At 36.9% G+C, this 144,179-nt stretch overlaps 2 protein-coding genes across 2 annotated transcripts in view; one reads left to right on the forward strand and one right to left on the reverse strand.

Annotated features, from left to right (window-relative positions):
• Positions 1-51,675: 51,675 nt before the first annotated feature.
• Positions 51,676-107,407, reverse strand: RFX6 (regulatory factor X6; the record flags this gene model as incomplete). Its single annotated transcript, XM_082856056.1, has 19 exons — positions 51,676-51,851; positions 54,230-54,442; positions 55,307-55,819; positions 56,930-57,136; positions 57,801-57,923; positions 59,385-59,502; positions 60,458-60,567; positions 61,864-62,008; positions 62,951-63,110; positions 65,469-65,518; positions 67,680-67,793; positions 67,916-67,993; positions 71,495-71,602; positions 88,737-88,764; positions 90,110-90,187; positions 102,040-102,101; positions 103,781-103,904; positions 106,762-106,918; positions 107,185-107,407. The coding sequence occupies 19 exons, from the start codon at positions 107,405-107,407 to the stop codon at positions 51,676-51,678; spliced, it is 2,787 nt and encodes a 928-aa protein (XP_082712182.1).
• A 36,111-nt stretch (positions 107,408-143,518) lies between these two features.
• Positions 143,519-144,179, forward strand: part of GPRC6A (G protein-coupled receptor class C group 6 member A) — a gene marked incomplete at both ends in the record, with an annotated part of 13,031 nt that continues 12,370 nt past the window's right edge. The window contains 1 exon segment of the mRNA XM_082855945.1: positions 143,519-143,712. Coding sequence (XP_082712071.1) covers positions 143,519-143,712 — 194 coding nt within the window.

Below are 144,179 nucleotides of genomic sequence, written 5' to 3' on the forward strand. Positions count from 1 at the left end.
CATCCTAATGTGCGTGAAATGGTGCTTTTGGTTTCAAATTACACCTCCCTAATGACTAATGATGCTGATGATCTTTTCATGTGCATATTTGCCATTTATAGATCTTATTTGCAGAATTGTCTATGCAAACTCTTTGCATATTTTTATGTTGAGTTGTAAGAGTTCTTTATATATTCTGGATACAGTCCCTTATCAAACATATGATTTGCAAATGTTTTCTCCCTTTCTGTGGTTTGTATAAAAACTTTCTCGATGTTGTCCTTTGAAGCACATAAGTTCTTAATTTAAGTTCAACTTACTTATGTTTTTCTCTTTTGTCACTTATGCTTTTGGTCATATCTAAGAAACCGTTGCCTAATCCAAGATAAATCCAAGATCTTTTACACCTATGTTTTCTTCTAAGAGTTTTTTAAAATATAGTTTTAGCTATTATATTTAAACCTGATCCATTTTTAAATTGTAAAATACACATAACGTAACATTTACCATCTTAACCATTTTAAAGTCTACAGTTCAGTAGCATTATTGATACATTAATATTGTTGTGTAGCCATCCATCTCGAGAATTCTTTTCATTTTGCAAAATTGAAACTCAATACCCATTAAGCAATTAATTCCCATCCTCCCCTCTCCCAGTCCTTGCAATGACCATTCCATTTTATAACAATATCACTTCGGTCTCTTGTGATTTTAGATCACTGTTTTTTCAAAACAGTTTTAATAAAGCTTTTAGGTTCCATTTTGAAATTTAGAAATGTCTCTTTTAGCAGGTTATTTTCTGGGGGTGATTTTAATAGAAAGCTAGTCTCATTCATTTCTGGTTGATTCTTAATGGTATGTATTTAATTTAATTTAATTATTTTTAAACAGCTTTGTTGAGTTATAATAGACATTTAGTTAAGTCATACATATTTAAAGTGCACAATTTGATAGTTTTTATATGTACAGTTGGCCCTCTGTATCCATGGGTTCTGCATCAGTGGATTCTACCAACCATGGATCAAAAATATTTGGAAAAAAAACTCCAAAAAGTTTCCAAAAGCCAAACTTAAATTTGCCACACACCGGCAGCTATTTACATATCATTTACATTTATTCACAACTATATACATAGCATTTACATTACTTGATTGTAAGTAATTTGAGATGATTTAAAGTATGAGAGAGGATGTACATAGGTTATATGCAAATATGATGCCATTTTATATGAGGGACTTGAGCATCGTGGATTTTGGTATCCAAGGAGGGGTTCTAGAGCCAATCCCCTGAGAAGAATGAAACATGACTATATACACCCATAAAAACATCACACAAATCAAGATAATAAACATATAAAACGTATTTAAAAACCAAGGTAATGAACATATCCATCATCCCCCCAAATTCTTCATGACCTTTGTCTTTCCTTCTTCCTGGTCCTCCCTGTCTTCTCATCCCTATACAGCAACTGATCTGCTTTCTATTACAATAGATTTATCTGCATTTTGTAGAATTTTATATAAACAAAATAATACAATACTTGCTCTTCATTGTCTGGCTTCTTTCACTCAGTATAATTATTTTGAGATTTATCCATGTTGTTGTACATATGAAAGTTCATTCTTTTAATTGCAGAGAAGTATGCCACTGCATGGATATGCCATAATTTGATTATCCATTCACCCGTTGATGGATGTTTGGGTAGTTTCCAAATTTTGGCAAATACATTTGCAACATTTGACAGATAAAGCTGCCATGGATACTTGTGTCATACAAATCTTTATATAGTCATAACGTTTTTGCTTCTCTTCGATAAACACCTAGGAGTCGAATGATTGGGTTGTATATTAGATGATTGTTGAACTTTTAAAGAAACTGACAAACTTTTCCAAACTGACTGTATTGTTTTCCATTCCTGCCAGCAGTGCATGAGGTTTCTATTTCTTCCACATCCATCAACAGTTTCTATGTTCCCTCTTTCAGTATTAGATATTTTAATATGCTGCAGGGGCATGTCATTTCAATTGGCATTTTCTTTGAATCTGTAGGTCTCCCTTCATACATTGCAGCTCTAAATAAAATATTTCAGTGGACAATTTAAAGCTACATGCTAAAGGATACAAATGGAACTAAGGGCTGGAAACAAAGTCTATGAGAATGGTTATAATGAAGTCATAAAAAATCGATCACCCTGCCCAGTTATCTAATTCTTGATATACTAGGGATTGCATTGGAACGCTTTTGTTTCTCAGATTATTTTATTTTTATTTTTATTTTTTGGGGGCTGCGCGGCATGTGGGATCTTCGTTCCCCGACCAGAGATCGAACATGCGCCCTTGCGCTGGAAGCGTGAAGTCTTAACAACTGGACCACCAGGGAAGTCCCTGTTTCTCAGATATTCTGATGTGAAAAATCAGGATGAAGAAAAACTGGAAAATCTCTCCCGACTTGGTTAACTGCAGCATTAACATATTGAAAAGACGCATGGTGGGAAGCTTTTGAAAGCTTGTCTATGTGTGGGAGGTCTTTCTGACTTTTCTACAGTTTGTTTCTTAAGATTTATCCTTGCTATAATTAAGATATTCTCTAGGCGTTAGAAAAACAGTAAGATGAATCTAGGCTTTGTGAAACTTCCTTGAGCTTTATCATATAGCATTGACAGCTTATTAGTGGAACTAAAGCCTTGCAATTTCAAACAACTAACACTGTTAATTCAACTCTTTTATTAACCTTTCATTCCTTTCAGTCTCTTCAAACTTCTCTCAAGGATAAACATTTTCAAAGAACAATTAATGTTAAATGTATGCTTGTATATTTATTTTTCATGATGATCATTACCAACGAAGTTGTAAATCTCCATTAAGCCTGCTCTATCAGGAGTGATTTTTTTCTTTTTTCCCCTTTGTTTCTTGCAGATTTCATCTGATTTCATTTTTACTTACTCTAATAATATATAGTTCAAATATGTAATTTTTGTTCTTGTTCTATGCCGGGCACTATGCTGCTGAGCACTTTAAACGCATTTTAAAATCTTCACAAAAATCCTCTGAATAGATAGTAATTTTTAAATTTTTATTATTTGCATTATTATTAATATTATTATAGAGTTTATCAGTACTAACATTAAGAAAATGTTGAAGAAAAAACTGCTTTCACCTTCAATCGTCTTTATTGGTAGATAATACATCACCCCTCAGTATCCGTGGGAGATTGGTCTCCAGGCCCCTTGAGCCGATGGATACCAAAATCCGCTGATGTTCAAGTCCCTTCCGATAAAGGGACACGGCACAGTCAGGCCCCCGTTTTCACCAATCGATCCGCGGTTGATTGAATGTTTGGGTGCAGAACTCGTGGATACGCAGGACCAACTGTGTATGTGTAACTCGTTCTTAAATTCTATAGTGCTTTTCTATATTCTCTTTTTCTTATCTTAGCTTCCAGGAATTTACTTTTATCTTCTATCTTGATAATCTCAACTTTAGGATTATATCCTCCTACTTTCCACTGAAAATAGAAGTCTTTCAGGTTCTGACCTGTACCTATTTCTGTTAGTGTTCATTTCTACTGGTGTCTCTATACTCCATAATTCAGTTTTTTAAAATCTCCTCAATGTCTTGGATCCCATGTATAAAAATGAGAGACAATTTTACATGGTCTGATCCTCAATTTCTCTGCTACAGTCTACACTCAAATATGCCATCAGTATCTTGAACTTTTTCTATTCTTATATACAGAAACATTTCTCTTTGTCTTTCTTCTAAACTCTTCTTATCAGATTCACCACCTCTGTTTTAATCAGCTTTTGTGGGTCTTGAGGTTTATACAATTTGGGGGGAGGGGCTCTTTAAGAGAGAGAATGCAAACTTCTGATTATAAATTAGGCAAATATTCAGAATGAGAAAAGCAATGACAAGACGTTACCAATGTTGAAAAGCTGACAAATATCACAAACACTACAAAAGAAAAACAACATATTATTTTCTATTACTTTGCCCAGTGTACTTTTATACATTTTCTACTTTTTTTGTCTGTCTACTTTTGGATCACCTAATTATATGCCAAGCAATTTAAAAATATATCCTATAGACAGGTATCCTATAGAAAGGTAATATATCCTATAGAAATATATATCCTATAGAAAATATATCCTATAGAAAGGTAATTCAGTCTTTCTTCTAACATGGATGATAGAAATTTGTTTTTTATTATGAATTGTTGGGACATATAAAATATGTGAATTCACACATGTACTATTTGCAGTTTTGACAAAAGTTTATACCCTACCTCTATAATAATTCTGTTAAATTCTATTTCATGAGATTCTAAAAGGAAAACAATATGTGGTGAATCTGTAATACTCTGCGCTGCATTACTGGGCAGTAATAACATTGTTTTCTGATGAGGTGTTAATGAAAACTGGATAAGAGGAAAAGCTTTCCATACTACCTCCAAACAATTCAAACCTTGCTACTCCTCCACCCAAGACTGGGGACTGGCCCTGTAGGACACAGTCAGAGAATTGTCTCTGACAGTAAACGATTTTGATATTTTCTCTATTCCTGTCCCTCTGTGTCACAGCACCAGGTGAGTTGTCATAGTAGCAAAAGGAGTATCTAGGGCTTAGCTACACTCAAAAAGGGCTGAAAACCATATAACTGGATCTCATTAAACTGAAATTATTTCTTCAATTCAGCTTCCTGTTAGCCAGATTCCCAAAAGGCTCACAGCTACTCTACAATACCATCCCCACCATGAAAGTAGGAGTGACTGAGGGAAAGTCAATGAAGAAAAGGATAGCAGTCTTATCTATTGTTGTTCAAATGTCCTCCTTTCGATAATTTTACAAAAACTGATGACATATACACATTGCTAGAGTCACTCCCAGAATCTGGGAAGGGGCCTGTACCAGGGAGGGGCCCTGAAGTTTAAGCTTATGTGGCTTTTTGTAAATCCAGCTCTAGTCCTCAGTCAAGAAGCTTTGGAATAATAATTGTCATTCATACATGACTGCCATTCCATTGCCAAATGTTGGTGCTCTTTCCTTCAAACCATCACACAAAACTCTATCTTCTCCCTCACGTGATCCACCATATTTATTGAGCACTTACTATACACTAGGCTCTGTGTTCGATTCTGGAAATACAATGATGGATAAGGTATGCATGTTGCTTCTCACAGAACTGGACTCAGTGGCAATTACTCACCTATCTCTAGCTAGAACATCTCAGGTTTGCAGTCAGCTGTCAGCCTTCCTAGGCCCTGTCCCACTGTGACTGATTCTTTAGGCTACATTCCACCTAAGCCTTGGGCCAGATTACCACACCACAACCCAGTTCGTGGGACCATTGTGACTTTCCCATCACACTGGGCTTTAAGGTCAGATTCCTTATCCTCAGTTACAAGGCCCCTATTACACACCCCTGACTGATTCAGTGGGCTCGTATCATTGTGTTCCCCATCCCATTACCACTGTTCAGCTCATGAGAGCTTCCTTCTGCTGTTTGCCCTTTGCATCCAAATTATCCCTCTTCTGGGTTTTTATTACCTCACCTGCAACCCTGTGCAGAATGTTCCTCACACACAATATAACCACTTCACTCAAAGATGCCCATCATCTGGACAAAATCCTCTCTGAATCAAGTAAGATAGTTTATTTTCATCACTTACATCCTTTGGGGGGGGGGAACATTCTATAAATGCCATTTTCTACATAAAATCAAATTTCTAATATTTAGTCGAGCAGGAGCATGATACTATAAATTTGGTAATCTTTTTTTTTTAAAAAAATGTGTAGTTTTAGGTAATTCTTTTTTTTTTTTTTTTTTTTTTTGCGGTACGCGGGCCTCTCACTGTTGTGGCCTCTCCCGTTGCGGAGCACAGGCTCCGGACGCACAGGCTCGGCGGCCATGGCTCACGGGTCCAGCCGCTCCGCAGCATGTGGGATCTTCCCGGACCGGGGCACGAACCCGTGTCCCCTGCATTGGCAGGCAGACTCTCAACCACTGCGCCACCAGGGAAGCCCTAGGTAATTCATTTAATGTTAGCTTTCAGTTAAGAAATTATTACTTTTCTAAGTAGAATTTTAGAGGAAAAAGACTTAGAAGTGGTGAAATTTGGTGGTATTCATGTGCACAACAATATTTATTGTCTGATTCAGAGTTAGAGCTCATTCAGGTGGTGTTTGGCTGGCTTTGTTAGGCTTGCATCCCAAATTAGCTTTGCTTTCCGATCCAGGTGTGGATACGTGAAATGACCATCAGACAAATGCAGAAGGATACACAAGTTGGCTGCAATACATGGTGACCTATCTAGTGGAAAGATGAAACTTGACAGAGACCTGGAGGTGGGCTCAAACTCCAACTCTGAGATGCATAAAAATCTGGTAAGAGGCAGACCTTTAAACCTTGAGGGGAAATGATGAACTTGAAAATGTACTAGCTGAAAGGTGCAAAAAGCTCAACCCAACCCTCTTTGGAAAGGCAATCTCTGTCCTGGTGGGTTTCATAGAGTAAATCTAGTATCACTACTACAGCCTTGCTAATGACAGTTGGGGCTCACACGGACTGGGCCATAATCAATCACACGCAAATCAAATATTCCAAGTGTATAAACAATCTCTGTGAATTGGTGAAATGTGTAGCCCTGAGGATGAGGGGATAACAGGTGTATAGTCGCTGTTTGCTCAGAACTGGTCACATGAAGGAGAAAGCAGTGATGTGTGCAGCTGTATTTATATCCCGTGTTCAATCATGGAAAATGCAGCATTCGATTTCATTGTCCACCGTTGAAAGTAAGTCTTGAATAATTCTTTTGGGAATCTCACAATCCATCTGGACACAGAATTCAGTCCTTCACCATTCAGCTCTGTGGGGCTTTATAATGCAATTCCAGTCAGTAAATGTATTTTGAACTTTGTGAAGTCAAGGTAGTTAAGACACATGTATTTTGTGAGAGTCTCTTGGAAATAGTGGCACCATCCCATCTGAGCAGGCACAATGCCTCTCTTAACAGATGGCTGGGAGAGAAGGCAGCCAAAAGACCATGTATGAACAACAAATGTGCTTGCTAGGGGCGGGAGTCCAAGTGGTGAATGTCGAAATTGTTTTCCATCCTAAGCTTGCAGGCCTGTGGCACAGGGAGTGGGGAGTCAGTTGACTCTTGCCCACTAAAGCAAAATGACCAACAGCTTCCATGACTATAGGAAAAGAGACCAGCAGACTTGGGAGTGGCAAGTGCTCACCCTCCTTGTACCCTTCTGTGGAAGTCTCTTCTGTCTGTTAGTACCGGACTTTATCTTGTGTTCATTTACACAAGCTAAAACGTGAGTGTCACATGTACAGAGACAGTAAATTTGGCATCTCTCGAGATAAAAAGTATTTCCACTAGAGGCATCAAGTACAAAGTTATATTGCTTAAGAAGACAAGATATTATTTATAAGAAGGAAGCTGCCTTTGATGGTTGCTACGTTTCTTATTGTGCTTTAAACAACTTTCCACCAAATAAATGTGGGTATGACTAGTTGATAATCTATCTGTGTAGTTCAAGTGCTGTAGGGATGTAGTAAGACATCTCAAGCCTTGCTTGCATACGTCAAGACTTCTGAAATAAACAAACTGCATTGTATGGGAATTTTGAGGCTATATTGTTGAGTGATCATTTTTACATTAATGAGAGTTTTTCGGTATAGTCTATGGATGGAACTGAAATTTTAATAGAAACATGATTTTATTGAAATCCAATGTCAATGGGTAAAGAGGGTATGGGGGTGTTTACATACGTATGTTTATAGATGAGGATGTTTTCTATATGCAAATAACTACATATGTACAAATATGAATATGAGAAAGTGTTCATGTTACTGGACTTGGCTATATTAATTCCTCACACAACTAGATTTAGTCAGTATTCACCTGAAATGGTACCAAAATGTGATAAAGTACAGAGCAATAAGGCGGATAGCAGGTTCCATCACAAAATGAGGCCTTTGATCTTTAGACTTTTATTGTGGGACTCTTTAGTTCTTGGAAGCGAGTCTACTTTTTAAAATTATTATATATTGACAATGAGTGAAGGTAAGAGGGAAGGAAGACCCATTTGGTGTCATAAAATCTGTGTGTAAGTAAGCCTAATACTACTTCTCAAGCAGTAGATGCCCAACACCCCTCCTCCCGAAGAAGATTTAGGGAATAATCACTTTCAACCTAATCTTTATCAGATGGGCTGCACTCTCTACCGCATTATAACTGGGCCCCACTCGCACTAAATACAAGGTGGATGTAAAGGCCGTTTAAAAACAGCATGTATTGTTATGTTTCAGATAAATCAGAATCTTTATGTAAAATAGGGCTGGGTTATTGACTCAAGAATTCTCCCATCTGCTGAATCTAATTAGTACAGCAAACATTTGTTGGTTATTCTGACACTAATGCAACTTTGTGAAATACATTCCTAGGAATTCTTTCCAGATCTTCTTGTCGAATTTTTAGTTTGAGGCTTTAGGCTGAAAATCAGTCATGCTGACAACCCATGTTATTTAAATTAAAAATAAATAATTTACCAAATAATTTACCAAACCCTAACTTTTATCAAAACCTAAATGTTATTTATTCTGGGTGCATTTCAAATTTTTTTCATCTATAGTTTAAAAAATGACCTCTCAGTATTGTTGAAATAGCTGAATTCGTTGTTTAATTTCTAAATTAATTGAAATTTTATTCAGTTATAAAATATAGTTAAAGCTTATATAGCTCTGGAACCAAAATCAAAGTTTTATGAAAGCAGAATATTTAATTTAACATGCTGAAAAAATCTAACAGGCTAGCCCAATGAGACATCAATGAGTTTGGATTATTTAATAATTGGGGCCATGTTGCCCTCTACTGACAGTATTGGAGAACTTGCTTAATTTACTCTTTACTCTTATTACCTAGCACAAAACCTGTTAATTTAGCTTCTGTTTTCAATCCTGGTTGCATATTGGAATCATCTGAGAAGCTTGTAAAATAATCCCCATTCCTACCACCTGATGAAGATTCTGATTTATTCACCTATGGCCTGGCATGAGTCGTTTATATAAGCTCCCCAGGAGATTCAAATATGCATCATGTTAAGAAATGGTAGTTGAGGCACAGAAAATAAAGTATTTCCAATAAAAAAAAGTTGTACCCCTGCCCCAGAGCATTTAGCATACCAGTGATCACTAGTCTCTGTCATCTGTTCTGCAGTGCCATTGTCAGAGACACGGTTTCTAGTCCAAAATTTTCCCTGATTAATCATGGGCTAGGTCACCACATGGGCACAGCAGCATGTGAAACATGCATGCAGAAACACACATACATTCACAGTTGCAGGAGCCGCTCTTCCTGAGAACTTCCAACCAAAACACATCTTCATTCCTATAACTAAAAAGGCTTTAAAACTGATGCCAACCTTCATGGGAAGAAAGGCAAACAAAACTGGAAGGATGGGGCTTCCCTGGTGGCGCAGTGGTTGAGAGTCCACCTGCCGATGCAGGGGACACAGGTTCGTGCCCCGGTCCGGGAGAATCCCACGTGCCGCGGAGCGGCTGGGCCCGTGAGCCATGGCCGCTGAGCCTGCGCGTCCGGAGCCTGTGCTCCGCAACGGGAGAGGCCACAACAGTGAGAGGCCCGAGTACCGCAAAAAAAAAAAAAAAAAAAACTGGAAGGATGGCGTTGAAACTGAAAACAGGAATGGGAGCTTTTTTATCACGAGGTAGGGGTGTGTGTGTGTGTGTCTGTGTCTCTCTGTTTGTGTCTGTGATTCCTGTCTTCCCCTTTGGAATGTAATTCCAAGAAGAAAGCGATTTTTGTATGTTTAGGGCAATGCCTGGCACATAGAGGGCCCTCAATGGACATTGTTTAATGGATGACAAATAAATAAATGAGTGAGTAGGCTTATGTGTGAGACTGAGAGAGAGTTTGATTATGAATAAATGTTCAAGGATACTCAAAAAAGAACAGGTAAACCCAAGCTAGATGAAAGAGGAGACCTATCCAACTAAAAGATTGAAAACTTATATCACTGTAAAAAATGGTAGAATGAGAATAATTAAAAAAGCAAATTTATAATCAATTTCTGGTAACCTATGAATTGTGTCAAAACCCAACCATTCCAAGACCGGCCTTAGAGGTTATTTAAGAACACATGGCTAGAAACAAAACTAATCTGTCACCTTTGGAGCATTTTAGGGAACCCAACTCATTATTTTGATAACTTGCAAATAAAGAGAATCAGTCATTTATTTTGCCTTTCCTATGCAAACTATATCACCGGATAACCAAATACAAGTATACTTCTCTAGAAGTATTCCAGTTAAATGAAGAAAGTATATAATTAGAATATCACAGTGAATTAATGTTTTAGGCATTGAGCATCAGTAGCTGCTAACAGGACAAAAGGAGTGACAACCAGACATTAGATGCCTCTGGACGGAAGAACATACTGCCTATGAAGCAGTATCGCTCAAAAAAAAGAACCTAAATCTGGCAAAGCTCTAGGTCCAATTACCAATATACTGAAGCCCAAACTTATGAAGCTATATCACAGAGATGCAATCAGCAAAATTCAGAATGGAGGAAATTCTATAGGACAAACAACCTGGTTTCATTAAAAATAAACTGCAGGAAAAGGAAGAGTCGGAAGAGGAATCTATTGATTAAAATACCTTAAAAGACATTATCAACCAAACACAATGCAGGGACCTTATTTGGAACTTAATTGAAACAAGCAAATTATAAAAAAATTAATGACATTTATGGGCAATTGGAATTTAAACATTTACTGGATATTCAGTATTAAGAATTTATTAATTTTTAGGTATAATGATGATATTATATGGTCATAAATGGTCCTTATCTTTTAGAACAAATACTGAAGCATTTGTGAATGAATTAAAATGTGTGAAATTTACTTGACAATAATAGGACAAGGGGATGCTGATGGGGGTGCAGACACAGGATTGGCCATGTGTTGATAATTGTGGAAGCTGTGTGGTAAGAACATGAAGGCGAGTACTATTTTTTTTCACTTTTGTATAGGTTTGAAGTTAAAGTTTTTAAAAGTATCCAATAAAAAAAAAGCTTCCTCACTAAGGTGAGGTAGATTGGGGAGGGGTGTTCTTCACAAACTACTTAGAAATGGAGAACAAGAAAGAAGGTAGAAAGAGGGAAATGTTTTTAGTAGATTATGTTGTGTCTGTGGTAAGCTGTTCATTCTTACTGTTTTTCTCTGCAAGTCCTTTTAAATAATGCAGTACATGCCGTTGAAGCCAGTATGCCAATAGTATTTCCATTTGCCATGAGGAGGAAGGGCCCACTTACTATCCTTGCTGTGGGATTGGTGGGAAAGAAAAAGAGGAGAGGAAGTTGCATTCATGTTGCTTCTCTAGCACATGGAGAATATTTATTCATCCTTTCTAGGACTATTTTTATAGCAATACTAAATATTTAGAAGATGTCTCCACCTAGGGCCTTTTACTTATATTTTTCTTTCCTGTGGAAAATAAATTATGCTGCTTTTTTTTTTCTTCATCCAGTAACAAACTGTCAGGAAATTGTAAGCTGGCTTTGTTCTCCCCCATCCCATCAAAATGTCGTTTTGCACTTCAGAGCAGTTGCTAGGTTCACAGAGGGCCGATTGAATGAATGACGGATTTGGAATTTATAAATCAGGCAATATACTCTGGTAGATCCAGCAGAGGGAGCAGTGACCATGGATTTGCAGACCCAAAAGAGGACGAAGCTACTTCAATCAGATAGATTGTATTTAGACACACTGTTCCTTTAAAAGCCTGACTGTTTCCTCCTCCACCTTTATTTTACGGACCCTGGAGCTCCAGGTTGATAAGTGAGTATACATAAGCAGATCCTATTTAGTCCTAACCCCACCGTCATAGAAAGATTCTTGTAATTTGGAACCAGGGGACATGAAGCCAAGAGTCTCCTTTTATATGATTTTTAAGTTATTATTAACATCTTTATTGGGGTATAATTGCTTTACAATGTTGCATTAGTTTCTGCTGTACAACAAAGTGAATCAACTATACGTATACATATATGTCCATATCCTCTCCCTCTTGCGTCTCCCTCCCACCCTCCCTATCCCACCCCTCTAGGTGGTCACAAAGCACCGAGCTGATCTCCCTGTGCTATGCGGCTGCTTCCCACTAGCTATCTATTTTACATTTGGTAGTGGATATATGTCCATGCCACTCTCTCACTTCTTTCCAGCTTACCCTTCCCCCACTGTGTCCTCAAGTCCATTCTCTACGTCTGCATTCCTGCCCTGCCACTAGGTCCATCGGTACCATATTTTTAGATTCCATATATATGTGTTAGCATACGGTATTTGTTTTTCTCTTTCTGACTTACGTCACTCTGTATGACAGACTCTAGGTCCATCCACCTCTTCAGAGCTAGAAATTTCCTTTAAATTCTCTCCCTTTATTTAGTTTTCCCATACCATTTTTCCTTCTCTATTTCCATTTTCTCAAAGCCTGGTCAGTGGTGAGGTAGGAGCCATTATACATTTCTGTGCTGCCCACTTTAGGTTAAGGACAGAGCCTCAGACAGGAAAACGGACTCTGCTGTTTCCAACCAGCTATCCCCTTTACACGCCCCCATGACAAAGCTTGAGGATAGAGCAAAGGCAAAGCTACAGTGGGTGCCTTTTGCGCAAAGCTGCGGGACAGTTAGCTCTGGTGGACAGGATGAGGCATTAGTGCCTTTTCCACTTGCTGCCTCTGATGATGAACCAAACCACAGAAAGAAAGGCTTAAGGGACCATGGTAACAGCTGATCTGCTTTGGCCTTGCTGATGACATTCTAAGAACACACCAGCCCAGCTCTACCAAATCTTCATTCTATAAAAAGCAAGGGAGATGGGCACCAGCTTAGCTTCCCCGGTGAGCGTGAAGGTGGATTAACCCCTCTTGGGCATCAGCTATATCCTCAGTTGGCCATTCTTCCCATAGAACTCGGGAAGAAAATTCTGGAGCATGTGTCCCATTAAAAGCATATTGTTGTTATTATTTAGAGCAATGTAAATTAGTCCTCACAGTTTCTTTTGTAGAGACTCCCCCCACCCCGCCCACCGCCTTGCATCAGAAACTCTATACTCTAGATTAGCGCATCTCAGACTTCAGTGTACACAGGAATCACTTGGAGAACCTGTGGAGCTGCAGTTCTAGAGGAGAGCCAGAGGTTCTGAAAGGGTCCAACCTGATTTCTCAAAGTGTGGTCCATGGAGCAGCCCCATTGGTTTCACCTAGGAGTTTGTTAGAAATGCAAAAGTGAAGTCGTGCAACCGTTTTTTTACTCTGTATGTTCAGAGGTCCATGATACTAGAATGATGATGATGATGATGATGATAATTTTAAATACCACTCATTGAGTACCTATCGCATTGCAGCAACTATATACACATTAACTCTAATGCAAATAGCATTGTCTTTATTTTACATCCAAAAAGTGAAGCTCGAAGAGGATAAGTAACCCGTCCAAAGTCAGGTAGCTGGTGAGTGTCCCCATCCAAGTCTACCAGTTCCAAAGCCTGGGCCCTGTTCGCCACTCCACACTGCAATAATTGAGATCCCTCATCCCACTACCGACCCCCTACAACAAGATTCCCTGACTGTTTCTCCAGCCTTACCTATTGCTTGCTTTTTCCACTGATTTTTTTTTTTTTTTATTACGCTTGCTGGGTCTGCAGCATCTGCACGTGACCTTGGGCAACACAACTGGTTAAGAACAGTCATTCATTCTTGGGGCAGTTTCTATATACTTGATTCCGCTGGGAGAGATCATTATGTCCTCTTGAGGAGCTTATCAACTGTCTAATCTTTATTATAGAGGAAACAAGTTTCTTTCTCTAATGTTTTACTAAAACATTTAACTTGATTTTCTTCCCACTCTGATTAATTCCCTCTATTTGTATCCTCCTTATAAATGGAAATTCTCATCTTGCAACATCAGATTCAAGACAGTTTTCCTGTAATCCATTTGCTGAGGAGGTGTTTTGATTTCCTTGTAAAAATAGACAGACATATTGCTTTACTGAGTCAAGTGTTTTTGGATGAGCTGCAACATTTTTCCTTAGTCCTTCCCCTGATGCCTACACACATTTATCCAGTAAATATTTTTTGAGACGATACTATATGCCAGACATTGCGCTAGGCTTGAGAATATAGTTTTAGTAAAATATACGTGGTCCTTTGCTTCCAAGGGGCTTTCTTCAATTATGGGATCATGGTAAGCTGGCTTCTATTCTTGTGGGCCTTTTGGTATGACAGCAGGATTGTAATCTCAAGTGTAAATCCTGAAAAAAATGTAGATTTACAGTTTTGCATGAGTATGGTATAGAAAAATAAGTAGACTGGGAGTTTAGAGACCTGAACTAGACCTCTTTCTCCTTCCCTTCTTTTCCTCCTTCTCTCCTGCTTCCTCCCTCCCTCCATCCCTTCTTTTCTTCTTTCCTCCCTCCCTTCCTTCCTTCCTTCCTTCCTTCAAACAATCCATCCATCCATTCATCCATTCATCTCATTCCTCTGCCCTTCCTTTTCTCCTCCTCTCCTTCTCAATAAAAATGTGCTCAACAACGTGGATACAGCAGGAATCAGGCATAAGAGATCCCTATCTTTGCAGAGCTGAGTCCAGTGGGGTAGACAGACCTTGGACATTTCAGTTGCTCTGAGCTGGATGAAGAAGTATAAGGCACTGTAGGCACAGGTCATAAGCAGGCCTGACTTGTAATCTGGGTCTAAGACACAGAAAACATAAAGTGCTGAAAGTTGTGTTACAAGCCATTCAGTTCCTCTAGTCCTTGTTGCTGTTGTTTTCTTATGACAGGTATGTGTGTGTGTGTTTGTGTGTTTGTGATCGAGTTGAATTTAACAGTCCTTTTAATTCTTAAAGTTTTAATATTCTAAACAGGAGCATTAGCACAAAAATAGATATAGATTTTTCATTATAAAAAATTATAGGTTTTCATTCCTATATAAAAATGCAATTAACATATAGCAAAACAAAGAGAAATATGTATGCTTGTAGTATAGAACTCTTCAGAATAGATGAAAACCCCTGTGAAGCTGGATAATTTCTTTCAAAATCAGAAATGTTTTAATACTACAATTCTCTAAGTAATCCTGCTTCTCCCCCACCTTCTCCTCAATTTCATGACTGGAATATAATCACCTGTCCTGTGGAGGGTAGCAGTCAAATAACTAAAACAATAGAGTTGCATTTCTGAAATTTGAATTACAAATAAAAATTATTCTTATGGACTCCGTCCCCAGTGTTAAATCAATTTTATATATAATAATCTCACATATATATAGACCTACAAAACTAGATATAAACCTTATTAAACAAAATGAAATTTCAAATTATATGTAAACAAAACTACAAAACCAACACTATTCATATTAGTATTCAATTTGATATAGCAGATGGTTTTGTTTTGCTGAAACTGTCTATTTGAAACACAAAATGATGCTGACTGCTGGGTGTGGGTTTTGTGCTGGGCGTTCCCTCACTGTTGAGACTCAGTCTCCCATCACTTCTGTTCTTTGTTCTACTGTGATACTGTTATTCAGACAGCAAGCACAGATCATTTGGCCTTCACTTAGCATGAATAAAACATATGGGTCTGCTTTTGCGCTTTTCTCCTTAAGACTTAGACCATGGAATCATATACATACACTCAGCTGTAGGTGCCAAAATCCAATTGGTTAGACAATCTTGATTAGAGAGTGAACATCCAGATGATTCAGAGTAAATTTTTACTATATTATAAAGGTATTTATACAATTATACAATTTTAAATTATATATAATATATGATACATATGTGTAAAATTTTAAGCATATAATTATACATATGCATTATTTTTGTACTATATACATATAACTGTGGTATAATATGTGACATATGTGAGTGAGATAATTTGGGATTGAGGATCCTTTCATGATCCTTACCAAGAAGTAGGAAATCAGAGCACTTGAGTCTTCCCAGGCAACCTGGAGCATTTCACACAGTTTTTTGCACCATCAGCCACTTCCTCTTCCTCACTTGCTGGGTCACAGAAGTGTTCACTTGGTTTTACATGCAAGTTCCTCTGCTCTTACAGCAAACCCAGTCTTGTCTGGAATGGCTATTCTCCCTAAATCCCATCATAAGCTCCCAACCTCAGAAGCCCTTGATGGCTCCTGGTTGACCTTGTGATACAGTCCAAACTCCTCCATGTTGTACACAATGCCTTCGATATCTATGTTCTTCCCACCTCTCTAGCCTTATGTTTTGTCCTACACCTTTCCCATGCATACTGACATCCCAGTGTTCTAGCGCTGGGATGACTGGCAAGGATTTTGTGATTCTCTGGTTTTTTCCCATTGTTTGGAATGTTCTCACTTTTCTTGCCTAGAAAACTCCTAATTAATCTGAAAAATTTAGATTAGTCATCTACTCTACGGTAGGCAGAATAATGCCTCCGCAAAGATGTCTATATCCTAATCCCCAGAAACTGTAGTTATGCTGTTATACTTGCCAAACGTGATTTTACAGAGACAATTTACATTACACACTGTACAATAGGGAGGTTATCCTGGATTATGCAGATGGGCCCCCTGTAATCACCAGAACTTAAAAGCGGAGAACTTTCCCTGACTGGAGGCATAAGAGGGATGCAACAGAAGAGGAAGTTGCAGAGACTCGAAGTGTGAGAGACATCTGACGCCCCATGACTGAAGGCAGGTTACAAGGAAAGCTTGAGAAGAACTGTAAGTAGTTCCTAGGAACAAAGACCAGCCCCTAAATGACAGCCAGCGAGGAAATACTAACCTCAGTCCTACAACCGCAAGAAACTGAATTTGGCCAATTTGAATGAACTGAAAAACCACGTTACCCCCAGAGCCTCCAGAAATGAACACTGCCCTGCTGACCTGTGAGACTGTAAGCTGAGACCCAGCTGAGCCCAGTGGGACTTTTGATCTCTAGAACTATAAGATAATAAATATAAGCTGCTAAATTTGTGGTAATTTTCTATGACAGCAGTAGAAACCTAATACACTCTCTTTCACAAAGTCTTTTCCTGAACCTCCTACAGACACCCCGGGTCTTTGTTGCACACCTCACCTAGATGCTCCTGTGGTTCCAGCCTGTCCCTCAGGGACAGGCCTGTCCCTCATTGTCTCCTCTACTCCTCTTGAAGACAGGAACCTTAATTTTTTTTTAATATATATATATATTTTATTTGGTTGCACCAGGTCTTAGCTGCGGCAGGCAGGCTCCTTAGTTGTGGCATGCAAACACTTAGTTGCGGCATGCATGCGGGATCTAGTTCCCTGACCAGGGATTGAACCCAGGCCCTCAGCATTGGGAGCACGGAGTCTTAACCACCGTGCCACCAGGGAGGTCCCAGGAGCCCTATTTTATCACACTTATATCAGTAGCACATATTCAGGGCCTGTACACAGATGGTGCTAAATGATTGTTTGGTAAATGAATACATGACGTAGATGTTCCAGTCATTCAACAGATATTTATTGTGTATCCACTATGGGCCAGGCATTATCCTAAACTATGGTTACAACAGTGAACACGGATAAATTCCTGATACAAAGAGGGGTTGGTGGAGGCAAACACTAAATGTGAAAATGAGTAAATGAATAATTCCTGACATTCCTGATAATTTCTAGTAAGACTATACAATAAAATAATGGGATAGAGGGCTATAGGGTGTGGGGAGCAAGGCTACCATAGTTAGAGTGGTCAGGGAAGGTTGCTCCAAGGGTGATGTTGAGCCCAGACCTGAATGATGAGGAGGCACCATGCGATGATCTGAGGGAAGAGTGTCCCCAGCAGCTGATGATGAGAGCGCCTTGCAGGAGCAGAGTGTTCCAGAGAGAAAGTGCAAGAGATGAGCCGGCAGACTTAGGTGGAGTTCAGAGCCTTGCAGACGATGAGGGAAAAGTTTAGATTATATTCTGATCCAATAGGAAACCTTTGAAGGAGTTTAATTTACATGATGGGACTTACACTTTTCAACAGTTTCCTTTGACACCAGTGTGAAGAAAAGACTGTGGGGAAAGGTTGGAAGCTAGAAGACCACTTCATCCAAGCAAGAGGTGATGGAGGCTTGGACTAGCACTGTAGCAGTGGGGATGGAGAGAAGGGGTCAGAGGGGAGATATGTTTCGCAGGTAGAGGTCACCAGCCTTGCTGATGGATTTGATGTAAGTTTTGAAGGATTGAGAGGAGTGAAAGATGGCTCCTAGATTTTTGGCCTAATCAAATTGAAGGAGGTGTGGGGACTGGGGGACTAACCAGACTTGGGAAGGAGTGAAAGAGAATTGAGAATTTTGTACTGTGCATGTTAAATTTAAGATGAAAATCGGTCATCCTAGTGGAATCTCAAAGACAACAGATATATAAGTCCAGAATTCAGGGGAGCCCTCTGAGCTGGAGATATAAACCTGGGATTGATGGCATATCAATGATGTCTGTTGGCATCAGACAAGATGATATCATCTGGGGAGAGTTAGTAGAAAGGGTGAAGGATTAAGGACAGAATTCTGGGATGTTCTAGTGTTTAGATGTGAACAGAGGAAGGGGAGTCAGAAAATAAATTGGAGAAAGTAAAGTGGAAGGAAAAGGAGAGTGTGGTGTCCTAAAAACCGGCAGGAAAATGTGCTTCACAAAAGAAAGTGCTCAGCCATTTCAAATACTGCCAAGAGGCCCTGAATATGAAGATAAAAAGAATTGGCCACAGAATTTGGCAAGACATGTATTTTGGTCTTAATATGATAGTATTCCTAGCCAGGTCTCTTCACTAGCCTCATTCAATTGATTCAATTCTTCACGAAACTTTAGTTTTTCAAGCATTATGCTAAGTACTGTGGATGGAGGAAGAAAAGGTAACCAAAAACAGGGCTTCTTCCCTCAAATAATTTACAATTTAGGTGAAGAGACAGACTTATCAGAAGCTAACAGTTTAATATAAAATATGGCAAGTAAGCAGTTCTGGGAGAACTGGGAAGTCTCTAGGGCGGAAAAAGTATGTCAGTTGACTCTTCAAGAATCGGTAGTATTTCAGCCAGCAGGAGGAAAGAAAGGGATTTTTTTGTTTTTAACTTTTTTTTCAAATTGACCGAATAGAGATAATGTAGGTAAGGCATAAAAGGTTTCTAAACTAGGGTAACGGCTTTGGGAACGGGAAGGAGGAGGAAAGGTGAGAGATAACACTGTCAATAGCCATATCATATTGTGCTTCAAGATATATATCTTTTTCCATTTGTATCTATCATCCATGAAATATGTAACCCAGGCATCATTTTCCTCATTTTACAGAGAAAGAAATCAAAGCACCAATTACATAATGAAGACAGCATGAAATCGAATGCAATAACTAGATTGAATTGTCCAAGAATTCCAAAGACTTAAATGTCACCACAACACATGCCATCCATTCACAGAATGGAAAGTAGGTACTTTTGATATGACTATGACTGATAAACCAGTCCAACTGCATCGAACTAGGGCCAAGACACATCCTTAAGTCATAATATCGGGGCAGATGTTTGACCATGGGGTTCTACAGTATCTAATGGATAATACAGAGGACATGTTGACACATAAGAAACAGAAAGAGGACATTTTTTTTTGGAGCTGAAATGAACAATTTCAAGGAACGTTATGTATCTGTGGTATGTGGAATTACAGAGGCAGTTGCACAGAACAGTTAGCATGGGTGAGGGTGACCCACGGTGGTCTCTCTTAAAGCTCAGGATCATCACTGAGTCCATCATTCCATAAACATTCATAGACTGAGGCCTTAAATCTCCAATGGCCAAGCTGGAAGCAGACACACATCATAGAGGAACTTAAAAATGAAATTTCAGTCCCTTAGATCCCTTGAAGCACCTCTGCAAACATGGTGAATCTCTTAAGTAGAGTATCTTTGTATACGAAGAAAATGGTAATATAGGAGGAGCTGAGAAGCCAGCAGACAAGGAAGCCAGGTTCAGTTGCAGAGTGAGGAAGAATGCTTTTGTAGCTTATAGACCATGTTTTATAGAACACCAGGGATGAGGGTCTTACATCAGGAAAGTCAGTTGTCCTTTCAGCAGAAAATTTTTTATGCCTTTATTTGGACTCTTTAAATCTCATGAGACTTCAGGACAAGCACTTGTTCACATGCTTTTTCCGAAAAACAACAATCAGTACAGGCTTAACATTCAAGGAAGATGGAGACTTTTTTTGAGGTCCTTTTTTATTTAGCTCCCTATCCATGAGAAATCTGATGCTGCATTTGGAAATAACCTATAGAAGTGAAAGAGGAAGGAGCTGAAATTCTCTCACCTGAATAACGTGATTATACAAACTCTAGCTGCCTTTCTCTCCATTTGCTGTTTTAAGGGCTTCCTCTTACACGGCCAGCTTGAATGCTAAGTGAAGGTTAACCCTTGGCATTTTCTTATTGGCATTTACCATAAGTAGGTGTTTTTTCTGTCCATGAGAACTGATTGAGGCTTACGTTCCACCTAATGCAGTAGTAAAAGATTTAATAGAAGTGGAACGTGATTGCTACAGTATATTTTCAGGCACTAAAGTTTGACCAAAATGGAATAAGGGCCAGGTGGCGGTATCTACAAACTGTGTTAATAGCTCCATCAACAGATGTTTAATGTACTTAGAGTTATTCTTCACATCCTACTGTTGCTAATACATTTCCTCCCATACCTCCTCTCAACACAAAAATTTTGAGAGGAAAGGAAACATTAATAACCCCAAAGTGTTTAATTTTAAAGGATATTTAAATCTTAATACTGGTCATAAGGTGACCTGTTTGACTACTGGATGGCTTATTGCAGGCTCCAATAATTTTGTCGCCATCATTAGCAAAAGTTGTTAACCAAGAGAAGGCTTAAAAATGCACAAGTTGTCTCCTTTCTTTACCCTTGGATTGCATTCTCTTTTGAAGATATTTTTCAGTGGATCAAAAATATAGAGGTGCTATACAGTGCTGTTTCAGCCTGGGGTGCAGGTGAGGCTGGCAGCCGCCTTAGTGTGTGTGAGAAGGAAGAGGCCCTCCGTTCTGTCCAGAGTTTTCATTTCTAGTCGGTCCAGTAAGTCAGACAACCAAGGCGGATCAGGCAGTTCTAGAGAGTCAAAGTCAACACGAGGGCATGTTTTGTTTGTTTGTTTAACCATAGTAGGAATAAAGAATGAAGAGGTGACTCCCATCCTGTACAGCACTTTCTTCAATGAACATTTATTTATCTATATGACTGTCCAGCCTCCAGATTGCTAGATACAGAGAACTGGGGCCTGAGGGGATAAGCTGCATGACAGAAAAGGTGCTGTGAGAGAGAAAGGAAGCAGGCAGGGTAGATGGGGAGCACGGTGCTTGTGGCCTTTGAAGTGCTCCCCGGAGCACTTCCATACGGATGTGGCAAGGAAGGGGGTGAAAAAATGTGGTACAGTTCATGAGAGAGCCTTCTTCCTCGCCAGCCATGTGGATGGAGCATTCTGGTCCTATCCCTTGTCCTGGTTTCCCCAGTTCATCTCTGTTGTCTCTTTCCCCATCTTATTGGATTTTCAAGCTTTTCAATTTTTAATATTTTTGTACGGAAAAAGGGGCCCACAAAGAGAAAAGTGCCTCAGGCTCATGACAGTCACGATGAAGCCAAATTTAAAGTATTCTCAATGTGGGTTAGGTATAATCATTTAGTTAATAAGTGAACATAAGAAAAGGTTATCACTGGAATTAGATCATCGCTACTGTCCTTTCTAAACTGTAAGAAGTTCTCTGACACTAAATATTGGGTTTTCTTGCTGCTTGAGAGAATGACCACTGACATTTTCGTTTGTAGCCGAGAATAAAGGACAGTTTGAAGTAGAAGCAAAACTGAGTAACATGAATCCTTGGTGCTAATGTGGGTTAAAATTGTAGAAGAGCTCTGTCTTGTATGAGACCCTGTTTCTATTTAGTAACCCTAACAATTATAATTTAAAATATTCTCAGTGTGGTTTAGATATAATGATTGAGTTAATTAAGAAACAAGTTTGAGAAGAGAAAAGACGTCTTAAAAGAAAACTACAGGATATAGAGTTTTCATAATAACACTCTACTCTACACAAAATCTCAACTGTTAGCTTTGGGAGGAAGAGGGCTGCTCCCTAGAGAAGAGAGGGATGTGCTGACTTCAGTTGGCCTTTCTAATGAAGAAAGTTGCAGTATAAAAGTAACTAAATAGAGAGGAAAGACAAAGATTTAAAACAAGGTAGTATTTGAAGAGACAACAATAGTAGACTTTGCACAAACTACAGATAATGATTATGGAAACAATAATGTAAAAACAAATGATCAGGATATAAAAAGTAAGAATGTTTTCTAACATTTAACTCATGTAAAGACAGTACTCATAGGTTTTATATTTTCTTTTTTACTTACCTTTTCTTGGCTATAATATCCTTGGATAATACAGGAAAAAAATTTTAAAAGCACCCTAAGTCCTATATCATAGTAAACACTATTTATATCAGGTATATTTCCTTTCAGATATATAATTTTAAAATAAAATTTGGGCCATACTTTATAGTTTTATGTCCTTCTTTTCCCGCATAATCAAATAGTCTTTAAAAACTTGGTTTTCAGTGGGCCTATAGAATTGTGTTTTTCGGATGAAACTTTTCCCCTGTTGTTAATAAAAATGTCACTATCCGTCCTGTGCATAGTGTCTAGTTAGAAGTAACAGACTCGATCCATAATCCAAATCCATAATCCTGAGTGGGAAAAAAGTAGGAAACAGAACGAGATGTGTAACAGAAAGCCATTTATATGAATAAAAACATTTGCATGCAAAATAATAATTCATACTGTACAAGGACATAGAAGCAAAGGGCTCAGCACAAAAGCTCATTGTGGTACGGCTTTGGCCATATTGAATAAAGGTGAGTATATTATATATGCTGTGAATTACAGTTCCAATCCTAGGCATAAGCCTGACAGAAATATGGACATGTGTTCACCAAAAGATGAAACAGAAGGTTCTTAGCAACCCTATTAGCAAGGGCAAAACCAGAATCTACCCAAATGCCCATCAATAATAGAATGGAAATGAACAGTGGTTGAGTCACAAAATGTGATATCATACAGTAGTAAGAATGAACAATCTTCAGTTTACACAAAAACGTGAATGAATCTTAAAAACACAACGTTGAACTAAAGAAGCCAGACACCTACAAGTGCGAATAGTATGGTTCTGTTTATGTAATGTACAAAACCAGCAAAGTTAACCTCTTCTGCCAGAAGTCAGGAAAATGGTCCCGCTGAGCTGATAGTGACTAGAAGCAGGCACAAGAAAGGCTTGTGGGGTGCTAGCAACGTCTGCTTCCTGATCTTGGGACTGACTGCACAGTTGTGTTCAATTTGTGAGAATTCCCCAAGCTGTACACTTAGGATAAGTGGAATGGTCTATTTCTCTATGATATTACAGTACAAAGTGGTTTTTTTAAGTTACACATTAAGTGTATTAGAATGGTTGCCTATCAAGAAGGAAATGAGAGTGAATGAATGAATTTCAAATGTGTGATTTTCAAGAACTTATTACTGAGCATTACCAAAAAATTTCTTAATTTTATTAATGACTCTTAGAAGTTGAGAGCTTTTGCTTATTCAGGGCTTTTTAGAAAACTTGTGGCAGAGAGTGAAATTCAGTAACCAACTAGATATGTCTTATTACTGAAATTCAGGTAATTAAATTTTAATACTTCTCCCAAAGTGAAATTAATGTGTGGTAATTATGATTGAGAATGTACTTACTTTGCCTTAATGTCATATTTTAAAAATCACACCTTTTAAGCCATTTTTATTTTTAGAACAGGGTGTTTATTTACCTTTACTTTCTCTTTTCTTCACATTTTAACCTCAACACCAGCATTTCCAAATGTTGTTGAATGTAATCCCAGGTACTTTCTGCTGGAATGAGGCATTTTCCCTCCCAGAGCAACCTGAACAGATTAGAAATCACCAAATGCTTCTGATTTTAATTCCCTGCAGAGAGTTGCTGGAAGAGTTGTTTTAGGTTATCCTGGTGACATTTATTAAGATCAGAAGGTACGGAGATAAGACCATCAGAAATGTTTATTTTACTTAACTGTTTAGATCCTCCCACACCTGCTCAGCTCAGTGACCCCAACTATCCTGTAATTGCCTATATTAAATGTTTAGTGAATATGAAGCAAGAATACACCAGTTTAAGGAAAATGCATGTGATTTTCTTTTACGTAAGTTTTCATGGATGGTTCTAAATTCCATTTAATGGATAAAATGAAAATAATTTCACTAATTGAGTCATTTGTTATGTCTGAATGTATTGCTAGCATATAGAAAAGCTTTCCCCAGTCACTCTGATTTTATTTTTCAATATTATAAATTTAATTAGAATCAAGATTTAACCCAGAAATAATATTTTGTGTCCTCCAATCGTTTCTGTTTTGGAAAAAAGATGATAATTTTATAAAGAAAGCCTCCTTAAATTTTGCCCTTTTGTGAGATTAAAAAAATAAAAACTAACAACAACTCTACAAACATCTAGCAGTTGAATCATTTCTTACTGTGTCATTGCTTTTCCTTTGAGTTGTAAGCCCGAACCGACCATTTAATGTTTGGGAAATGACTTACTAACATGTAATTTCAGAATGATGTCCTTTTTAAAATGAATTGCAAACTCATGCCTATGACAAACTCCTTTTTTGCGTATTCTTAACTTTTCCTAATTGCTCATTTTTGGTGAAATTGAGCCCCATCTCATAATCCTGGGTTCCAGTAGGCCTCATCAGACTTGTTTGTGTGTTTACATATATTACACGGTGAAATAGATACTCATGTCTATAACTCTTCATCCTCTGAGGACATTCAATGAATAGGAACCCAGAATCATGTGTTCCGTAGTTTACTAAAGCCCCATGGAAAACCCTACTGCAGTAGCTCTGCAAAGTTCTGGTTAAACATTGCCCTAGCGTTTGCACTGCTCCGTCTGTTGTTTTTACGCTAAAGACTCAGCCCAGGTTGGAGGTAGTATTGACTTTGTAATTAAACCATTTTACCTTCAGAATTTTGTAATCACTGCATTTAAAACCATCTGTTGTGGTGAGAGGGTAAACTCTTTTTTTTTTTAAAGGTAAGGAAAAAAATCTACAGTGGCCTTTTTTTTTTTTTTTACTTTCAGAGTTCTGATTTTACGTCCTTGATTTACTAGCATATCAATAGAAAAAAAGGAGGAAATTATCTGTGAGTGATGGAAAAGCAAGCTTGTCTTAGAATTCAAAATAAATGCAGATGAAAGTACCTTCTTGCCTGCTGTTCTTTTTCAAAGGTATATTGTTTCCTCTTTACATGTGGAGATATTATTAATTTACTCGAGGCTGAGTGGGGTGATATTAAAGACAGGTTTGTCTATGTTTCATAGTGCTGGAAACTCTTCTTGCTAACTTGCCACGGTATTGTCAGGACCGTAAGAGTGTGCGTCTGCCATGGGTAGTGTGGTGCTTACTGCAGCAAGTAAGGCAACACAAGCAGAATGTTCAGGGTAGGGAAAACAGTTTTAAAATAAGGGGCTTATGAAATACATTGGCTTTGTAGTGATGTAGAATCTGTAGAAGGCCCTGCGTTTCTGTTCCCAAGAAAAAGAGGCAGAAGAGTGGACTAATTTGCACTCTGATAAACCTTTTTAAGGGGCATGGGATCAGTCTCAGTACCCCCCCCCCACACACACAGGGGACATGAGTGATGTCTGAATGACCATAGACTGCCCCTCTGCATTTAGGAAATGTAGCAAAAAGAATTTGAAAATATGAACGCTGGAGTCAGACCAGGGGCCACGTCATGGCCTTGTCACTTTTCAGTTCATGGCTTAGGGAAGTTACTTAACCTCCCTAACCTAAGGTCCCTTCATCTACAAAGTAGCAAAAAGAAAAGTACTCTGTCACAGTGTTGTTGTGGTTAAATACTGCGGTAAAGTACCTGGTACGGTGCCTGGCACGTGGGAAGCATAAATAAAATAATGTCTCTATCTCAATTAATTGATCTACCTGAAAACAGATTCTTGAGGCATCTCAGCTTTAAGTTTCAGTGTAGTTTGTCAATAGAAATAACAAGATATGTGGTTTAATAGTGGACTTTTAGAGCAATTTTGTAATTCTCTTTGGCTGACACCTATTATATATGTCCATTTAGGGAGAGAAACAAAACAGGGAAATAATTGCCAACTATCACAAAATTCAGTATTAACCTAAAGCTTTTCTTTTCTTCTTCTTCTTCTTCTTCTTTTTTTTTTTTTTCCAAGTAATTTGAGGACTTTGAGCAAAAGGCCCAATTCAGAGATTCCTCCTAAGCAGCTCATGGCCAGCCAACAATAGCTGACTATGACCTGGGACAGGGATGTAATAGGGGGTGGGGAGAAGGGAGAGTGGGTGGGATCAGGGCACATGGTCAGCCCTCAGCAGAGCCCTATGATCTCAGGATGCAAGCTGTAACCTCAGGGCGCCTAGCTTTAACTCTTAGCTCTGCTGCTTACTCATGTGTCGCTTTGGGAGAACCCACTTCATGTCTCCAGTATACAGTTTTCTCATCTAACAAGAGTACCTGCCTCATACAGCTGAGGTGAAGATTTCCAAAGGGAACTCACATAACCTTCTTAGCACAGTGCCTGGCACATAGCAGACACTCAGTAGATTTATTCTTATGGCAAAAGCCCCGTAATTATGTGATGATTGCGTGTTGAACACTGGAATCCAACATAAGAGAGTTGCCACGGAGGTCATGAAGCTTCAGGTATAGTTGAGAGCATCCAGTTTCTTTTACAAGTTTACTCATCCTCTGCCAAACTTGAGGACTGTTTTTTAATTTTATGGAGTTGTTGTGACCATATTAATAGGAGCTGTTATTAAAACCATGCTTATGCCAGACAGTCCATAGGTAAATGATCCTTTTTACCATGAAAAGGAAGATGAAGAGTAATTCACCTATAGCAGCACACTGTGCTAGGCACATAAAAGTGACTTAAGGAGTGTGCATTCAGTTGAGTTGTATCACTGATGACATTTATCCTTGAAACCATGGATGTGAGAGAATGTTTATACAGTGGTTCTGATTAAAAATGATATAAAAAGACCAGCAAAAACTTCATAAAATTTGTCCTATTTATCTTTAGGTAAAGAAGATATATATATGCATATGTATAATTTTATATTTCATTTGTTATGATGAGCTTAAAATAAGTATTTATAATATAAGTATATATAAGTATATTTATAATAATCACCCCAAATTCAGGTACCTATAAAAAGTATTGCAGAATTCCCTGGAAGTCCAGTGGTTAGGACTCTGCGCTTTCACTGCCAAGAGCCCAGGTTCGATCTCTGGTGGAGGAACTAAGATCCCACAAGTTGAGCAGTGCAGCTAAAACAAACAAACAAACAAGATTATATTTTCAAAAAAAAAGTATCGCATAAACTCATAATTCAGGAGCACATTAGGATATGTAACTGTTCTAATTGGTAGAAAGTTCATGGAAAATCTATGAAAAAATGTAAAAATATGTAGGCTTGAAAAAGGAACTAAAGCTAACACGAGGAAAATAATTTCAGAGCAATGGAAATTATTGTGGCAACTACGGGGATTTCTAACTGCTTGAACATTCTGCAGAATAAAAACCAGCCTATTTCACATTCCATAATCAGTTCAGAAAGTAATACTTTCTAGAACCCTGAATATCATAGGGAAATTTCTATCTTTCTTAAAACTTGCTCTGGTTTACAATCCCTGTGGGGTAGGCAATCCTCTAGGCTGAGAAACAGGTGCTTTTATGAACCAGCATCTAACCTCCCACCATAGCTTAGCCACAGATCAATGGTGCCCCCTTTAGCTATGGGCAAAATCCTTCTCTTGGAGCATGGGACGTAGGAAGAGGTGAGATGGAAAGCCTCAAAATACTCCTGAAAGGAAAAGTGTGTGGCCAACAAAAATCACAACCTAAAGATCAATCTGATACTCTTTGGGGAGTTATAAGTAATCCTTTAGATTTTTATGTGAATATATTAATAATATGCTGTCATTAGCCTTCGTCCAGTTCAGATACTTTTCTTGTTCTTATCAGTGTAGATAAAACGAGGTAAACCAGATGTGAGAGAAAGCACGGGAACCCATCAGCTGTGCGTCAGCCACCCAATTGTTCTCTGGCGGTGCTCATCTTGCCAGTCAGCCAGTTACGGGGGCCTCAGCTTTGATGTCAGCCTATCTGACTCTATTTGACAAAGCCAGTTGCACATGCTCTTCATAGAGACGGCAGATCACAGACAATACCACGCTAAAGAAATGCTACCTTCTAGCCATGGATACAATGAAAGCCATCTCTTTAGTCTGGGATATGCTTATTTCAAGGAGTCCCAGAAATGAGCTATGGCATGAAAGGCATCTATTTATCCTAGTTACAAAATCTCCCTGAAAAAGACCAAATTTAGCAGCAACAACTAAGTAACAATTGCATATGTCATAAAATAGTATAGATTCATCTGAAGAAGCAGCGAGAAAGACTTGATAACACGCAGGCAGCTAAATATGCTCCAATGCTTCCTGGAACACGTCCTTCCTGAGTTGTTGAAACTGAGCAAAATAATAGAAATCGGATGACTGAGGGTTAACTTGCTGGCATGTGACACAAATCGTAAAAACCCATGTTGAACTTTGCTATCTTCATGACTTAGGGAAGAGATTCTGATTTCACTTTGGCCAATAGCTATACAAGGAAAGATGCCATTTTAACAACTTAGTAATCTTTACTAAGACGTATGTGGCTTCAAGTTGCAGTAAACTGCAAAACCTTTTTCTTTGTAATTTGAAATTAAACTATTAGAATCGAGTAAATGCCTTTGTTGATGTCAGAAGAATGGACTTTGAGTTTTATCCTCATGTTTAGGTCAGTGCATTGCACGGTGGTCAAGTCCCTCCCTGGCTGAGCAGCCCCAGAGTATCAGATAAAATGGCATTGTGTTCCAGTCATATTTCTTCCCTGCTAGACTTAAAAACCTTAGTCTTTAATCTTGTAAAGTTAATGAATAAAACTGAAGCCTTTTGTCAGCTTCACTTCCCTTTAAAAATTGAAAGAAGTTACACTTCTTTTTTTTTTTTGAAGGATAGTTGATTTACAATATTGTGTTAGTCTCAGGTGGACTTATCTTTAAGACAGGCAATCTCATGCTCAGAGTGATGTCACACTAGGGCTGGTTTGTTGCTTCTCACTCCCTCTCTTCATTCCCACTCTTCTTGTCACTCAAATTTGAAAGCTTTTCACATTCTAAGATTATTTATTTACCTCTGTGAAACACATTCTCTAAAAACTTTTCCGTGTCCAAATTAAATAGCTATCATTTTAATTCTGGTTTTAGTTGGAAAGGTACAAATCATCTGCTATATTTTGGTTTTCATCTTGTCGTGGGCAACTGCAGCAATATCTCTAAATTTTCCTGTGTGCGTATCTGTTCTCAGCCAATAGAACGCCTATCATTTCTCCTTGATTTGAAACCAACAAAATGGGATAATGCAAAGAGATTCATTAAAAACAAGGCAAGCATTCCGGGTTTTTCTGTCCACAGATCTGGTTCATCAAGTTCAAGCAGGGCCTGCTCTGTAGCAGAATTCTCCAGAAAACACACATTAGTCCCTGGTCACTAGCAAACTATTCAACCCTTTTTGGGATATCCACTGTAACTATAATCACCAACATCTAAATCTTGATAGTGTCTACATTATAGTACAAAATGTTTTATATTTTCTTCTAATTGTAATAGTACTCAACAAAATTTAATTGTTAGAGGAAATCGTTAAACAGAAAGTCCCCAGTAATTTCCCCACCCTGTCGATTTCCTGGAAAATTCCCCTCAACAATTTGAGGTCTAATCCCCTCCCTAACATGTTCTTATTTATTTTTATACCCCCCCTCAAAACGTGTGTTTTCAAGAGGAATGTGGTATCATGTGTACTAATTTATAATCTGCTTCACCAACCTCTACCACACCGAGATGTTTCCATGTGTTTCAGAAGAGCGCTAGGTTCTAAAACTCATTTTGGAGGAAGAAAGAAAACCTCATTTTGTAGAGTGTTTGCCTTCAAAAATATCTAATGTAACTCCAAATATCTACCAAATGTCTACACCCTACAAGGATTCAATATGAAGTCAGCAGGAATAATGGCTCTCTGCCTCTCTTTCCATATCCCTTCTTTTCAGCCCTCACTCTTTTTTCCTTCACTTCTAACCCTTCACTTCTAACGACTTTTTTTCTAAGTACATGTTACATGACATTCCTTATTTTAAAAGTCTGATTTGTTGCAGGAGATTATCATTTCCATCACGGCAAGAGTAAATGATTTACTGTGAGCCACTTTCGTTCCATTTAAATGTTCCTTTGAAAAAATGAAGAATTTGGATGCACAAAACATGCTTGCATTCAGATGATATGAAAATTTGTATAAGGATATCTATCTTGTCTCAAGTCTTCTTTCTGTTTCTCTCTCTTTCTCTTCTTTCTTTTTCTCACTGTGGTAACCAGGGCATAAGGGCAGCTGGAACATGTGGCTTTCTATTTGATCAAGGGTAATGATCAACCAAGCCCAGAGGAAGGCAGGTCAGCTTTCCTAGTTCACCCGCCTCATAGAATCTTTTTACGTGCTCTCCAATTGTGAGTCCATCTGTGCCATCATTAAGAAGGAAAAACCTACAGAAATAAAGGGGCTGAATGTAACAGGAACTGGATATTTAAAGTTGATTTGAATATGCATCTGCAGGGACTGACGCTCTATGAATCGAAGTGTGTCCTTTACTCATTTCTGTGAAGCAAAAGAGCCATAGATTGTTGCTTTTGTTGTTGGCTTGCTTATTTTACTTATAAGTTTCTTCTCTTACATCATCATTTTTGTCTTTGCATATATCTTTTTTCTTTTTTTGGATTTTAAGCGGAGGACAAAGTCTCAGGACTACATCAAGAAACAACAAAATATATGTTCTCTGCAATATATGTTTGCTAATCATAGCTTCCAGAACAAATGATGTTCATTTGTGAAGAATGATAAAGGGGAGGAATTCATTCCAGGGCTCCTTAGGTAGTTGCTATTCTAGTACACTTCTTCCAGCACTTGAGGAAAATTTATACAGTATCTTGTAATTTCTATGAATTCTGACTGTTTTTCAGATACAAGTTATTCAAAGATGTTGGTACATCAGATTTCCCAAGTTTCTGCTTATTAAACACTATGGGATTCCAGGCCATTCTGATGCTACGAGCACCTTTCTTGCCCATATCTGATTCCTTATGCTGTTTCTGGGGCTTAGGACTGAGATGTTAATTATTGGTAGCGTTCTCTGTAAAGACAAGCACAAGAAAATAAAATGAGATCAGATACACCTGCCAATGGTTGCTGGCCCTGGAAGCCTTGTGTTACCACACTTCAGGATAATAATGCCTGGAGCTTAACAATAAATGTTGGTTGACACATTGACTGATTACTTCAATAGAGGCTTCTAGAACTGCTGTTGGAAAGTAGTGATAGTTGGCTATGGGATAAAGGGAGTGGATAAAAAAAAAATTGTCATATCAGCTATGAACTTCAGAAGAGAAAGATGGGAAAAGAGAAATAGGAGATGGACATTGATAAAAGGTGAGATTATTAGGAATGAGGAGAAGATAAAAGAAACTAAGGAAGTCACATGACATTCTCACAGGCTGTTTTGATGTTGCTATTTTCACATTATGACCATTTTAAATTTTATATACAGTAAAAAGACAAAGAGTTAAAATTTCAGCTTGTAAGAACTACCACATAATAAGCATAGCAGGACATCTTCACCACATGTCTAACCCTCTGTCCTCCAGGTCACACGTGGAGGTGGAGGAGTGAGTCTGAGAGATGGGCCGGGGGTCAGGAATGGAGTAACAATGCCTACTGTGCATTTTACTAGGAAATTAAAAAGGCAAAAGTTTTTTTGTTTCTTTGCGGTACACGGGCCTCTCACTGTTGTGGCCTCTCCCGTTGCGGAGCACAGGCTCCGGACGCGCAGGCTCAGCGGCCGTGGTTCACGGGCCCAGCTGCTCCGTGGCATGTGCGATTTTCCCGGACCGGGTCACGAACCCGTGTTCCCTGCATAGACAGGCGGACTCGCAACCACTGCGCCACCAGGGAAACCCAAGGCAAAAGTTTAATATCTGCCTTTAGGCTAGCTTGAACGTGTCTATGGCTTGTTATTGCTATATCAGAACTTCACCTAAGGGCCAGGAGAACAATATATCTTTGTGTGTTCTCTTTATATGTGTGTGTAATGCAGTGGCTTAAAAAGTACTCTAGTTCAATTCAGCCAGTCAGGAAGTCCAGGAGATGTGCTCATTCACTTAGATTTTGCAGAAATCTCTACCTTATCATGAAGATTTTGTGGCTGTGTTGCTTTAATAACTGAGCTTGTCTTTTGGATGAGGAAAACCCAATCATGAGGACACTTTATTGCTGGTGTAGCAATAAAGAAAGAAGTACACAACCAAATAGAGAATTCTTTCTGTTTGGATTCTGCTTTCAGCCACCAATCACCAGGTTCATTTCATTTTTCTTCTGCTGGGATTTTGCCTGAGAACTTGGAAGATCAAGGCTCACAAATGGATGGGTCGGTTGCAGATCCTGCCAAAGTATGTGAATAGATAATGGCATGTAAATAGAGAGTGTCATGGTAGGTTAGTGAGAAAATAAAAACAGTAATAATCAGTGCATCCCACTAATGCACCCAAACCTGGATCAGGACACCCCATCCAGTATGTCACTGCATCTGCTGTCTCCATCACTTCTATACCTTCAATGTCTTCCTCTCTGTTGTTTCTCTGTAGTCCGTACGTATGCTTAAATGTTTCCAAGTCAAAAAGAAGAAGAACAAATAGCCCTCTTTCAATCCTGTAGGAAACGTTTTTAAGGGTGTTCCACACTCATTGTCTTCCTTTTCTCACTTCCTATTTATAACTCAATCCAAACCCATACAAGCTGGCTTTCGCTCAGAACCCTCCACTCAAACAGCCCTTGCAAAGCCCACCAATTTCTATATTGCCAAACTCAATAGATATTTTCCAGACCTTTTCTTAATGGAGTGTTTATGCTGTGTTTGCCGCTATTGATCATTATATAGTCTTGAAACTCTCCACTTCTTTGACTTTCCCCTTTCTCTGCTCTCAGCTTTGATCATCAGTCTCTTTCATGGATTCCTTCTCTGTGTCTTCTCTTTAAATACAGGATTTTCTCTGGGATCTTCTTTTGGTCCTCTGCTCTGTTTAGTCTATAAATTCTCCCTGAGCAATAATTTTGACACTTAAAGTTTTAACTAACACCTCATCTTAAGACCATCAAGGACATATTTCCAGCCTTTATAGTCCCCCTGAATTTTAGACCAGAAATAGGCCAATCTAGGCATACTCCAAAAGCACCTCAAAATTAATGTGCATATAATGATTATGTTTCTTGTCAGCCTTCAACTTTATATCCCTCACAGAAACACTACAATCCCTCCTATATTTCTTAATTGGTTAATGGTATCACCACATACCAAGTCTCCCAGATCAGCCCTTTTCTCTCCCATCACTCTTACCAACACCACCATCTTCCACATCCAATTAATCAAGCCTTGTCTTTTCTTGTTTTTAACCTATAGAATTCATGACAAGAGTTCAAGCCTTAGCTATTTTTTTTAACCTAGAATATTGTAGTATCTCCCTCACTGATTATACAGATTGTAGTAACCGAAGGAATGCCATGCCCAGCTTTTATGTGACACATGGAGCTTCCTCCCATGAGTTACTTGTACTCTAGCAGACCCATGAACACATAGACCTGCCTCAAAAGACCCAGTCCAAGCAAAAGTATTTTTCATATATATATATATATATATATATGATAAAAGTACAGTAATATAACTTAGAAAAGTCCTTGATTGTTGGACATTGTTTTTTGTACTGACCTTGGGTGGAAAACTGGATTTATTTCTTCACAGGGATGTGCAGAAGATGTGTCGGAATCATTCCTTTTATATAACGGAATGTGCGATACATCTATCCTTGAAAGCAGAAGGCAGATGAGTTGCTAGGCTATTGAGAGGTGTGTTTGCATGGATAAATAATTTCAAGGGAGGAAGCCATGTGTTTATAACCTCATCAATATTAACTGAACTTGAAAGAGTGAATTGTGATGCTGACATTGACAGGGAATCAAATCATGACCCCACAGTGCCTGAATTTCACTAAGCGCGGCTGCTTAATGGCATTTAGCCTCACTTCAGTTCTACTTGCTTGTGTTCCCCATGGTGCATTGTGTTCATGTCTCTTGCCTAGACTATTGTCATATCTTCATGGATATATGAACATAGAGGTTTGTGTTTCAGAGGTCTTTTTTGGCAATTAGGAAAACAAGACTATTTTGTGATTGTCTATCTTAAAGGAATCATAAAGCAGTTTCTTCTAACATTCAGCATGAATGTTAATGTAATATGTTAAAAAATAGTTAAAGACAATTTAGGTGATACAAACAAATTTTATTTAACATCTCATGAAATGGACAGTCTCCATTCTAAGAACTGCAGGATGAGAAGGCAGGAAGATTTTACAGGGTAAAGAATAAAGAGCAAAGAAGTATGTCTAGAGCTAAGAGCTGACTTGGTGTTTTAGGATTGGCTGACTGGTTATACTGCATTTCTGGTCAAGCAGAATATTTACAGGGACACTAAATTTATCTAAATTTCAGTTTGCTGACATGGCACCCTGGGCAGAAGTGGCTCCGTCTTGGGCCTAGAAATTTATTTCAATAAATATATTACATAGGGTTGTCGTGAGGGTTAAAAGAACTCATCCAGTGTCTGTATTATTAATGTTTTGGAAATAATTTCATTTAAGAATATTTAAACAGTTTAGTAATTTCCTAGGAGTCTGATTTTGAGCACTTTTAGTGTGACATTCATTTTCCTCACCTCCAAAATAGGCAGGTAAAAATCGTTGTGGGGATATAGTCACAGTCTAGGCATGCCAAGTCCCAGACATGCTAAGAGCTGGCCAGGATGCTACAGTGGTTTTGTCTCCTGGATATCAGACATGCTGAAAGTAGCTGGGAAATTTAGTCTGTCAACTGGATGATTCCTTATGCTAGAAAACAAATCAAATGTATATGTTTACATGTTGGGGTTCGATGAAAACAATGCTGAATTAGAAAACATTCTAGACCATACTATTTCCAGTGAACCAGCAAATCATTACCTTTTTCTTTTTTTTAAGCTTAGCAGCCTCTTAAACATTCAGTACTAGGGAATTAGTTAAGTAAGTTATAGCTTGTCCATATGAAGAAATTCTACACAGCTACCAAAAATCTTCTGTCAAAGAAAATTAAATAACACAGAAAAAATGTTCATCGTATAATAGTAAGTGCAAACCAGTATGCACAGAGAGATGCCTTTAAATCATGTATGCATATAGGCATGTGCATGTGTGAAAATTTGTGTTTATAGATTTTATTTATAAGAGGCAGGATTATGTGTTGATCCCCCACCCTTATTTTATATTTCTGAGCATCTTTTGCTTTGGTAATTAGGAAAAATATTTAAATTTCTGCAAAGAAGAAAGACATTCTTTTCCATTCTATCTAACAAAATCATTTATTACTGCCTAACTGACCTCCCTAGAGATATAAATATTTGCTAATGAGACTTAAATAACCCTTTGACTCTCAAAAGCATATGTTTTATTCAACTCACTGCTGAACTAACATCTATGGGGAAAGTTTTAATTTTTAAAACTGAATAGGTGCTCCCCTCTTATGGTTTATTTTTCTCTGTTGTAACTCAAGAAATAATTATGAAATATTTAAATTTACTAAAAAGTACACAGAACAACATAATAAACATCAGTGTATCTATCACCAAACTTTAACCAATATATAACATTTTGCCATATTTGTTTCACACCTTTTTTAAAGAAGGAAAGTATTTTAAGGTATCATTAAACCTTCGTCCAGTCTTTTTCCTCTGCTTCCCTCACCAAAGGTAATCATTACACTGAAAATAATACATATACCTCCCAACCACATATTTTTACTTTTACCATATATGTATACATAAAAAACAAATAGGGCTTCCCTGGTGGCGCAGTGGTTGGGAGTCCGCCTGCCGATGCAGGGGACGCGGGTTCGTGCCCCGGTCCGGGAGGATCCCACATGCTGCAGAGCAGCTGGGCCAGCTGCGCCATGGCCGCTGAGCCTGCGCATCCGGAGCCTGTGCTCCGCAACGGGAGGGGCCACGACAGTGAGAGGCCCGCGTACCACACACATACAAAAAAAAACAAATAGTTTTGTTTTAGGGTTTTAAATTTACATAAATATTAAACTTTATTCTTTTGAACTTGCTTTTTTCACTTAACATGATCTTTTCATGACTTATTCCTAATACATGTAGATTTAATACACTAATTTTGCCTGAATATAGTATTCCATTGCATGAATTCTTTTTTTTCTTAACCATCCATCTATTGATGGTCATTTAAGTTGATTCTAATTTTTTTCCTTTTACAAATAATGCTATTAAGAACATCTTACCATCTTTCTACTCGAGCAAAAGTGCAAGAGTTTATTTAGGATGTATATCTGGATTGCATGACTTACAAAGGCATCTTCCAAGCCTCCCTAGTCAAGCAATCAGTGAATTAATCAATATTTACTGAAGGCTTAGGCTATTAAAATAGATAACTAGATCTTAGTTCTTAGAATCCACTTGTGTTTCAACTCTATGACTGAAAATGAAATAAAATCTAAAGACAAAAAAATAGCACAACTTTCTTCTCCAAGGAATGCTTCTGATTGGTGACTATGCCAGGACAAGCCCACCCTCAGTAAATTTTCATACTTTGTGCAGTTCGGGCCCCTGTTAGATGACCAGCCTGGCTCTGACCTCATTATGTTATTTGATACACAGCGTCTTGAACCGAAAAGTGATTATTCATTCTGAATTTAAAGGTGTTTATTACATGCAATTTTAATTAAACATGCATTTTCTGTGGAAATACATCAAAAAGCCTAACGATCACCTCAGCCAACCCAGAGTTTATAGCCTAGTTCAGGAAACAGCAACTAACATGATAAGTATCATGTTGGAGAAATATAGAACTTAAAGGGAGTGTATAGGACGGACCTCAACCTGGACTTTGGGGTTTCAGGAGTGATTTCTTAGAGAATGTAAATTTATACAGGAAGGTTGAGTAAGAATCAGTCAAACACGGAAGAGGCAGAAGGAAGAGGAAGAGAGTTTATTGCATTTATTAAATTCCTATATATTAACTTTTTAAAAATCGCAAGCTTAGACTCCGTTAAGCCTCTATCTGCCTGTACGTCATTGAGGTCTATCAAGGTCTATTTCCTCAGTCTTTCAATATCACTTTGTCACACATTAGGAAGACTGATAAATGAGCCAAAAATTTCCATTAAATAAGGCTTCCTTCAATGTTGTTTGTGTCAAATGCTAACATCCTGAAATATTTTAGAGCCATTAAATCTATTGATTTTTATAAGCATTTCATCTCTTTTGATCATTTATTATTCATATTTCTACACTTTCTACTCTGACCACAAAACATAAAGGACCTACACAGTGATTACTTTTGACATCTAAATATCGTCTGAAGCTTCCAGTTATGGACAAATTTCCAAAGAGCATATACATTATATTGATTAATATTAGGTCCAAGCAGGAAAAGAAAAAAAGTCTTAGACCCATGCTGACGAGTTTGGGCCCTGTTCCGAGGTCAGAGGAGCCAGAGGACAATCTTGAGCAGCAATGCAGTTAGTGTTGAAGGCAGCTCCCTCTGGAAGTGATGGAGAAACTGATCGAGTTGGGGCCAATACCATAATCCTGATAAGAGATGAGAGTCTGCACTGGGATGTTGTCTATGAGGATGAGGAGATGAGAGCTCAGAAAGATAACCAGAAGGAATAGAGCGACTGGAAGAGGGGTCAGTGAGGGGGAATTTAGGATGTCTTCCAGGTTTCTGGCTTCCGTAGCTCTATAATGATGAGAGGGAAAACATGGTGAGAACACAATCTGAGAATGAAGCCAATGGCTCCTGCCCCATACATGCTGAGCTTTGGGTGCCTACAGAACATCTTGGAGGAGATGTTCAATAATTAACAACTGGATGTTCAGTAGCTTGGGAGAGTACTTTTGGCTGGGGTTGTTCTCCTTACTGGGAAGCAGCAGCATAGCACAGGGAGATCAGCTCCGTGCTTTGCGATGACCTAGAGGGCTGGGATAGGGAGGGTGGGAGGGAGGCTCAAGAGGGAGGGGATATGGGGACATATGTATGCATATGGCTGATTCACTCTGGTTTACAACAGAAACTAACACAGTATTGTGAAGCAATTATACTCCAATAAAGATCTATTAAAAAATAATAATAAAACAGAGAAGAGAAAGCTTGTCCCTAACTTTGCATTTATGAAGGTATTAGAAATATCCAACACATTGATAATTTCTGATTATAAATTTAACTATTTACATTTTAAAAATACTAATTTAATTGACTTTTAATGGGGAATAAAATTAATCAATGAAAAATATTTTCTCCCTGATAGAAATTTTCATAGAAAAATCTCATATTTTTATGGCTGGGTATTACAGGTCTGAAAACAAAGGCAATCAGACTGAAATAAACATTGACAATTTCCTCCCAGAATTATTGATTCATAGAGGAAGAATCTGCGTCATTGTATGAAACCAGCAAAATATGTATAAACACAAATTTTTTTTAATTGTAATATATATTTTAAAAAATTAATTTAATTTATTTATTTTGGGCTGTGTTGGGTATTCGTTGCTGCATGCAGGCTTTCTCTAGCTGCGGCGAGTGGGGGCTAACTCTTCATTGCAGTGTGCAGGCTTCTCACTGCGGTGGCTTCTCTTGTTGCAGAGCACAGGCTCTAGAGCGCAGGCTCAGTAGTTGTGGCGCACGGGCTTAGTTGCTCCGCGGCATGTGGGATCTTCCCGGACCAGGGATCAAACCCGTGTCCCCTGCATTAGCAGGCAGATGCTTAACCACTGCGCCACCAGGGAAGCACAGTTATTTTAAATATTTCTTATAATCATGTTTTTATATCTAACAATCAGATCATACTGTATTCTGTGGATGTCATTTCTATAAAACCATATTGGAGTAGTTAATGATTTACCACGTTTTGTTTTTTTCCTTTACTTTTACATAGTAAATTCTTATTTAACTACACCAGCCTAAGTTATCTTGCTAGATAACTCTAGCAATAGAGCAGTCTATATTACACATAAAGACACACAAGAAGAGTTTGCATTGCATGAAAGCAACACAAACTGATTTCATGGGATTTGAATAATAATTAACAAGAGTCACCATTTATTGAGTCTGTGCAGTGTCAGAAACCACCATGCTAAATATTTCATAAGCATTAATTAGCTCAATTAATCCTCGCAAAAACCTTTTGTGGTAGATAAAATTATTAAGCCCATTTTACAGATGAGAAAACTGAGTCTTGGAGAAGTTATTTAACTTGTCATACAGCTAATGTGGTTTCAAACATAGATTTGTCTGACTGTCGTAAATGTTTTAAATTGCTACATATTTTGCCTCTACTTTGAAATCCTATTTTATGTTACTCCTGTTTTCATAATATAACAGAAACTTGAACAACCACATCAATGCTCACTTCAGTATAAAGATAGGTCTGTGGTTCTTGGGGTGGTGCCTTTCTTGGGATAACTCAAGTTTATTCTACATCAGCCTGATCTTCTTAGTCCCTGCTGCACTCTCTGAACTTTCGATGGTCACATGTTCTCAAATGCAAGGAGCCCACAAAAAGCTATTCAGGAGTTTCACTAGGGCAAGTCACTTAGCACTGAAGCATGTGTCAAAGACAAGCTATTCTTTTTGGTTTCCAGAATTCACTAGTCAGTTCTTGGCCACTTTTCCCTTATACTCGCTGGGGAGCATCAGGATGTGAGAGAACCCCCGATATGCCAGGAGGTTCTCTTTCACCAAAGGATCAGTGTTTCTTCAGAGGGCTCTCTCTGCTAGTTTGATGTCCCAGTGCCTCTTACCCCTCGGGCAACTGAGTACTCAGCTTCCTGTGAAAATACATCAGGGACCATCTTTAGGTACATATTCTAGGTGAAGTTTCTTTCGGTAGTGGGGAGTTGAAATGAATATTATAAATTGTAGAACTATCCAAACGAGGTGTAATGCGTGAAAAACAGTAGATGTGTTGGGAGAGGGGATGGCAAATAATATAAAATATTACCTCAAAAATTCAAAGGCAAGAAATCTTGCCACTTTATAATATAAAATATGGAAACAGGGCTTCCCTGGTGGCGCAGTTAAGAATCTGCCTGCGGGGCTTCCCTGGTGGGGCAGTGGTTGAGAGTCCGCCTGCCGATGCAGGGGACACGGGTTCGTGCCCCGATCCGGGAAGATCCCACATGCCGCGGAGTGGCTGGGCCTGTGAGCCATGGCCGCTGAGCCTGTGCGTCCGGAGCCTGTGCTCCGCAATGGGAGAGGCCACAACAGTGAGAGGCCCGCATACCGCAAAAAAAAAAAAAAAAAAAAAGAATCTGCCTGCAATGCAGGGGACACAGGTTCGAGCCCTGGTCCGGGAAGATCCCACATGCCGCGGAGCAACTAAGCCCTTGCGCCACAACTACTGAGCCTGCACTTCTAGAGCCCGCAAGCCACAACTACTGAGCCCGCGTGCGACAACTACTGAGGCCCACGCGCCTAGAGCCCGTGCTCCGCAACAAGAGAAGCCACTGCAATGAGAATCCCGCGCACCGCAACGAAGAGTAGCCCCCGCTCGCCGCAACTAGAGAAAGCCCGCGCACAGCAACGAAGACCCAACACAGCCAAAAAATAAAATAAATGAAATAAATAAATTTATTTAAAAAATATGGAAACAGTTCTGTTTTCCATAGAGGTCATGTATAAAGCATTAATAAGCTAAAGTACTCAAAGCTAAATGACAAATCTGGATTAACAAACTGCCCATGAAGCTCATATTTGCCTCGGTGTGTTTAAAGATGCTTGAGGGCTGTAAATCTCTGACCGTCATTCTATTGATTGGCAAGAACTCCACCCGTGTTTTTAACTAATAAAAACAACGGTTTCTCTTCACTTTAGAGCAGGTGTCATATTGAGCAGTTAATTTTTCACTTTTGTAAATGTGTTCCTCACCCAATTCCACCTGAAGACCCTACAACATCTATTTTAAGAAAAGAGGTAAAGTCACCACACCACACTAAGAAATCTTGGTTTCACCTTCTCTTCACCTTTAGTTCCATTCAACTTTAGGGTTAAAATTAATCACGTCAGCAACATAGAAAAATGCTACTTAAAAGCATTAACATAGTTTTCCCTTCCATGATATTTAACTATTTCCCTGATAGTTCAAGGGAGGAAGTCTGGGACTGAATTTGTGGAAAAAGAATAGTGAGTTCTATTAAAACTTATTTTATTGGCTGAAATCATCATTTTTGAAAAGAGACCTTAATTAAGACCCTCATGAAGAAAACCAAAACCTAAAACTAATACAATGTTATATGTCACATATATCCCAATAACAAAAAAGAAAACCATGAGATTAATTTCTTTAATTGTGTGTTGTCATGGAACAGATAAAAGGGGCTTAAAGGCTATTTTTAATAGCGGATTCTAAGAAAGCAATGCTGTTCTCATGATAAAAATATTTTAGCATTTCAGAGTTTATAAACATCTCAGCTTGACATTCTTATCAGCCTCTTCTCATACTTTATAGATCTTTACAATTATATAAGTTTCTCATGTTTTATCAGTAAATTACCACAATCATGAAAGCCTCAGGAGGGTCTTTCTAGACTCATTCTGGCCACTTTTCCAAGCTCTCCATGCTCTGTCACCTCTTTTCATCTTTTGCTTCCAGTCATAGGTTCCGTTCGTGCTGGATTCCTGTACTGAACTTGTCCTGCCTGCTTATCCCTCCCTCACCACAACTTCCTTCCTCAACATCCTCTACTTCCTGCTTTTCCCACAGTCTCAGTATATCCTTCTTTCAAGAAGTTTCCCTGACCAGGTCTCCCACCTTATCCCTGCCCAGTATGCATCTCCAGGAGCTTGGTTCTTGTTTTAATTTCTCTGAGATCCTTCACTTCTTTTCACAATTTCAACTAATTACTTCTTTTTTTTCTTTTAAGCAATGTAAGTAAATTTTATTTGCTAGGTATACAAATGATTTTGGACTTATAGAAAAGGTTACCCCAAAGATTACATTTTATTGCCTCAACCCTCTTTGCATCTATTAGCAAATTCATTTCCACATTCCTGATTGCCTGATCTTCGAATTCTCCAGTAACATCTTATTGATTCCCCCTTTAAGTATAGAGACAAAGAAAATATTTGATTTCTGTTCAATTTATGTAAGAGTTATGATTTTATCATTTTGAAGATTATACTTGAGCAGCAATTTAGCTAATGAAATGTGTGTGTGTGTGTGTGTGTGTGTGTGTGTGTGTGTGAAAGAGAGAGAGAGAATTACTAAAACACTCCTTGCTCATTTTGTTAACATTTTTAACCATAAGTAATCAGCTGCCCCCACTGGGCTTTAGCTGTATCCACATTAAATCAGTATATTGAGTCTAATTTAGAAAGTTCATCAACACCTAGGTGAATTGCTTTGCTTACTCTTTGCAAGAGCTTACTCTTTGCAAGAAAGATCACGGAAGCTGGCATTTAATGTAATTATAGAATAATTATTACCATTTGTAAAAAAAATTCCAAGCATAAAGCAGCTAGAACAAAACACTCTTCAAACTAGAGGGAGGTTGTGAAATGGCTAGTTGGTTCAATTGTCATTTCCTCCCACTCAAGGTGTTCGGTCCTTGAATCTTTCCCTTGCTTAGATGAGGAGCTGATTTCACAGGAGTCCTCTCAGTGGAAGAAGAAATGGTGCGAGATACTGATATTAAAAAGTTCATGTAATGTGAATTTGAGAATGCTGAAAAAATTGTCATCCCATGTGGAAATCCTGTGTTCATAAGAAAGCGCTGTAGTAAACAGTTGTAATTCCAATTCAATCCTAGTCTTTTGTGAACTGCAAAAGGCATTAACCTCTGTTTTTGCTGCAGGCTTTCAAATAAATAGGTATGAGATAACTACCACTCATATTTTGGAATCAAAGACATTGCTGCTTCAGCTAATCTAACAGGAATCTAACGAGAGAGTTTATACTCAATCTCGACTGAAGACAGGCATACCTGAACCCTTTTTAATTCAATCCAGTCTACATTTCTCCTTAAAATGTATTAATATTGCATGTACCCTGTATAATCTTTATTCATACCTTCCTGAATTATCTGGGGATAGGCACAGATTACAAATTAACCTCCCACCACTATTCCCTTTCTGCTAATAGGTTTTTCATTCACATATTAGATATTAAAAGTCAATTCTTACTGAAATGCATACCTCATAAAACTATTTTCCCATGTGGAAAGTGTGATAAAGTAAGAAGGTAAGCAAGAGATACAGTCTATTTTTCTTTGCTGTAATTACAATAGGATATATAAATTGTTGTTTGCAAAATCCATAAGAAATGGAATTTGTGGAATCACAACTTTTTATTAAGTAGAGATACTTTTACGTCTTATTTTTAAAATCTTAGAATATGATATTTATTTGTGTTTGTTCATTTTCTACCTGAACAAAATAGAATATAGAGCTTACTCTTTTTGATTACTGAGATCTTGCAACGTTATCCTTAATATTTTTTTTTGGTTTCATATCCCATATTTAATTAATTCAGTGCAATTTCTGGGAGGAGTGGGTTTAGATTAATCAAACAAGAAAAAACCTTTAACCACATAGAAAATAGTCATGAAGCAACATCAACTAATTACTTCTTAACAGTAACCAGTTGTGTGAAGTCTGTGAGGGAGGGACCTTGTCTGTTCTTGTTATCACAACACATTTGTTGAAATGTGGGATAAAATGGAGTATCTCTTGGCATTTTCAACACATTAACCCATCAACAAAACCTAACCAAGCCTGAGAATACTACCAAGACGTTTCATTAAGAATACTCAAGCAATAAGTAAATTTTAAGTCTTGAGAGTAAATGAAATATTTGTAAATAATGAGATAAAGTTTTTAATAGGAACAGGAATCTGTTTTTAGTTGTGCTATTTAGAAATACAACAGTATTGTGCTTTTCATGCTTCAATTTTCTTTGATTATTGAGTTGCTTTGTTATTATTTTACAGAGTAATAAATAAGACAGTATCCACGTACACACACACAAAAAGCTTCCCATGCTACTGAATGGGCAGAGAGGCTTTTACTAGAACCCCTGATGTTGATAAGTAAAAAGGTCAAACTACTGTCAATGAGTGGTGAATTTTATCTTCCTAAACATCTGCATGAATATGATTGAAATTATAGACATTAGAAGAGAAATTTGGGGAAAAATCAGAGATCTCTCCAACTGGATTAGATTCTACAAAAAAACTAAATTACTTTGCTCGTTCTGGAAATAGACTATTTTTAAAATGGGAAACATTTCTACCATAGTATTATGTAGCCAATATCAACAAAAATTAAATACTATTTATAAGATTTTGATATTAGAAAACTAATCAAAGACCTTTTTACCAATCAGAACAAAGATAAGACCTTATTTTGTAATCAGATATCTCAAAATTAGCGAATAGATTGTTCACTGGAGTCTACTTAAAACTATCAATCTTTCCCAGCCATTGCTAATGCCTATAATCAAGGAGTAACTGAAATTTATTTTCTTTTCATTTAATCAGTGAGCTTTTGGAACAGACAGGTTGTGTTCTCTGCCATTTACAAACACAAGGATTTAATTTAGAATTCAATAATTGAGTGAGATAGTATAATGACCTTTTATATAAATTCATCATTTCTTATCATTCCCAAAGCACAAAATGTCCCATATGCCGTAATCATTATTGTTTACTTTTCTGGAAGGTTTTTGTTTAAATTTCTATAACTCACCTAGGATTGTAAATCTGCCTTCAAAATACCGTATGAACAGTTTATTACTCCAGGCCTTACAAGAGCTCATAGCTGTTATTGTGAGACTTGTATGACAATTAATTTCACTCCCTTTTACTCAGGTTTATAAAGAAATCTGAGTACCTGTAATATCCCTTTCCAGGAAGTCTGAACATACTCTCATTTGCCTCCTGCTTTTTTGAAAAGATGAAACTTTGGATTTGGGTTTCAGAATGCATTTATCTCAAAGTCTCTTTCTTTCTTTCTTTTTCTTTCTTCTTTCTCTCTTTTTTTAAGACTTTTTGATGTGGACCATTTTTAAAGTCTTTATTGAATTTGTTACAATATTCCTTCTGTTTTCTGTTTTGTTTTTTTGGCTGAGAGGCATGTGGGATCTTAACTCCCCCACCAGGGACTGAACCCACACCCCATTGGAAGGTGAAGTCTTAACCACTGCACGGCCAAAGAATTCTTCCTTCCCTCCCTCCCTCCCTTCCTTCCTTCCTTCCTTCCTTCCTTCCTTCCTTCCTCCCTCCCTCCCTCCCTCCCTTCCTTCCTTCCTTCCTTCCTTCCTTCCTCCCTCCCTCCCTCCCTCCCTTCCTTCCATCTTTCCTTCCTTCCTTTCCTCCCTCCCTCCCTCCTTCCTTCTTTTCTTTTCACCTTCCCTCCTTCCTTCCTTCCTTCTCTTTTTCTTTGGGGGTGAGAGGTGAGAGGAGAGATAATGCGCCATCTGAGCTGAGTTTCAAGGATTGGCAGTATTCTTTGTCCTATTTTTGTGGACTGCATTTGTATAAGCATGAATCAGTGATCCAAAAACATAATCAGTGAGCCTCTAATTTATTGCTTATCATGTTTTTCTGAAGAAGAGGAAACACATACTGTTGTGGACTTGGGCGTGTAGTCAGAGCAGCTATACTCTGGATGGCTAAATGGAGCCCATGTCCTTTAAGGGCTCCCAGGGCAAATCTGAATGGAAAGAGGAACATTTGGCATTGTTCCTCACTGGTCAGGACGGCGCAGGCACAGCTCTGGGGCTGTCTCAGCACCCCCTTAGAGGGGCCCACCCATTGCTGCCTGCTGAAGCAGGCTAGCTTCTTTCTAGCTCTCCTTCTTTTCTTTCTCTCTGCTTCTGGCCCTACTCCTCTGCCTGTTTGTTTCTCTAGGTTGTGTGTGTGAATTTCTCAGGCACAGTTCCTGAAGAGATGATCTGATTCGTTAACTAACATTTAATACAGATTGCCATTATTGGGCAAAGTTTTGAGGCAATCCCCTCACAGCCTAGTGGTCTACCTCTATTTCTCTATAGAGTGTTACTGGCTTTTGAAGTGGGACAGTTCTTCAGATCTCTCCCACACACTGCAGGATATTCACATCCTTGGTCCTGCCACTGAATGCCAGTGCACCTGCCCTCTTTAGGCACCATTCCAATGAAAAATAGCCCCCTCCCCATTTCCAAAGTAAGCTTTTGACCTGGGCAGCCTTGAGAGTCCCATGGGCTCTTCTCTCTCAAAGCAGAAACAAAGGGAAAGATTTTACCTCACAACTGTAATTGAAATTTAGCTTAAATTATTATTTTTTAAAAAAACCCTTTCTTGGAAGAAAGATAAGAAAAGCCCCCTCTTTTTAAACATACTATAACATTTTTCTCAAGAAGCTGAGCTATAAGAGGGTCAGGGTTTTTCTTTGTATTCTTTGCATTTCATGTTTCCCTCCAGTATTGGTTCATTCTCATTAATCATGGTTTCTGAAGATAGCTAGTTCATTTGTCTCCAGCAAATAATCATCAGTAGTTTGTATTGCTTTACCTGTACTGGCTTCTAGAGACGGAAACAAACTGAGGTGTCTCTCGGCAGGCTTCTTTTTTACTGGGGGTGGGGGAATCTATGCAAGGACTAAAATAAGACCATCCAAAATCAAAGCAGCAACAACACAGTTCAAATAAAAAAATCAAGGAACATTTTTTTTTATCATTGCTCGTGGACACCTGTCCTTCCCGTTGGTCATCGCGTTTCCCCTCCTTGTATCCACACCCCTTTTCCTTCATACATGTTTCCAGTCACTTCCTTTCTGTGAAAAGTTGCTTAGCTTTTTAAAAAAAGTTCTAATTTTTGCTTTGCTGTTCTTTGTGTAAAAGTAGCAGATTGGATGGATGTGTACACTAGGTGTTTGAAATTCTCTGAAAATCCAGAGTGAAGAAACCAGGTGTGGAGGGCGCTCTCCAGCCTCCCTTGAGCAGAGCTTTGAGCTGCCTGGAAGTGCTTAATCTGGATCATCATTTTCACAGTATTTTCAAAGGAGAGTTAAACGCTGTGCTTGTTGGGAAATCTCTGTCAGTCGGTGGTTGTTCCGATAGGCAGCCAAACGAGGTGATTACCTTTGGGATTCCAGCATAGAAATCAAAGTAGAACACATCAGCAAGAGCCTCTTCCATTCCATCTTTAGAACCAAAACGTTCAGTAGTTGAAGCAAGAGCTCTCCCTGACTCAGTGGCAAAATGTCTATATTTTTAGATGCCTCTGCTTTTTCCTCAGATGCTCGTTTTGTGAATTTCGTTTCCTATTTCATATCAGACCAGTGGTTGAGACTGGTAGGTGGGTCACTAGACATGTTTTTGTTTTGCAGACATTATTTCCATTTCATTTCTCTCTGTACTGTACACTTGCAGTAGTATGCAAACTGTGTGATACAAGAGGTTTCTGCCTTATTTCCACATGCAGAGTAGCTGCGTGTCCTCTGCCTGAGCATTTGGTTGTTCAAGCTCTGTCCACCTCCTAAACTGGCTACTGAGAAAATCAACTTCAGCCACGTCAGAGAGTCTCTGGCAGCAGTTCCTAATAATTATCTATGCTTTGGGAATGCTTTTCAGCTCCTAAAACCTGTCTATTTCAGTTTGATTTTCTCAGTTTGTACAATATATGCATATTCTCTTTTTCCCTTTCGTCATCTCCCCAGTCTCCAGTGTTTTGCTTTTTAATGTTCTGTAGTTTTGTATGAGATGAGACTTGGGTACTTCTTGCTCAAGCTTTAATGCTTTGTAAATAAAATTGGATATTTATTAAAAAACAAACAAACAAAAAACCCTTTCTGACCTGAAAGTGTACTTGGGAACATATAACTGAGGATAGCTCTAATTTTTCTTAGTGCAATTCTACCTGGAGAGAAGAAAATAAACTAGATCCATTCTGATCTGTGATTCTAGGTTAATGACGTAGCTGGGTTTTAGTTTTTCTTCAAGTTGTTACAAAATAGGCTCTTGGTCTCTGAATTGTATTAAGAATCCACCAAATTAATTGAAACATTCATTTTTCATGTCTTTTATATTTAGTAACCACCATACCATAAGATTTGAAAGATAGTACCCCAAGAATTGAGTTATAATAAACCTAGCATTTAAAAAATTTTAACCTTAATTTTGCAATTCACATAAGCATTAGCTTGAACAGGTCACTTCTTTATAATTGATACTCCACAACTTCTAACAGTTACTTGAAGAATGATTTATTTACTTTTAAAAACATAAAAACCTAGGCAAGATCCTCTTAACTATATCAAAGTTAACCTAAAGAATAACAGAAAATGCCTTAAGCAGCCAAGTTTTAGATCCATGAAGGAAACAATTCTTAAACAATGAGTGTAGCTGATGGGCAGAAAGGTATTAAATGTCTCAAGCTCCTTATGGTAAAATTAAAGATGCTGTCACCGTCAATTCGTGCTGGAATAGCACTGCCTCTCCAGGGGCATTTGGATGCTGTGTCGGGAGTACATTGGTATCTAGTGTTGAGGCCAGGAATACTAAATCTTGTTCAATATGCAGAATAGTCCTGCAAAGCAAAGAACTGTCCTGCCCAAAAGCCAATGGTGCCTGCACTGAGAAATACTGTGCTACCTCTAATAGCAATAAACTCAAGTTCACTACCTGGGGAAAAGAGCAAGTTAGTCTTTTTGTCGTCAAAATTTAGCACCTTGTTACAATGCACATGAAACCCAGACACTGCTCACTTGTCTTCTGAGCTTCTCCCTGCTCCAATCATTTTCCCTCACCTTAAAAGGGCAGGAGGGAGTACCAATATAGGGTCAACTATTTCCGCTGACATACTTTGCAAATAGTGTTAAGGAAAACTTTAGAGCCGCTAGTGACATATTCCTTTTTTTTCCCCTTCTATCTAGTCAGTCGCCAATCCTTCAATGTAGTCTTTGAAATGATCCTCATATTTCTTTAAAATGATGCTTGTGCTTCTTCCTCTCTCCCCTCCTCATTCACTTTTCTTCCCCATAAGTCTCTGCACTTAATCCGCTGAGCATCTGGATGAAAGAAACAGCCTTCAGAGTGGCCCACAGTTAGGCTAATTCCTTTCCTAACAAGTCCACCTCCTCCCTCCAGCTGCTGCTAGATGTTCCCTAAACATCTTTTCCTCACCTTGTTTTTTACTCAAAAATCTTCAGTTGAGGTTCTGTATTCTATCACCCCTTCATCATTACATCAAAACTTATTAAAGGTATTGGCACTTTTTCATCTTTGTGTTTCTTTCATCTTTTTCATCTTTGTATTTTCCATTGTGTCAGACATGAAACAGATGCTGAATATATACTTAATTACCATAAAAATGGAGATTTCTCAATTTTTAAGATTTATGTCCAATCACTTTTTTTTTTTTTTTTTTTTTTTTGCGGTACGCGGGCCTCTCACTGCTGTGGCCTCTCCCGTTGCAGAGCACAGGCTCCGGACGCGCAGGCTCAGCGGCCATGGCTCACGGGCCCAGCCGCTCCGCAGCATGTGGGATCTTCCCAGACCGGGGCACGAACCCGTGTCCCCTGCATCGGCAGGCGGACTCTCAACCACTGCGCCACCAGGGAAGGTCCCCAATCACTTCTTAAAGCTGTTTTGTTTTCTTCTTCAGTCCAAGCCCTTATTAATTTCATTTCCTTTGTACTCTTATGATATTACCATAGCAAAGAATAGAACACTTAGTTTTCTATTACTCATGATTTGTTATTGTTGCAAAGTATTTCTGCTAATTCATTAGCTCATAAACTACATACTACTGAGCAAATGGCAGCAACACTCCAAGTCCACAGATAATTGTTTATTGCTTTGCTGAATAACAATTCCACAGTTTGTCTCTACCAAATTACATCATGATGTAAAATGGGTGTTTGGGGCTTACAGATCCTTTTATAATGTACGCGGGGCTTACAGTATAACCCAATCCTTAATACAAGTAATAGAAGACCTGTCATAAGACTAAAGGAGAAGCCTGTAAAGTTAATGGAAGTTTCCCATTATAGGCCATGAGTCTTAACAACAGAACCTTCAGTTAAGACATATGAAAAAGAAAAAGAAACAGAGCTAGATAAATGGTGTATCAAATTGTATTAGTTTATATGTAATGAATCTTTCACTTCTGAGTTTGTTTTTGCATCCAGATGACCCTTGAACACTCATTCGCTCTCAGTTTCTAAGCAAAGTTCTCGATTAAAGACTGCTTCCACATCTGCAGAAGTTCAAACAGTCTACAAGTCACAAGTTCCTTATATGCATGGATCTGTTATGCAAATGTTCTAGAATTATTGTTTTGACCACCAACTTTACTCTTTAATTTGATATACAAAGGCGCTTTGCCTGCAAATCCCCAGGATTCTTTTTTTTTTTTTTTTTTTTTTTTGCAGTACACGGGCCTCTCACTGTTGTAGCCTCTCCCGTTGCGGAGCACAGGCTCCGGACGCGCAGGCTCAGCGGCCATGGCTCACGGGCCCAGCCACTCCGCGGCACGTGGGATCCTCCCGGACTGGAGCACGAACCCGTGTCCCCTGCATCGGCAGGCAGACTGTCAACCACTGCGCCACCAGGGAAGCCCCCCAGGATTCTTTAGAAACAGAACCAGCCCTGAGAACAACCAAGCCTTTAAAAATATTTCCATACTTTATTTCTTCCTATCTTTTTTAAATAAAGAAGGAAAGCATTTTTAATCTCCATTCAGTTACATAGAATTGGAACACTGCTATGTAACAGAAATCATCATACTAATGCACGGAAACTGAAAGTCAAGCAACTTTGGTCGAGGCTGAATTGAATTAAGTGTTGATCTTGTAAACATTTCCATAGGAGGTAGCCATACACATTTGACTTTTTGTCAAATAAGGGATAGTAAACAATGATTCTGAGATCCTAATAAATTAAAAGTATTTTAAAAGCATTAAATAAATGTTTCTCTTTTTTAAAAACCAAAAGTGAAACAGCACACAGATTTTCAATAAATTAAGAAGTGAAATATTAAATCTTCAGAGTTGAAATGTCTGCATCTTCAAAGCTCCACTGGTTCCATTTGATAATGTTTGAAACTATGATTAATAACGGGACCACATTCTAAACAACTTGTGTGCAAGGCAAACTCTGCGAATATTACCATTCACTATGGTGTTGTCCATAGTTTTACACCGGTGACCTGAAAAACAATACCGTGCCACTGGATATTCCATTTTCTTTCTCTGACAGCGGTCTGAGTAGATAGCATGTGAGCACTACAGACTTTTCAAGTTTCAACCCCTACCCAACAGTGCTGGCTTAAGTGCCTCCAGCTGCTGTTCCCATGAACACAGTGTTGATTGGTGGTAGAGAGGATGCCATTTCTCTACCATTTGCTCCATGGGAGTCCAAGGTTTCTTGAACTGGATATTGATTGGAAGTTCCATACATACACTGGGATGAGGAGGAAGGAATTGGGGTTTGCAAGCTGGATGCTGTAAGGGAAAATATAATCATCAATTGAAAATTGACTGACATTTTCTTTTTTCCGTGCCACTCACTTTACGACGTGTGCATTGAGCACATATATCTGTACTAAATTTGAGTGTGTATGGTTTCTCAGAGCAATGCTCATCTTTTCTTCCATTTTCCCCCCTGCTATTCTCCCACAAATTTTCCTTCAACACATTTCACAAAGAAAATTCAATTTCAAACATAAATTCAGACAACTGTATCACCAAAATATATCCCCAGTCTACGTTCTTTTTCCAGCTGCACCTCCACCACTGTAGTTCAAACCACCATCTTCTCTTACCTGGACCAACACAGCAGCCTCCTAACTAGTCTCATGACCCTCACCCTGCAGAGAGCAGCCAGGATAATCTTGCTGATGTGTGTATTAAATTGTCCCTCTTCTCAAATGCTACAATGACTTCCCATTACTCTTAGAACAAAATCCAAGCTCCTTGCCGTGGTTCATAACACCCTAGATGAATTGGTCTCTGCCTTCTGATTTATTTTGCTCCCCTCTCTTCATACACTGTACTCAAAACACATGAGCCTTCTTTCCGCCCATTGAATTTTCCCAAAATGTTCCCATTTCAGAAACTATGCAACTTGCCATTTCTTCTGCCTGGAACTCCATCATCAAATCTTCACATCATTGCCTCCTTATCACTCAACTTGCAACTCAAATATTTCTGCCTCAGGAATCCTTTCCGAGCTGCCTTACCTAAAGCAGCTCCTCCGTTACTATTTGTCATTTTACCCTATTTAATTGACCTGAGAGTAACTGAAATTATCTTTTTAATGCATTTGTTTATATTTTCATTGCCTTATCTCTTCCTACTGGAATGTAAACTTCTTACAAGCAGGAACTCTGACCTGATTACCACCATAACCTCACACCTAAAATGAGGTTCGGCACATAATAGTAGGTTCTCAAAACTTTTTACTAACTGGCTCGCTAGCACTACCTTTCCTGCATTTTTGGTTCCTGCCTTCTCAGTGCTGTTTTTCTTCTTTTTCTAAGTACCATCATCTCTGTCACTAAAAACCAGGCTTTATAATTAAGGAAATATAATTATAGGTCCTAACTCCCCTTGTGCCACTCATTCACTTACTCTAGTCCCTCTTTTCATGCTGAAGCCCTCTTTGCAATTTACTTGTAAGCCAGCTCTGACAACTAAAGCTTAGAATCTGTCCTACACCCAAACTATGTTTCATCAAAGCATCCACTACCACTACAAGTAAACAGAACTAATAGTAACAATAGCAACTCCGTACATTTCAGTCTCACAGTGAGGAAACTTCCTGAAGTGGAATTTTCTGCTTCATTAGAGTAACCCAGAAGCAATGACCATCTGCAGATAGCATAAGATGAGAGCAGACTCTGCTCAGGGAGCGTCTGTGATGGTCATAGGAAGGGAAGAAGTGCTTCCTATTGAATTATTGGAAAAACACACTGAGTGAGGAGAGATGCAATGTATTTCATTTTCCCTTATGCTCTGTTTGGGTGTCAATGCCCTCTACTTATGCTAATCTGAAATCAGTTCCATTGGAAGATTTCAATCATCTCATTTAAACATTAACACTCCACCTTGATACTTACGTGGATATAATACTCGCCCTGTGATACCTTATTAGCAGGTTTAGAAACTAAATCTATGCATTTGCTTCTGCCCCTTTTTTCAGCTCAGTGATGTAATGAGTTCCTACTATGTGGCAGACCCTTTGCTGGGTGTCGGTGATGCATCTAGTACAAGTGGCCGTATTTTCTCAGGGACAGCAACCTGGCTGGAATAAGAAGCTAGGGGACTTCATGGCAAACATACGGTTTTGCTCATTTTTACTTAAAATGTATGTTCTAGAATAAGAAAGCAACATTTTCTACAGAGGTAGCTAATCACATTTTACATACAACTCAGAAAATTATAGTAACCTTCATTACAAGTCACCATTTTTTAAAACTTGGAGTGGTTTTAGGATACTGATGGAGATTATGGGGTCCAAAGACAGCTCTTGGCACTGGCCCTGCTTCCAACAGTGAACAAGAGAAAGTGAGAAAAAGATATCATTATTGCCCTTGTAAAACTTAACAGATTTTTGGACTGCATTTGACAGGTTACCTGAATTTTTTGCATACATAATAGATTCCAGAGATTTGTTTTGGAAAGAATACCAGATCTAGCAGTAGGTTGCATGGTGACATGTATATAGAGAAATGGCAAGGCTTTTACTAACAGATTCAGAAACATAACTTCAGATCCGAAGTGATAAACCAACTGTGGGAACGTGAGTGCCCAGTTAACACTGCATAGCTGAGGTTAACAACTTTTAAAGAACGTTTTCAAGAAATGTTAATATAATTTACCTACTACAGGAGTTCGACATGCAACTGCAGTTGGTGTGTCTGCGTAAAACGAGCTGGTCTGCTTTCTACTACCATCGTCTAAGATGTTGAGTGGATCATGGATGTCACCATAGGGAGGCAGGGAGCGAACACTGCTGATGACAGAAACATGTTGATTCACCATCGATCCAAGTCTGTGAGACTCTGGGTAGTTCACATTGCTTCCGTAGTACCCTACAACAGAAAATGGTGAGAATGTAGCGTTAACTTATTACAAGTAATGTTCCGGGAAGATAAACAAAAAGGACAAGGTAATAGGATAGAGCCCTAGAGATAGCATACTGTAAATATTACATTTACACCTACATTTACAATATGGTTGGATTTGTGCTTATATATGGATATGGTTCATTATGTTGTTTTTTGTTTTAAAAAATACATAGGCATTATCATATTATCAAGTTTGAGATGGAAGACAACACCTCTCTCATATTTCCCTTATTTAAATTAACAAGATCTTACAATGCTTATGAAGGAAAAAAAAAGGCACTGTCAGCCTCTCACAAAGATTACTTGTCAAATACTGATTTTATTTACAGATTCATGTTTCTGGGAGAAGGACTGGCCTACACTGAGGAGAGGCGCATCAGAGCAGCCTCTACACAGAGCTTACTTTGGTGGCTGACTAAGTCCACAGATTTTTGCAACTCAGTAACCTCAAGGTACTTCAACGGGAGGCACTGTTTGGGTCCTAATCTTTAAGATCTGCTGCTAGCTCTCCGGAAGAAACATTATTCACTAAATTTTCAAAGGACAGAACATTCTTCTTTTGGGCTATTAAGGTTGGTCTCAAACATATGGTTTGACATAATATTTTTGCATCATGCAGGACATTTAGAAGGGCAACTTTAATAAAGTCACAAGAATTAGGGATATGTTTGTATGTGGCAGAAATTGGCTCCAAATATCTAAGATTCCATGATTTTGAGAAAGCTCTACATGGGATGACATGCTGTTCACCGGAGGTAGAACTCAATGTCTGATTTTGCCTTACTGCCAACTCAAAAGCCAGGAAAAATTCTTAAACAATTTCAATACCATTAGGTGAATTAGGAGGCAATGTTGCTCCTTGGCAGCTGGCAGCTCCTGTGTTGCTCAGGAAATTGAAGCTTCCTGTATTTAAAAACTGCATACTGTGTGAATCTTGGCCATGCGGGGATGGTCCATAGCTGGAAGATGGCCGAGAATTATATGGGGACCCAGCACAGCTACCACTGAAGAAGTCTCTAGAAAGCTGCTGTTCACTCCAGACCATGCATCGACTGTGCTCGGGGCGATGAGGATAGAGTCCCGATGGGGTGTGAGGCTGTGCCCGAAACACAGTCTGATAGTTAGAGTTGGTCCCATAAAAGTCATGGTTGGCTTGAGGGAGAGTAGGATAAACAGGCTCTGAGTACGCTGAGCAGTGTGCTGGGGCTGACAGTACTGGGCCCACACTCGGGGGTCTCCCTGCCATCGGCCCCTGATTAATGACGCTTCCTCGGCTCGCCATGGCTGGAGAAATGGGTGGTGTCATCAGATGACCAGCGCTCTGGGAAAGCTCCATCGGACCTGGAAAAAAGTTACCAGAGCATTCACTAGTGGCAAATTAAAAATAGACGGCTTCACAGCTTTCAAAATTACGCATGATTTATTACTATACCTTTTTTCCAACTTAGTTCATTTCTAACCTCCAAAAATAACGGGACTAGGGACCTATAAAACTCTAGGTTTAAAAAACAGCATCACAACAGTGTATTTCACAACAGTGGCAACTTTTGGAGTTAGTGACTATGGAGGAAAGCTTGGGATGGCTTCATCCTTCCGTGGGTATAAAGATGATTAGAGATCAAGCTTGGGAAGGGCAAGGGGTCTGCTGTTCACATTTCTCTGTAATTAAAAAACAAGCTGAAGGCTAAATGGTTTCAAGTTTAGGGTAAAAGAAAAGGGCAATAATGTCAAAATGACCATGGCTTCAAAGCGGTCAATTCAAAACTTCATACAAACCCCACTGATGAGCAATGAATTATGAAAGCCACCAAATCCCTGGGTCTCCAATTTTCCATTAGTGGAATTACGCCCCTAAACTACCCCTTCCAGGTTTAAAATTCTGTGTGTCCAATGAAGTAAGGTATATAGAAGGATTTCAAAGAAGACATACGGCAATAAGCAGACTTAAAGTATTATCTAGTAGCTGGTTTAAGCGATAAACATCCAGATTGACAGAAATGGGACCCTAGACCAAAGAGGAAAATTATTGTAATGGTTATCCTAAAATAGCTGAATCTACTTTTTAATGGAGGAGAAATAAAGTCTCCTCGAAATCCAAAAATAAATAAGAAGCTCATAGTTTTTGACTTTCAAAGCATTTTAATGATTTTGTGAATACCTAATCTATTTTTTTCTTCCACTAAATGAAAATAACCAATTATTGGGACCTCTGAGATAACTAAGAGAGTATGTTAAAATGTGATACCTAGCTTAAAAATGGTATTGATAAAAATGTGAATGACAAATGTTGAAAATCACAAAAATATTATAAAGCTTTGTTATAAGTCAGTGAAGAGAAACCTTTTTATTCTTGAAATGCCTGGAGTTTACCAGCTTTAAGAAAACAAAGGAATAGTTTCCTGTGAGACATATTGAAGCCTCTGAGGTTTTCTTGGTTGTTTCATAGCCTACCAGTGAGCGGCATGTTGTCTGTGTTCCCAGCAGGGAATGGGTGCAGAGCAGAGGTTAAGCCTCCAGGTTGACTGGATGATAGAGGAAGATAGGTTGTTTCCACATGGCTTTCATTCTTCACGGTATCGCTGGGAACAGTGCTCCCTTTATTACGGTTGGCCAGAAAGCATGAACTCGGAGAAGCAGTGAAGGCAGCTTTACTTGCATCTGGAAAGATTTTTTTAAATAGGAAAGCTAATATCATTGCCACATTCTTAGTGGATAAGCCCAAGTTAAAAAAAAAAAACTGAAAATGTTCTAGAGTTGTGTCATAAATCTGGAAATTCCTGAGAAGTGTTTTCCATGGGAAATAAGACTGGCAGATCTTTGGTGTTGGCAGTGGTGCTGGTTTTTGTTAATTGTATGTTTGTGGATGTAGGTGTGTTCTTCAGGGCACTAAATAATCCACTCTGTAGTGAACAGCCTTCAAAATGCAAGTCATCACATCCCAAATATATTGTGTCCCTCCTTCTTTAAATTCCTATAGAACTCATCTCTACGCCATTTATAAGGTGGTATACCACATGTGCTGTCTTAAATTCTAGTTATTTTTGTATTATTGTCACTTCTCCAATTTTATCTGGGTTCTCAGAAGTTAAGCATATTGATTTGTATTCTTCAGAGTTTCCAGTAAAGTACCTTGACTACTCTATATACCAATGGAGGAAAGAAAAAATAGGGCTCTCTTAGTGTTAGTATCCTGTGTTAGTAGTGACATTTTGGGGGTAAAATCTGAGACTGTTATAAATCCATTTAACAAGTGTGCTTACAAATTCTTGAACTTAGGTTTCAACAAAGACATATGCAAAACAAGATATACATTTTAAATCACCTGAATTCTTCATATACTTGTCCAGTAAATTCTGTAACTCCTGCTCTTTGTCATTATTAAACTGGGTCTCCATGGCCAGCAGAATGTATTCATCAAGAAGCATTCGGATCAAATGGAAAGAACCTTGTTTATGGATAGGGAATGGGGAGAGGGCATTGTGAGATGAAATGAGGGAGAGAAAGAGAAGGAAAGAGAAAGAGAGAAGTCAAGTTATCTTTGTGACCATCTCGAAACACTTTACAAGGAGCAACTGAAATAAACAAATACTTGTTGGACTTTAAATGACCTGCTAAGACCAACATGCTTAACTTGGGTCTCTAATCTTTTTGTGTACCGCCTGCCCAGCTCACTGTGTGTACTGTCCTGCCAGCTCTTTGACCACTAATTACATCAAAGGAAAATTCGGATGAAAGTGAGACATGCTTTATGCTTTAAGAGGGCACACATTGGAGTGTGATAAGCTTTAACCTGGGGAGAATGAGCTCTACTCTGCTCTATTTCTGTTTACTTTGTACTAAATAATTAGACAATAGCCAACATGGTCTGAAAAAAGTATCAAGTAAGAAGATGTCTTTCTAGCCTGAAACAAAATGCTCTTTCATTTGAAAAAAAAGGAGAAAAGTAATTTTCATGTGGAAGATGTCCTGGAAAACCTTAAACTTCTTTTAACTGTTCAACAGATTTTCCAACAAAAGTCTTTTTTCATAATAAGGTCAGGTTTAAATATTGTATAATTCAAGAAACCTTAAATATAAGCAACATATTTCAAATAATAGACAATATATTTTGTTCATCCCTCAATACAAGTTCACTGATTTTATCTAATTCTGTTAAAAATTAAATAAACAAATTTAGTTAACTGTCACCTATTTTATAACGCGAGGATTTCTCAAAATGCAACTACTAAATGTGGAGGTACTGTCCAGGAGATAGCATTATAACTACAAACTAAGAATCTCAGAAATTTTAGGAAAAAGAAGGTATTCAATTTTTGAAAAAGCTAACAACTCAATTTTTTCGTAAGTTGTATAGATCAGGATAGATGGTTCAAAAACATATGACAGCATGTCTTCTAAGCTGGTCTTTGATTCTTGGAATACAACTATGAGGGTAGGTTCCTGGAAAAGATGCAAACATTTGCCATATTTCAATGAATAGCGGTTTTGGAAAATAACGTATTAATTATTGTCTATTTGCTTGTTTAACAGAGAAAATTTATCTAAGCACTGATGGAGTGTCATGGTCATAGCTGCTATTTATTGTGTTTTCCAGGTCCTGGCAATGTATTTTTATATATATCACGTCACTCAAGTGCCTATATAACCCAATGAAACAAATAGTCTCCCGTTTCTACAATGAGCAGCCTAACTTGGGTTAAGCCCAGCCGAAGAGAAGCAGTGTTAGGATTTAACTCTGCAGGTGGTCTGACTACAAAACCCAGGCTAAAACCGACCATTCTCCACTGGCTCAAGAGTCCAATTTGAGAAATGATAGTGCCACATGCTTAAAACTTGATAGGAAATGTGACTGAGGAATGAACGATATAATTCATCTAAGAAGAGTTTTATAAAGCACGTAAGATACCAAAGCTAGATGCATTGTTCAAGGTGAGATTATGCATTACTCGAGCACCAAAAAAGCTCCACTTTAGCAGAAAGTCTTGAGCCCTCTTCTTTAACGATCTTCCATTTTGTTTGCTGGTCTAAAAGTAAAGGAACAAAATGAAACTATAGGATCTGTCATTTCATTATTACATGCTTCCTACGTAAGATCAAGAGGTAGAAAAACTGACAAACGGACAGATTGACAGGGCATGCCATTTATTTTATCAAATAAAATGATGTGTCTAGGGATTTTAATTTTCATATGGCTTTGCCCTCATTTTTCAGGTTAATAGGTCTTTATTCTATATGGTTTTGTTACCTAATAAATTGGACAACGAAATGAAATAATTTACAAAATATTTTCTCTCTTAATTTTCCTTTGACAGAGCTTTAAAAAAAGCAGAAGGCGAAGTGTGAAGGAAGGGTTATATATTTCTGTGAATGATTAACTCTGACTTCTCTGGTCCTGAATGATCATCTGTTTTCCTTCCAGGAGAAAAAAAGTCCCTACACTATAACTAGTTTCCTTGATATGGAATGGCTAACACCAACTGGTGATGGATATATTTGTTCTTATGGCCTTGTTTCATGATGGATGACTTGAAGGTTAACTGAAAGAGTTGAAGAAACCACATGAAAACACAAAATACTGAGCTCCTGGAATTAAAAAATGTAAATACTTAAAACCATATCTTCTGTCAGCTTTTGTGAAAACGTGCTTTTTAAGAAAAGGGCCAGCTCTTTCCAGTTTCTAAGTTTATCTTTCACTACTGATGTTACACAGCTGTAACCTTATTGACTGATAGGGAAGGAATAGTGTCTTGTAGTCTGTCAAAAAACGACAAATAGAATTGCAACTGTGCCCAGTGCTCTCAAATCTGCCATATTTCTAATCTTGATATTTGACTTCCCTTATTCCTAGGGTTTCAAAAGCTTTTCAAAGTATTATTACACACAGCCTATCACCATCCCCCACCATTCAAGAAATTACAGCCAGTTTAGCATTTACTATTAACAAAATTTTTATTTTCTGAATATGTCATTGAAAAATACCTTAATAACTCTCTGCTCTACCACAGTATCCAACCATTCAATAAAAGCCTCCACAGTGGCATTCTTCTTAAGGAGATCTTTCAGTTCTTGGAACACTGTGATAGAGTCATCTACCATGTAAAAAGGAAAAAAAAAAAAAGCAGAATATTGCACACTACTTTGAACCCAAGAGGAAACCTAAAAGTAGAAATCATTAATAATTTTATAGAATAAAAGGGCAAGACAGGTAGATAAAATTAAATGTGTTAAAGAAGTTATTTTCATATCCTGGAAACTAAGAAAAATTCCTTAGTTCTTTACTCTTCAAAATTTTAACCATAAGTGTATATGTTTTGGTATATATTGAAATGCAGGTTTATATACTATATACTAGGGAAGAATTGTTGTCAGTAGAGATGATGATTCATTTTGAATGCAATGTTTTCATTAAATGCAACAGGTTAGTTGAAACCTAATGACTGAACTAAGCTAGACTTGTTGATTTCCTGCTTTCTGAAATATCCTTTATCTTTAGCAAAAATTAAATTCTGCCCTGCAGAACTGAGCCACTTAAATAAATAATCTTTTATCATGTAAAAGTTAAAGGGGCAGTTAAGGACTATCATTTTATTAAAGAGTTTGAGGTTTACTGAATCCCAAAGGGTAATATAATTTTATGTTAAGAAACAGAAAGCAGGACTGAGGTTAGACTGTCCCCAGAGAGCAGTGTGCTGTAGCCTATAGGAGGCTGCATTTTTTGGTGTTTTCAGAGAGAAATCATGGGAGAAACAGTGGGTTGTTATCCCTGGGAAATGGAACCGGTCACACGTACTGGCTTGGTAAATTCTGTCAGATTGTCCAAACCTAAGCAGGGCATTTCAGCTTTGAAAAACAGTATTGCATTGAGATATCATTTTGGTATGCATTATACACCATATGATGCCAAGAGTACAAAACGCATGGAAGTGCATATGCATGTAATATAAAAATGGAAGAAAACTCACAAAACTCAAAACTGTTTTGATTATTCCCAGGTTTTTTCTATATGGACTATTTCTAGGCAATGAAATTATAGATGACTTATTTTCCTCTTAATATTTTCTATATTTTCCAGGTTTTTCACAATCAGTAAGCACAACTGTTTTAAAATAGAGACCAATTTTTAAACTTAAAAGTATTTCTCTAAACCAGAGTTTCTCAAACAGATATGATTTTGTAGTCCAAGGGGACATTTGGGAATGTCTGGAAACATATTTGGTTGTCACAACTCGGAGAAGACTGCTACTGGCATGTAGGGGATAGCGGCCAGGGATGCTTCAATACACAGGACAGCCCCATTGCCCTATCAAAGAGGTAGGTATCCAGCCCAAGACATCGATAGTGCTGAGGTTGGGAGACCCTGCCCTAAACAAAAAGAGAAAACTTACATTCAGTGTAGATATCAGATTCAGTGTCTGTGCTGCCCGAAATGGTGAGAAGGGCCTGAGATCCAATACTATTCAAGTCAACCTTTTCAATGTCAGACACCATAGAATTCACGACATGCTGGTCAAAGAGAGCTGGTCTGGCAATCTCCATAAAGAAAGTAAAAAAGACAGTAAATTATATCACTGATCCTCCATCAAAAGAAAATTTTAGCTTCTAGTGAAATAGTTCCTTGAGAGAAAAGTATCATAAATAACTCTTTTTTTATTTTAAAACTAAAAGCAGTAGCTGAGATTCATGATCATCTCTGTTAAAGGTTTGAAAACTATTTTCGGAATAAGAAAATAATTCTTTTTACCCCTGGTCATAAAATAAGAATTTCACAATGTTAAATTTCTTATCTGGAACTATCCCAAGCTAGTCTTTCAAAATTCAGGGGGCTAGAAACCTTCATAAAGCAAAGGATCATTTGAGGAGAGGGCAAGTATATTTTAACAATATACAAACATGTAACTCTAATTTAAGAATTACTTTTTTCTCCCTATTTAAGAGAACTAAATTAGAGGTAGTTTAAAATGTGTTGTGGGTTTCACAACATCACACGGGCTCATTCCCCATAATCTATTAATTTTATTAATTGGATTCATTTATTAATTGAATTCATCTGGCAAATAAGAGTTTTACATTTTACGTTTCATTCAAAAGTTTTTTTTTCTTTTTTTACTTTCTATTTTGAAATAATTTAAAATTTACAAAAAAGTTGCAAAAGTAGTGCAGAGTATTTTCACATACTCTATCCAGCTTCTCCTAATGTCATCATCTTACATAACCATTGTATATTATCAAAATCAGGTACAATACTAGTAACGCTGGTACAATATCAGTAACTAAACTAACTAAACTAAACTACCGAATTTCATCAGTTTTCCCACTAATGTCCTTTTTCTGTTCTAGCATTCACTCTAGGATCTCATGTTGCATTTAATTGCTGTCTACTTAGTCTCCAATCTCTGAAAGTTCCCCAATCTTTGCTATCAGATGATTCATTTTTTATTTGGTGACTCAAATACCCTCAGCTTACCAACGTACCTGTGCAAGATGTAAGAAAGATGTTTGTCGTTTCAGAGATGATACAAATCTTCGCACAATAGGTATTTTCTTGTCAGTTAGAGCTTCTGGCAAATTTTCCAAGGATGAAACAACCCATTGTTCCCAATTTTTAGCAAAATTTCTTATGTCTGCTAATAAGCTACAAAAACCCCCAAAGAACAAAAAACTCTATTAAATGCTAAGTAGTTCAAAATGCATTAAATAAATGCAGTTTAATGGAGGTATATTATTATGTTTTGATTCCAAGAACATGACTGAAGTCAGCCTAGGTCTGCCATTTATCATCTCGGTCAAAATACTCAGTCTCCTGAAGGTCCAATTTCCTCATCTGTTAATAGGAATAAGAATGGTATCCAGGGAATTCCCTGGCAGTCCAGTGGTTAAGACTTCACCTTCCAGTGCAGGGGCTGCGGGTTCATTCCCTGGTCGGGGAGCTAAGATCCCACATGCCTCGCGGCCAAAAAACCAAAACATAAAACAGAAGCAATATCGTAACAAGTTCAATAAAGACTTTAAAAATGGTCCACATCAAAAAAATTAAAAAAAAAGAAAGAATAGTATCCATGTCACAGAATTATTATGAGGATTACATGAAATAATTCATGGAAAGTGTTCAGGTTAAAACTTGGCAGGCAGAAAGTGATCAAAAGACATACTTTATTATTAATATTAATTCATAATTCAGTCATTTTCTATAAAATATTTCTGGGAAAAGGTAAGTGTGCACTTGATTTTGCATATTTTGGCTACTGAGAGACACGCATAGGGATCATAATGCCATTTCAGGTATTTCATATTTGTTTCTAGTAACATATTCTTATAATCCAAATATAACTGTAGAACAAATTACCACAAACATACTAATTAGAGGACCCCATTTAGAAAATTGCAAAGGTTGGTTGTGTATATCTTATGAAAACATACAAAAATTTATAAATCCATCAACAATCTACATATTATATCTCAACAAAACAGATCTAAATATATTTAGGATGGGGCATATGTTGGGGAGCAGTGACATAGTACAGGAAAAAAAATAGGCAGAGTTTGGAGTTAAACAGACCTCAATTAAAATCTAGGTTCTGCTTCTTAAAAATCAGCTGACTCTGGGCAAATTAATTTCTTTGTACTCCCAGGTTCCTCTTTGTGAATTTGGATCATAACAGTTAATTTAGAATAGTCTGACAAGTTGTTTTAAAATAATCTAATTGTTCAATGATAAGGAATTGGTTAAATAAAGTATAGTATTTTTCAGATGCTGGATTTCTATGCAATCAATCATTTAAAAAATGCTAATCTATATTTGTTGATATGGAAAGATTTTCATAGTATACTGCAATAGTATGTGTACTATAATTCCATTTTTAATATGCCTAGAAAAAAGTCTGTGAGATACAATAATAACCTAAGACATTAAAAATGTGGTAAGACAATGAGTGATTTTTTTAGTTTTACTTTATATGAGTGATTTTTTAAATGCATTTATGCGTGTTTTTCATTTTCTAAATGAATATGAACTACCTGCATACCTAAGAGATAAATACATAAATAGTACTTCTCAGGCTAAGTGAAATAATTTATGTAAGTCTCAAATCCCACACTGTGTTTAATAAAAGTCAGCTATTATTACTATTAGTTACACGGCTGAATGCCTGTCACTATGTAAGCATAGCCATTTTGCTGTGACACAGAAGTGTTAAGTGTACCTAATTCAGAGCTCAGGATAGATGTTTAAAGACAACGTATTAATAATTAAAAGAAACTATTGACCAGGCCAATATCAATTATTATTTAAATAAATAAACCAGTCTAGAGGAAAAGGTAAATCAAAAATAGAGATTGTTTTATCAATCATCATGTATTTATTGAGAACCAACTATGCTCACCCTATATGTATTTGTGCCCCAAAATACTAAAATAAATTTCATTACTTTACTAGAATTCGTTTTTTAAAAATTGGCTTTTTTTTCAAGTTCCTATTGTTCTCACATCAGAACAATAGGAAAAGACTTTGTGAAAAATCTTCAGGCATCATTTCAATTTGAGATCTTATTCCTTTGTTAAAAGAAGGTGGTAATTCCATTATGCTACTTTCTAATTTTGGCAATTAAGATCAAAGTTATAATAAATATAAAATAATTTTCCTTATAGTTTTATTATTGTGATTATTTTCCATCAATTATCCCCATTCATCTCCCTCTAGCCAGTTTCCATTGAAGAGCTTCCTCAGTAACCTAAAGGTCAACTACACTTAAATATTTATTTCTCACGTGAGCAGCTCTCAAATTAAAGGGATTTCAGGATTGTTCCATCAATTTTGTTCATTGAGGTTTGAATATAAAAATTGAGGCACATCTCTTATAGCTCATACAAAGGGGCAGGAATAGGAAAATAATATTGGTAAATGAATGAATTTCTACTTAATGTTTTGCTTTACTATAATGTATAAGGTTAAACCCTGTACAAGCAACTATCATATTTTATTGACTGAACCTACCTTTCAGGCATTTCTTGCATTGTTGCAGGAATGAGTACATCTGTTAGAACCTTAATCACAGCAAAAGAGAGTTAACATAAATCCTTAGTATTTCTATAGAAACACATTTACTCTTTGTCAATTACTTTTTATTCCTAGCTTTCTAGAGAATAATATGTTAACTCATTTCTGAAAGTTATACTTTTATCTCTAAAATGCATGTATATATGTAAGCTGTGTATGTGTGTTTGTGTGTGTGTGTGTGTGTGTGTGTGTAAAAGGCAAGGGGAGTGGGGGTATATAGAAGCACTGCAGTGCTAGTTAAGCAGGTGACACGAATGTACCGGGTACAGAGAGCTAATTATTGGAACATAAAGAACACTGAAAATAAAGGGCTACTAGACTGAACCTTAAATGTGGGTGATATGGTGAGTAGGACCTTGATGAGAACTAGTAAAAAGAAAAAAAGAAAAAATTAGTGCTGACTGATCCCAGCTCAGGAAAAACTATGATAAATAAAGGAGATGGGGAACAAGATAGGATATGAACAGTACAGATCCCCTAGGCTGGCTCATAAACTGAGTGCACCAGCCTGGAGAAGAGGACCAAGAGGTCCCCTTGGATATTTCAAAGATATTTCAAAACGTGAGTAGATACTCATCTACAAAGGCTTGTGCAGCTTACCAGCAAAATGCACATGTAGTCCGTGTATATGAAACACTAAAACAAGAGACAGTATTGTATATGCCCAGTATGCTAGTTACCAATGAACTGGCCTTGGCAATCATGTACAGGTCTATGGACTAAAAGCTGACCACTTTCTAGGGATGGGATGAAGATCTTACAGAAGTTCATATTACACTGCTCTATTTACAGTGCTCACTGTGCCTCCCTGGGTCCACCAGGAGGAGGAAAAACTTTGTGCACGTAACGGTACTTAAACTCTGGACTTTTGTGTTGGACTCAAAGAAATAGACCATTTGTGGTGGGGGGGAAGTTATGCTTTAAGAATATTTCTTGGAGGTGTTGAATGACAGTCCAAAACAGCTTTACCTGGATGCTGGTAAATGTGTGTGCACGAGTCCAGGTCTTTTCTTATACCTACTCTTAGAACCACCTTCTTTCCCCTTTCTGGTTACTTCCTCATGTCTTAAACACTTCAGACAATCTGTTAGTGCAAACTAAACCCTTTGTCTCTAAATGATGATATTCTTATTTGACCCAGAAAAATGAGACAATCCTTGCTCTCCTTTGTCCTTCTTCAGCTTTAGCTTGAACTAAAGGTAGAGACTCTATTTTCTTATACTGCGATGAGGAAGAACAGAACAGAGGATGAAAATATGGGCTCCCTCATCCTGGTTCAAGCCCACCTACAGTTCTGGATGTGCAAAGTTGCTTCTGGACTGAGTTTATCTAGCTTCTGCTTCACTTCTCTGCCAAGTTGAGAACGAAACAGCAGCAACTAACTTAGAAGGATTTTACTTCCTAAATACTTAACAGGATTCCAGCTTGGGTTTTCTTGCTTACTCAAATTATGTTCTTAAAGGAAAGCTTTTGTTTTTCCTTCTGACAATTTAGGAGGTTAATGTAGACAAACTCACTTTAAAATACCCAGAATGCAGTACAGTTTGCTTCCTCAGCTTGGACCTGTGTCTGCTCTAACTAGGGAACAGACTGTTGGGGGAATTAGCTTCACCCTCTTCCCCGCTGAATGGCGGGCTAGATGGCCAACCAGCTCCTATCTGTTTACGATATCCTCGTGATCCTTCTGTAGACACTTGGGGACTCTTATTTGGCTTAAGAACAGAATTGGTCATTAATGCCTTAACTCTAGAGATTTCCAAATTTTTCAAGTTATTAGTCCCATAAGAGTGCTTAATTCTGCTTTCCCCAAAACACTGATACTGTGAAAAAGCCATTAAGTTATTTACTCTGAAAACACCTTAAACAGTTAATAAAAATTAACTAAGTTTTTATGGAAGTATGTCACATTTAGAATCATTCTTAGCTGTAAACAGAAACTGATTTTGTTTTACTTAATGAAAATTTATATTAAAATACATTCACTATTAAACATATACTATTAAACTGCTTGCTTTCTCATCAGAAAAATAATTAATAGTGTATCTCCAGCCAGGAATAACAAATTTATTGAAAATATATGGCAAAAATTTAGATGGAATGTTTTTTAAAGAAATATATGGTTCATGTTTGACATCCTAAGGAGCTTACCTTATAAAGAATTGAGTCACAAACACAGAAAATGTCAATGATAACAGGGTTTTCAAGCAGGGGAAGAAGATGATCAGGCATTCCTTGCCAAAAGTGTAATAAGAAATGCTGGATCTAGTTGAGAGCAAAGCGTATGTACATTAATATTAACATTTTCCTTAACATGAACTCATATGAAGAACAGGACAAGAACGTTTACATAATATAGTCAGCAAAGCATTCTTTGTCACTCTTACCTCCTCAAAGTTTCCATTTATTGCATTGTCCAGGATGCACTGGCAGTGAGTTTTGTACATCATTATTAGGGTATCAACCTATTTCAAGGAAGAAAAATCTTAACAAAAGCACCCTTTCAGTGCTGCCTTCATTTTGTTCATGCATTCATTTGTTCATATATTCAAACACATTTTTAAAGTTCATGCTATGTACCAAGCATTGTGCACAATCCGAGGAACCAAAAATAAAGGCACAATTCTTATTTTAAGGAGCCTACTGCCTTGTGAAGGGAGAAAGGCAAGCAAATGGACAACTGCAGGACAGTGTGATAAGAATGATGAAAAAGCTGATGTTCAGGAAACTATGGGCCAAAGCAACATTGTAGTTTTCTGCTTAATAAAAAAATTACCTTTGATTGGAGAAATAAATGTAAAATGGTAAAATACATCAAATCTTCACACAGTTTTATTAAGTAGGTGCTTGGGTAGTGTGGTGCAGTGGTTTCCTGTGGAGTCAGCTAACACTGAGCATCAGCTCCACTGCACTGTTTTGCACGGGTTGCTTTGTCTCTGACCCCAAGCTTTATATCTTCAAGTAAGGTAGTAATAACATATCACTCATAAGGTGTTAAAGAAGATTAAATGAGATATGACGCACATGGAACAATTTTCCTGGTATGAAGTATAAGACTTTACCACTTTACCTAAAATTAGTAATAATATCAAATGACTTGCTGACCAAAAAAAGATTTGAACATTAAATGTCTGTTATGAAAATTCTTTATTTCCATGTTACACTGATGTTTGTATTGCAGAGATAGGAAGTTTTAAACATATTTTAAAATATGCGATGGATTCGAACTTGATAATATTCTGGCAAACTAATAATATTCATATTCAAAACATCTTTATTTCATAAGCTAGAAATATTCCTACCTGTTACAGGTTGTGTGTTCTATGTGAACAGGAACAGGCTTAGAGGTTAGAGGTGTGAGCTTTTCCTGCAGGATACCTGGATTTGAATGCTAGCTCTAATCTGCTACGTGATACTGGGCAAACTACTTGACATTTATGTGTTTTAATTTCTTCATCTATAAAATGTAGATCATAATAACAGTAAATATCTAGTCAGGTTGTTATGAGGACTAAATAAATTAACACATGAAAGTGGTTGGAGTAATCCATAATTCATGTTAAGAAACTTACAGTTGTTAGCTATTTTTACCTTCATAGTATCTAGGGTGGTCATGATGATGGGGGTGTCCTGCCCTACTCTTTGCTCTCCAACCTTTGTCCCTGCAGCCCAGCGACAGCACATATCTTGTGGTTTAGCGCAAAGCTGTATAACGATGACATGCAGATTACCAATCTACTTCCAAGGAGGTATGCCGACTACACACCTCTGGCAGGACATGTCACCACTGATGCAAATGAGACATGCTCTTTACTTTAAGCAACGATTTTATATTTTTAGATAGGTTGCCAAGACATATTTCTAAAATGAGGATAAGGACAGCATGAAAGATAGAAAGGAATTCATAATTCTTGTCCAAAATTAACCCTTTGATCCCTGAAACCTACTAAAGTACAAGTAAACTTTTATCTTCACAAGTATTTCCATTTATTTGTGTCAAAATTTTTTCTCCTATACACAAATCATCAAAAAATTTAAATCTTATAACTGATATTTTATTTAATATTTACATAGTCTTAGGACAATAAATTTTCACTGTAGCATACTTTGCAGTCTTTATAAACATACTTTTGCTCAATTTTCTGAGAATAGACACCACATTACAGAGAGTAGGAGCAGAGGCAAGGCTTAGCTCTAGTAAGGTCAGTGAGCAAGTGGGGGAAGGGTGGCAACTGCCCTGAGTGACACTGTGATGGGGGCAGAAAGCAGGTCTCTCAGCTTCAGCCAGCACCCCGCACTGGGGTCAGCTTATCCCTAGGAAGTCTCCATCCTTCCTGCCTCAAGAAAGTAGGTGCTTAAAGTGCTTAGCTTCAGCCCCACCCATCCTTCTAAACTGACAACTTACCTGGGGAACCTGGCTACTGGCTAAGAAGGTAAAAGGCAGGGCCCAGATGTCCTCAAGGGACAAAGAGTATTAGTCCCTGGAGCTCATGATGGGGACGACTGGGAATGAATTTAGAAACCAGGGATTATTTAAGTGTCTTGAATACTGAATGAGAAATGACCTACAGACCAGTTTTCAAGTTGGCAGGTAAGGAAGTCCTTGGAAGCTAGCAGAGAAGCTGAAATAAACTATTGGAACGTATTCTTCACTTCTCTTTTTTTTCTTTGTTACTGTCTCCATCTACCCTCCTCACCTGGTATATTTACACAGTAAACATCTTCTTGATATGTTTGTACGTAAGCTATCCTCTCCACAAAGGTGAGCCAACAATACCCTCCCCCAAAGAACTGTGTTCCCCGAGGTCCCGCAGACTTCCACAAGTTCCCCCACAAATTGCCACATGTTAACACCTACTGGAGGTGTCTCAAATCTGAAGTCATAATATCACACATTATTTCTATATGGTTAAAAAAACGATGTGATAACCTTGAGGAATGTGATGGGAGAGGAGAATAGTAGGAAGTGGACACACTCCAGGAGACTTGAATCAGCATCTGAGAATTATCTTCTATATTTTGCCTGTTCTTAACTGGGAGAGTAAGTCTGTCATTAGAATGAACACCGGAAGTTGCTGTGCATCTCTACTTATCTATCAATAGACCTTTTTATCAATGTGTCATTTTTATTTCTAGTTTCTACAAAAGCCCATTACTAAAGTAATACAGGTAGACATTGTTAATCATATTCCTCTATCTTTGCACCTCAAAATATGAACTGACTTAAACTTACTATGAAAGATGTTTTCCTCAAATGCTAATAAAAAATGAACGTTAATTGAAAGAAGAATGTAGAAATTTTATGCCCTGATTTAATAATGGATCCTACTATTAGTCAGCAGATAGCCAGCAAATGACTCTAGAAGTTCAGAAATAGAGGAGGATTTAGCTTTAGACTTTACTACGTAAGCACTGAAAGTTTATTTATAAACTGAATTTTATGAAACTGTTTCTACCTTAATTTTCAACAAATTTTGCAACAGAGCACAGTTTTACAATGGAGAGGAATCTTTGGAATCTTCGAGTGGGGTCCTTGCATTCATCTAGGCATTTCCCCCTCAGTGCTAGGAACAAATTCTGTCCTAGAGAAGTGCTTGATGACCAGTTACTGAAATTAAATAGAATTAGAAAATATAGAAAATATAACGCTTATAATTAAAGAAATTGCATGTGATAGACACATTCTAGTATTTTCTTCCTTGATACTGAGTTTTAAATAAAAATAATCTTTAGTCTTTACAGGTTTATTTTACCACCTTCTGATTATGTACTATCATGGGGATGGTAAATAATTAATTGGAAAGTCTTTAATCGATGTTAGTAAATGTTTGTCCCTCCTATAAATCAGTCAATTATGTTTGATTATGTAGATTTCTATTTCCTGCGAGTGCCATGAGATTCCCAGTAAATTGAGATATGGAACCAACATATCAGAAAATCAATAGAGAAGTATCTTTAATTGATACCTTGTCCTTAGAAATGCATCCCTGGTACACAAGGTGTTGAGCACTGGGGAATTCTGGAAGAAGTGTTCCAGTTTTTGAGCTAAGCGAATATTTACGAGTGAAGCCACCCTATAATTTAGAAAAATGAAAAGAAATAAATCATTATCAATTGTTTGACTCCAAAATACAATTCTAACAAAATAGAACCTTACAAAATTTCATTCTTTTTCATCCTGCAAACCATGACAAGTTAGGAGATTTGGGTAACTGTTTATTAGATCAAATAACTGAATAAGCTAGACATTTCAGCAGAATTACTGTTGCCAAATCATAAATAGTTTCACAGTCTGGATATTTTTCTTATACTTTGGATTTTAGTTTTAGACACTTGCCATTTTTCACAACTTTTAGAAATTTAATTTTAGTTCACAAGTTTACATTTGTTAGTGACATAAGTTTTGAAAGATCTATTTTTAGACTACTGAAATTATTTTAATATGAAAGGATCAGAAATTGCCAAATTTACTTATGGATTACCGAATCATTTATGGATTAAATAAATGAGATGATAATAAGTTAATTAATTTATCCAACCTCAGAGATAATTAATGGTAAAATTGTAATTGGAGTCCCAAACTAGTACTCTGGATTTTCCCATCTCAATCTTCTTCCCCCTGCCAAATTCAGATATTTGTTCTTCTTTTGAATCCTTTGGGGAAAGCATACCTCTGGTAGTTTTCAGAAAATTAGAAAAAATGACAAATAAGTAACATATAATACTGCAGTGCTAATGTACCTACAAGAAACACACACAGAAAGAGAGAACGCATATTCATGACGGAACCAGAGCCTTAGCGAATCAGTCTCCCAGGTCACAACTGATTGTTCCTTCTCCACAAACAAAACTTTAACAAATTGGATTCTAGTAAAACGTTTGGCAAAGAATAAAATTGTGAATATGGTAAAGGAAGTAAAGTGTTCCTGGCAAGGACCAAATTTCATTCTTTCTCATAGTTTTCCTACATTTGCTTCTCGAGTTTTTGTGTTTCTTTGTGTGTCTTTGTCATACTGAAGATGTTTACTAGACAAAAGCTTTATTACTTACATAGGTAGATTGGGTCCCTACCCTGCCTTATCATTCCCAACATTTGTAGACTCTTACGGAATTATCATGATAAATCAGAAAGAAGTTGGGGGGACTTTTGAGTCCTTAAACACCAATTTCTTATTGACTGATTTGATATATACTTTCACACAAATTTTATACTAAAAGTGCAGTAGAATTTCATTACTTTCAGGTTAGGTTTTAGTTTTTAGCCTTGTTAATCTTTATTTTCAAGTATGGATAGAAAAGGATTATTCTGATTAAATAATTTTTAAGAAATTACTAAAGAACTACTACATAAATATCATAAACTGAGATAATAGCATGGTTGATACAAATTAAATCAGTCTTAATTCAAGATATGCTTCAAAGATTTTTAATTGCTTTGGGTTGTCATTTATGAGCATCAATTATCATTGTGCCGACAAAGAATGGTACTGTCAATGAATAGGGAAAAATAATAAAATGCAAGAAAATAAAGAATTTAATCTGGAAGGAAGTGATATGGCAAAATATGAAAATAACATTTGATAAACATTAAAAAATGCACCTAAATTCTAACTTTAGGAAAGCTTACACCTTTTTCTTATACCTTCTCTCTTGGGTGGAATATCATGTTTAATTTAGCATAATTTGGTGAGATTGGAAAAGAGAGACAAATAAATAGAAACCAAAAATGACAATACATAATGTACATGGTGTATTAAAGTTAGGAATATGAGAATAGTCTCATTTCCATGAAACAAATATAATTAGTAATCAAAAATCTTTCTACAAAGGAAAAAACTGGCCCAGGAGATTTAACAGATGAATTTTCTCAAACATTCAGGAAACAAATCATTTCAAACTGAAAAGATTTTTTCCATACAGTGAAAAAGAAGAACCACTTCCCAATTCATTTAAAAACTTTTATGCCAGAATTGGACAAGGACAGAAAAGGAAAGAAAAATTATAGGCCAATCTTGCTTAATATCAGTACCAGACAAAATATTAGCAAACCAAATCCAGCAATCTATAAGAGTGATCATAGCCACCTTAGGTTTAAATTGATCACATTAACAGAAAAAAAATGAGAATTATATATATTACATAACCATCTCAATGGATGCAGAAAAAGCATTTGTTTAAAATCCATCTACCATTCACTACTTTTTCTCCCTCTCCCCCTCTCTCTCTTTCTCTCTCCCCTCCTCCATGCTAGAAACAGAGGAAAACTCTTTAATCATTCAATAAATATTTATCAAAAACCCACAGCAAATATAATCCTCAATGGTAAAATACTATAAACATTCTCTTAAAAAACACGAATAAGATAAAGTTCCCTACTGTCCTATCTTCTATTCAACATTGTATGAGTTATAGCCTGAGCAGTAAGACCAGAGAAAGTGATGAAAGATTAAATATTGAAAAGGAAGAAACAAAACTAGCATTATTTGCAACTGAGTTGGTTAATTACATTGAAAACTAAAGCAAACTGCACAAAAATTGTTACAGTTAACAAGAGAGATTTTCAGCAACGTTGCTGAATACAAAATCAATGAAAAAGTCAACTGAATTTCTAAAATCAAGAAACAAAGATTAAGAACATACAATGAAAAGATACTGTATAAAATAATGACAAATATTAAAATAAAGTTGAAATATCAGTAAAGGGATAGAAAATCTAAAAAGAAATTCTAGAGCTGAAAAGTACAATAACTTAAATTAAAAATTTATCAGAGGGATTCAAAGGTATATTTGAGTAGGCAGAAGAAAGAATCAGAGAATTTGAAAAAAGGATAATGGAAATTATTGAATCTGAGAAACAGAAAGAAAAAAATGTAAGAAAAGTAAACCGAATCTAAGGGGCCCATGGGAGATTAACAAGCAGACCAACATACACATTGTGGGAATCCCAGAGGAAAAGGAGGGGGAGCAGAGAGATTATTTGAAAAAATAATGGCTCAAAACATCCCAAGTTTGATGAAAAACATGAATATAAACATCCAAGAAGCTTAATAAGGTCCAGTTAGGATGAACTCAAAAAGATGTACAGCAAGACACATTATAATCAAATTTTCAAAAGACAAAGACAAAGAGAGAATCTTGAAAGAAGCAAAAGAAGTAACTCATCACGTACAAGGGATACTCAATAAGATTATCAGTGGATTTCTCAGCAGAAACTTTGAATTCCAGAATGACATATTCCAACTGCTATGAGAAATAAATTGTCAACCAAAAATCCTATACTTGACAAAACTGTTTTTCAGAAGTGAAGGAAGAATCAAGACATTTGCAGATAAATAAAAGCTGAGTGTTTGTTACTACTAGACTTGTTCTACAGGAAATGCTGAAGGGAGTCCTATGGGTTAAAATGAAAGGACACTAGACAGTAGCTTGAAGTCGTACAAAAAAATAAGATCTCAGTAAAGGAAAATACATGGGCAATTATAAAACTAGTATTATTGTAACAACAGTTGTAAGTCTACTTTCTGTTTTCTACGTAATTTAAGAGACATTTTTTAAAAACAGTTATTAGTATAAAAGCTAATATTATTGTAACTTTGGTTTGTAACTCCACATTTTGTTTTCTACAAAATTTAAAGACTAATGCATTATTTTAAAAAACTATTATTGTATATTTTTGGACACACAATTTGTAAAGATCTAATTTTGTGACATCAGTAACTGAAAGAGAGACAGAGCTGTAAAGGAGCAGAGTCTTGTATATTATTGAAGTTAAGCTGGTATAAATTCAAATTACAGTGTTATAATTTAGGATGTTAAATGTAATCCCCATGGTAACCAATAAGAAAATAGTTATATAAGGTACAGCAAAGCAAATGAGAAGGGAATTAAAATGGCTCACTACAAAAAATCAACGAAACAAAAAAGAACAGTAATGCAGGAAATGAGGAGTAAAACTGCTCTAAGGCATATAGAAAACAAATAGCAAAATGACAGAAGGAAGTCACTCCCTATTAGTAACTACTTTAAATGTAAATGGATTAAATTCTCCAATTAATCAAAAAAAAAGTCATTGGCAGATAGATTTAAAAAAAAAATTATCCAGTTTTGTGCTGTTTACAAGAGACTCACTTTAGATCCAAAGACACAAATAGGTTGAAAGTGAAACATTGGCAAAAGCTATTCCATGCAAATGAAACCAAAAGAAAACGGGGTGGTGAGGGGCTACTCTAATATCATATAAAATAGACTTTAAGTCCCAAAATATTATAGAAGATAAAGAAGGACATTATATACTAACAAAAGTTTCAATAAATCAAGAAGATATAATAATTATAAATATTTACACACCTATTACAGACCATCAAAATATATGAAGGAAAAAAATGACAGTATTAAAGGGAGAAATAGTTCTACAATAACAGTTGGAGATGTTGATACCCCACCCTCAGTTATGCACAGAACAACAAGACTGAAGATAAGTAAGGAAATAGAGGACTTGAGCAGCACAATAAACCAACTAGATCTATAGACATAAGCAGAACACTCTATTGAACAACAGAATACACATTTTTCACAAGTGAACATATAACATCTTCCAGGAGACACCATGTATATTGGCCATAAATTAAATTTCAATAAATTTTAAAAGATAGAGATCATACAAAGTATCTTCTCTGATCACAGTGGGATGACAGAAGGAAAACTGGAAAAATTAACAAATTTGACAAAATTAAACATACTCTTAAACAACCAATAGATCAAAGGAAAAATCATAAAGGCAATTAAAAAATATTTAGAGATGAATGAAAATGGAAACATGACACAAGAAAACTTACAGGATGCAGCAAAAGTAGTACTAAGGGAAAAAATAAGAAAGATGTCAAATCAACAACCTACATTTACAACTTAAGTAATTTGAAAAAGAACACACTAAACCCAAATGGGTAGAGAGAAGGAAATAATAAAATTTGAACAGAGATAGATGAAATAGTAGAAAAACAATAAAGAAAATCAATGAAACCAAAAGTTTGTTCTTCAAAGAGATTGAAATTGACAAACCCATAGGCAGACTGACTTTAAAAAAGAAGAGAGAAGACTCAAATGACTAAGACAAAAAATAAAAGATAACCGTGTCTACTGAAATAAAAGGATTTTAAAAGAGTACTATGAAGAATTGTACGTCAACAAATTGGATAACTTAGATGAAGTCGATAAATTCATAGATACACAAATCCTACCAAGACTGAATCACAAAGAAACAGAATATCTGAATCAGTCTACAGCTAGTAAGGAAATTGAATCAGTAATCAAAAATCTCCTGAAAAAAGAATGGATCTGGACCTGATGGCCTCACTGGTGAATTGTACCAAACATATAAAGAAGAAATAACACCAATATTTCTTAGTTTTCCAAAAAATTGAAGAGGAAGGAACACTTCTTAATTCATTCTATGAGGGCAGCATTACCATGATACCAAAGTCAGACAAAGACACTTCAAGAAAAGGAAACTACAGACCAAAATATCTTATGAACATTGACACAAAAATCCTCAGCAAAATACTAGCAAACCGAATTCAGCAGGGTATTAAAAGGATTATACAACATGACCAAGTGAGATTTACTCCTGTAATGTAGAGATGGTTCAGAACACAAAAATCAATCAATGTAATACACCACATCAACAGAATGAAGACAAATTAAACACATGATTATCTCAATTGATGCATTTGACAAAGTTTGACACCCTTAAAAAAAAGAGTTTGACACCCTTTCATAATAAAAACACTCAACAAACTAAGAATAGAAGGAAACTACCTCAACATATTAAAAAGTCATATTAAAAACCCACAGCAAACATCCTACTCAATGGTGGAAGATTGAAAGCATTTCCTTTAAGACAAGGATAAGGCACAGCTGCTCATTTTCACCAATTCTATTCAACTAGAAGTTCTAGCCAGAAAAATTAGGTAAGAAAAAAACAAACATCCAAATTGGAAAGGAAGAAGTAAAATGATCTCTGTTTGTAGATGATATGATCTTGTATGTAGGAAACTTTAAAGATTACACACACACACACACACACACACACACACACACACAAACTGTGAGAACTGATAAATGAATTCAGCAAAGTAGCAGGATACAAAGTCAACACACAAAAATCAGTTGCATTTCTATAATATAACAATGAACAATCTTAAAAAGAAAGTTAGAAAACAATTCCATTTACAATAGCATCAAAAATAGATAAAAATTAACTTAACCAAGGAGGTGAAAGACTTCTACAATGAAAACTACAAAACATTGCTCAAAGAAATTAAAGAAAACATAAATGAAAAGACATCCTGTGTTCACAAATGGAAAAACTTATTGTTAAGATGCCAATACTACCCAAAGCAATCTATATAGATTCAATGCAAAATCCCAATGATGTTTTTTGCACAAATAGAAAAATCCATCCTAAAATTAATATGGAATCTCAAGATACACCAAGGAGTAAAAACAATCTTGAAAAAGGACAAAGTTGGAGGATTCACACTTCCTGATTTCAAAACTTACTATTGATACAAAGCTACAGCAATCAAAACTGTGGTGTTGACACAAAGACAGGCATATAGATCAATGGACTAGGATAGGGAGCTCAGAAATAAACCCTTGCAAAAAATGCTCGAAAGATTTTGACAAGGATGCCAAGAATATTCAATGGGGAAAGCACAGTCTTTTCAACAAATGGTGCTGGTAAAACTCAACATCCATGTATAAAAGAATAAAGACAGAGCTTTACCTAATACCACATACAAAAATTAACTCAAAATAGATCAACGACCCAGATATAAGACTTAATATGTGAAACTCAGAAACAAACAGGGCAAAATCTTCACAACATTGGACTTGGCAAAGATTTCTTGGATATGATACCAAAGGCACAGGCAATAAAAACAAAATGAGACAAATTGGACTTCATAAAAATTACAAATGTTTGTGAGTCAAAAGACACTATCAACAGAGTAAAAAGGCAATTTATGAAATGAGAAAAAAATTCACAAACTGAATATCTCAAAAGGGATTAATATTCAGAATATATAGAGAACTTGTAAAACTTAACAAAAAACCAACCAACCTGATTCAAAAATGAACAAAGGACTTGAATAGACATTTGTCCAAAGAAGATATCCCAGTAGTCAATAAGCACATGAAAGATGTTCAACATTACCAATCATTAGGGAAAATCAAATCAAAATCAAAATGAGATACCACTTCATCCCCATTAGGATGGCTAGTATTAAAAAAAAACAAAAACCAGAACATAACAAGTATTAGCAAGTAAGTAGAGAAACTGGAACCCTTGTACACTGTTGGTGGGAATGTAAAATGATATAGTGCTGTGTAAAACAGTATGATGGTTCCTCAAAAAATAAAAAATATAATTACTATATGCTGCAGTAATTCCTCTTCTGGGTGTATCTCCCAAAGAATTGAAAGCAGGGTCTCAAAGAAATATTTGTACACCCATGTTCATAGCAGCATTATTCACAACAGCTAAACTATGGAAGCAATCCAAATATCCACTGAGAGATGAATGGATAATCAAAATGTTGTATATACATACAATGGAATATCATTCAGCCTTAAAAAAGAAGGAAATTCTGAAATATGCTACAACATGGATGAACCTTGAGGACATTATGCTAAGTGAAATACAAATACTGTATGATTACACATATGTGATGTACCTAGAGTAGTCATAATCATAGAGACAAAAAATAGAATGTTAGTTTCCAAGGGCCAGGGGGAAAGGGAGATGGGGAGTTATTTTTTAATATGTATAGCCTTTCAGTTTTGCAAGAGTAAAAGTTCTGGAGATAGGTGGTGGTGATGGTTGCACAATAATATGAATGTACTTAATACCACTGAACTATATGTGTACTTAAAATGATTAAGATAGTAAATTTTATGTTAATTATATTTTGCCACAATAAAAACAATCAAAAAATCAATTACAGGTTGAAATAAAGACTTGTGTTCAAAGAATAAATAGAAAAATATTTTTATGATCTAGATTATACACAGATTTTTTTAAAAGATACAAAAATGCTAATCATAAGGTTTAAAATGATCTTCATCAAAAGATACTATAGAATGTTGAGCCATGCCACCAACAGAGAGAAGTAATTCACAGCACATAACCTACAGGATATTAGTATCCAGAATATATAGTATTTGAACCAAAGTTTTAAATAGAAAAATTATGTGATCTGAACAAACGTTTCATAGAATAGAAGTGACCGATAAAAATCCCAAAGGATATTCAAGCTCATAATTTTGATGTAGTTATCAAAAACAATTTTCAAGTGAAAACCACAGATACCATTTTACACCTATTGGACTGGCAAAAACTCAAATGTCATTCAATGCCAAGTGTTCCTGAGAATACGGAGCAAAAGGAATGCTCACACACAGCTGGAGAGACATAAACTGATACAACCATTTTGGAAAACAACTTGATATTAACTAGTAAAGTTAAACATGAGTAAGTATATCCTAAGACCCGAAATTCTACTCCTGCACATGTGCACCTGGACAACATTCCGAGTAATAATGTTTTTCAGGCAAAAAGGAAAAAATTCTCCCAAACTGGAATGAATAAACGTGCTGTGATATTTTCATACCATGGAATATTAGCAGTACAAAAAAGGTACTAGAACTACACCTATTAACATTGATGAATTACAAAACCTAATGTTGAACGAAACTAGAAAGTCATAGGGAAAAATGAATCCATTTTTATGTAGGCTAAATAATAAATAATATATTGGTGATAACAAACTGGGCAATAATAAATGATACATAATATTTACTATTTTAATCATTTTTAAATATATAGTTCAGTGGTACTAAGTACATTCATATTGTTGTGTAATCATCACGACAGTGTTTAATATTCATGGTATACATTCATAAGTGATCAACTTTAAGGAAAGACAAAGGAGTAATTAACACCAAATTCTGGAGCGCAGTAATTTCTGGTAGGGAGGGGGAAGTGATGGGGTGAGGGCACACAGAGAACTTATCTCTTTTCAGCTATGAGGTAGGTCGTGAGTTTTCATCTTATGCTTACTTTAAAAACTCTGTGTGTGGGTGTGGGTATGCATGTGTTACAAATAATGCATTACCCAATAAAAATGTTAGAGTGCTAAGGAAACACACTTAAGGAACAGAGTATATGTCTTTAATTCTTATTTAAAACTCTCATGTTGATAAATTATAGTTTTGTGCAACAGAAGCTAGCAACACGTGTGGAATATCAACAGGGGGCAAGAGTGCCTAAAGAAAAAATTCAGAAGTTAAATTTGGATATGTTAACAAATGCGTACATGGTATAAATCAAATAATAATATTCTGTCTAGAACATGTAACACAAAAAGAAAGGAGAGACTGATAAGCTGGGAAAAATTAGAATATGATCATTTTAATTCCACTAGTAGATTTTCTATTTTAATTACACTAAAAGAGGGGCCAGATCTTAGACCAGCTATGGAGGTCTGGGTTTTGGTTTTTTTTTCTCTCAACTGATGACTTCACTACTCTTGGTTGAACTATTAAGAATCTTATTTCCAAAAGAAAACAAGAAGGAACCTACAGAAAAGAAACATATGATTAGAAGACAAGAGGGTCTGATTTATGAGGAAAGATTAAAGGATTTAAGCTGCACGGTTTGGCTAAGTGATGACTAAAAGAGAGCATGATAACAGTCTACAAATATTTGAAAAGCATATACCAAGGAGGGAGGATTTGCTGTTTATCTTGGTACAAAGTTGTTAAACTGGCCAGGAATGGTTGATGTTAAGGAGAAGGAAACTCAAGCTATCAGGGAAACTTCCTGGTTGAAATGTATGAAATCAAGGGGCTTATTCCCTAGGAAATAATGGCAACTTCATTACTAGAGCTACTTGGAAAAGAAAGGCTTCCTTTAACCAGGACAAAGTATTAAAACTAGGTTTCATTTGTTTTTATATTCCTGGGAATTAAAGTATTCTGAGACTTTCTCTAAGACATTTTTGAAATCTGAACCACTACATTTATGAATAAAAAATTTAAAACAATCAAAATTCATACCACTGACTGATAATTACTCTTAATTTCCTCCACATGTTTTGCTTTCGTTGCTGTTGATTTTGTTTGCTTTTATATTATGAACTATTTAAAACTTTAAAAAAGGTATAGGTAAAAAGTAGTAAATACTCATGCACTTACCATCCCAATTAATATATTAGACTTTTTCTTTTTTTTTTGCGGTATGCGGGCCTCTCACTGCTGTGGCCTCTCCCGCCATGGAGCCAGGCTCCGGACGCGCAGGCTCAGCGGCCATGGCCCACGGGCCCAGCCGCTCCGCGGCACTTGAGATCTTCCCAAACCGGGGCACGAATCCGTGTCCCCTGCATCGGCAGGCAGACTCTCAACCACTGTGCCACCAGGGAAGCCCCAATATATTAGACATTTGAAATATTAAAGCAGCCTCTGTAGCCCTCCCTAATCTTATTCCCTTCCCTCCCCATAAGGAATAATTAATGTTCAGGATTTGGTTTATATCATTATTATTCAAACCTTTAAAAATTTACCTCATATGTAAATATTCTTAAATAACATATACTATTGCTTTAAAACTGGTACCATGCAGTATGTATCTTTCTACATTCAATGAGCTTTTTTCATACAACTTTAGGTATTTGAGATGAACCTAATTTGATTCTTATAGCTACAATTCACTCATTTCCAAAGCAGTATAGTATTTTCCTGTATTGAATATATAAAAATTTATTTTCCCACTATATCATAATAGACTTTCATTTTTTGGTATTCTGAAATTATAAACAGTACTGCAATGAACATCCTCATACATGCCTCCTTGTGCACGGTGTAAAGTTTTCTCTAGGAACGCAGTCATAACGTGCGTGAATTTTCAACTTTTCTAGATATTGCCCCTCCTACCCTTCATGAGAGTCCCTCTGCTCCACATTCTTAACAATATTCAAAACACATATTTTGATACTTTTTAATTGCTGTTATTCCAGTAATGGTAAAATAATTACTTTTAGGTTCTAATTTGCATTTCCCTGATTAAAAATTAGATATGTTTATTGGCAGGGATAGTATTCAAAATATTTATTGAATATATGTTATAGAACCTGGTCAGTCAGAATGGGCACCACGAGCACCAACACTATTTATCAATCATTCTTTTTCATCTTGTGTGAATTGCCTGTTCATATATTTGCTACATTTCTATTGGGTTATCTCTTTATTACTAAGTTGATCACATATTCTAAAACGGTGCCATCTGATAGAAATTTCTGTAATGATGAAAATGTTCTATTTTTTAAAATGTTCTATTATCTGCACTGTTCAAATACAGTATTTACTAGCCAGCACTTGAAATGTAAATAATGTGCAGAGAAACTCAGTATTTTATTTTACATAATTAACAGCCAAGTGTGGCTAGTGGCTACCATACTGCATAGCATAGTATTTATAGATAGTAATCCTCTATCATCCAGTTTTATTTTACACATTTTACATATTTTTGAAGCCATATAAACATATATTTGTTTTTGCATCCTGTTTTTCTTCCTAATTAACATTTCTCCATGTCATTAAAAGAGCCCTTTAATAAATGATATAATATTCAGTCCCATAAAAGTCTTATAAATTATGTAATCTTTTTATTGCTGAATCATATTTCCTTGTATGGATATACCAGCTTTTGGTGGGGTTTTTTGTTTTTTGTTTAACATCTTTATTGGAGTATAATTGCTTTACAATGGTGTGTTAGTTTCTGCTTTATAACAAAGTGAATCAGTTATACATATACATATATTCCCATATCTCTTCCCTCTTCCATCTCCCTCCCTCCCACCCTCCCCATCCCACCCCCCTAGGTGGTCACAAAGCACCGAGCTGATCTCCCTGTGCTATGCGGCTGCTTCCCACTAGCTATCAGTTTTTATGTAATCATTTTTATTATTAGTCATTTAGATTGAACAGTTTTTCACTGTAGTCAATAACAATTTTGTCCATAATATTTTTTCTGCATTTTCTATTATTTCTTTATATGTGACCCATACAAAAGTGAAATTAGTGGGAGAAAGAGGATGAACACTTTAAAAGACTTGAACACAGATCTTGCAGTTATTTTCCAGAAAGTTTGTTCTGTCTTCACCAGCAGGGTATGAAAGAACTTATCTCACCATACTTTCACCAGCTTCATAGTAATTTCTTAATATTTGATAATTTTATTATTTAAAATTTTAATTTATTTGGTAGTTCATTTTTCATGCATTTATTGGCCTTTTCTTCCTTATACATATTGTCTATTCATATCTCTTTTTTTTACTATTTATTGAGGTCTTCATATTTTTTTAAATTGATAGGATTTCTTCATATAGTAAAGATATTATCCCATTGTCATATTTGCATGTGACAATGGAATAATATCTTCCTACTGTCTCTCTTCTGACTTCAGATTTTGTATATGATGCTTTGATTTAAAGGAGTTTCAATTTCCATTTTGATTTTTTTCCTTTGAAATTTCTTAAATTGTTTTCATGGTAGAAGGTCTTTCCCTGAGGCCCCCGCCCCCCAGAAATGAGGTAGATACATGTTTCCTTCTAATTATTATTTTTGTATTTAATAATTTATATGAACTTGATAAAGGTATAGGTATAGAAATATTTTTCTAAAAAATATTTTTCTAACATTATGCCCTAAAGAATTTTATTTATTTATTTGGTACTCTATCTTCCTTCATAAAGGACTTATGACAATTCACTGAAAAATATTTCTTCCTTCATTGGTTGTAATGTCTCCTTGATCACACACTAAATTATTACACACACTATGGCCCTTTTTCAGGTAACTAATTTCTGCTGTAGATTTGTTCTACCTACATTTGAGTCAGTATCATAGTGTCATAATATTTGATATCTGCCAGACAAGTCCCTTTTGACTCTTCTTGTTTATACTTCTCTCGACTATTACTTCCTATATATCCTTCTAGATCAAATTAATTTCCAAAAAAACCTGCCCACTCAAAATTTTAATAGAGTATTAAATGTCTAAATCAATTTAAGGAAGAATTGACATATTTATAGTATCTAGCATTCCTATCCAGACATAGGGTACGTCCTTTCATTTAAAATTTTCTTTTATGCCTGTATTTTTTTTTTCAGATAGGTAGTATGCTTCTCCTGTTTTGATTACTCCCAAATATCTTTCATTTCTGCTGGTTCCTGCCATTTACATTTTATAATGTTCTACCTTTCTTGTCTTCCACAGAGACTGTTCCCACCTCTCTCAATAGGGAATCTGTGAGAAAAGTAAGTCCTGTAGAAAAGGATTTTTTTTTTTTTTCCCGGTACGCGGGCCTCTCACTGCTGTGGCCCCTCCCGTCGCGGAGCACAGGCTCCGGACGCGCAGGCCCAGCTGCTCCGCGGCCTGCGGGATCCTCCCAGACCGGAGCACGAACCCGCGTCCCCAGCCCCGGCAGGCGGACTCTCAACCACTGCGCCACCAGGGAAGCCCTAGAAAAGGATTTGAGTGACCATTTTCTCAGTTCTCCCAAGGATGGCACTTAGCTAGTACCATTCCAGATGCATACAAGAGCCCATTCCCTACATACAATGGATGCCTTGGGGCATTAGGGCTACATGCTCTCTGGGAATCCTGACTGAGAAGAGCTGGGACTTTTTTTAAGTTCTTCAAACTCCTACTACTCCTTACCAAGATTTCACTCACAGAAAATGACCTAACTGACTGCTGATACCTCAGAGAGAAATCCCAAACCACCAAACGATCTCAATTTCCTGCCGCAAATCCACTTGCATCTGAACTAACCCATTTCTTTTTCCAGTTTTAATGGAGTAAGTGTTCCTTCTCTTCAGGGCCACTCTCTCCACTCGGAAGCTCTTCCCTGCCCACGCCTTCAGTAACACTGTACTCTCAACTTTCCTCTCTCTTTCATATCTTTGGTCTCTACTCTTTACTGAATCTGTTTTACCAACATTAGAATCATAGTCTAATCTTCCTTCAAAACTAAATGTCAGGCTTCCCTGGTGGCGCAGTGGTTAAGAATCCGCCTGCCAATGCAGGAGACAGGGGTTCGAGCCCGGGTACGGGAAGATCCCGCATGCTGCGGGGCAACTAAGCCCGTGAGCCACAACTACTGAGCCTGCATGCTGCAACTACTGAAGTCTGCATGCCGCAACAAAAGAAGCCACCGCAATGAGAAGCCCGCGCACCGCAACGAAGAGTAAACCCCGCTCGCCGCAATTAGAGAAAGCCCGCACACAGCAACAAAGACCCAATGCAGCCCAAAATAAATAAATTTATAAAAACAAAAACTAAAAAACTAAATGTCAAGCTCTCCTCCAACTATCACCCTTGACTTGCCTAAATTTTCTATGTTCAATGCCACTGCCCATTCGTTTCACAAACCAAACCCCGGCTCTCCCCTGATAATGTTCTTGCTGCAGTCATTAATTATCTCCACTTAACTAATTTAATAGATCTTTTCCAGTTCTTATCTTGATGACCTTTTAGCACCATTTGATAGTAGCAACCATTCCCTCCTGTTGGAAGCACTCTTTTCTCTTGGCTTCTGTGCCACTGTATTCTCCTTCCTCGTACCTCTCTGGATTCTCTTCAGTTATCTTGCTGACCCTATTTTTCTTTCCCACTTTTCACAACACTTTTCTCGTAATGTCTTCTCTTCTTATTTATTTATTTTTTCCTAGACATTTTTATTCATTACCCTGACTTCAACCACCATCAAACCAAACCCCTAAATCCTCTTGTCCAGTCGCATATACCCACCTGCTCACTTCAAGTCTACACTGGATGTTTTACAAGCACATCAAATATGGCAAGTTCCAAACTGAACCCCTTATCTTTCTATTCTTTCTACCTGCTTCTCTTCCAGTGTTTCCTAGCTAAAAGCAGTCACTTCTCTCCATCCCTAGGGCTATTATCCTCATTCAGGTATTTTCTTATCCAGACTGTCCACATATCTCTAACATGATGCTCCTCTTGTGTGCCTGCCCGTATGCCAGTGTTTGATATCTGGCAACGTCAGAGACATTTTTGGTTTTCACAGTGAGGGGGAGGGAAGGCTATTGGATTCTAGTGGATAGAAACCAGAGACACTGTGATGTTGCTAAATATCCTACAATGCACAGTACCTCTCCCACTACACAGAATTATCTGGCCTAAAATGTCAGTGGTACCAAGGCTGAGAAACCCTAATCTATGCGGTTCCATCTGTCTGGACTCTTCTTCCCTCGGCCCCTACTCCTCCTCCAAACTCCTTCTTATTCTCAGTTCTTTCTTTAAATGTCACTTCCTGCAGGAAGTGTCCTTAACCACTCAAACCAGGTTAACTCTCAAGACACCCTTTATAATTAGTTATGATTATGTGCTCAAGATAGGTTTTTCTGCTACACTGTAAAGGATCAAATCTAACCATTCACTATTTTGCCCCCTCATACCTGTATCACCACATATTTATTGATTAACATTTCAACCATGGGTTAAAAAAATAGAACTTTATTGTGAATTTTTAAGAAAACAAATATATCTCAGCCTCAGTTTCCTTAGCTGTAAATTGGCAATATTATCACCCATTTTCCCTACCTCACCGTTCTTAATGTTCAAATGACCTGAAGGATATGAAGGTTTGCACTGACAGTCTCACACCCTGAGCAGACTGATGGCTGGTCACTCTAAGTACAAAATAGTTTTTTAAAATTTCAACTTTGTTAAACAAATATTTTATCATAATTTAAAAAAAGTATTTAGAGTATTTTTGAGCCTTTAGAAAGCCCTTAACTGTGCTCATTTATATAATCATCACAATAATGATACTCTATTTTTGCTTCTGGTAGATTTAGAAAAATAGGTTTTATAGCCTAACCAAAATATTTTAGTTTTACTTTATTAACAAAACCTACACCTGAGTTTTGATTGTGCTCTTCTAAGGAGGAAGCAGTAGACTTGAGAGAGATTTTTCTTTTATTCGATAAAGGGAGGCTTGCCATCTGCATGCTGTACCAGCTAATGGACCGCTGGTACCACCAGTCTCTTCAAAGTGGCAGAAAGAACACCTGAGAGAAAATGACTTAAATTCCCTATTGACATAAACTTCAGTCAACTGAAGTGTATTTCTAAGTCAATATTTTTGCACTTTCACAACCGTTTATCTAATAAAGAGCTATTATTTCATTGATAAAAAGAGCAATCTGGAGGATTTTATTATGTAATTAGCCATTAACTGTTTTAAAAGCACTGGTGGAAAGAAATTGGTCATTTCAGAGGGTTGGGGGCTTTATATTATTTCTTAATATGCCTGCATCATTTCACCAAACTAATGGAGTTACAATTTACGTCAGGTCCAAATTTACCACACAACACATGATCATGTGCCCTCAGTTCTGTGGCACCTCCTCTAATGATTAGTGAACTTGAGGATAATGAAGGCCTTATCGTGTGCCTAATTAGCCATGCAGGCCCTAATGGTAGTTTAACTCATTTAGATAAAGTCAGTTTGCTGATCTGTTCTTTGGCTGGGAGTAAGAAGGAGGAGGGTAGTCTAGGCAGAAAGTGTGTGCTGTGCACGTGGTGGACCCTTTCTCCTTAGCTCCCACCCCTGCCATCCCCATCTCCACCCCCAGTGCAGAAGAGATCAGTAAACTGACTAATACACACACACACACACACACACACACACACACACACACAGTGAAACAATCAAGCATAACATTTGGGTTTCTTGATAACTATCAAACGTTTTGTCTAGATAGGTATATGCCAAATATTAATTCTTTCCATATCCTCAGCTGTAGGCTTTCTGTTTATATTTAAGTAACAATTTCTTGGATCAATAGTTGTCTTTTTTTAAATAATCTATTCAGTATCTGATATTAGGTAAGGGTAATTGAAAAATTACCCCTCCTAGGGTAATTGCAGGTGGTTCAGTAGGTCCATGTAAAGAATCATTAGTTGCCCCAAATCTAACTTAGCTCTGTCTAAAGTCCTCAGCCATTCAAGGGACTCAATAAATAACATTTATTTCTATATTTGCCAATAAGGATGAATAACTCCTATTGTTAAACTTGTAATACATAACAGATGTAAAATAGAAATGAAACTAGTTCTTACCTCATTCTTCAGCTTGCTTCCAGAAAACCTTAAAAATCAGAACATTTTTCATTAGTTAAAAATACATATACAGTTATATCTATCAAGGAAATGCAGAGGACCTACAAAAGTACTAACTTTATATCACGATCAGTGAAATAAATCTGGAGAAATTTGTTTGATTTTCAAAGGGACTCAAGCATCTTTCTCAACTTACTAACAAAATAAGTCTATTATGGGAAAGTTAAATAAAGGATATTTAGGGAGGTCAGGTAAGATCTGAGGCAATCAAAGCACACTTGATATTAAATATTTGTGCATTCTGGCCTGTATTTTCACTTCACAGTGAGTAGTGGTTAGTAAGCTGCCGTTATATTGTTTGTAATATCTGAGTTCATCTTTGTATGACTCGGGTGACTAAAATTATTTTTTTTCCACAAGATACCTTACTTTTAAAACGAATTCATTCTTTTGAGAGCAGTTCTTGGGGAATCGTGCCATAAAGCAAACTCAGATGCAGATTTAATCATTTGGAGCTCCAGTATTTTAAAAAATAATAATTGCATATTATCACTAGTTTCATTAGATGTCCCCTTACTTGTTAATAACCTCTGCCTGATAGTTGATGACAGATTAGAGCAATATGTTCTTTTTTTTTTTTTTTTTTTTTTTTTTTGCGGTACACGGGCCTCTCACTGTTGTGGCCTCTCCCGTTGCGGAGCACAGGCTCCGGACGCGCAGGCTCAGTGGCCATGGCTCACAGGCCCAGCCACTCCGCGGCATGTAGGATCTTCCCGGACCAGGGCACGAACCCGTGTCCCCTGCGTTGGCAGGCGGACTCTCAACCACTGCGCCACCAGGGAAGCCCAAGCTATAGGTTCTTTATATTCATTTGTGTTTTTTCTTTCACAGAGACTCAGTAGCTTAGGTCAGTAGCTTTATCTTACTAAGGTAAGCTGGTATATCAAAATATATGTGAGTAGAGATGATTATAATAAACTTTTCATCTTTGTAAGATACTGGCCAAGCACATAGATCCTTAAAATAGGTTATCTCTTAGAAAAAAAAATTAAATTTTCTGCCTTTATTTTGTTGAATCTAGCTTGAAAACAGATTCAGCCTTATAAGTAAATACTAATTTGAAAGCAATTTTGCTTCCCTGATTTCTCTTTTACATCTCTCTGGGATCCCTGGTTCACCATTAATTTCTTATTAATGATTGCAAAGTATATTAATTGCCCATTCATTGTAAATGTCCATACAAAGTTAAAATTAAGGTTTGATGCTTAAAGGAAAATATCTCAATAAGCAAAATTAGTAAGTCATTTTATTCAATAAATATTATACATATTTAAAGACATACAGAACTTATCTTGAAGATAGTTGAACTCTACCTTGTCAGGCCTTTTCCAGAATAAACGGAGTGGTAATATGCACTGCTCTCTTTTATGCCAATCCCATAATAATGATACCTAGAGCAAGAACAGGAACCAGCTCTGCGTTAATGTAGTTTTTTGAAAGGGAAAAAAAAGACTAAAGTAGAATTGAAGTAAACCACAAGTAAGAACTGCAACCTCTTGGTCTGCATCTTCCTTTCCTGATTTTTTCCTGATTAAGTAATATCTTAATGTGTTTAATCCTTCTTTAATGGTAACTAATTCTACTTATGGTCATATTTCTGGCTCTAAGCCTGAAAAAGACAGGAGAATTGCCTACTGCTAACCCCCCTCAAACCTCTAAAACATTAGGTTTCAAAAACCAAAAAAAAAAAAAAAAAAAAAAAAATTATAATTGCAGGCATTTAACTGCAGGCACTTAAATTTGTAAATGTAGACATTGGCTCTAAGTATATCAAGCGTATCTATCTGCAGACTGCTTGGTTCAATTTGAATGTGGTCAACTGAATAAGAAAATGGTGGGTTTTCTTTGTAGTACATCTATTGAATGGAGAAAAGAGTATAACATTATGTGTGGGAAAGACGTTGATGTCATGCATAGGAATATGTACGAAGCATCTGACCTTTGAAAGTTATTTTCCTCATGAGGTATGAGAAGCCCAAGTCACTGTCATTTTCACTTCAAACTTTTGTGCAACAATGGGGAAAAAAACATCTCTGTGATGAATCAATGGAAATATGAAACATGGACTGTAACATTGTTATGAACAATTTGTTATAAATGTATCTATGGATCCTGAGCCACAGGCAAATGTAGCATCTCTCAAGTTGTACCTCATTCTCCAAAACTGCAGACCCCAGACTTACTCCACGCCCAAGTACAAAGGCTACACATGTGACACAACCGCTAGTCAAAGACTGGTATCTAGTGAGGGTGACCAAAGCCTGCTAATTTCTGCCTTTACGCTTCTTTCCCCTCTCTGCGCACCATGCAGCACCAGTACCTATTTGGTTATTTACCATTTCAATCTGCATTCATCTAAGATCAGGGAAGGAATGAAATAAAAGAATAAGGGGGTTTCCAGTAGACTTCAGTGTAACCATATCTAAAACTTCATTTCTTAGCATCACCACCTGAGTTTAAAGTGGACAGGACAATGAAGGATCTACGCTTCAAGGCCCCTTTGCTGACCTCAGTAATAAAGAAGGGACTTGTCAGAGCAACTCTACCCCTAAATGTTTTCAAGGCTCAGGACGAGAGTACAAATGGAAGCCCACATACCTTACGCCTAATCACTTAAAATATATAAATCAAGCGAACACATTGTGAAATAAAATGTCTCTGTCCTCCTATCTTGACAATGTACCTCCATAATGATCTAGTAGGTAATTCTGAGCTTAGAATGCCTAGACTCCTGGAGTTCCATGAGGAAACATGGTGGTGGGAGGAGAGCCGCCCCCAGCTCCCTTATCTCCCCAGCCTCTGCTGCTTTGTGCACTGTGAGGGGCCTCTTGAGAACACTCCAGCCTCCATGTCCAAGATCCACTCTCACACACACCCCAGACAGCTGCCCCCTGGGGGAGGCACCCATCTGGTCTATGTCTCCTGAGGATGGATGAGGGAAGAGGCCCACTTCGGCCCAGGAGGCAGGCCTGAGACTGTTTGGAATTCTTGGGCCCCACGGACCTGAAATGCGAGCTTGAAGGGGGATGCAGTCTCGGGGGACACATTCACTCAGGCAATGGACTCCTTGTCTCCTGGGAAGGAGATCAGCTGGAGGAGGGGAGGAACAGAGTCCTCTATGAGTCCCAGAGATGGCTTCTCTCCCATTAGGTTCTAAGGGCAGAGGAGTTGCCTCTAATGACCCTGGGCCATTTGAGATGGAGAAGAAAGAGTTTTTAAATATGAAAAATTTGTACATATTATAATAAGAAATGTTTCAGAAAGGGCTGTTATGTTTGAGAAACAGTAATGGAGGGTGATCACGGTAGTGAAGGTATTTTATGAGTGTGGCAGACTGGGAACAAGTTTTCAAATCCTCAGTTTGGGTAGAAGGACAATAGCAGTCTGTTAACCTGAACAGAAGAAACTCCATTTTTACAGTAAGAAAATACTCCTCTGGTAGATAAGGGTAAAGAACCTCTACAGTATATTGGAACAAAGGGAGAAATGAAGGAAATATGAAATTTAAGCAAAGGACATTACAAAAGGCAGCTATATTAATAGAAATTGATAAGGTAAATACCTAAAACCATAACAAATGAACAGATTTAGATGATATTCAGCCAAGCCTATTAGGATTAGTGAGTGAACATGAGTCTGAAATAAGTATAACTATTTTTCTTTATTAGATTTTAGAACTAATATACCAAAGAAAATGTCTTTGCATTAGAAGAAATGAAGCAAGAGATGCTTGAGAACAAGAGCATCTATTACAATGGAAATATATTGCAATTTCATGGTCGTTTGCAAAGCTTGCTGTCTGTTCTATGGGTGCTACAGTTCAAATAACTTCATTCTAGCCACTTGCTAAAGCAATACATGTTAAGCATTGCTTTAAAAGTTGATAAATCTTCTTTTACTATAACTTTGATCTTCTTGTTTCTCATCTATAATCCTTGTCTCAACATGTAAATAATATTATACCATGGTAAAGTGGTTTGCCATGCAGATTGAGAAGAAACTACATTGCCTTCACGGGTGGTAGACAAAAATCACAAGACAAATCAAAAGGATAACCGTGAGTTCAACAAATATTAGATGGCACACTAATCCTGACCACTGTGAGAGCTGTCAATACAATGACTGAAAACCGACATGGATGACCGAGCCAGGAACATATATGCTTCTGAATTCCACCCTAGTCCATGGTTTCCTGAGCCAGACTGCCTGCGAGTCACAGAACAGTGACCACGTTGAGTAGCCCTGAGGCGAATTTTACTTCCATTTTAAAAAAATCACTTGATAAACACTTTTTGTAAAAATGGCAACATCCTTTAGGACCCAATAAATGCTGAGTAACATGGATTTGTAATTCTTTTCTTACTTAGGATTTTTAAGGAAAGGATATTTTTATTACACAATTCATTTGTTCCTGATTTTTATAAAACAACTGTATTACTTTGCTTCCTCCTTTCTAATCATTAGGGCAGAATATCTTTAAATATAGAAGTACTTAATACCTCCACTTACATTTAGAGTCAAGATTTTACATCTAAAAAAAAAAATCTTTTAAGTAATGTGTTTTATTTGTAGGTCAAATGTAAATGACACCATCAACCAGATACACATTGACACCCAAGGAAGGTAACTTGGTCAGCTACATTCCACTGTACAAATGAGAAGCAGCATGTCCTTTTCTCATTAGCAATGCCTCATAATTTAGACATGTTGATGTAGCTGAGCATGTTATATCAATACAATCTTATAATTACGCTGGCCCACAGGGAACGAGTGAAAAAGTGAACTCTTTCCTTCAAACATGTATTTAATGCTTATTGTGTGCTACGTGCTGAGCACGTAGAAAGAGACAGATGAGGGTGTCTGCCCTGGAGGAGTTGATAGTCTTGTGGGGGAAAAAAGCATGCAAAGAAAGAACTGCAATACAAAATCAATATGTGCTAAAATTGAAGCAGGTGATAGTAGGTACTAATAGAAATAGTTACCATTAATTGAGCAACTATTACATGTAAAAAATTTTACGTATACTTCATCTCAAATTTCCACAGCAGCCTGCAAGTGAAGTAATATCTCCATTTCAAAGCAAAGTTCAAAAAGTTTATGTGATTTGTTTGGAAAAAATATGTGAAAAGTTATGGGTTTGAAGACAAAATTCAAACCCAAAGCTCCACAGAGCACTCTTTGTTTCAATAGACTATGCTCAAGATGCAAAATATATATGTATATATAATTTTGTATCTCAGTTTTATTTATACTTAGAAGTTCTTAAATGAAATATAGTTTGAATATGCTTGCACTCAGCATATACACTCTCTCTTCAACTTTAGCATGAATCTTTAAGAATTGATAACTAACTTGAATCATTAAGAACTATACCATTGATCTGAATGTTTCATATTTGAAATTCCATATATAAACAGACTCCCTCTAGAATATAAGCTCCCTAGTAGGAGCTCAATAAACATTTGTTGAATAAATAAATTTATAATATGAAAAAAGTTAAAAATAACAATGTGTCATAAAGAAAATTTTATAAGCAGGAATTTTTAATAAAGGGCATGCATATAGTATCATATACTTAAACATAGCACAATTTAAAATCTGGTAGAGATTAAAAAGACTCTTGTCCAATGTCATGTAAGGAAATCTACTAATTCCTTTAACTCTACCACTAGTACTGTGTAAACTTATTTCTATCAGAGCTACTTGCCCTCCATAAATAACGCGTGCTTTCCTCACTGTGTGCCTTTACTTTGTTGAGCTCTATTGGGAATGCCCTTCTTCCTGCATGTCCCCATTTCTTATCTGTGCCTCAAGGCACAGCTTCAACACATGAAGCGTTGCCTGGTTTCGTAGGCAAAATTAATTTCTCTGTCCTTTGAACTCCTCTCTTGGTCAGTTATCCCATGGAGCTTTGCATCTCGTACCAATGGTATATGTATACACGGCTTACCACCCCTACTAACCTATAAGATTTGGAGGAAGGGAATTTCATCTTCCCCTTCATTGTGTTCCCCCTTAGAAATTACTGTAAAGAAAAATCCTTATTTATTGGACCAGTCAATGTGTTCTGCTAGAAATCTGGAAACTGATAAAACACAAATTCTCTTAAAGCCAGTTGTTTTCAATAACTGCTTCCTAGGACTGTGCCTTTCCAGGTACTGGTAAAATATTGGCGTTGAACAAAAGTTGTATCCCTAAACAATGTATATAAAGGACATGCAATCAGCGTATTTAGGTGGAAAGACTAGAAATTGCTGGAAATACAAATCTCAATATTTTGCAATGACCATTGTAATGCTTTAGCACATTTCATATCCAGTTTCTTCTGGAGTCAATAAAATAATCTTCCCCTTTAATCTTCCTTTTAGTCTAACTAGGAACATGTTATCGTCTGTCTGAGTGATGATTTAGTGTCTTTGAGAAGAGATAATAAATGAGCAGCTCTCTGTCTTCCTAACAGCTGAAGATAAACCTCATAAAACCGGGGAGAGTAATTTCATACAAAGTATACATGGATTTTTCATCTCACTTGCAACATATTATATCACTACTTTGTTGTTAATATATTACCCTAAAATAAATCTTGCTAGGAAATATTTGCCAGAAATATTCTAGCATAACAAGAATATATACAGGTAAATGTTGAATAAAAAGTGAGGTTTGCCTCACTGTGGGCTAACTAGTTTTTAAAATTTATATACCAATAGCTAATGTCTATCCTGTAGGTTACTCTGAATAAAGATTCCCAAACATTTCACAGTTCTTTCTCCCTATATGATTTTTATTTTAAAAGATATATAACTGCTTAAAAATCCTAGATATGATTAGCTAATTTCTCTAAGAAAATGTTTGCATAATACAAGTAGTCTTTGTGATTATCTAACAAAATTGTCTTCATTCATTAGCATCAACTGTCCTTAGCCTTGTATCAAGTGACAGATATCATTTACATTTTAGGAATAAAGAAGAATAATTAATTAATTTTTATGCCCACATTTTAAAGTGAATGTGTTATATTTTAATAGGACAAATGAAATTATTGCTCCTCTTTTTAGTACTAAAGTATTTACCTTGTGTCTAATACTTTTCTTCATTTGCTGATCAATTTATACCTGCACCTATATTTCTTCTTTTCCATTTTGTCATTATATAGAATTCCTGAAACATATGTTCCCACTGAGCTAGTAGCCCTGATGTTAGTTTACATTATACAAATGATAACTGATAAGGAAATGATGGGATTAAGTTGTTCAGGGAGTTGCAATAACTTACTATGATAAGAGCAGCTGCCATATCAGTTTTATTAACCCACTAAATCACTACTAATAAATAAGATAATAGCTTTTATCCGTCATGTCTGAAAACCAAGATTTGACTGATCAAAGTCTACAAGAAATTAAAATGTAACTTCAAATCAAACAGTTTACTGTGTGCATGAAATCTCATGAAATCTAATTGGTGGGCTCAACTGTGTTCTCCCTTACCCTGCTGAGCCATTTTGAGCAAGGGTGGGACGTGGCCTCTTTCGCTAATCATTGTATCTTTAGGACCTAGTCAGCACCAGGACAGACGAAAAATGTTTACTAAATAAATGAATATCGATAATGAAATTGTTTTGACAGCATGTACCCTATCTTACTATTGTTTGCACCTCAAAAACTCTTTGGCACCATGCTTTGTCATCAATATAAATATGAATGGATTGATGATCCTTGCTATAATACATTCATAACATAAAATAGGCAAGAATTACTTTTCATTAGATACTCTTTGTACCTATAGAATTTTGATTCATTTTTATTTATTCAAAATCTAAATTTAAAAATTTTGGGACTTCCCTGGTGGCACAGTGGTTAAGAATCTGCCTGCCAACGCAGGGGACACGGGTTCGAGCCCTGATCCGGAAAGATCCCATGTGCCGCAGAGCAACTAAGCCCGTGTGCCACAACTACAGAGCCTGTGCTCTACAGCCTGTGAGCCACAACTACTGAGCCTGGGTGCCACGACTACTGAAGCCCACATGCCTAGAGGCCTTGCTCCGCAACAAAGAAAAGCCACAGCAGTGAGAAGCCCAAGCACTGCAATGGCCCCCGTGATGCAACTAGAGAAAGCCCGCGCAGAGCAACGACGACCCAACACAGCCAAAAATTAAAAAATAAATAAATAAATTTATTAAAAAAAATTTTGCACAGGAAGAAAAAAAAATTATTAGCATTGGTGGTAAATCAAAGAGAAGAAAAGAAAAACACAAAAGCAAAGTCAGTTTTTATCTTGGTTTTCAGAACATGCAGAATCTGCCATTGGGATTGTTGGTTTTCTTGGCAGGGAGGGGATGGTAAGAGAAAATGAAGGGATGGAGCACAGAGCTTATTATTTATTTATAAATTAATTAATACCAAATTTATTCATATATTAGAAATAATTCAATAGATATTTAGTGATAGTATGTTTTGGGCACTACGACAATACAAAGTTTTACAAAATTACTAGGAAAATTGGGAGAAATTATAAATTCCTGTTTCTGCAAAATATGCTTACTTCTTCATTTATATTTCTATATCATCAATTGTTCATATTTCCATATACATAAAAATGTTTTTCAAATGTAAAATTTTAAATATTAAACATCCAATAGAAATGATGATTGTGAAGATAATATACCAACACAGAGAACATTTTGGACAAAAATTAAAAGCAGAAAGCAAAATTGTGTTTGTGCTACAAATTTGCTTTTATAGAAGACATAAATATCTCTAAACAAATATAAAATAATTTAAAATGCCTTATGACTGATGCTTGAGAAATGTTGTTAGCTCTCTGAAGAAGAATCTAATATATTAATTAACATTTAAAACTGTTAGATCAGAAAAAATAAATAAGGAACCTCCATACTGTTCTCCATAGTGGCTGTATCAATTTACATTCCCACCAACAGTGCAAGAGGGTTCCCTTTTCTCCACACTCTCTCCAGCATTTATTGTTTGTAGATTTTTTTTTTTTTTTTTGTGGTACACGGGCCTCTCACTGTTGTGGCCTCTCCCGTTGCGGAGCACAGGCTCCAGACGCGCAGGGGCCCAGCCACTCCGCGGCATGTGGGATCTTCCCGGATCGGGGCACGAACCCGTGTCCCCTGCATTGGCAGGCGGACTCTCAACCACTGCGCCACCAGGGAAGCCCTGTTTGTAGATTTTTTGATGATGGCCATTCTGACCGGTGTGAGATGATATCTCATTGTAGTTTTGATTTGCATTTCTCTAATGATTAGTGATGTTGAGCATCCTTTCATGTGTTTGCTGGCAACCTGTATATCTTCTTTGGAGAAATGTCTATTTAGGTCTTCTGCCCATTTTTGGATTGGGTTGTTTGTTTTTTTGATATTGAGCTGCATGAGTTGCTTGTATGTTTTGCAGATTAATGGAACGAAATGGAGTTATTTGTAGTGATGTGGATGGACCTAGAGTCTGTCATACAGAGTGAAGTAAGTCAGAAAGAGAAAAACAAATACCGTATGCTAACACATATATATGGAATCTAAAGAAAAAAGAAAAGAAAAAGAAAATGGTCAGAAGAACCTAGGGGTAAGATGGGAATAAAGATGCAGACCTACTAGAGAATGGACTTGAGGATATGGGGAGGGGGAAGCGTAAGCTGTGACAAAGTGAGAGAGTGGCATGGACATATATACACTACCAAACGTAAAACAGATAGCTAGTGGGAAGCAGCCACATAGCACAGGGAGATCAGCTCGGTGCTTTGTGACCACCTAGAGGGGTGGGATAGGGAGGGTGGGAGGGAGGGAGACGCAAGAGGGAAGAGATATGGGAACATATGTATATGTATAACTGATTCACTTTGTTATAAAGCAGAAACTGACACGCCATTGTAAAGCAATTGCACTCTAATAAAGATGTTAAAAAAAAAGAAAAAATAAATAAAATTTATACCTCAAAAACTCAAAAGTTCAATTAAATAATATTTTTTGATATGACTGATATGGGAAAGAAGAAGCTTTATCAGGTGACAAAGCACAAACTTTAGAGCCAGATAAACCTTGATCTAAATGCCAACATTGTTATTTTATAGTATCTGTGTGGCCTTGAGCAAGTCAGTGATCTTTGAACTGCAGTTTCCTCCTTTGTAAAACACAGTAATTCCAATCTTGTATTGTCATTGTGAGGATTAGAGAGTGTGTGTGTCTGTGTGCATGTGTGTGTGTGTGTGCTGCTCAGTAAATAATAACTTTTAATTGCATTGCTGATGTTTGGATGTATTGTGAATATCACATTATTAATTTTATATTATTATTAATAATTTCATTACTATTAAGGATAGTGAGGTTGAAAGCATATTCATGTCTCCATTCATTCCTGTACTTTTCCATTTAATTCTCACACCAAACCTGTAGATAATGGCATATCCAACTTATTGATGAAAGGCTGAACAGCTCATCTAGTTGTATATGGGAATATGGGATTAAAGCTCAGATTTGTCCAATTTTAAGCCTCATACTCCTAACCACCAGGCAACTCTGCCTTTTGATATATTATCTTCCAAGATAAAAAAATCTAAGGGCATTTCTTGGAAATAAAGTCAGGAAAAGTATCTCGCTAAGTATAATTACATCAGAATATTAACAATGACAAAATACACAAACTCTACATCTTGCCATATCTTTCAAAATACTTAGTTTACATATAGAAAAAAATTTTCCCCATGATACGAAAATACCAAAAATATAATATGCAAGTTATAAAAAGCAAATGGCACATCAGGTAAGTAGGAAAAAATTCAAATTGTTAATGCTATGCTCTTGGGCATCTGTTCTCAGATATCAAACAAATTGCCTGAAGTCACTACATATTGTTACAACATAAACCTACACACTGGAGCCTCATTGTGTCACAATGGACAAGGTTAATGATTCATCCCTAATCCTAAAGCCTCCTTCTAGGATTAATTGACTTTCTCTGCAGCCTGCCTGCCTGTCCTCTTGTAGATCCTGTGAAGAGGATTTCTCTGCATTGCTTTGCCTCTTTTTCCACCATCTAACTATCTAAAACACTATCTAATCTTTTCTCTACCTACACAAGTCAGTAGGAATCAATTCAGTAGAAATTAGGCAGTTAAACTGATTCGACTTTGAAAAAAAGCTGACTTGGTTAGAAGGAATGAGCCAATTTTGTCTTTTTCAATCTGGCATTTCATTTCTCAGGCCACAATACTATTCACATTAATAGGAATCAATTAAATAGATATAAATTGATAATCTATTACGTAGCAGACCACAGAAATAGTATGAAAATGGGCGAGACAAAGTCTCTGTCCTCAAAATACCACCTTTTAAGGGGAGGAGATAAGTTAATTTCACATTAGGGTAGGTATCAAAAACTGCTATGAGGGTGCAAAGAAAAGCCTACAAAACATCAAGAGGCTAAGAAAAGATTCAAAAGAAGAGGAAGTTCAGGAGACATTCTTTTAAATGGATAGGATTTCAACACACCTCTAGGGGAAAGGGCATTTTTCATGGAGGAAGACAGCATGAACAAAACAGTGGTGGTTGAGAGGGAAGCAAAGGGGACTGGGCAATAAATTGGTGACAGCATAGAATGCATGCTGAAAAGTGAGAAGTAGATAATAAGGTAAGAAAATGGTTTGGGACTAAATCATAATGGACCTTGAATGTCAAGGTGAGAAAAGTTTGTCATGAGCAGGCCAAAATGTCTGAGGATGACAGAGAAATGATTGAACTTCAGAAGGTCAGTTTGGAAGAATGGTATTGAACAGACTAAAAAGACAGAGTCAAGGCCAGTTTTTGAAAGTGAGAATGGAGAGAGAGATTCAAGAGAATTCATAATAAATTAGGATCTATTCTTTTGGCAAGTGACTGAGCCAAAAGACTGAGCTAGCCAATAGGATAACCACAAGTTACATGTGGGTATTAAGCATCTGAAATGTGACTAGTCTGAATTGTGATGTGCTGTAGGTATAAAATACACACGGGATCTCAAATACTTGGTAGGAAAGAAAGAATGTAAAATATCTCATTAATAATTTTAATTTTTATTATATGGTTAAATGATCATGTTTTGGATATGTTGGATTAAATAAAACTTAGTAAAATCAGTTTCATCTGTTCCATCTTACTTTTTTAATATGGCTACTAGAAATTTTTGATTTAAATATGTGGTCACGTTATATTTCTTTGGACAATGCTGAACTGGATGTTAGAGCCGAAGGAGACACTGGACAAACTAGAAAATAAGTGGCAGAAGAGGGAAGAGGACTTGGTAGTGTTGCAACAGAGAAGCTGTAGGGGAAGTTTTATGCATTTATTTGTTTTAAGAAGACATTATCAACAGGTTCAAATGCTAGACAGGTGCCTAGGAAGATCAGTAACAGTAAAAATAAGCCATTGAGTTTTTGCCCAGGTAAAGAAATGGACAGGACAGAGGCATGTGATCAGTGCTAAGGCAAGTGAGCAGATAGCTACTCTCAAGAAATAGCAGAGAGAAGCAAAATAACAGAGCAATAACAAAGAGTATAGCAGGTTTGAGATGATTTTATTTTATCAACACAGAAGAGATCTGGATATGTTTGTAGGCAGAAAGAAAGGAACAACTAAAAACACAGTGGACAGAAGAAATAATGGGTGAACATGAACCTGTAACTGGGGGTTCTACAGGGGTTGCCACAAGAGATAAGTAAAGCTAAAGTTATCAAGAGAGAGAATTCATGACTGCTTATTTTATATTTATATTTCCATTAAGTCATATGGGCATGGCATGTGTCTTGAAGGGAAAAGAGGGGAATATAAAGAAATTATTCTCTGGGAAAGAAAACCAGAGGAAGAACCTGGACCATGTTCAACCCCTGGCTTTGGCCTTGCTCTTTGGAAGTGTTGTGGATTCCATTTGGTCACTTATGTAGCCATATGTATTTCCCTTTCATGACACTGGTACCTTCAGTCGTGGCTTTAAGATTATAAAAATGATTCATTTAGATGATTTCATCAGAAAAAATAATATATTATGATTTTTCTGTGTAAGTTTGCTTTTTAAACATTATTTTAAAATCCACTTATTTTTCTTTTTAGGTCTTAGAATTGCTAAAAGTCTGCTTTATTAAGAAGAGAATACCTAGCTCTATTCACTGATAAAGACAATACTTGTTTCACATTGCATTAGTCCTCATATACAATGCATCATATGTACAGATCTGAAATGTGCTCATCCATGTGCCTTACTTTGAATGGCCTCTTGTTCCAAGCCGCCGAGTCGTCAAGAGGGGAAATTTTTGACGAATTGTCTAAAAAGAAAGTCAATTGCTTTAGTTTTTAGAAAGTGTGTGTTTCTGTTGCAAGCCTCTCATATTCAATTAATTCTAGAAAGCAAATGTTGAACTTTGAGTAAATATTTAGTCTGGAAAACATAATATCATACACATATTGATACATAATGACACCTCAGCAAAGGGAGGGAGGTGCTTTTTTGATGACATTGTTCTACTGCCCTTTTCTCAATGTCCAAAGCAGATCATACCAATATCTGCTCTTGCTTGATGTTACTGCCAAAGCAATTATTACTTCATGTATGTGCTTTGTGGGAAGATTTGGGTTTCTTTATAGTAATTCTTTGCAGAGATTTACCCACAATTAAGTATCTACCTCCAACCCTGAAAGGACATGGAAATTTTCTTTGCCTTGCCAGATCTTCAAAGCCGTGTTTGAAACTTTTTCTTTTCTACGTTCCTTTCTCTAAATTGCCTAAAAGTTAGCATTTGATTAAAGAACAAAAATCTCTTCTACATAAAACAGGGCTTTTAACCTGAATCTTAGGAGATCCATACATGATCTTCTAAAGGCTCCATGGCAAACTCTGTGTATTAATATGTGTTAATTTCTTGGGGACTGGCTCTGTAGTTTTTATCAGATTCTCAAGGTGTTTTATGGCTCCCCAAACAGTTAAGAATGACTGCCATAAGGGGCATTAATAAAATATTAAAGCTAAAATGCAGCCTCCTCATTTTACAGAATGAGTGAACTGAGTTTTGAGGAAGTTTAGTGCTTTTCAGGTCTCGCAACAAATTAGAGTCTAGGCTAGCACCTAAATCACTGGATTACCATGCCCTTATCACACTGTCTCCTGTAAACGATAGGTTTTCAAAATAAATTAATAAATTATTTTAGTTAAAAAAAAACTGGGAAGCCAGACCATAGTAATCATTATTTTCTAGACAACGAGTCCCTCTACAGGTTAGAATTTGGATTTCAGTTTATAAGAGATGCAATATTTGAGATCTAAGCTTCTTACAATTTTTCTGGGATATCCTTGGTTCTTAGATAATAGAGCAAGACAAGAACTTCAAAGAACAAGGCTCTCCCAAGAGATTGATATTGTTTCCTGATTCTTAAAATGAGATCAACGTATGTAAGTAGAGTAATGTCAGCTATATAGATTCCCATCCTAACCACACAGGTTGGGTAAAAAGGAATGTTTTTAAATGAGGGAAATTTAACCAATCCCATCACGACATCTTGGAGTTTGGAGTGTAAATATACTTAGAACAAATGGAGAATTAGGAGAACTATTTATGAAATACAATAAACACAGTCACCAATTACATTAACAAGATACTTGTCACCTCCACTTAATTCTGCTTCTCAATACAGGCCATACCATACTCTTCAATGTATCCATCTTTGAAAGGAAATATTATTGCTCAAATACAGCTTCCTTTAAGGTCACATTAAATCTTCTAATAGCCAGGGTTCTAATATTCAAAGCATATAGTAATTCAAGGTAAAACAAATAGTAGGCAACATCTAGGTTAAACATATAATAGTTCCAAATACAGCCAAGAGATTTCATTTACAAAACAGATTCTTAATATTTTATAAGAAAATTTGAACAGATAAGTTTGTTTCCATACTGTCTGCCTGACATGACTTCAGTTGTAAGGTAGTATAGCCAATATGTGTTATTTACCTTTCCAAAGGTGGCTGCACAGGCTGGCTCCAGTTTCTCTTTCCGGCAGAAATCTAAATAGTGTGCATAAAGGATGCACCGTGGTAAGCAAACTCCTTCACATACAATGTAATTCTCTTCAAGCCTAAGAAAAAGGGCAAAGAATTAGGTCAAACCTTTTCTTTATTTCTTCTTTCCTTTCCCCTCTCACGTTGATTTAATGCTCCTTTTGAATACAGACTCTATACAAATGAGTTCTTGAGCAGGCATGAGTAGACTTCTTTTATTCTGGATAATATTAAAAATATGATCACAAGGATTAAAGTTAGAAGAGCAAGAACCCCAATGAACACCTGCTAGTGCAGTTAAAATACCATGGCGAAGACAAAACCACTCCTGTGTGGTCCACATCCCAACGAATAGGTCTTACTTCTGTGTAAGTCTTCCCTGTTCAACACGCTTTGCTCTGTGATAATCAAATATGAATAGTGAAATTGAAGGTGATGGTTTTTAAAAATAACATTCTCAACACTAAACATTCTCTTACTTCTGTGTAAGTCTTCCCTGTTCATCACACTTTGCTCTGTGCTAATCAAATATGAATAGTGAAATTGAACGTGATGGTTTTTAAAAATAACATTCTCAACACTAAAGGGCTGCCAGGCTTCAGGTTGGCAAATGTCTATAATCTCTTACTTTCTTTCACAAACTAGTTCCAAACACTGAATAGTTAGGGAAGCATGGTGATACATTTATTTGCAAAATACATAAGAGTAAATTAACTTCACTTAAGTTCGAGATGGTACCGATCTATTTCTATCTCTACACTTTTTACTGTAATCAGTACTTACAATTATCTAAAAGATCCTGTACACTTGAAACATACTGTTATTCTCTATAGATGCCTCCAAACATGACATATAAATTCAGCTCCATATTATAAACATAATTATATAAACTTTGAAAATTTAGAAGTAATTCCATTTAATTTGGATGCCTGCAATTTCAATTACACACAATTTATATAAATGTAATAAAATATATTTAAGTGTTATAAATATCTGAACAGCAATCAGAACATCAGAACTTGTAGATTCTACTCTCAATTTTTCTAACCTTTCAGTAGATGATATTGGCTAAAATTTACTTATACTCTTTTTATGTAGAGTAAAATCATAATTACTACTATACAAGAGCAATGCAATATAGAATATGCACTCAGATTAAAATTGAGTGAAACTCTTCTAAACTCTTTAGATCTCTGATTTAACACGTTCCCAAGGTGCATGAGATAAAAGCTACAGGATGTGTTTCCTAAGCAGTAAAGTATCAGACATCCATTTTTCTATGACAAAGGAAAAAAATGAATCAAAACCCAATAAAATTTGCATACATAAAAGCAAACACCTAGTTGATGGTGAAAATTGAAGTTAGGCAGATTTTTCACTTTAATTTTCAATTCTACAGTTAATATCCCCGCTATAATCTATAACCTTAAAGAAAAAATTATCAGAAGGTAAATAACTCACCTAGGCTATTTTTTTTAATTATGTAACACTTTTTTAAGAGAGAGTATGGAGAATTCAAACAAAATGACAACATTTTATAGTTTCAAAAAATATGAAAATTACTGAGAAATATTCAACTATTTAAAACTATATTTTAATGACACGTATATAATGCCCACTTTTTCACCTGGCTATTTTGATGGTGTAGGCATTATTTTTGTCTTCAAAATACTGAAAAATCCTATACATAAGTATAATGTTAATTTTGGGTATGACTTTTTTCTTTAATTGTAATGCATTTACATTTATAAAATAAAAACCTAAGTTTGTTTCCATTCATTCAAGTTGAACTGAATAATGCAAGTGATCATTCAAAAGACCTTCATAATATATCTGAAGTCAAAACCTTTTAGCTCCAATTATCCTAAAAAAATAGTGTGTCCTAAATATTTCAGATAATTAGCTCAACTATTTACTGCTCTAGTAGATCCTTAACCAGTAAATGTGATATCAACTTCAATAGTTAAACCATAATTTTAGAAAGATATTTAGTTTATATTTCAAATATTTGAAAGAGTTAAGGATATAATTACAAAAATTTACTACATGCAAATTGTAATTCAGTGTTTAAATAAAATAAGATGTGCTACTTTTTTTAAGATATCGTCTTTTCTATTGTATTTTTCTAAGATTTAGATCACACTTTACATATAAACAGATCATGTAACTTATCAGCAAGTAGACATTTTTACTTATTTGCATCTTATTTGGAATTTGGAAGGAAATTTATAGTTCTATTTCTTCACACTACATAGAGAAGTATAATATTATGTTTTTATTTTAAATTTCTCTTCCTTTTAGAATACTATAAAATGTACTGTATATGTAGAGAGCCTACTGATAAACTCTTGGTTTTTAAAGATTTTCCACAAAATCCAATTAGTGATATTTCACTGTAATAAATCATATGTGAAAGGTAGTTGAACATTTATTTAAGTTAATAGCGTCATCTTAACTGATTTTTCTATGTCTTCTAGTTCAAACACATTTCATCTTATGGCCAATACACAATTTCGAATTTGCCCTCTACGGATAAAGGCACCGTTAAGATCCTTCCTCCTTTTAAGTTGTTTTTAAGAATCATGTTTTATAAACATAAAAATAACAAATATATAAGGACTGAATTGATTGCATGTTAAGCAAATAAGTAATAAAAAATTCATTATTGCTTACATTAGAAGAAATTATAGTTTTAGTCAATAATGAACAGAGTGATGGTTTTTATTTGTATTGCAGATCATTTTTCACCAGTACCAGAGTATGTCTCTATACCAAATATTCAGTGAAGACAATTTTTGGATGAATTTCTAATCGGTCTTTTAAACTTCTCCAAGAAAGTCTGAGGGAGAAGCAAATTGAGAAAAGCAAAGAATCTGAATATACTGACTTTAAAAATTCAACAGGTGCTTAAGGGTATCCTTGGGCGAGTCTTACCACTGCAGGGTGAGCTGAGTCTGCTTCTTTTTATCCTTCATAATCTGCGTGATGGTTTTCTTCTGAGAGAGGTGTGGATCGGTTGCTTTGGTTTTGCTGTCTTGATTGTCCGCAACCTCTTCTTCAGAGGAAAAGTTACCATTGCTTAAATGCATTTCTGATTGCAAGTTGAAAAGATGATAAAGAAAATCAGAATATACAATCAATTAATTAGCCTCTAAATGTATCTTGGCGTCAAACAGGGTGGCCTATGGGGTTCAGAGGAGAGCTATGCAAAATCCTTTCGACTTAATTTCTATTTAACAATCATTTTCCTAGGGGAAATATATGCGCGTTTGCGGTATGTTTCTTTTTATTATCGGATGCCCTGTAAAAAATACATCCGCGTCCCAATCACGTCCCGGGAGGGGGCAGAGCACTCACCGGCTTTAACTCCCACCGGCAGCTCCGGGTCGTCCCCTTTCTCCCCGCTGCCCAGCGCACCCCCGGGCTGCGCTTCAGCCGCCAGGTACACCCTTTCTTCGGGGAAAACGAGCAAACCCTTGCTCAGGAGCTGCACACAACACTCCTCCTGGACTTCGGGGGAAACCTGGGGAGAAGCCTGCACCTGCAGGAAGGCGTCTTCCAGCTCCGGGACCTTGGCCATCCTCCTGGCCACGGAGACTCGGGCACCCGCCGCTCGACCGGCTCCCAGCGGAGCCCCGAGGCCGAGGCGGGGCGGGGCGGGGCGGGGCGGGGCTGGGGACCCGGGGCCGCTGGGGCGGGGACGGAGGCTGCGGCTCGGGATCCCCCGGGCGTCGCGGAGAAGGAAGGCCGCGCACAGGTACGGCTCGGACAGCCCTGGGAACTGCGTGGGCCGAGGCGGGACTGACTCTCTCCACCTGTCTGCCATCCTGGCAGATGCTCAGCTTGGAACTCACTTCCTCACCTGCGCTCGTCGAGCCTGAGCAATGGAGTCCCATTCCCCACATCTCCTTTCCCCTCTTTCCTCCTTTTCTCTCATCTTGCCCTGGGACCGAGCACTCTTTCCACACCCAAAGCTCCCAGAAAGAACCAAGGCTGCTTCCGCGAACAGCCTTGACTCTGCAGGCCCAGGCCAGGAGAGGAGGACCCCAGAGCACCGCTCAGTCTTTGCACAACATGTCCTCGGTTGATTTATTCCTGGAGTAATCCTAGGGGGTGGTGAGGGCCCTTCTCAGTGACTTGGGACAGACGCCATCGCATCCCACAAGTGTCCAGAGGGCCCTGCTCCCGGGGCGCAGAATGCCGGGCCTCTCTGCCCTCCAGGATCTGGCCCTGAGCTTGGAGGAAAAGATACATTCACTCCCTACACGTTTTGTAATTTAAACGCGTCCCTGACGATCCTCACCTCTTATACCTAGTAGTAGTGCAATGGACGTTTGTTGAAATGAAAAATGAAAGAAATCGCCGTATTTCATTTCCAATCCAAAATGGCAAGAAAGTCATGTGGTTGAAAATATCTTGTTCTCTAAGAAGGAGAAGTCAATAGACTTGGGGTCTCTGTTGCCTGACTGCCACATAATCCTTCATTCCTTTCATCTTCTGTTCTTTTGACAGATAATGCCCTGTGCTTGCTATCTATATGCTTAGTGCTCTCCAGAAAGAGCAAGAATCCTGCTTTGGTTCACATCGCCTCACCACAACCTGCAACCTGTCACCCTCATCTGGAGCGTTAGAAAGATAAATCACCCTTGAAGTTTAATTTAATATTAAACTATATTACATCAAAATATAGCATAGAAAAAACAAAATGGGACCCAAGGTGATAGATGGCTGAAGGGTGGATTTTGGGGAGGAGTAATACAATCTAAGAGCATTAACTTGCCTAGGTGGCCAAGATTATGAGTGTATTTGACCCTTACCCATTTTTTTTAGCACCACTTATGGGAAAGGCACCACCTCTCTGTCAAAGGTTTTCTCCTTAGCTGTACCTCCAGAAGCTGGGTCCAGGCTAGGGCCATCCACCCATCCAGGCACCCAAAGTTCTGAGGCTATACCACCACCTCTCCCCACAACCTTGCAAATCAATCTCCTCTACCCAGTCCCCCCCACCCCCAAAGCCTCAGAGTTTTCTCAGTCCATGGGGCTTAGCTCTACAATACTAAACTTTAGAATCTTCCTTCTTTACAGAGACACCCTCAGACTCATTTTGTAAAGGAAGTCGTAGTGGTTAACTGTACACAAGACTCTGCCCACTTATATCACATAATCAGAAGAAAAACATTCAGGAAAATTACTGGGATTTTAAAAAAAATTTTTTAATAGCACTTGATATCCAGGTTGATTGTGTGTGTGTAAGTCATACAGACACTAAGTGAATATCTGGCACTTATCCAGAATTGATCAGTAAAAACACAAACCATTTAAGGCTCTAAATGAACTTTTTGCCTTAATTTTAAGTAAACTCTCTGCCTAACAAAATAACATGTAAGTTCTTTGTACTACTGGTCAGAGATAGAAATCTGAAAGACTTACAATAAGTAAAGAAATTTAACTAGTAATAAAAACACTTCTAATGTATAAAAGCCTAGGACAAGATGGCGGCAATGCTGAGTTATACCAAATGTTTAAAAAAGAGTTAATGCCAATCCCTCTCAAACTTATGTGATGCAGTAAAAGTGGTGTTGTGAGCAGGGGAAAAACAACTTCTATCATCCTAAATTGCCATCTGTGATAATTATAATTTGACCTCATGAGAACAATGTTTTAGACACATAATAGTGATAAGCAAGTCATAAAAACCTAGGCAGGAAAATAGGTAAATATAGAGAATGATCTTTTAAAATAGTGATTCTAAACATTTTGGTTTTTATATTCCCATTAAGAAATTTGTGTAAGCCATAGATTCTCTCCCCAGAAGAAGAAAAGCACACACATACACTCACATACAAAATTCTGCATGCAATTTGACAGATCCCAAAAAAAGAATATCTAAAACAGTTTATTCTGTTTGAAGAAAATAACACAACGATATACAAAACAGGAGATGCTTGGAAGTTCCCAGATGACATTACCTTCCTGACTGGAGGCACCACATTAAAGGGGAAAGGAATTTGGAGTCCGATACATTAGCATTCATTCTCTTTGTGACTCTGCGCACTTAACCTTTCTGTTTCTTTCTCTCTAAATTGGAAAAAAAATAGTACGTCATCTGTAGCAGACTCATGGGTGCTTGCCCAGATCCTCTTGGATCCCCCTCACATTTTCAAACCACCCTTTCTCCAGCTTCAACTTCCTTTTGTTTCCAGTAACCAGCTCCACCACGAACACCACCTGAAAGCAACTGAGACTCTTCTTTGGAGGAGCTGCCCTTGGCTCCTGGACCACCATTGCCCATAGGCAGAGCGAGCAAGCACCTCAGTGTTTATACATCCCCTGGGTAGCCCTTAGCCAATGACTGATGATTAAGGCGAATAAAAGTCCAGCTCATTAACCTCATGGTAGATAAATCTGAGTTGCAGTTTACAATCCAGAGCTCCTCTGTAGGATCAGGCTGAAGCATTCTCTGCTGGATAATTCCTGGAATCCCACCCTTGTTTGGCTACTTCCCCTTATCTGTCCTGCTATCCCTACTCCTTTACCTGTTTCTCCTAGAAACACTTTCTTAAAAATCACATTTGTAGATGACTGCTTGACTCATGTTCTGCTGACATAAGACACCACATTATAGCGCTGATGTAAGAATTAAATAAAACATTATAGGGCTTCCCTGATGCTGCAGTGGTTGAGAGTCCGCCTGCCGATGCAGGGGACACGGGTTCGTGCCCCGGTCCGGGAAGATCCCACATGCCGCGGAGCGGCTGGGCCCATGAGCCATGGCCCCTGAGCCTGTGCGTCCGGAGCCTGCGCTCCGCAACGGGAGAGGCCACAACAGTGAGAGGCCCACGTACAGCAAAAAAAAAAAAGCATTATAAAAATCCCTAATACAGTGCCTGGAACAGTAAGCATTCAATAAAAGGTACCTAATATTTTTATTCTGAAACTTTAGATTGCTTTCGGTGCTCATAGGCAAAAAAAAAGAAAATTTTTCTTTCATTGCAGAATGATTCTAAGAAACATCTTCCTCCTTGTCTAGACTCTTTCTGAGTGTAGTATGATCTGCAGTGACCGTATATTATGAAACTTTCTTCTGTGAAAGTTCATACCTCACCTAATTTTTTTATGTTCACCAAGATTACTTTTTAAATATAGAAACTACTTATTTTACCTTAAGGTAAAAAATATCATGTTGTTGCTACATTCAAATAAAAGTAAGATCAGTTGTGAACCTAACAACAGATCCCCCAAATACATGAAGCAAATACTGATTTTGCAAAGATGCTAAGACCATTCAATGAAAAAAAAATTGCCTTTTCAACAAATGCTGCTGAAACAACTGGATATCCACATGCAAAAGAAAACCTTTCCACATGAATCTGAAACTTTTCTTCACACTATGTACAAAAATTAACTCAAAATGGATGAGACCTAAATATAAGAGCTAAAACTGTACAACTCTTTTATTTTATTTATTTTATTTTTAAAATATTTATTTTGACTATGCTGGATCTTAGTTGTGAGATCTTTTTGTTGCAGTATGCCAACTCTTAGTTGCAGTATGCATGTGGGATCTACTTACCTGACCAGGGATCGAACCCAGGCCCCCTGCATTGGGAGTGCAGAGTCGTACTCACTCGACCACCAGGGAAGTCCCTAAAACTGTACAACTCTTAAAAGGAAACCTAAGTGTAAACCTGAAACCTTCATGACCTGAGACTAAGCAAATATTTCTTAAATATGACACCAAAAGCACAGCAACAAGCAAAAAAGATAAATTGAACTCCACTAAAATGTGTGCATCAAAGAACACTAACAAGAAAGTGAAAAGGAAACACCCAGAATGGCAGAACACTTAAAAATCATTTGCCTGATAAGGGTCTAGAATCCAAAATATATAAAGAGTTGTTATAATTCATCAAAAGATAGCAGCCCAATCTATAAATGGACCAAAGATTTGAATAGACATTCTCCAAAGAAGATAAACAAATGTTCTATAAGCACATGAAAAGATGCTCAATATCATTTTTCTTAGGGAAATGCAAATCAAAACCACAATGAAATAGCACTTTACTCCCACTAGGATGGTTATAATTTTTTAAAAGGAAAATGAAAATAAAATGTGGAGACATTGGAAGTCTCATACATTGCTGATGAACATGTAGAATGCAGTCACTGTGGAAAACAGTTTGGCAGTTCCTCAAATAATTAAACATGGAGCTACTATATGACCCAGTAATTCCATTCCAAGATATTTACCTAGGAGAATTGAAAACATATGTTCCCATCAAAACTTGAATACAACTGTTTATAGCATAATTATGCATAATAGTCAAAGCAGATACAACCCAATGTCCATCACTGTTGAGTAGATTAATAAACTGTGGTATATTCATAAAAAAGAATATTATTCAGCTATAAAAAATAAAGAAGAACTGATATATGCTACAATATGGGTGAAACTTGAAAATATAATGGTAAGTGAATGAAGTCAAATATAAAGGCCACATATTGTATGAGTCCATCCATATGAAATGTGCAGAATAAGCAAATCCATAAAGACAGAAAGTAGATTAGTGATTGTGAGAGGCTGGAGGTGGGAGTAACAGGAAGTGACTGCTTAATGAATATGGAGTTTCTTTTTTGGGTAATGAAAACGTTCTGGAATTAGTGGTGATGGTTGCACAACATTGTGAATATGCTAAAAGCCACTGAATCGTACACTTCAAAATGGTTAAAATGGTGGATTTTACCTCAATAAAGAAAAAATATTTAAATAGGCAAGTTCAGGTTATGAGGATATCTTACCAGATAAGAATGACTACTTAGTCCAAGACTTTGCTATGAAGAAAATTTACAAAGTTTGGACAAACTTCCCAGGCTTATTCTTAAAATTTGAGCTATTAGTTTTGCAATTTTCCTATAAATTTCAGCTAATTATGTCTACATTCCTTCTTCAAGTCTAATTTCTTCCTCCTTCAGTCTTGAGTGCCATGTTATTTTTTCCTTCCTTCCCTCCTTTCTCCCTCCCCCCCTTCCACCTCTTTCTTCCTTGTTCTTACTGCATGTAGGATGAGAAAGAAGTACTAGAAAACAAAGAACAAAGAAGAGATAAAGAAAGAAAAAGGATCAAAAAATGGCTGAGAGGATTGAGGGAGTCAATAAAAATAAAGATGAAATATGTCCAGTTGGTTAGAATTGAGTTGATGGCTCCAGTTTAGATGCAGGCAGAACCATTTTTTTTTCCCGTAACTGCAAATCAATGTAAAACGTCAATTAATTTGGGGAAAAGCCAGGAAAACGGGTTTCAAGGAAGCTATAGCTGGATTCCATCCGGGCAGTGATCAGGACCAGGAAAGGGAACGTGCCCTTGGAAATGGGATAAATGGCAGGTATTAATATTATTTAAAGGGAGAATCAACATTGCCTGGTGACAAATGGACAAGTCTTGCATGAAAAAGAAAAGATACTTCCCGGGTTGCAGTTTTTAGGAACTATGAAATAAAACAAAATAAAATAAAATAATTGCTATGTAAAATAATCACTCAGCTCCTTGCTTGACACTGAGCCAGAACTCACTGTAGCCATTGCCAAACACAGTTAGCAGGCAATTTCATGAATAACAGTTACCTCTTTTACCACCATCATTCCAAAGATAGACAGAGACTTAAGCCTGAACTGAAGTCAAGAGCTAATAACTCAGTCCTGAAGCAGAAGTGACTCTGCTGAGACAGTGCTGCTCAACCCCATTCAGGTGTCTAGACATTTCATCAGATTTTCCTAAGGGCTGTAATAAGATACTCTTCTTGCCTTGTAGCTCTCCATACTATAGACCCTGCTGAGTGACTGATGCTAATATGTTTATTTCTTATTTGATATGTTGTTTAGAAAAGTAAAAATGCCAGGATAGAGAGTACATATGTGCGTGTTATGTTACTCACTTTATTTTTCTCTAGATCAAAACTGCTTCAAAACAAAATTTAAAAAGCAGGGTAAATCTTATCTTTAGTAAAATTTTGACCTCTGGTTGTTTATAAATAAAAGATATTTATATAATTCTAGGGATGCATATATACATGTAAAATATATTAAAGCTTGAGAAATATATATATATTTATTACAAAGTTACTGTTAAAAATGGAGAGAGAGTATATTTCAAATATTTGAATATTCACTTATTTAGTTAAAATAAAATCACTCTACTCTTATTGAAAGTTACTTTGTTCAACCTTAATATCCAGGGTCTCCGGTAACCTTTATCCTTCACATGTAAATAACCACTTACTTCTCTCTCCATTTCAAATACAAGATAGTCTAACAGTCTTTTTTTAATATAAGACCAATTGTATGTTTGCAACAGTGAAGAAAATAGATTAGATTAGTCCATATATAATAGTAAATTATGTACTACTTTATGTGTATTTGAGAATTACTTCTTACATAGTGTTGTAATAAATACATACAGTAAAAAGGAAAAATATAACATGCAAATCAAATATTAGATGTATATGTTAAACCATAGCTGGTACATAGTAGATACCTACAAATATTTATTACAAAAACGAATGGAAAGTGGTAGCAGTTCTCCAACTTCTCTTCATTCACAAATAAATAAGACATGACTTCTCTCTTTCAATATTCTCAGTGAATTGGAGGAGGCAGACAAATTAGAATATAACAAGATAAATACTATAATGGTTACATGCACAAAGTGCTCTAAGAGCACAAAGGCAAGAGTGACCATCTCAGGCAAGGGCAGCCTCAGTCCAAGGAGGACAGTCAGAAAGCTTCACAGAGAACATCTGAACTAATTTTGAAGGATTGGTATGCATTCACAGGTGGAAGACAGAATAGAATGTATAGAGGCACAAAGGCAAGAAAGGGCTAGTTGGTGGAGTCAGTAGTTGGGTGTAGCTGGAGAATAAGGAGCATCACGGGACACGGAGGATCATGAATTGAGGTCAGATCTTGAAGGGTCTTGTTCAAGCTAAGAAATGTATAACTAAAAACAACAAGTCACGCTGAGAGATTTTAGGGAGAAAAGTATAAAGCGTGAGTGAATTGTGGATGAGGAAGGTTAGGAAGACCAATTGATAAAACAAAGGCTTAGACTAGAGCAACGGCAGTGAAAATGGAAAAGAAAGGAGTGATTCAAGAACATATTGAGGACGCATACATGGTGATGGTGATAGATTTTTACAGTATTGGCTCCTAATGATTCATGCATTCTCCATTCATACTTTTGGGTAATTCTTTACTATGTTGACTCTGAACTTGTCTATTAGCAAACATGCAAGCAGAGGCTTGAAAAGACTTATGCACTGGGCTCCACTTCTGTTGCTGATGCTGGAAACCCTGATATACCACCATGTGGCCAAGGCCAGGCTAGCTTGCTGGAGACATGTCAGACCCATCACTCCAGCTGCCACCCAGAATTAATTAATAGCAAGAACCAACTGCCAGACACATGAGTGATTTAAATGAAGCCATTGTAAAGTAACCAGCCTCCAGCTGACTTGCCAGTGAGTGCAGCTTCATGAGTGAGTCTCAGTGAAGCCCAGTCCAGCTGAGCTCAACCCAAATTGCTGACCCATAAAATTATGCACAAATAAATGATTGTGGCTTTAAGCCAGTAAAGTTTGGGGTGGTTTGTTACACATCAAAAACTCACGGATTGAGTGATGGATTGGTTATAGCCTTGCATATCACAAAAAGTTGGTTGAACTTTGAGACACTGAAGTAGCAGTAGTTCGTGGGAAAAGCAATTTGGCAAGTATGTGTAGAGCAATTTTTTATTTTTTGTTTTTCATGGGGTTTTTGTTTTGTGTTTGTTTTTTTTTTTTAGATAAGGAAGAATAGAACTCAAAGGTGAGGGAGATTTTTGAATAATAAAACCTACTTCAAAGGGTTCAAATAAAGATCAAATGCAACAATATACACAAAAACACCAAATGAAAAATAACTGTTACCTTATACATCTGTATATATGCAGACTATATGTAGTTTATTTTTTACTTGACTTTTTAAGAAATTCACACTAGTGGGTATACACACACACAGATCTACATCTGCATCCCATTTTTGGGAGAAACAACATGGAGTGCCCAGTACACTCTAAAACAGCTCTCTCTAAAGTTTCTGGCTACAGGTAGAATGTAATTTTTGTAGGCACATCTCTTTTTCTATCCCCAAACCCAGCAAATTATGCACTTGCTTCTTCAAAATAAAGAGTCCACACAGAGTCACACTCTGTGGGTGTAAACAGAACAAGATCTTCCAAGTGTGAACACTAAACCCTCTGAATAAATTAAGCATGTTTGAGGGCTAAGCAAACTCTATTCATTTTCAAACTTTTTAGTTACAGTATTATATTTACCACACAGTGGCCTTGGTGCTGAAGTAACTATTATTTCAGATAAATAATTTATGTAAAAAGATATGCTATTTAATCAACATTTAATTTCAAAACATAATGTGTAGTGTATAAGATGAAGACAGTATAGTGTCCCAAGGCAAAAGAAATAAAAGCAAAAATAAACAAATAGGACCTAATCAAACTTAAAAGCTTTTGCACAGCCAAGGAAACCATAAACAAAATGAAAAGACAACCTACAGAATGGGAGAAAATATTTACAAATGACATGACCATCAAGGGCTTAATTTCCAAAATTTACCAACATCTCATACAGCTCAATAACAAAATACAAACAACCCAATCAAAAAACATGGGCAGAAAACCTAAACAGACATTTAATTTCTTCAAAGAAGATACACAGATGGACAACAGGCACATGAAAAGATGCTTAACATTGCTAATTATTGGAGAAATGCAAATCAAAACTACAAGGAGGTATCACCTCATGCCAGTTAGAATAGCCATTATCAAAACGTCTACAAATAATGAGGGTGGAGTCAAGATGGTGATGTGGGAAGATATTGAGTTAGTGTCTCCCTGCAACTAAGGCGCCTGATGGCCATTGGTGGGGGACCCTGACACCCAAGGAGATGGGAGGAACCCCCAAGAGAACCAGTAGGATGTGCGGGGACAGAGTGGGGGAGGAGAAGTGGAGGCCAGACAGGATCAGCATCCCTGAGGCCAGGGAGATCAGGAGAGGTAGGTGGGAGGGGCCCTCCAGAAGGAGTGGGAAAGGAGCAGAGGGAAATCTCCTGGCCCACTCACCTCAGGGAGCCTGCAGAGCTCCCAGGCCATACCCCTGCCCTCCAAGTTCCCCTCCTCCCCCTGGGTGCATTGGTCCTGGGGGCATAGGAAGAAGGACAAGGGGAGAACAGGAGAGGCAGGTGCGAGGGGCCCTCTGGGACAGGAGAAGCAGGAGGAGCAGGAGAGGAGGGCGTTTGCCCCACCCTCTCAAGCCCAGGAAGCCTGCTGGACTCCCAGGTGAGGTCCCCTGCTCTCTGAGACCTGGGGTGGGGGGCATGTCTGGGCCCCTTCTGTTCCTTGAGCCTAAGCGCCACCCCCCACAGCCCCCAAGGCCTTTTCCAGTCCTGTGGGTCCTGAGCATTGGCCCCGCCCACTGCCCAAACCTTTCCCTTGCTGAGGCCCTGCACTCCACAGCCAAGGCTTTTTCCCTGTTTTTCTTTTTCTTCCTCTTTTCCCTCCTCCTTTTTTTTTTTTTACTACTGTGGTACTATTGTACCTTCCAGTTGTTGATTCATCTATATTTTTATATTCTTTACAACATATCTGTTAGTTTCCTAGTCTAATTTTATTTTTTACTTTGTTATTGTTCTCTTTTTTTTTTTTTTTGCCACCACACATGGCTTGCAGGATCTTGGTTCATGAGCTGGCGGTCGGGCCAAAGCTCCTGTGGTGGGAGCTCCATGTTGGAACCACTGGACTAACAGAGAACCTCAGACCCCAGGGAATATTCATTGGAGTGAGGTCTCACGGAGGTCCTCATCTCGGCACCAAGACCCAGCTCTACCAAACAGCCTACAAACTCCAGCGTTGGAAGCCTCAGGACAAACAACCAGTAAGACAGGAACACAATCCCACTCCAAAACAAACAAAAAAATGAGATGGCAAAAAAATATGTCACCAATGAAGGAGCAACATAAAAACCTACAAAACCATATAAATGAAGGGGAAATAGGCAATCTACCTGAAAAAGAATTCAGAGTAATTACAGTAAAGATGACCCAGAATCTCAGAAATAGAATGGAGGCACAGGTTGAGAAAATACAAGAAATGTTTAACAAAGATCTAGAAGAACTAACGAACAAACAAACAGAGATGAACTACACAATAACTGAAATGAAAAATACACTAGAAGGAATCAATAATAGAATAACTGAGGCAGAAGAACGAATAAGTGAGCTGGAAGACAAAATGGTGGAAATAAGTGCCGAGGAGCAGAATAAAGATAAAAGAATGAAAAGAATTGAAGACAATCTCAGAGACCTCTGGGACAGCACTAAACACACTAACATTTGAATTATAGGGGTCCCAGAAGAAGAAGAGAAAAAGAAAGGGTCTGAGAAAATATTTGAAGAGATTATAGTCAAACATTTCCCTAACATGGGAAAGGAAATAGTCACCCAAGTCCAGGAAGCACAGGGAGTCCCATACAGGATAAATCTAGGAAAAACATACCAAGACACATATTAATCAAACAAAAATTAAATTCAAAGAAAAAATATTAAAAGCAACAAGGGAAAAACAAAAAATAACATGTAAAGGAATCCCCATAAGGTTATCAGTTGATTTTTCAGCAGAAACTCTGCAGGCCAGAAGGGAGAGTCAGGATATACTTAAAGTGATGAAAGAGGAAAACCTACAACCAAGATGACTCTGTCCAGCAAGGATTTCATTCAGATTCAATGGAGAAATCAAAAGCTTTTCAGACAAGCAAAAGCTAAGAAAATTCAGCACCACCAAACCAGCTTTAAAACAAATGCTAAAGAAACTTCTCTAGGTGGGAAACACAAGAGAAGAAAAAGACCCACAAATAAAACCCCAAAACAATTAATAAAATGGTAATAGGAACATATATATCGATAATAACCTTGAATGTAAATGGATAAAATGCCCCAACCAAAAGACACAGACTGGCTGAATGGATACAAAAACAAGACCCATATATATGTTATCTACAAGAGACCCAATTCAGACTTAGGAACACATACAGACTGTAGGTGGAGGGATGGAAAATGATATTCCATGCAAATGGAAATCAGAAGAAAGCTGGAGTAGCAATACTGGTATCAGATAAAATAGACTTTAAAACAAAGACTATTACAAGAGACAAAGAAGGACACTACATAATGATCAAAGGATCAATCCAAGAAGAAGATATAACAATTATAAATGTTTATGCACCCAACATAGGAGCACCTCAATACATAAGGCAAATGCTAACAACCATGAAAGGAGAAATCAACAGTAACACAATAATAGTAGTGGACTTTAACATCCCACTTACACCAATGGACAGATCATCCAAACAGAAAATAAATAAGGAAACACAAGCTTTAAATGACACAACAGACCAGATAGATTTAATTGAATTTATAGAACATTCCACCCAAAATCGGCAGAATACACTTTCTTCTCAAGTGCACATGGATCATGCTCCAGGATAGATCACATCTTGAGTCAAAAATCAAGCTTTGGTAAATTTAAGAAAATTGAAATCGTATCAAGTATCTTTTCTGACAGTAATGCTATGAGATTGGAAATCAATTACAGGGAAAAAACTGTAAAAAAGACAAGTAGGGCTTCCCTGGTGGCGCAGTGGTTGAGAGTCCGCCTGCCGATGCAGGAGACACGGGTTCGTGCCCCGGTCCGGGAAGATCCCACATGCCGCGGAGCGGCTGGGCCCGTGAGCCATGGTCACTGAGCCTGCGCATCCACTCCGCAACGGGAGAGGCCACAACAGTGAGAGACCCGCGTACCGAAAAAAAAAAAATTAGAAAAGAACAAAGAAAACCCAAAGTCAGTGGAAGAAAAGAAATCATAAAAATTAGAGCAGAAATATATGAAATAGAAATGAAGAAAACAATAGCAAAGATCAATAAAACTAACAGTTGGTTTTTTGAGAAGATAAACAAAATTGATAAACCATTAGCCAGACTTATCAAGAAAAAAAGGGAGAGGACACAAATCAATAAAATTAGAAAAGAAAAAGGAGAAATCACAACTGACACTGCAGAAATACAAAGGATTATAAGAGACTACTACAAATAACTGTATGCCAATAAAATGGACAACCATGAAGAAATGGACAAATTCTTGGAAAGGTATGATTTTCCAAAACTAAACCAGGAAGAATGAAAAAATATAAACAGACCTATCACAAGTAATGAAATTGAGACTGTAATTAAAAATCTTCCAACAAACAAAAGTCCAGGACCAGATGACTTCACAGGTGAATTCTATCAAACATTTAGAGAAGAGCTAACACCCATCCTTCTCAAACTCTTCCAAAAAACTACTGAGGGAGAAACACTCCCAAATTCATTCTATGAAGCCACCATCACCCTGATACCAAAACCAGAAAAAAAAAGTCACAAAAAAAGAAAATTATAGACCAATATCACTGATGAACATAGATGCAAAAATCCTGAACAAAATACCAGCAAACAGAAACCAGAAACACATTAAAAGGATCCTACACCATGATCAAGTGGGATTTATCCCAGGGATGTGAGGATTCTTCAATATACGCAAATCAATCAATGTGATACACCACATTAACAAATTAAGGAATAAAAACCATATGACCTTCTCAATAGATACAGAAAAAGCTTTTAACAAAATTCAGCACCAATTTATGAAAAAAACTCTCCAGAAAATGGGCATAGAGGGAAGCTACCTCAACATAATAAAGGCCCTATATGACAAACCCACAGCAAGCATCATACTCAATGGTGAAAAACTGAAAGCATTTCCACTAAGATCAGGAACAATGCAAGGATGTCCATTCTCACCACTCTTATTCAACATAGTTTTGAAGTCCTAGTCACAGAAATCAGAGAAGTAAAAGAAATAAAGGAATACAAATTGGAGAAGAAGAAGTAAAACTATCACTGTGGATGACATGATACTATACACAGAAAATCTTAAATATGCCACCAGAAAACTACTAGAACTAATCAATGAATTTGGTAAGGTTGCAGGATACCAAATTACTGCACAGAAATTTCTGGCATTCCTATAAACCAACAATGAAAAATCAGAAAGAGAAAGTAAAGAAACAATCTCAGTTACTGCAACAAAAAGAATAAAATACCTATGAATAAACCTGCCTAAGGAGGCAAAAGACTTGTACTCAGAAACCTATAAAACAATGATGAAAGAAATCAAAGATGACATAAACAGATGGAGAAACATACCATGTTCTTGGATTGGAAGAATCAATATTGTGAAAATCACTATACTACCCAAAGCAATCTACAGATTCAATACAATCCCTATCAAACTATCAATGGCATTCTTCACAGAATTAGAACAAAAAATTTTACAGTTTGTATGGAAACATAAAAGACCCCGAATAGCCAAAGCAATCTTGAGAAAGAAAAATGGAGTTGGAGGAATCAGGCTCCCCGACTTCAAACTATACCACAAAGCTACAGTAATCAAGACAGTATGGCACAAAAACAGAAATATAGATCAATGGTACAGGATAGAATGCCCAGAGATAAACCCACGCACATATGGTCACCTAATTTACAACAAGGGAGGCAAGAACATACAATGGAGAAAGGACAGCCTCTTCAATAAGTGGTGCTGGAAAAACTGGACAGCTATAGGTAAAAGAATGAAATTAGAACACCACCTAACACATACACAAAAATAAACTCCAAATGGATTAAAGACTTAAATGTAAAACCAGACACTATAAAACTCTTAGAGGGAAAACATAGGAAAAACACCCTTTGACATAAACCACAGCAAGATCTTTTTTGACCCACCTCCTAGAGTAACAGAAATAAAAACAAAAATAAACAAATGGGACTTAATTAAGCTTAAAAGCTTTTGCACAGCAAAGGAAACCATAAACAAGACAAAAAGACAACCCTCAGAATGGGAGAAAATATTTGCAAATGAAACAACAGACAAAGGATTAATCTCCAAAATATACAAACAGCTCATGGAGCTCAATATCAAAAAAAAAAAAAAAAAAAGAAAAGTCCAATTAAGAAATGGGCGGAAGACCTAAATAGACATTTCACCAAGGAAGACATACAGATGGCCAAGAGGCACATGAAAAGATGCTCAATCTCTAATTATTAGAGAAATGCAAATCAAAATTACAATGAGGTATCACCTCATGCCAGACAGAATGGCTATTATAAAAAAATCTAGGGCTTCCTTGGTGGCGCAGTAGTTGAGAGTCCGCCTGCCAATGCAGGGGACACGGGTTCGTGCCCCGGTCCGGGAAGATCCCACATGCTGCGGAGTGACTGGGCTCATGAACCATGGCCGCTGAGCCTGCGCGTCCGGAGCCTGTGCTCTGCAATGGGAGAGGCCACAACAGTGAGAGGCCTGCATACCGCAAAATAAAAAAAAAAAATCTAGAAATAATAAATGCTGGAAAGTGTGTGGTGAAAAGGGGACCCTCCTGCACTGTTGGTGGTAATGTAAATTGATACAACCACTATGGAAAACACTATGGAGGTTCCTTAAAAAACTAAAAATAGAACTACCATATGACCCAGCAATCCCACTATTGGGCATATACCCTGAGAAAACAATAATTCAAAAAGAGTCATGTACCACAATGTTCACTGCAGCACTATTTATAATAGCCAGGACATGGAAGCAACCTAAGTGTCCATCGACAGATGAATGGATAAAGAAGATGTGGCACATATATACAATGGAATATTACTCAGCCATAAAAAGAAACAAAACTGAGTTATTTGTAGTGAGGTGGATGGATCTAGAGTCTGTCATACAGAGTGAAGTAAATCAGAAAAAGAGAAACAAATACTGTATTCTAACACATATATATGAAATCTAAAAAAAAAATGGTACTGATGAACCTAGTTGCAGGACAGGAATAAACATGTAGACATAGAAAATGGACTTGAGGACACAGGGTGGGAGAGGGAAGCTGGGGCGAAGTGAGAGTAGCATTGACACATATACACTACCAAATATAAAATAGTTAGCTAGTGGGAAGCAGCAGCATAGCACAGGGAGATCAGTTCGGTGCTTTGCAATGGCCTAGAGGGCTGGGATAGGGAGGATGGGAGGGAGGCTCAAGAGGGAGGGGATATGGGGACATGTGTATGCATATGGATGATTCACTTTGGTGTACAACAGAAACTAACACAGTATTGTGAAGTAATTATACTCCAATAAAGATCTATTAAAAAAAAGTCTACAAATAATAAATACCAAAAAGGGTCTGGACAAAAGGGAAACCTCTTACACTGTTGGTGGGAATGTAGATTGGTGAAGCCACTGTGGAGAACAGTATGGAGGTTCCTTAAAAAACTAAGAACTAAAAACAGAGTTACCATATGAACCAGTAACCCCACTCTTGGGCATATATCCAGAAAAGATGAAAATTCTATTTGAAAAGATACATACACCCCAATGTTCATAGCAGCACTATTACTAATAGCCAAGACATAGAAGCAACCTAAGCATCCATCAACAGATGAATGGATAAAGAACATGTGGTGTGTGTGTGTATATATATATATATATATATATATATTTCTGGTGGAATATTACTCAGCCATAAAAAAGAATGAAATAATGCCATTTGCAGCAATATGGATGGACCTAGTTATGATCATGCTAAGTGAAATAAGTCAAGCAGAGAAAGACAAATATCACATGATATCACTTATATGTAGAATCTTAAAAAAATGATTCAAATGAGCTTAGTTACAAAACAGAAAAAGACTCACAGACGCAGAATACAAACTTATGGTTATCAAAGGGGAAAAGGGGGAAGAGATAAATTAGGATTTGGGGTTAACAGATAGACACCACTATATATAAAATAAATAAACAAGGACTTACTGTATAGCACAGGGAGCTATATTCAATATCTTGTAGTAACCTATATGGAAAATAATCTGAAAAAGAATATATATATATATATATATATATATATATATATATATGAATCACTTTGCTGTACACCTGAAACTAACACAATATTGTGAATCAACTATAGTTTAATTTAAAAAAAAACAACAAAAAAGATAAAGACAGGAAACCGCTTCATGTAATACCAGTGTTTACTTGGGAGAAATGGGCAAAACCAGAAATGCTTTTTAGTCCTAATATCCCCATAATAACAAGGCCAATAATTAAAGTTAAAAGATGTGCATTGTAGGTATGAATTTTCAGTCATGTTGTATCTACTGTCATGGACAATTTAGAAGAAATTAGATGATCTAATTTAAGGCAGCACACATTATTAATCATAATTTTGTCCTTACCTTTTTTTAAGTCAATAGCTAGCTCCAAACCTGTTTTTCTCCTAAGTGTACTTCTGTACATCATTGCCCAGTTGTGACATACACTCTAAGTAAAGGGATTCCTTTACTTAGAATCCCTCTTCCATGAATATTGAAGATTGTAGCTTTTATTTTTTCTCAGCCTTTGAATTTTTGTATTTTACAAAATTGACATGTGAATATACTGTTTGTAATCACTTTACTGTATATCATAGTTTGACTAATAATCACTAGTAATTTTGATGAAATACATTGCTTTTTAAATGTAATATTGAAATCAATAACTCTTTTAAGAACTCATGTAATTTCCTCAAGCTAAACAAGATTAGTTTTGCTTAGATCACTAATTTTGTAACTTGTCACTGAGTGGAATGGATACTATGCCTACTAACTGCAGGTTGTGGTTCTAAGGCTGTGTGTACAATGTATTTATTCCTCATCCCTCACCCTGCTTGAAAGCTTTTGAGCCCAATATATCATCTTTACCGAACAATTTATCAATTGGAGGAGATGAGTAAATGTTACTCTTTCCATAACATATTGCTTTTGGGTGCCAGTAAAGGATAAAGAACGATAGAATAACGTAATAAGTAAGTAAACATTAGGTCAAGAGAAGAGGTAGTTGGTCAGATCTAATGCAAGGTTTAAAATGGTACTTCTTGAAGTTGGACCATTTGCACCAGAATTACACAGGAAATATGCAGATACCTAACTCAGAACCAGGGAATCACTGTATGAAATGGATTTTATCAATATACTGTCATAAATTTCTCCCATCAAGATAAGAAAAATTGGCTTTTTGAAGATATGAGGGAGGAAAATATGTTTCAGCCTAAGCCACAGTCTAAAACCTTAGAGACATAATAAAGGATCCGTCAATGAGATTATGATTTAGCATTGGCTCATTGAGAAGAGAGTGTGGAGGAGAGAGTTGGAGGAAGGAGGAGGGGATGAATATGGAGGGGAGGCTGAGGAATGAGAAGGTGATCATAATCTCTCGGTAGACTCAGCTGTGCTTTCCTGGTTTTTCACATCATGGCACATGTAGAAAATGATAATGTTATATCCAACACACTGGGGTAAACAGATGAATCTTCTGATAGACAGGGGTAAGCAGACCAGAGACTGAATGCCCCAAAAGAGACTGAGGGGGATCAATGCTATCCCCTTGGGGACACTCTGTTGGGAAACTCCTCCAGGGAGCAGCCATCACTCTCTAGGTTGGCATGTACATCACTACATGGTGTTAGCAATGCCTGGGCACTGCCTGCACCTTCTCTGCTTTGAAGAATAGGAAAACTAATACCAAGAAGTTGCTGGGTCTTTCTCCAGCTCCTTATAAAGAAAGTCATGGGATAATTTCTCCATTTCCACAGTCGACTTGTGAATACTATTAAACGGATAGAACACTACATGTAGAATATTCTTCTTGATTACTACAAGAAATAATTTACATTTGAATGAAATAATTTAATAATTACTGTATCAGAAAGCATGTTACATATGTTATCTTTTTGATTAGCCATATATGTATGATGTGAAGTGAAATTTCAAGAGCATTTTTACTATTCTACATAAAATAAGGAAATATAAAGTTAAAAAACGCAGAATATATAGAAAGGTGATAGAACCCATATTTATCCTGAGATGAAAGCTGTTTGCTAATCATGTTGGCAAACAAACAAAAAACATCATGCATTTCAGCTTAAAAAAAAAAAGGTGGGGAGGGGTAGTCAATAAGAGACAGAGAAGTAAAAAATTGGCTTTGATATTAACTTTATACAATCAAAAATAGCTAAAACCATCAGGTGATTAATATTTCAAATACAAATCCTTATTGATCATTTTCCTAAATTCTGTAGTACTAAAAATGTGTTTCCGTATATCCATTAAGTCGACTGTGTTGAATTTTAGCAATATATCTTTCAACATCAATTGTATGCATCAAAATAGAAGATATATAACTTTGAAAATAATATATCAATTTAAAAAATTAAATGGCACAGAGTACTGAAAGTAAACTATAGTAACCTTTACACTAACATAGAAAACAAATAATTACATATGATTACAGGTTTTAGGTTGATCTATCTGTAATTTCTGTTTACTCACATCTCTAGGAACTTGATTCATTGACAAGTAAGGCAACATAAAATCAGATGTAAAACCAAAGTGTATATTAAGCCTATTCACAAACTTAGAGTAAATGTGAAGTAAGCGTCAATTTTATGAACTGAATAAATAGCCACTTCATCCTCACAACATAGCTATAATAGCTACTAATTTATAACTTAAGTCACATCAAAAAGGTGGTTGATTATCTGTTTCTAACCATGAGTTAATTTTGAAGGGAGACATAGGAGACATAAAAGTCAATTGGTCCCTCCAGAGATTGTAGGCAAATTGTCAAGGTCATTATATGATTTGGTGGTGGATCACGTAAGGAAAATTAAACTAATGGAAAATTCTCTTACAACGAGTTTCCATTAAATAATCTATTAATTGCCAGCTGCCTTCATCATTCACTTAGAGTTAGAAATAAGAGGATTAAAGAAGACCATAAAAAAAGGAAATTGCAATAGTTGAGACAGGAAGTGATTAAGGTAAAAAGATGGACTTGAGTAGAGTCAGGGTCACGGTAAGGATGATTTCTGTCTTGACTCTGTTCCGGTATGTTGATAATTACAAGCCTATAGAGAGAGAAAGTAATTCCATGGTGCCAAGAGTAGGCATATGTTAGACTTCCAATTATTTCATCATCTACTTTGATGTGAATCAATCCAAATTTTTAAACTAGAAAAATTGGTACTCATGAAAATTTGTGAGACTATGAATACATGTCATGGATAATGAAATTCTGAGTTTAACTTAAAAGTTATGATTGTAAAGTGATTTTTTTCAAATTCATGACTTTCTGATGTTTTAAGATTCATTGCGCCAGAGAATGGAAGGATATGATGTCTTCACTGCTTCATTCCATAAGCAGCAGGCATGATGCACTCTCTGTATGGGTAGCTTTGTGAAAAACCCTACCCTTGTGTAGGAAGTGAGGCTCCCTGCCTCTCAGGGATGCTCTTTAATTCCTGCATTGAGGGGACACTCCCAGGCTTGCTGAGGAAGCAGGCTGCCTAGCCTCACCCAACAAAATGATCTCCTCTGTACACAGATTGATGACATCCAAAGAGAGCTGAACCTCACATTCACCTGTGTGCAGTCCTGAGGTCCAGCAGGGAAATAAGAAATGCTAATGAGCATATGGAAAGTGAGAGAAAAGGAAATTTAAAAAAAACCCAAAACTAAGTGTTTGATATATTTGAATGCAAATTCAAGACCCAGAATAAACAACCAAGACAAACTGAAAGGAGTAGAATTTGGCATACTTGGAAAAAACACATGGTAGAAGGATAGCACATTGAATCTTATGAGCCAAAATGGAGATACAAGTTCCTCAGGAATGAAAGAATAAATGTAAAGCATTTATCAATATCTATATCATTAACAGTATATAACACTTTGCTTATAATTGGTACTCAATACTCATTATAGGAATTAATATACTTACTGGGTTTTAATAATAATACATTGTATACCAAACACAAATATGCTCAGCACCATGTTAAGTACTTTATATGTTATATCATTTTATCCTCAGTGATTCTATGACATAGGTAAAATATGACTTTTTTACAGATGATAATACTGAGACTCAAAAAATTTAAGTTACTTGCCCAAGGTCTCATGGTTAGTAACAGAGGAACGAGGACTGAATCCAGCCCTGATTGATTTAAAGGTTCATAGTCTTACCAGTATAATACCAAGCTTGTTAGACCTCCTACCAGCAAAGTGTCTGTATCATACATACTTGGACCAGTGGTTCTCAGCCCTATGAACTCACATCCCCACATCCTGTTTCATAAGAAATATTCTGTAAAATTTTCTTTACTATGCCAGAGAAATTCATAGATAACTACACAAATATATTTAATCAATATAATGCACTGGCTCTAATATAAAGAGTAAACTAAAGAAAGAAAATAATAAGGAGCATGCATATCAAAATAGATATTCAATAGATACACCAAAACACTTTATTAAGAAATCTGGTGCCTGTATCTAAACATAGAATCACGGTGAACAGAACAGTTATACATGTAGCATAATATTGGTGTGGGATTTTTTTGTAACTAAAATACATGAGAGATATTGCTTTTGGTGATGTGATTTTCTGAATGGTAAGCAACACTTGTTGAAGTTCTATACAAAATATTGCGGTTATATTAGCATAAGACAAAGTAGAATTCAGAAGAAAGAATATTATCAGAGATAAAGAAAGGCATTTCATATGGATAAAAGAGTCAATTCTTTATGACCTTAATATGTATGCTTCAAAGACAAAGTTCATTGCAGCCCTATTTGCAACAGCCAAGACATGGAAGCAACCTAAGTGTCCATCAAGAGATGGATGGATAAGTAAGATGTGGTACATATATATAATGGAATATTACTACTCAGCCTTAAAAAAGAATGAAATAATGCCATTTGCAGCAACATGGATGGACCTGGAGATGATCATACTAAGTGACGTAAATCAGAAAGAGAAAGACAAATATCATATGATACTGCTTATATATGGAATCTAAAAAAATGATACAAAAGAACTGATTTACAAAACAGAAACAGACTCACAGACTTTGACAATAAATTTATGGTTACCAAAGGGGAAAGGTGGGCAGGAGGGATAAATTAGAGGTTGGGATTAACATATACACACTACTATATATAAAATAATCAACAAGGAGCTGCTATATAGCACAGGGAACACTACTCAATACTCTGTAATAACCTATATGGGGAAAGAATCTGAAAAGGAATAGATATATGTATATATATAACTGAATCACTTTGCTGTACACCTGCAACTAACACAACGTTGTGGATCAACTATACTTTAATATAAAACAAACAAACAAAAAAACCCAAAAAACAAAGCTTCAAAATTCATAAAGCAAAAACTGGAAGAACTAAAAGAAGTAACAGAAAGTCCACAATCATAGGTTGAGATTTTGACATTCATCTCTTAATAATTGTAGACAAAAAAGTAGACAAAAATTAGTACCTAGAAGATCTGAACAAAACTATCAGGCAACTTAATATAATGGATATTTATAAATTACTATAACCAACAACTATATATACACTCTTTTCAAGTGTATGTGGAACATTTATCAAATATACTGAGCTATTAAGAAACAAATTTCAGTATATTTCAAAAGTTTGAAATCTTACAGAGTATTTTCTGTGAATGGAATTAAATTAGGAATTGACAACAGTAAGACATCTAGAAAATCCCCATATATTTGGAAATTAAATAGCACACTTCTTAGTAAATATGGGTCAAAGGAAAAAATCATAAGAGAAAACAAATGAACTGAATAATAAAAAACATAATCTATCAAAATTTGATTTTGATCAAAATTCATGAGATTCAGCTAATGCAATATTTGAAGGAAAACATATAGCTTTAAGTTACTACACTAGTAAAGAAAAATAGGTTTAAAATCAGTGATGCAAGTTTCCATCTTAAGAAGTTAGCAAAAGAAAAGCAAATTAAAACCAAGTAAGTAGAAGGAAAAGCATAATAAACATGTGAGAAAAAATCATTTTAATAAAAGATAAACATTAAAGAATATTCAAAAAGTTGATTATCTGAAAAGATTAATAAAAGTTATAAACCCCTAACAAGAATAATAATAAAAAGAATGAGATAAAATGCAAATGACCAACATCAAGAATAAAACAGGAAATATCACTACAGATCTTAGATATAGAGAGCAAAAGGATAATAAGGCAGTATTTAGGAACAACCTTTGGCCACTAAATTTAAAAATCTAGGTGATATGGACAAATTTCTTCTAAAAAACAACTCATCAACACTAATACAAGAAATATAAAATCAGAATAGCCCTCTTCTATTTTAAAAAATTGAAACCACAATCAAAAACTTTTCCTTAAAGACAGCTTGAGGTCTGAATGGTTTCTTTAGTGACTTCTATCAATTTTCAGAAAAATTGAGGAGAGGGGAATACTTTCCAACTCATTTCACAAGATCAGCATAACCCTCTTATCAAAAGCTGACAAAGACATTACAAGGAAAGAAATTACAAACTATCCCTTATAAGCATAGACACAGAAACTGTTAACAAAATGGAATCTAACAATATATTAAAAGGATGACACATCATGACAAAGGGGTTTCATCCCAGGAATGCAAGAATACTCTGACATTCTAAAATCAATCAGTATAATTCACTACATTAATAGAATTCTTAAAAAAAAAACTCAATAGACATAGAAAAGGCATTTGACGTAAGTCAGCAACCATTCATACCAAAGCACTCAGCAAACTAGGAAAAGATGAAAATTTAATTTGGGCTCAAAAAGGAAAACTATTGAGAATAACGAATGAAAATAGTTGAGATGATGCTTTACTCCTGTCTCACAAAAGGAATTGCACTGGTAAAATTGTTTTTCAATTTGGGTTTTCAAGCAGTGACAAAGATGATGATGATGATGATGATGATGACTGTAATGATGATTATATTCTATTTGGAAAATTGTTTCTTCCAAGGATGAAAAGGCTTGCCTAGGGTCTTCTGGCTCAAATGCATACAGCAGGGAAAATAGCTTCACATTCAGAGAATTCAAGTTAGCTAAAGTTTAACATATTTTTCTCTTTAAAACTAAATTAAACTTACTTTTTGAAGACCGATGTATGTTCAGCAGAAGACATTGTAACAGTGTTAATTCGAGGTAAACTCATTCATTCAAATATTCAACGGTACTTACTGATTACTTCAGTAATTGCCAGGCACTTGGGATTCATCTGTGGACAAAACAGAAAACGATCTTGCCCTTGGGGAGCTCATATTCTACCCAAGCAGATAAACAATTTAATAAAATTATGAATAAATAAATTATGTCGTAGGTTAAAAGGGCATAAGTATGGGGAAAAAGTCAAAATAGTACAGGATAAGGATCAAGAGTGCTGGGAGGGTGGGAGTGCCAGGGGTGGGGACAATTAATAGTGTTAAATAAGGTCATCAGGATAGGTCTCATTGAAAGGCCTATTGAGAAGTTGACATTTGAGAAAATACTTAAGACAGGTGAGGGAGTTAGCAAAGTAGCTCTGGAAGAAGAGTGTTCCAGGCAGAGAAACTGCTAGAGCCATTAGCAGGAACCTGCTGAGTTTCTTCCTGGAGAGCAGAAGGCCAGAGTGGCCGGTGGTGAGTGGGCAAGGGAGACTGTAGCAGCGAATGAAGTTAGAGAAGTAATAGGGACTGTATCATGTAAGGCCTTGAAGGTGACTATAAGAACTTTGGGGTTTACAGTGTTAACAAAGTTTACAAAAAGTTGACAGAACTTTGCAGAGTTTTGAGCAGAGGAGGGACATGGTCTGACTTACATTTCAATGTTCCCTCTGGCTGCTGTGTTGAGACTGGGCTGCATGGGGATGTTCTGATTATAGCTGGCTACCAATTTACCCCAGAATGTAGTGTTGTAAAACAACCATTATCTTATTGTATCTCTTGATTTCATGAGTCAAAAAATGCAGGCAAGGCTCAGCTGTGCAATTCTTCTGTTCTATGTGGCATCACCTAAGGTCACTTAGTGGCATTTTGCTGGTGGAAGGGCTGCTCTGGTGAGTCCAAGGGGCTTCGCTCACATCTTTAGTGTTTTGGAAGTTTGGGCTGAGATTGTCAATGGAGTACCTACACGTGGCCTGTCTACCATGGAGGTCTCAGTGTAGCTGGATTTTACATGGAGCCTCAGGGCTCCTAGACTATTCCAAGAATCAGGAAGTGGAAACGGCCCATTTCTTAAGACTTGGGCCTGGAAACCGGCATAGTGTCACTTCTGTGATATTGTGTGGGTCAAAGAAATTATAGAACCAGCCAAAATTCAAGGAGAGGGGCCGTAGATCTCATCTTTCCTCTCTCAGTGACAGGAGTGTCAAAGAATATATGGCAAGCTCTCCAGTCCATTCTATGACCACAGATTACTTATATGCCTTCCACTTCTAAAATACACTCCCACTCTCCCCAGATCCCTAAATGTGTCATTCCCTTTTGGCTCCAGGCTCCGGCTCATTATCTAGATCACGTCTTTTCCCAATTTCCCATTTCCCCTGGCCTATGAGATCTTATTCTAATCAGGGCAGGGAAATCTGCTTTGATATCATCATATATTTTTTCATATCAACTTTATAAGGCAAATGCTTCATGTTCTCTTGCCTTTTGCCCTTCATCTTTACATTTTTTCTTCTCCCACAGGTTCAACCCTATCAACTGAAAGTCTTAGCTTTAAGACTGTTGTCTCTGATATAAAATTTTTTAAATCTATTTTTAAAGTCTATTCAGAAACTTATTTCCTTTCTTTGTTTTTAATCATCATGAGAAAATTAATGTCACAGGACAAAGTGGATAGGCTTGGGAAAAAACTGGAGGCAGAGAGCCGTTTAGAAGGCTGTTGCAATCTTGTACACCTAAGATGACATGGACCCAAGATCCTGCTTTGGATTGAGTCAGTGATTCGTTCTCTTGCCCAGTGGTAACGCTGAAAATTATTATTGCTTCATTAGGTTATATTGACTCAATCCAAAACAGTTTATTATTCTGTGATTTACCATATCATAAAACTCTTGAGAAAGTCTCCAAGACCTTATAAGTGCTCAGTACACATTAATCATTATTAGTAGGACTTCATATCTTTAAAACTAGGAATTTTCAGTTCTTTCACCAGTTGAATATTATTTAGAGTTACCAGTAGGTGGGGATGTTGAACAATATTTTTCTAGGTTGTCACAAGCCTTGTGCCTGACTTAAAAAAAAAAAAATAGGCCTATGAATAAGAACTTCCCTATTATATTACAAAATCTCTTCTTAATGGAAATTTTTTCTCAAAATTTACAAATAACTTCTTAAAGTTTTCAATGTAACCATAAAAAAGATTGGATTCAGCCTAGAATATGAACTCTGGAGCTTCTGGAGAAAGGCCCTCTCACTGCAGGGGTCAGTCTCTTGCCTCGAGGCTGCTTAGTGACTCTAAATCAATGTCTCACCTCAATTTTGGACCCAGTGCTTTGGGAGTGGATTACAAAATAGAAATGAAGAATTAGTGCTTGCATCTAATCCACATGCCGAAAATACTAGAGTCTGACTCCTTCTCCTTTCACTAATAATACCTATTTAGCAACTACTGGTGCCAGGTGCTAAATTAGGTGCTTTTCATACTTGGTATTATTTAATCCTCATAGCAACCCTAGGAGGTTGGTATTATTAGCCCTGTTTACAGATAAGGGATCTGAGAAATTAAGTTACTTAGGTTCATTCAAGTATTTGATGGTGGAGACAGAATTTCAGCTCTGCCTTAGTTGACTCATGTTTTGCTTATTTTCTGCCTAATAAGATATTAAAAGAGAAACTAATTTAAACATGTGCACTGTTGGTCGTACCTCAGCTTAAGGTATTTATTGATGGCCTGTCTATGTTTTATCCTAGGAGTCAATTCTGACTAAATATCCTAAAGATGAAGTGAAACTAGCAAATATTATTTCCCTCAGGGCCCAAAATACAGCATTCAAATGAAACTGCACCTTCAGTTTCATTGTGGGGTTTTGTTGGCATCTATGGAAACTTCCAGTTTAGTAACAAAAGAACAATCCCTTCCTGATTTACCCATGAAGTTCTTTCCTTGGACTTATCATTCTAACCTAAATGGGACATTATTTTTCTCTGATACCTCAGAGAATAACAATGGAGAGAGGTTTGAGAAGACAAGATATACAGTGTTAGAAAATAATTTTAATTCATATGTCTAGTTCTTTATAAAGAACCCCTTCAAATCAGTAAAAAAAAAAAAAAAGGGACAAATCCCATTTTAAAATGGACAAAGCACTTAGCACATGCGTTTTGTAAAAGATACCTCCATGTGGCTATATCTCGCTAAGGTAAATAAAGGCTGAGAAATCAGAGACCTGGGCTGCGGTGGTGGGCTAGGGGGGATATGACTACTTAGTTTAACCCAATGTTTCCTACTTTATTAAATAAAAAATCCTTTTATCAAAGGACAACTATTAACATCTTAAGGAGGTTTGGGAAACCTTGACCTAGAGATTGAATTTTTCCTTTTCCTCTCATAGCTCACATAAAATCCTCTCAGATTTTCCTAGCACCCAAACTAGGACACCTCTCTTACTAGCATTCTATCATTCACTGAAATTGTAACTCATCAGTGTTTTGCTTTTCTTATCTCTCCTGGAAGGTATTTTGTTAAGTGGAGTTTAAATTTTTTGTTTACTTCATAATCATAAGAAAATGCTTTTATCATCACTTGTTTACTAAAGCAAGTTATAGTGGTTTTAAACTAAGCATGAAAGCGAAGTGTGAAAACACACTAAGTAAGAGATAGTGACAGAGTTCAAAAGTTGAAAAATTCAACTATTATTCTTTTCCTGTTTTCCCTTTACTGTCTTTGAAGCCAAATGTTTGATCTTTTGCATTTTCTGAGATGGACATATTCTGTTATTGTTAGGTAAACACAAAGACAGAACCATGAAGTTCAAAATAAATGTTTCGGCCACACCTCATTAAAAATAATATTTACTATATACTTAGAGAAAAGACAAACTGTTTGCATTTTATCTTTTATACCATTTTATTGAATATCTTAGGATAAATATAATAATGGTACAAAATATTGAGAAATATGATGTAGTTTTTCTTGAACATTTATCTACTTCAAAATATAGTCTCTATAGCCAAGTAATTTGACTTCCTGAATCTATACCAGCGTCCTTAGCGTAGCTATATAATGGAAACTGAGAAATGAAAAAAATATTTTAGAGCTGGCCATTTTTCTAAGTAATGATGTCAACAAATTCTGCTGGCTCTACTTTTTAAATACGTCCAGAATTTGACTACTTCTCACTTTCTCTGCTGCTACCAGACTCATCAGAGCCAGCCTCATCTTGCCTAAGTTATTGCAACGGCTACCAACTTGCTTCCAATCTACTCTCAACACAGAGACAAACTGACCCTTTAAAAATGTAAACCAGGTAACACAACATTGTCAATCAACTATACTCCAAAAAAAATTTAAAAAAAAAAAGAAAATGAAAAAGCAATGAAGTGATCTAAGAAAAATGTAAATCAAGATATATCACTCTACTACTCAAAACCTTCCGATAACTTCTCATTTAAAACCAAAGTCCTTGCAATGATTTGCAAGGCCCTCATATATGGTCCCTGTCATTTCTCTGATTTATCTCTTACTACCCTCCTCTTTGCTCCCTTTACTCCAAATGCACTGGCCCCCTCGCTATTCTGGGTGCTCCCTCTTCAGGCCTTTGTACTCTTCTACCTGGATCACTCTTCCCTCCCATATCCATAGGCTTCTCTCCCTCACCTTCTTTAAATCTTTGCTCAAATGTTATCTTTTCAGCAAGCCCTTGAATAACCAACTTGCCTGACCAAAATTCCAGACTGACTCTGGAACTTCCTATGTCCCTTCACTGCTTCATTATTCTTTATAACCTTCTTAATACCTTCCAATATATTATAAAACATACATTTTGTATAATTATTTGCCTCCTTTATTAGAATGTAAGCCTCATGAGGGATGGATTTTTTTTCTGTTTTGTTCACTTCTGTTTCCAGCACCTATGCCAGAGACATAGCAGTAAGTATCTACTGAATATGAATACACTATAGGTGCGGTTTAATACGCCTCTTTACCAAGAAAGGAAAGAATCTACAGACAAATGAAAAGTAACTTTGATCAATTGCCAGGCACTGAGGCTAATTTAGATAAAGCATGCCTTAGATCAGAATATAAAGTATAAATGATCCAAGTTCTCTCTACATTTCCTCAAAAGCACTGAACTGATACATAATCAGTTTACCTTTGATAGTACCTCAGGAAATGGATAATAGTCTATCAGCACACATATGTTTATGATTCAACTTTATTTCTTGTTTCTAACTCTCATTCTCTACTTTACAGATTTAAAGAATTATATACATTTATTTCTACAGTATTTGAGGACAAATTGATGGATTCAAAGAGCTAAATGATGCTGGTCAATTGAGTCTAGCCGACTAGGATTCTATACAGCAGTCATAAGTATATTGTTATCTTTCTAAATAAGTTACCTGTTACATTGTCTTTTGTAATCATAACAGAGGAGATTTTACCTGTTTGTTTTCAATAGCTCTGTTATCTCTTTCTATAAGTAAACTTTGAAAAAACCCTTCAGTGATTGCTTGCCAGCTGAAGCAGCCAGATCTGCAATAATTCACCAACCTGGTTTAAGCAAATTTGTCTGCCTTTGTTTGAGGGATTAAATCTGTTGATTATCTGGACTCTCAAGGGAGAAGAGCTGAGCTTGTCTCTTACATAATGTCTTATTTCCCACTCAAACTCACCAACCTCTTTATTTCTGCCTATATTGATGTGAAACCTATAAAGGGAAATACTCCCATTCCTGAGCAATCTTGCAGTTTTTCCACTAATAACCTGTTCATATGACAGAGTTTCTGAGTTTGTTGTCTAATTACTTATCATTTACTTTGGCCTGTTCCTGCTACTGAACTGAAACAAACTGCTGCATGTGAAGCACATATAAAAAGTTATTTATCCTTAAAACACAGACATGTGACATTCACAATGTGAACTGTGAACCCGATGGAGTATGTTGAGAACAAATAACAGGTCATGAACAGTCTGTTGGATCTATAATCAGCCAGGTGCTTACTATTCCACCTCATTAGGAGTGGAGGGTGGAGAATGAATAAATAGGGGAGCAGGTATCACTGATTCCCCAAACAAATCTTCCTTCTGAGATCACAAACCAGAGAAAACCAATGTGAACTTGGAGTTTCTGCTTTTAGCTTGTGAGTGGGATTTACCAATATTTAGCTTTCAGAGTTCCTCTGGGTGCTTCAGGTTCCTAAAGTTACACGCACCCAGCCAAGAAGGGCAGTCTAAACTGTAGCCACCCATTTTTGTGCTGTTCCAATGTACTCATTCATTTGTCCAAAAGCTTGTTATTGAGTGTCTACCATGTGCTAGGCCCTGTAAAAGATACTGGATATAGCCAAGTAACCCTATGGACATAATCTCTATCTTTATAGAGTTTTAAAATATAATGGAGCAGATGGGCAGTAAACAAATAACTAACTGTGAGAGATATTAATAAATGCTGTGAAGAAAATGAATAAGTTCTCTAAGGAAGTGACAGTTAAAGCCAAAACCCAAATACAAACAGGTTGAAAATACTCTAGTATCAACATCTGTAGGGTAAAAAAAAGATTATCTTTAGACTTTTTCAACTTTGAGCTCAACACAGTAACCTAAGAAGGAGTAGGTTTCTCACCAACATAAGCATCTGTTGTATGCAGAATACTTATTAAGGAATGTGGGGATACAGGAACACAGTTTGCAAATTCCTGAAGAAAATTTATTTTATAAATTATTCATTATTTATTTACCATAGAGAAAAGAGAGCTAAGCACTTGTCTTGGACTATGTATGTACACATCAAAAAACTGAAAAGTAGGGCTTTCCTGGTGGCGCAGTGGTTGAGAGTCCGCCTGCCGATGCAGGGGACATGGGTTCGTGCCCCGGTCCGGGAAGATCCCACATGCGGTGGAGCAGCTGGGCCCGTGAGCCATGGCCGCTGAGCCTGTGCGTCCGGAGCCTGTGCTCCACAATGGTGAGAGGCCCGCGTACCACAAAAAAAAAAAAAAAAAAAACTGAAAAGTGAGATGTTCACTCAATCAACTAATTGTATCAACAGCATGAAAGTAGTGATTCAGCAGATTTGTTTTTCCAATTTAGCTTGATATTGAAAATGGTTTTAAAGCATGTGTAACTTATACAAAAGATGAAAGCCTTTTAACTTTTTTATAACTCCACTGAAGATAAAATATAATTTGAAATTTGAGATTCAATTAATACATAAAAAGAAGTTGAGGCAATGATTGGATACTGAGGCAAATCCTTTGGGATTTTGATCTCCTTGCCTATTTTACAATTAGGGATGAGCTGGGTGACAGAAGTACTTTTATAACTGGAAGAGTAATATCAGAGCTAAAAGAGAAGATGATGAAATGCTACATTACCATTCATGTGAGATTATGAAAGGTAGATCTAAATGGTAACCTAAATTATTAAAGTTCTCCTCTTAAGAGGGAAACACACACACACACCCTCAAATTACAACAAAATAATTATTTTAATAACAGCATTTTTTGCATGATTGGTAGAAAAAAATAAAATGAAAATAGCTTTGAAAAATGAACATTTGGCCTGTTCTGTTCTGAACTAATGAAACAGTATAGACTGTTTCTGCTGCTTAACTTCACTGGAAAACAACAATCCTTCCCTTCATTTTGTGGCAAGTAAGGTAAGCAGGCCTGGTCTTCTTAGGGTGGTGAGCTAGTTGTGTTCTGCTTTGCGTTGGATGAGAAGTACTTTGTGGGTCTTTTGACTGGTGGTGTTAAATGATGAATGGGTATCAAACAAATGATGAAGTTGTTGGTGGAAGATTAGTGGGGATGATTTGAGTTACAAATAGGTAACAATAAAGGCAGGATCATTATCTCAGGAAACATTCCTGTGTTTCCCGGGAAGCAAGGCTCAAGTTAGTCATAACAGACAGTAGTGCTTAACTTCTCTGGGGGAAACAGACTCTGATAATCTGATAAAAGCACTGAATGCTCTCCCCAGAAAAACCCATATATGCATGTTCACTCAAACTTTTTATGCAATTTTAAGGGATTCACAGACTTTTATGAAGTCTATCCATAGACATCCTAGGATGACCTGAGTAGGATAATATCCTCTATGTTGAACATTAAAGAAAATTAATTTCCTAATGCTAAAACTATATATTACATAAAAAAGTGCTAGGAGAGAAATTTCAGTTACAGACAGGAGTACAGCAGACAGGGTATGATGGAGCAGAAGTGTTGCAGTGATAACTGACAATTCAATGTGGAGTACACAGTGATGGAATACTGAGACAAGCTGAGTAAGTACAGGGGAACAGGGGACCCAACAGAGGAAAGATTGCAAGACGACCAAAACTTGACTCAATTGTTTTATAAGCTTCTTAAGAACCAACTCTAAAATTATTGATATATTTGAAACCCACCTAAACAAAATCAATTACTTAGCTATGCAGCCAACTGGGTCCACTGGGGATTTAGGCCTCTGCCATCTAATTTTACCTCTAGCTGAAGTTTGCTGAACTTTGTGACTTACAGTACAATGGTATCCCTCTAGCATTCAATGCTGCGTAAGCATCATATTAATTGATAATTTGATTTTTGCAAGTGAATGATAATAGTAATAGGCCATCTAAGATGCTGATCATATCTAGTGACTACTGTAGCTCAGATTAGCTTACTGGGGCTGTAGTAAGTCATGCCATCGAAGTGCTACAAACTAATGATAGAGCAAAGCACCCTTACTCATTGATTTTACATCCCTTACTATACTTGTCCCAACAGGGCAATGGTGTCTTTATAAGAATTACTTGGGTAGTGCTATCACTTCTGTACTATTCCCTTTAAATAATATTAGGCAGATATCTCTTCATATAAAGATAGTCACAAAGAAATATAGAACCTTGAGATCAAAAGGAGGAGTAAGCTACTGCCATCAGTAATTCATCTCTCAAAACTTCTTCCAGTTTTTGTCTTTCAGAAACAGTTAAGGCTAAAAAAAAAAATCTTTTGAAATAGTAAGACTTATTGTTGTCATTTTTAAGTCTTTGTAAATTGCAGAAAATGTACAGTAACTGTAGATTAAAACTGATGGCTAAAAGTTTTGTCCCTAGTCCAAAATCAAATCTTGATAATAATAGAAACTACAACAATGAGGATAACGTGTCCAGTGAAATTCTGAAGTAATTAGTATACTCTGTATCTTCCTTCACCCTGAACTCAGTAATGGATTTATATTTTAGGGAGACAATAACCAGCTAATGGTTCAATTATAAACATCATCATTTCTACCAGGCATGCATTTAAGATGTTTGAGAAAGAGCTCTGAACAATGATTTAACCAATTGTGGAAAGCATTCCAAATTTAGGAATTAATAACTTTCAGTTTGATTTTGGGAAGGGGAAGGAGGGAACTGCTATGTTCTGAATGTTTATGCCCTCCCAAAATTCAGATGTTGAAACCTAAGCCCAAAGCTGATTGTATTAGGAGGTGGGGCCTTTGGGAAGTGATTAGGTCAGGAGGACGGAGCCCTCCCAAATGGATCTGTGCCTTTATAAAAGCAACCTTGAAAAAGCTCCCTTGTCGTTTCCACCATGTGAGGTTTATAGCAGGCTCTCGGCAGACACTGAATCTGCCAGCGCCATGATCTTGGACTTCCAAGTCTCCAGTACTGTGAGAAATAAATGTTTGTTGATTACAGGCCGCCAAGTATATGGTATTTTTGTGATAGTAGCCCTGATGGATTAAGACAGGAGCTACTGATTGAGTGCCAACTAGAATATAGGAGCTTTACAAAGCAAGCCAGCTCAAGTTTCAAAACATATCCATGAGATAGAGTATCTTACCTATTTTATATATGAGAAAATTATTGCTCAGAAAAGTTCTCATTTTATATATGAGAAAATTATTGCTCAGAAGAGTAACTCATTCATGGTCACATTCATGGTCACCCAGTCTGTCAGCTTCTGAAGCTTGAGCACTTTCTGCCACATGACACTGAATTTTACAGGACAAAGGCTTTTGAAAACTTTTGTTTTCCTACTTTCAGAAGGCTCCTTTATAGAAATAGATTTTCCAACTTAGATTATAGTTATTAAAATAAGAAAGTCAGGGGCTTCCCTGGTGGCGCAGTGGTTGAGAATCTGCCTGCTAATGCAGGGGACACGGGTTCAAGCCCTGGTCTGGGAGGATCCCACATGCCGCGGAGCAACTAGGCCCGTGAGCCACAACTACTGAGCCTGCGCGTCTGGAGCCTGTGCTCCGCAACAAGAGAGGCCACAACAGTGAGAGGCCCGCGCACCACAATGAAGAGTGGCCCCTGCTTGCCACAACTAGAGAAAGCCCTCGCACAGAAACGAAGACCCAACACAGCAAAAATAAATTAATTAATTAATAAACTCCTACCCCCAACATCTTCTAAAAAAAAAAAAATAAAAATAAATAAGAAAGTCAGATAACAAAGACCCTAAATATTGTTAAAATTACATCCTAAGAGATCATGGGCATAACTTTTGTCACTGATTTTTCAAATAAATGTCAGGTCTGAGCAATATGGTCACATGAGGGTCATATCTTCCAAATCATTCTGAGTTGCTTAATACCTATTATATACTTTTGATAGACAATTATCTGAATTTCTTATTTTTTAGTATATTTTTACCAAAATCATCTTTGAACTTATAATCATAGCAGATCTTGGAGATATCTGAGCAAAATAACTAAATTCATGAAAACATAAATTTAGCCAATTGCACACATACACAAATGAATAATAAATTCATGAAAACATAAATTTAGCCAATTGCACACATACACAAATGAATAATAAAGATTAATTAGGTAAAATGCAATTGCTAAACATCTGAAGAGTCTTCATATATATATTAAACTTTCTGGACAACTGAAGTTCACTGGATTGGATCCTAAGAGGAATTCCGGCCGCTAGTAAAAATGGTAAGACTTAAGGAAACATGTGACACCGTGTGAAGGGCTGTGACTTCTCCACCCTTCAGCTGGCACAGCTCCACACGTCAATGGAACCTAAGGATAATTTCAATGATGAAAAATATCATAATTGCCACTGGACTCTTTTATTTTCTGAAATTCTTTTAAATGTATCTGCTACCCATCAAATAAACTGGATGTATTAGATTTGGAATTGCTTGCCCATGATATAGTCCTCCTTAAACCAATGTTTGAAAAAGACTGATTTTAAAAAGTAAATTAAAAATTTTTTAACTTCTTGATAGTGCCAGTTACTGAGGCTTATCTATTGTCTGTTAAATTCTATAAGATATCCACAAAGTCATGTTAGTTCAGATTCTGAAGCACTGAGAACATGTAGCCTGAAGAGTTCCAAATGTATAAAAATAGAATCCACAAACAGCATGCAAATGTCAATGGTCTATGACAGAACTTTCTTGTTCAAAGCAAAATACTACTACATCAGACAAGTTTCATCTCATGTTTAGTTTTGCCCATCACCACAGAAACTACTTATTTCTAACACATGTGAACTCACAGTGATAAATACCTAAATATAACTGAAATTCATTTTTTACATAGAGCTTTTCTGGGGAAATAAATTTGGAATGCTATTTTTCTAAACAGTTTATAAGCTACTTTTCAGCTTTTGTGCCTTGAATGTGATACCGTGGAAAATGCAAAACTGTCCATTTCTTTTTGTTCTTTTTAATTTTTCAGAATTTTTAAAATTTATTACTTTTAAAATTTATTTTTATTTTTTGGCTCGTTGGGTCTTCGTTGCTGCACATGGGCTTTCTCTAGGTGCAGTGAGCAGGGGCTACTCTTCATTGCGGTGCGCGGGCTTCTCACTGTGGTGGCTTTTGTCGCGGAGCATGGGCTCTAGGCACGCAAACTTCAGCAGCTGTGGCACGTGGGCTCAGTAGCTGTGGCTCGCGGGCTCTAGAGCGCAGGCTCAGTAGTTGTGGTGCACAGGCTTAGTTGCTCCACGGCATGTGGGAACTTGCCGGACCAGAGCTCGAACCCGTGTCCCCTGCCTTGGCAGGCGGGTTCTTAACCACTGTGCCACCAGGGAAGTCCCCAAACTGTCCATTTCTGAAGAGGGAAAACTTTCCCAAACTGCTCCCTCTTGAAGATTCTATATATTACTTCAAAATAAATGCCAGCATGACTCAAAGCCTTTGACATGTCAGTTGAGTAAAAGATGCTTTCACAGTGAGGAGCTGTGTTTCTAATTCTATCAGCTTTACCTGGCATTACTGCCATCACACATCAACAACGGAGTGTGAGAAAGTCTGCTATGTTCTTATTGGTGAAGAACTGTTTTGACTGTCATCAAGGATGTGAACACTGAGTGTTTCTGGCCCTTGACACTATCTAATACGTTATATGGTGTTTACAGGTGAAATAAGAATGATGTTGCTGGCACTCTGTGAGCTCAATGATTCCTCAGAACTCGCAAGAAGTGAGCAAATGAGATAGAAACATGGCACTACTGATAGTACTGATTACCTGTTTTGTGATTATTTTTGCTACTTCCCAGCCTTGCCAGACCCCTGGTGACTTTGTGGCTGCCACTTCTCCAGGGCATATCATGATGGGAGGTTTGTTTGCCATTCATGAAAAAATGCTGTCCTCAGAAGACTACCCCAGATGGCCAGAAATCCAGAAGTGTGTTGGGTGAGTAAAGCTTCAGAGAACACATTTAGATTTCAAGATTATGCAGTGAGATTAGGGCATGTAAATGTTTACTTGTATTAACATCTAAATTATTTTAACAGAATTTAAACTCATATATTTTTAAGTTGCATAAAGTTAAGTCTTGCTATTCTTCCTTACAAGAAAGATATATTAGCGCTATATGTATAATCAACCTCCAAGTACAGAGGCAATGAATGCTTCCATTAATATATTTATTTGGATTTTGCCTATAAAGAATAACCCCTGAAGTCACAGGAGAAAACCAATAAGACACAGTAGCCCGTCCACTACAAGCATAAGTAGCATAATTATATTCCTATCACCCACAGATGTGGGTTGTTTCAAACATGGATCTTTATTTAATTCTTTGTTTAAAATAGACTGCACTTAAAATTTTTCTCCATACTAACATTTTTGTCAACACTGTATTTATTTCATTCTTGAAA

The sequence above is a fragment of the Leucopleurus acutus genome (assembly GCF_964270905.1).
Source record: "Leucopleurus acutus genome assembly, chromosome: 15".
Taxonomy (NCBI): domain Eukaryota; kingdom Metazoa; phylum Chordata; class Mammalia; order Artiodactyla; family Delphinidae; genus Leucopleurus; species Leucopleurus acutus.